Source organism: Tachypleus tridentatus, chromosome 11, assembly GCF_004210375.1.
Source record: "Tachypleus tridentatus isolate NWPU-2018 chromosome 11, ASM421037v1, whole genome shotgun sequence".
Taxonomy (NCBI): Eukaryota; Metazoa; Arthropoda; class Merostomata; order Xiphosura; family Limulidae; genus Tachypleus; species Tachypleus tridentatus.
In genome coordinates this window covers 4,879,488-5,023,666 of record NC_134835.1, presented here as the reverse complement: position 1 = coordinate 5,023,666, position 144,179 = coordinate 4,879,488, and the positions used below count along the sequence as shown (strand labels likewise).

The following is a 144,179-nucleotide window of genomic DNA, read 5'->3' as shown; positions in this document are numbered from 1 at the left end:
GGTTTATTTTTGGTCTGAGTTGTTTTATAAGTAAGGCTTATTTAATTTTGCGCATGTTTATGTTTGTTTCATTATTTAATATATATATATATAGTAGCTTTGCATGTGACGTCATTGATCACGTGATTTCAATACTTACGCCATATTGGTAGGCAACATCACCAGGCAGCACAGTCGACCGTATGTATGGATGTACACATTGTGAACTGTGACCGCGTGGTGTAAATGTTGTCATTAGTCATATCAGATCGATCTTCAATATGAATGGACCTATATGTTTATCTGATTATGCAAAAGGCTTGAGTCATAATCATCGGGATCATTATATTTATAAAATCAGTGCCATCAAAGTCGACCGATATCTGATATTGCCTGAAAATTTCATTAGTTTCATTGATAGCTATCCAAAACCTGACATTCAGTACAATGACATTTATTATTACCTCATTAACACTACATCATCATACACTGGAGAGAGACTGAAGTCCCACAATAGCCTGGAAGCCTACTGAAATAAAATGAAAACTACTTGTGATTGATTTATATGTATTCATGTTTATAAAATGATTATCATAAACCTAAATATAAAGTTACAAAGGACATACTTATATGAAAAAATACTCAAAAATCAAACACATCATATGTTACTGAAATAAATATTTTTTTATGGTTTTAACAAAAGTTTAACAATTAAAAACCCACCACATCTTCTTCGCTTTTTGGAGGCTGATCTTCTGTTGAATATTTCCAGAGCGACTTTTGACTTTTTCTTCTGTGGAGAAAACACACATTGGAACTGTGAAGGAACGTAGTCTAGGGAAAGGGGTCATCACTCTTACCTGTAATACAAAAATAAACGTATCACATAATTTTGTGACAATTAGCTGTTTTCCTATAAGTTTACAAATACACAAGTACCAGTATATACCGTGTTTCTCCGATAATAAGACCTACCCATAAAATAAGACCTAGTGTGATTTTTGGGGATAGTTTTAATATAAGCCCTAGTTAAGAGTGGCAGGAAGAAGAAATAAATAAAGAAAATATTAATTAGTTTAATAGTTACTTAATTAGTTTGTTTAAGTATTAATCAGTTAGTTTAATAGTTTAATAATAGTTTATTTTAAATGGTTAGCTTAATAGTTTTACTTTGTAGCTTCATTTTTTTAATATATCAAAATAAGACATCCCCCGAAAATAAGCCCTAGTGTCATATTTTGGAGTGAAAATTAATATAAGCCCTGTCTTATTTTCGGAGAAACACGGTACTAATATATGTAAATAACTTGCAGCCTGAATTATTTTTTTATTCAAATAGAAGTGAAGCATTAACTGTTATTGATTAAACAATAAGACTGTGATCCAAGAAGCAAGAGTAACCGAGTTGTTTATGTATCGTTCTTTTAAATGAAAAGTAAATTTTATACAATTCACAGTCGTGATGGATGTTAAGCTACAAAATAATACAGGAAGAGAATTTTATAATCGTTTCTTTGTGATCTGTCATGAACTATTTTGTTTATGACTGGTTATGCAGTTCCCCTTTCCCCTATATAAAAGTAAAAGAATATAATATTATATTTGTACAGCCTCAACACAACAATAGAACGATTGTATTTCGTTTCTGGTTTCAGAGCCCTCCTATATTTGTAATCTAAACTATACATAGTTTAGTGGTTACAGAAATAGTGGTTACTCAGAATGAAATGGTCGCTGCAGAAACGACTCGCGTTGGTGGACTGCCAACCTTCTCGCATTACTGCAGCGATCCATCAAGATCGACGCTCAGGAACCGTCGGAAAACGGTGAAAGCTCTTTCCTGGATCTCGGTCTTGTCTGTTCTGATAACCAGCAGCTACACATGTTGTCACCATGGTCAAAATAATTCAGAACTGTTATGAGAAACGAACTGCTGACCAGCTAACTGAGGCCACTCATGCGGAGTCTAGCCTACCATCATGGCGGCATAAGTTTATATCGCATGATTGCATGACGTAACTGCAACTCGTCTATACATATATAATCATATATTCAAACATCTAAGCACGTCTTCTACATTACTACACTCAGTTACACAACCCCCTTCAAACTTGTGGTCAGCTATCGGTCAGTTACCTCTTTCTTTCTTTGTGAACCTGACGATGACCAAAGAAGGTCGAAACGTTGTTCGCTCCTCTACATAAAAACATTTCTCAACCCAAACGAGCCGTTTTCACATATATATTTTTTTCTACAAGTGGGTTTTCTCGTGAGCACTGTACTTTTGTTTTTACATAAATGTATGATATTTGTTGTTTGTTTTCGAGCCATGTTCTGGATCGTGTTCACTCTTATTTGCGAGAAAATTACTTATAAATCTGTAGTTTTCGTATACGTGTATTACCGACGAGTTGCTCTTGGTAACAACACACGATAAGCCGAAAAGTACTGCTACCGCCACTCATTGGGTCGGTGATAAACTTACGGACTTCCAGCCCTAAAATTTGTTTTAGATTCCCCACGGTAAACAGAGTTCGGATAGTTTGTTATGCAACTTTGCAACAAGAATATAATAATAACACCTAAAAAGATTTCAAGACAACAAGCACTATTATCAGAAATTTGAAATTGTTTCTCCTTTTTTCTTTGCCCCCTAGTGGCACAGAAGTATGTATGCCGACTCGCACCGCTAAAAACCGGGTTTCGAATCATGTGGTGGGCAAAGTATAGATAGCCCATTGTATAGCTTTGTGCTTAATTCTAAACAAACCAAACCAAAATATTTTGCCTTTAATAAACAGTAACATATTACCTGTTTTGTTTTGTGTTTAAACAGGAATACATGACTTGCTTCGTTTTTCAACAAAAATGCATAACTGTTGTTTTCTCTTTCTAACAAGAATACATGACTTGTTTGGCAAGAAAAAAAAACGTTTTATCCATAATTTACAACTACTGACTAGGACGTAATAAAATCAAACACTACAACATATCCTGAAAGATTAATTCTTGGTATACAGGGGCGTAATTTTTTTACACCCGATGGGGGGAATGATTATTGCAACCACTTATGTGGACTATTCAATTTGCAAATTGGCAATCTCTGATTACGTGAACCTGAAGGCTGTAAACATGCAGTCACAAAGTAATCTTGTTGCCACGATACTTGCATGTATACTTAGGCCTACTGACTGATACTTACGAACTATCGCTTAGATCAAAAAGCTTAGAAGCACGCCTATATTAAAGACGTACATTTCGGCTACTGAAAAAGCCTACATCTAGGCCTAATTATGTAATTCGATTGGTAAGAACACGAGAATCACAAGAACAAACACACAATTTGTAGGCCTGTGATGTAATAAAACAATTCAACAGACCAAACTGTGGGGGATGGATGAACATACCCCGGCCCGGCATGGCCTAGCGCGTAGTATGCAACATACCCCCACCTAAAATGAAGGGGGATGTATACCTCATCCCCCCAGGATCTACGCCCCCTGTTAGTATAACTCTCATATAGCTGGAGAATAATCATGTCACCATTAGGGTCACGATCTCATCAAACCATAAAATTAGAAGCAAGTCTAAAAAAAACAATTGAAGCTGAATGTATGGTACTTCCACATAAAGAAACGTAAGAAGTAGTCGTCTGTGAGGAAAATGCAGGAAGTTTTATGGCAAATCCTCACCTAATTACACTTTATCATTTCGTATATCAATCCAGGTACTCTGACTGTAATCATGATATAGTTTCTAAACATAGATACAGTCTTTGTTCTTCCTCTGTGTAAAATATTTTCTCAACCCAAATGAGCCATTTTTACATATATATTTCTCTACAAGTGGGTTTTTTCGACATCACTGATTAGTCTTTGTTCTTGCCATCATAAAGTTAAACACACATCTACATACCCTAAACACAAAAAAGCTAACAAGAGGATGAAGTTGAAAGACTTCATAAAAAAAAACCCTAAGGGATAAGATTTGTCACTTGGATAGGTTTATTATACTTTTGTAGAATACAATGATGCATATTTAGAAATACTAGGTTATTCTTTTTTTGTCCAAACTCACCATTATAATTACCTAGATTATAAAGGTCGTGTTTTTATGTCAGTTTCATAGAATGTTTTCACTGTACGAACATTTAATCTTGAATCCCACCAATGTTTAGATGTATTTTCATAGATGTAAAATAACTTTAGTAACTAATATATTCTTCAAAGAGTATACGGTTAATTTTATTGCGATTATAGTTCTTTAAAAATCCATTTTTCAAAAAGTCTGCTGATATTTGAATCTATAACCAGTGTCTGTGCAAGTTTTCTTTAATTTTTTTATTATAAGTCCTGTTATATTTAAAATAATTAATTAGTGTTAATCCTTTGTCAATGGTTGCTTTAAATACATGCAGATTTTTTTGTGAGCCCTACACCATATACAACAAACTTTCATTCAACTGCCAGAGACGAACCATACAAGAGCAAATTATCTGTTAGTAGGTTAAAACAGTCAATCATTTTTTTGTATTTTATCTTATACTTGAACACTTAAATTAATCATTACTCGGGCATGCTATCAAATTATACACAATCTATCTTAATCCATCCTCTCATCAAATTATAAATAATACTGCCTTAATACGGACTGTACTCAAATTATACATAATCTTGCCTTAATCCAGTCTCTTATTAAGTTATACAAATCCTACCATAATCCAACCTTTTATCAAATTATATATAATCATACTCTAGCCCAGCCTTTTATCAAATTATATATAAACCTGTCTTAATCCAGTCTGTCATCAAATTGTACCCAATCCTCCATTAACTCAGCCTGTCATCAAATTGTACATAATCCTACTTTAACTCAGCCTGTCATCAAATTGTACATAATCCTGTCGTAATCTAGCTTGTCATCAAATCACACATAATCCTGCCTGTCATCAAATCATCATGATTATGTTTTACTCCAAGCCGCTATCAAATTATAAATACTCCTGTCTTTATCCAGCCTGTTATTAAGTTGTACAAATCCTGACTTAATTCAGTCTCTTACCTGGTTATACATTTTTTATGAAATCCATATTTTTATCAAATTATTCTACAACCCTTCTTAATCCAGTCACTTATATAGCTTGATTACAATATTCCTTTAATCATTTTATACAGCAATTTTCTCTTAACAAGTCCTTTTCTTCAGGTCTGTTCACTTGTATGAAGTTGAGGATGTGAACAAGAACAAGCAGAAATTCATCAGAGATAAGTGTTCATCCTTAACGATATGCATGTAGTAAGGATAATGGGACATAACAGACAGTTAAAGATGTATTTAATTGTATAAGTCTATTGCTTTATTATCCTCTGGTTAAAAAACAAATTTAATTTCTTTTGCAACATTTTCAACAAACCTATTCATAATACAAGTCTATTTTGTACTCATGATACGAATCTTGTGTTCTACTTTACTACGTAATAATCTCAAAATATCCAATTTCATATTTTTATTCAATGACCAAAGTGTTATTTATGTCACCATTTCTTGCTTCATTTGTATGCATTAAAAATTCAAACACTGTTTTATTTAGAGATATTTAAGTTTACTTAACTTGTGCAGAAAATCGTACTCAGTGGCCAAGAACGTTTATAATTACACTATGGCTGTTAGATAATTCAAAGGAAAAGATTATAGTGAAAAGTTATAAATATTTGTTATATAAGGTGTGTTTATTTTCAGGTCTCTGAAATTTGCAATAAAAATAATAGCAGCATTACTTACAAGTCCAAGAAGTCCTTTCCGCTTTGTTGGATCAATATTACCATCTTTGAAACTCCAAGTGAGATGATATGAATATATTTTTATTTCAGGTTATTTCTGAGATTTATCTTGATTTAGAGCAAACTGCTCTAACGGCCAGTTGAAAACTCCCTCTTTGTTCACCTGAGAAGGTCGAAACGTTGTTTTCTGCTTTATTATTAAAAGTATTAGTTCCCATACCCCCCCCCCCCGCTAGTACAGGGGATTTACAACGCTAAAATCAGAGGACTGATTCCCCTCGGTGGGCTCAGCAGATAGCCCGATGTGGCTTTGCAATTAGAAAACACACACCCATACCAGCTGTCCTGATACATTTTTACTTCAAGTGGGTTTCTCGTCATCACGAAACAGATATTAAAATAATTACATAACAGAATTAGCGTTAGACAATTTTTAATTATGATATTATATATATATATGTATTATAACCATAGTTTTTGAAGCCGTAAACAAAATACGCTGCATATTTCTAAAAGGATAAAAAGTATTTAGAACAAGACATGTGAGACATCTTTTGCTATTACACTTTATTACATTTACAGCAATATTATTACTATAATCAGCTTGCTAAGCTAAATTATAGTTTCAATTTTATACGTTACTAGTTAAGGCTATTATACCTAACTTCATAAAGCTTCAACAATGCAGTGGAAGGTGCGACACAGTCAGCGACCATTCACATACACTGAATACACTTTAGTGAAATTAAATAATTACATCCAAATGAAGCCAAATATGTAAACAAAATCATGAGGAAGGCTTAAAAATTTATGCTTATAATATAATTAATCATAGGTTGAGATTTGCTGGTTTTAACGCAGTCCTTTTTCATTATTTAGTCATGATTTATATACACACATACACATAAACACTGCGAACAATACATTAAATATAATACTTTGTCAAATAACTATACAACTTCGCTAATCGCGCAAGTATACAGCACAATCAATACAAATTACTGTATAACCATAAAATTTAATAGCACGTGAAAATGCTTAAATACAAATGTTATCTTTGTGGCTTAACAGAATCAGTAATCACACGACTAAGGAGTTTTTCTAAAGCTGGGATAGGTTTTAAACGGGGAAATGAGAATTTCTGGGTAAATTTTCTGACAAATTGACATTTATGACAACTTATCCAAAACTAAGAACCCGATTGCCTAATTTTTGGCCAACAGAAATGTCTTACAATTTTGTCATACGTCTTGTTGACACCTATGTGACCCTCTATATGAAGTTCATGGGCATCTATAAATATTTTAGGATGATATAATTTTGGAACAACGATCTGTGATGACGATAAAACCCACTTGTAGAGAAAAATATATATAAAACACGGCTGGTATGGGTTGAGAAAATTTTTATGTAGAGGAGCAAACAAACGTTTTCTTCAGTCATCGTCAGGTTCACCTTAGTTGTTCCTTTCTACATTGTTGAATGAAATAGATGTCATTTCTTCTATTGATAATTCTTTGGTTTAAGGTTCTTAGTTTCTTTACGATGGTATAAGCGTGTACTGTGAGTAGTGGTGTAAGGAACCTGACGATGACCGAAGAAGGTCGAAACATTGTTCGCTCCTCTACATAAAATTTTTCTCAACTCATACCAGCCGTTTTTACATATATATCTTGGAACAACGATTTAATAAACTACAGCCCAGTCTTCTGAAGCTGGCACATTTGGTTGTCTGCATTTTCTCATTACACCATTTTCGCAAAAACAACCATTTGGAACTTTCTCCAGTTCATTCAGATTTAGTGAATGGGCTTCACAGGGTATATATATGGCAAACTTATTTTCTTCTAAAATTTTTTGCTGCATCCCCTTATAACGCCCAGACATGTTAGCAGCATTGTCGTTAGATTGACCCTACATTTTGAAAAATTAATTTTGCAAACTTCACGTAAGTACCGCAATACCTGGTTTGCCATATCCTCACCGGCATGGCTTTTCAGTCCCAGAAAGGTTAAAAAGCGTTCTGTAGGCTGCCCATCTCTTAAGTATCGACATACAACATTCAACTGATACACATGTGACAGAACTGGCGTCAAATGACAAGCGAAAATAATCAGTATAATTTACTTCATCAATAATAAACGTATGTACCTATTGAGCCATTGGTTCAATGAGTTCTTCACAGGTGGTTTTGGACAAGTAAGAAGGATTTCCTTTTCCACAATTTCCCCATTTCGAAATGTGCTCTACGAAAAATGAATGAAACTTGACTTGTGAGCTCAAGCAGCTCATAAAATTCCCATTCTGCAGTGAACCAAGTTTTTATCTGTTCCTCGAGAAGCCAGGCCACGTTCAGCTAACGTACGAATAGCAGCTATTATACGCTCCAAGACATGTTTCCAGTAATTGCACTCTTCTTTAATTTGGTTTTCCAACTCTTGTCGCAAGCCGAAACCTTGTCTGGGAGTTAACTATGTTAGCATAGTCTCCATGAGTAGTGCTACTTTCATGATGATTAATTACAATTGAATTTCGCCAGTCACTCAACCCGAGTAGTGCTACTTTCATGATGATTAATTACAATTGTATTTTGACAGTCACTCAACCCTTCTCTTTCAACAAAACACGAAGGAAATTCAGTGGCAAATAGTTTACAAAGAAAGCAGTAAACTAACCCTGTTGATGGTAAATACAATAACTACTCTTGTATTGCTCACCATTGGCTTTTACCCAAAAGAAAAGTTTTTGTGAACAGTATCTCATTGGTTTGCTACTGTTGAAAGTCTGGCAAGATTTGCCAAATGGCCCGTTGTGATGTTGACAGTCAGTGGGTCTACCAGCAATCTAATAAGCCACATCATCAGCAGAGAAATCGAGCCACAACTCTGGATCTTTTGCGTAAGTTTCAGCTTTTGTAGACTGAATCATTTTACCATAGTCCAGCAGATTTTCATTTTCAGCAATTATTTCAACTCCAGATCGTCTTGTAGAGCAACGTGCATCAACATTAACACTATAAACATCAGGATAATATACAGGCAAATTGAAATCAGTTGCGAGACTTGTGCCACTTGAGCTAGCCTGTGACACCTCAACGTCATCATGGTGTTCTGACTCTGAAGTGGTACTTGTAGGTGTGGAGCTTGGTTCAACTTCAATCTTGTCAGAGTCAGATACAGTACAAGTGACTTCTGATGGCAGAGATGAAATTTGATTTGGAAGGTCATATTGTGTAAGTTGAGTGAAAAAAATTAGTCAGCTTTCCAGTCTTGGCCACTAAATCTATAGCCTTTTGTTGGTTCTCTTTTGTACACCACTTATCTGAACACGTTTCATCTTGCAGTCTGAAAAATACAGAAACAAAAATAAAAAATACAAAGGAATATGGATCATATATAGTTATAATGATTAGAAAAACACGGAAATTCATAGAGAAAAACATTGGTAAAACAGTCAAATATATTAAACTCTAGGTTAACATTTAGACAAAGATTGTTAGAAAGTTATCCTAGGACCCAGGCCCATCAGCACATAAAGATAAATTCATAAATACCTTTATTGATTTGCTGCATTCTTATTGGTTAAAAATATTTCGAGACCAGTCTCGAATCGATTCGAGGCTGGCTTCAATCCATTTTAGGAGAATTAGTTTTCAGTCATTGCATAAGTTTCATAAAGGTTGTTACTAGGGTAGCTGCATGCAAGAAGCAATGTGAGTGGTAATATGCACATCCGTTGTGAGCCTAAAAGTATTCCAAAACAATTTGTGATCAACACATTCTGTAGTAACCTATATACACAGTGATCATTCTGTACTGGTACACATACATAACATACAATCAATTGTAAACTGTACTATACATTGAACTACGAAATAATGGGTTAGGCCTAGGCAAGAGTGCCTTAATCCTAATCAAATATCTGAAGAATGAGTTGTAATCTCAACTTTGAATTCAGTTTTGACCTGGGGACTTTAGATGAGCCAACAAACCATACGTCAACAAGATAGGCATATGTATGAAACTTTATCTCCACGCCTGGATGCAAATGCAAATTCAAAACGATAGCCTTAAATTGCGAATGGTCCACTTCATTATTCCAGGTTACAGTAGTGTTTCCAGTGTCTGTATATTAAACTAGTCACAGTATTTAAGCCTAACGTTATTGTCGCTCAGTTCTTAGATAACACTTACGTTAGGCCTAATGTTAACATTGCAACTGAGGCCACTAACTTTAAGCTTAGTACTCAGTACTAACCTTGTTCAGATGAACTTGTTCAATTCATGCACTTTTTCAGACAATCCCAAATTGATTTTGTTGATTTGTTTGTTCTTTACAGTATCTTTGTATGAGCACTACTAGTAGTATAGTGTATACATAACATCGTTGAGAATCATGTTCTCGCACGTGTCGAAGTCATACGCAATTTGACCTAAAAGGTCGAATTACTGCCTTTAGACTGCTCCGATCAGTCAATTATTTAGCCAGCTTTTCAGAAATATAATAGAACACGCAGTGATCTGAATTTATAATAGCAAAATAGTTGAATTACACCTAAAAGTTTGTCATCGTTGTTTCTGCGTTCCTGTCTCGGATTGTTCGTTCGTCTCAGAATAATATCACCAGATGGCCGGGCTGGCTCAGGGCACTATGGCATCAGGATAGGATCAAGGAAGAAGTAAAGAGAGTATAATTGTGATCTCCATTTTTTTTGGTCTAAAAGGGCATATTTGATAAAATTTTATTGCATATTTATGAATGGGAATAAAAACAAGGGTGCCCAGTAGGGTGCGTCAAAAAACAAAAAGTTATGACACTCAGTCGCTCGCTTATAATTTGATTCCATTCAATGAAAAAAATATGCTAGCGTAAAAATCAATCCAATACATTAATATTTAGGGGTTGCGCAATGCGCACAAAATAACAACGTGCTTCCGGAACCAAATGAAAAGTTGGCATTAGTGAAAGGCTAGCTTCGGCTTTAGACAGAACCTAGATCAGTGACCGAAAAGCCGCACAAATTTTGCTTCCTTTTGCAGCTCATATTGGACATAATATCGAGGATCTTGCCATTAGCCCAAGTTCCATAAGGAGGAAACGAATTACTAATCGTACTCTTCTAGCAGCTGAATTGAAGGAATGTTTTTCTCCAAACGTTCCTTTGACATTACATTGGGATGGTAAGCTGATGCCTGACTTGGTTGGCAGAGAGAAGATCGAACGTTTGGCAATTTTAGTTTCAGGTGAAGGTGTAGAGAAGATTCTTTCAGTGCCCAAGATTGATAGTGGGGATGCAAATTCAGTAGCTTCTGAGATCGGATCAGTTTTAGTAGAATGGAATGTAATAGACAGAATTAAATCGCTTTGCATTGACACCACGGCGACCAATACAGGATCCAAATCTGGTGTCTGTCTGAGGATTGAAATGTTACTTGAACGTGAGCTCTTGCACCTTGCCTGTAGACATCACATTTTGGAGATTCTTCTGAGCGCTGTATTCTCTACTGTCGTGATAGAGACATCAAAAAGTCCAGATATTACTTTGTTTTTAAACTTTAGAGATTGTTGGCCTAAAATTAATAAAACTAAGTACATAACAGCAGTAGAAACAATGCCACTCCGAATACAGTCTTGGAAAGATGATATTATTCAATTTTGTCAGAATCTTTTTCAATCTCATCAACCACGGGACGATTATAAAGAGCTCTTGGAATTAGCTGTCATTTTTCTTGGATCTCTTCCACACGGATGTTCTTCGGTTTCTTTCCGTACTTCTGGTGCTGTACATCGTGCACGATGGATGGCTCGAGCAATATATTTTCTAAAAATTTGGATGTTCCAAGAGGAGTTTGGTAGACTGCAACCACGGCCTGCTTCATCTCGTGTTTCATTTGACGCACATTACTGCAGCAAACTTGGCGATTTGTGTGTCTTTATAACTAAACATTACTTGCTCTCATGGTTTACAGCAAAGGATGCTTCCGTGGCAGCTCGAAGGGACCTTACACAACTCAAGGAATTTGCATTGCATGAAAATCATATGATTAAGGAAGTTGGTACAAAGGCAATGGATCGGCATTTATGGTATTTATCTGAGGTTGCAGTTGGGCTTGCGCTCTTTGATGACGGTGTAACGAATAGCGACAAACTCAAGATGGTCTCAAATATGAATACCGTGAAAGGATCTCCTAGGCCAACTCCACGTTTAACAGTTGATGCTGCAAGCAATGCTGTTTCCAGAAAACTTCCAGATTTGTTTACCTCGGCAACGAAGAAAATTTTCTACCATCTGGATATTAGTAGCGCATTTTTATCATTACCACCGAAAGAGTGGAGCGCCTCCGAAGAGTACAAACAAGGAAAGGACAGAATAAAGAAACTTTTTGTGACAAATGACGCAGCTGAAAGAGGAGTAGCTTTAATTCAACAGTTTACGGCAAAGGGCTGCACCAAGAACGAAGATCAATTTCAGTATATGATTCAGGTGGCAGAAGAACATCGGCGAACATAATGCGAAGGGGGCAGAGAAGGGGGAAGGCAAGGTAACACTTCAATGAAATAAATTTTTCTTTTAAGTTTTTATGTTTTTGCTAATTGTATAATCAATAAATATTAAATAATTTCTTTAAATAATTTAATTACCATTAACAATGTAATGTAGGGTAAATTTAAGGAAAATAGTGAACTTTGCGAGGGATGAGCGATCCCTAAATACTTCGCGATTGAAATGAAACTTTGTCTATGTTTTTTTCTCATGCAGTGGCACAACTGAGCAACTGAGCAAAAAAATTGGGACATTTTAATTTTTATCCTTTATCCGCTGACGCACCCTAGTGCCCAGTCTTAAATCACATTTAAGACCGGACATACTTGTATTTATTCCCTAAGTAAATTTCAGCTTCAGAACTGTTTATATTATTACATAATCACAAAGGAATACAAACATGTCCAAATACTCTTATGGGTTACATATAATCTATGAACGGTGGCATTGCTATAGTGGTATTCCTTTCTAACTTTTTTCATGGTATGATAAATTTCAAAACAAAGGAGGTTTTTTACAGCAAGTTGTTTAAAGCCAAAAACATTACGGCTCAGAGAAGCTTCAGTGAGAAACATTTATAAAAATATGACAAAACACACATGAATAATGCAATACTAACGCAAATAAAACTAAAACAAACGAGACAATAACCCACATACATAACGTACGAAAACAGAAGACGAAAAAACATAAATCCAGCCACGTCTCTGTACACATCTGTCATCATTTCGTTTGACTTGAGTTTCTGTGGTATTATACTCTTATTTTTTCGTAGAGGTGACTGAATAAAACAGTAAAAGTAAAACAAAACAGTTCCACTGCCTGTAATTTCTTATAAATATCCACAATAGAAGGAATGATTGAGAAAAATATTTAATCTTTAAGATCAAACATCATAACACACGATTATCGTTTACCTGAAGTTTTATCTACATTTTGTATTGATCTTTAAGGTAATCTTTCGCAAATCAATGACTTCTAACTTTATCTACATAGTTTAGTAGTTTCTCGAAACTTTGGTTACTCACCAAGGGAAGGAGTGCACCACAGTTTTTTTCCTCGCTATCTTATCCTTCACCTTTTCACTGCCACATTCAACTTTAGTCGATTTTTTGTAACTGTCCTTGTCTGCCGTGTTCGACTTTACTTTTCATTGTTAAAAAAACAACAATATTTTCTTTGGCTACTACACAATATTATATTAAGGCTTGTTTGACCAACCGTGGATTAAATATTAAGTAAGCTTTTATAATGTAGTCTTTATTGCTGAGTCACAGAAACTGGGTCCGGCATGGCCAAGCGTGTTAAGGCGTGCGTCTCGTAATCCGAGGGTCGCGGGTTCGCATCCCAGTGGCGCCAAACATGCTCGCCCTTTCAGCCGTGGGGGCGTTATAAGTTACGGTCAATCCCACTATTCGTTGGTAAAAGAGTAGCCCAAGAGTTGGCGGTGGGTGGTGATGACTAGCTGCCTTCCCTCTAGTCTTACACTGCTAAATTAGGGACGGCTACCACAGATAGTCCTCGAGTAGCTTTGTGCGAAATTCCAAACAACAAACAAACACAGAAACTGAAATAAGTTTTATGATAAGCCAATGTAACAATCCTGATAATTTATTTTAGTTAATTATACTTGCAGGGATTCAACTAATTTAAACTTCGAAAGTAAGATAATACAAAAAGTTGTTTACTTAACAATGCAATAACTTTTTATTAAACAAATTATTGAGTCACATACAACCATAGCTGATATAAAATAGTATAATACTAACCTATACAAAGTACAACTATCTTTGTTTTGTTCTAGAGGACCAGTATTTTGTATAATATAATCACATTTCAGTTGTAATACATTACACGTATATATATATAAGTATTTACAAATAAATATTTAAATTTCAGTTATTTGCCTTAAAACACTGAACAGTAAATAATGTAATGTAGAAAACTGATTTTTCTACTTTCCACAATCTGGTAAGTCTTGTTAAATTTTACAAATGGAATATGTAAAGCAGAATATTTTTTTATGTTTTATCTATGCATTTTGATGTAAAGAAAATCATAAATTACTATACTAAAACCTCAGAATTCCACTGTCATTAATCAGTCTTACTAATGAATCTGTGTTTGGGTCTATAAAATATTTTTCAAAAATACCATATCATCTTACGTTTCTCTGTGAGTCTGCAACAAAAAAGGTAGGTTTACTCATGAAGATCTGTACCACCAGAAATGGACTTTTTTCTCAACTTCTAAATCAAAACCAATAAGACCGTTATTTTGTGAAAATATTTAGTATCAATCCGAAACTTTCAGTAAACGTGCAACAGTTACATTCACATCAAAATATTTAACTCAATTACATGTGTGGCCCCCACATGCTGCAATAATGTCTGCTAGGCGGCGTGGCATACTCTCAACTAACGTTACTAGTCTTTGATTTGGAATTATGTTCCATTCTTCAGTCAGGGCTTGGCGTAACTGCTGTAGGGTTGTAGGGGGGCCGCTCATATTCCTGATGCACGACCAAGTTCATCTCAGAGATGGTCTATCGCGTTGGTATCTGGGCTTACAGGTGATTGCTCAAGGATCAACACAGCATTATGAGCCGGTGAATTGTCCTGGAAAATACCCTGGGCAAATGGCAGTAAGTGGCGATCCAGGATATCCTGATACACAACACCAGTAACGCTTTGATCCACTATTACCAAATAACTGGTTGACAACTACAGAACAGAATGGACCCCAGACGCGCACTGAACCTCTGCCTCCTGCGACATTGGGTTGAACATTTTCATCATTTAGCTGTTCTCCAGGAAGCCAGCGCACTCGTATCCGTCCGTCAGTAGAGTAGAGCAGAAATCTGGACTCGTCAGCAAAAACTACATGATTCTAGTGTGCGATCGTCAGATTACGGTATCGCTGAGCCCACTGTTGCGATGTCTAGCTGTCAGTTTAGGTTTCTTGACCATCTATCTCGTTCTGCGTCAAGCTTGCACCAATCGTCGATGTGAAATCCGGATCAGTTGTTGCGCACGTAACTCAAACGCAATCGACCTGAAGGACATCATACGGTTTCGACGAGCAATGATCAGGCGATCATCGCGTGCTGTAGTGGCACGTGGACGGCCCGTATGTCTGCTGGAACTCACACTTCCGGTTGCAGCTCTTCTACTGAGAACTCTATTGACTGTCTGCTTGGTTATACCAAGTTGTCTTGCAATATCGCCTTCTTTCAACCCTGCGATGCCATAGGCAACCATTTGATTTCTCAAACCTACGTTAGTGGGACCTGGCATAATGTCTAAAATATTTACAGAGTTGAAAACGCGTCGCCAACAGGTAGGGTTCAAAAGTAACATCAAAATCCCTGGCTTTTATGCCTCACCCCAGACACTGCGTTTGGGACAAGTCTCAGAACACTCCCATGTTTAAGGGATTACACCAACTCAAAATGAACTCGGTAATGCAGAAAAGTAGAGAAATAAAACTTAAAAGTTTCAGGACACTACACAAAGTGAATTATATTTTAAAATGATATAAATGACCAAAAATCACATTTTTCGAACACGTAATAACCTTTTTGACCAAGAGTGTACATGGATTTGACCTACAATCTGTAGTTATATATTTATACTATAGAAATCTGAGAATATTACATGTGTGAATAGATACTTTTATCTACGGTCGTTTAGAAATAGATAAATATAAATGTGCAACATTACTAGCTCAGCGATAATACTAAGGGGTAATAACGCTATAAATCGAGTTTCGATGCTTGCGGTGAGAAGGGTAGAGATATCTGTTTGTGTAGTTTTCTGCTTAACAACAACACAACACTTTAATACATTACAGTTAGCGATGCATTTGCAGAGTTTGGACATTTTTCAGGAAGACATAAATAACACGCTACCTACACTGTGGAATTATACGCCCCCTATCAACATCATCCACGAACTGTGAGCGAAAAGTGTTGTTTGGATCTTTGAAAAGCTTGTCGCTAATATGTCTCCCATAAATACGCTCCTACTAATACAGCCTTCTGGTATCAGTTTATGAAACCATGACTCAGGTAACCTCCTTGACCCCTCCCCTTGATGTCAAAGACCACATGACTACATTAACTGGTTTGTGACCAGTTTCGACAGAGACAAAAGTACCTTATAAGCGCAAAACACCACAAAACAAAAGTTCATATCTCTCTATGTTTATATCATGATACATACATAAATTTGAACATTACATAAAGTTAGACACAGGAGGTTTATATATCTATTTCTTAATTTTGAAAATCTAACCTAACAATTATCAATCAGAATTGTCATAAATATAATTATACTTCATATACATATACTTTGAAATTGAAACAATTGATACTGCATCTAATTACATCACAATGTTTCAAATTGGAACACGTTTCAGCTATGACTTCATATTTCATTTTTTTTTTTCATTTCATTCAAGATTTAGCAACTAATACAGATCTGGCTTTTAAAAGACAGTTGGCATCACTACCCACGGTTGACCGATGTTTCATACGAAAATTACCAGGCTATCTTGAATCTCCAATGACGTATGCGATCTTGAGATGGTGCCATATCTACTAGCAACCAGTGGTGTCACTATCGCAGTTAATTGAGATTGTATTAACACTTTCACCGCGAGAACTTCCCTTAAGCTAAATAAAATCGTTTGGCGTTAAGCAGAATAAAATATTAAAGGCCCCAATGCGCGATAAACGTGTTATATTAAAGAAAGAGTTTACTTTTTGTACAGTGTAATCTGATTCAATTTTAAAGCTTTAGGAAAAAATATTAACATTCTAAAATTACCTCGTGGAGCATGGTTTGAAAAAAACCATGAGTCTAGCGTATCACACAATTTTACAATTGTTTTTATCACTGTTGGTAAACTGCGTATCCGTATCAACTTTAAATGTTTGTTTCTTAGTAGCATCCATTTGTGTACTTTAATCATAAAACATTTGTGGTTCTCTCTATTTTATTTTTCATATAACATATACATATAGTATATATAAAAATATATATAAAAGGTTAAAGTCGTATGTACAGAATAAATCTACAGACGACAAATAAACCTTGTCACATCTAAAACATGTTGCTCTGAGATCAACACCTACGAATATAGTCATACTAGTGATCGCGAGAAACAACCATTTATTTATATTCTACATACAATTTGTTAACTAGATTTAAGGTATAAGTTTTCGTTTTCTTAACTCATCTTTAAATATCTTCTGACTTTTCCCACTGTCATCCCTCACTTATTAGTTTTATTTTTCTGTCATTTTTCTTCTCTTTTGTTTACGTCATTTAATTACAACTATTGATTCAAGAGTAGTTTTACACTTCCAACCAATGCCAGAGAGAATGTAGACAAAGACCAGGACTTCTGGAATAATGTTCTTTGGACAGATGAGTCAAAAATTGAATTATTTGGACACCAGAACAGAGGACATGTTTGACGTAAACCAAATACAGCATTCCAGGAAAAGAGCCTCATACCAACTGTGAAGCATGGAGGTGGAAGTATCATGGTTTGGGGCTGCTTTGCTGCAGTAGGACCTGGACAGCTCACAATCATAGAATCCACCATGAATTCTATTGTGTATCAGAGGGTGCTTGAGGATCATGCGAGACCATCTGTACGAAAATTAAAGCTGAAGCGAAACTGGACCCTGCAACACGACAATAACCCAAAACATACCAGTAAATTCACCAAGGACTGACTGAAAACTAAGAAATGGAGAGTCCTGGAATGGCCGAGTCAAAGCCCAGATCTTAATTCCATTGAGATGCTATGGGGTGACTTGAAACGGGCTGTACATGCAAGAAACTCCTAAAACATCTCACAGCTAAAAGAATTCTGCATTGAGGAGTGGGGCAAATTTTCTTCAGACCGATGTCAGAGACTGGTAGATGGCTACAAGAAGCGTCTCACTGCAGTTATTTCAGCCAAAGAAGGTAGCACTAACTATTAGGGGTTACGGTGTTCTAACTTTTTCCTCAGTTAGAATATGCGTTTTTGTAACATTACATTTACAGAAGTTTTTGAAAAGTCTTTTCTTCAGTTTTAATTGTTTAGTTATATTCCTATAATCTCTCAGTATTGTTAAAATTGAAATCAAATATCTATATATCCAAAAATGTTACACAAATACACAGGCTTTCATAGGGTGTCCTAACGTTTTCATATGACTGTATACTAGCCAACTACGCGTTGCGCCTGTGCATTGATCCGCATGTGACGTATTCATATCCTCATAACTGCACCCTGAGAAAGGAGAAAAATAAAGTTCTTTGTGACGAGAAATGAAGATGAAACAGAAATATCGCGTATTTAAAAAGTTATTCCAGTATCATTGATATAAGCAAGAGTTCCGTTATAATATAACGTAAGACGTATTCATGACGTTATTTTTGCACCCTGAAAATGAAGAAAAGTAAAGTTTTCCGTGACGAAAAATGGAAGTGAAATTCTACATGCACACAGGATAAACATTTCGCGAAGTTGGGGATGCACATTACGTAATAAAAACGTTTTTCTAGTGTCATATAAGCAAGAGTTCCAATATAGTATAATTAAAAGTTACTTATTTGTATACATAAGTACAGTTGAGTTGTTTAGTTATTTGAATAGATGTTTGTAACACAATTAGTAGATAGAAGTTTTGCGAATTTTATAATTATTTATTTATCCACATATAAATACACTTTTTTATACATAAACAACTCAAATCATTGAATGTTTCAACCTGTGGCCAGCAGTTCTAGGGTAACATACACACACACACACACTTAGAGACCTGTTTAATATCAATTGTTTTAGAGTGAAAGAGATAACTAAAATGTACAATATGATGCATAGCCAGTATCACTACAGTATTAAAATACAGCTGAGTAATACAAAGAATCAACAAATTCAGCTGTCATCGAGATAGCTAAGGACGTTAGACTTTCATAAACAGGTCCTTAGACGTATGTCCTGCTGTAAAGCCCCCACCCTGTTGTGCTAGCAAACTTAATATCGTTAGATTGTTAGAAAGATGGTTTTGATATCCAAGGTGGGTTGGGTAAAAATAGCTGTTTATATAACTTTGTGTTTAATAACAAACAATCTTCCGTGAAAGTCAAAATTACTATAGTTTAGAAAAATGTTTCAAATAGTCTCTCGAAATTTCGATCTTGTACACTTAAAGGATCGCAATTCGTGTCGTGAATCTTTTGTCAGTTATTCTTCTTGCTTGTTTAAAACATTACAATGAAGAATTAAAAAAATCAATGCTGTCAGAGTATTGTATAATCATTAAACAAACAATAAAACGTAACACAGCAAGGGTAATGGAAATTTTGTTAATATATATATATATATAATTCCAACTCTTTAAATTATAGAAACAACTAATTAAATTATAAAAGACAAAACAAAAAGACAATATGCATTATATTTAGGATTTATTTCATAGAAGTTTCCAAGTGCACTCTACCTAACAAAGTAGACCAGTTGTTTGAGAACGTCTGTACCGAGTTGACTTAACTGTGGAATAAAAAAAGGAAAAGAATGATAATTATTAAAAGTATGTCAAGTTTCCTCTACTTTGTTCTTTAACGAAATGTTACGTGTTATAATCTATCTCGGTTGAGCTTCCAGTTAATTAGATTATATATTACAATTTCTAATAGACTAAACTGAGATAAATTTTAATTTAGAAGTTAATTAGATGTCGAGATGTATCACATTTATGTTATTTGCCAACAAGATAGATGAACACAGATTTTTTTCTTAAAACAAATATATTTAATATGAAAACAAGAATACAATTTATAATAACAGCTTTACAAATAATGATTTACATACAGACGTTTTACAAGCTTATAAACAATATTGAGTCTTCTATCTCATCCGTAACTTCCTTGATATTTTATCGAAGGTTCACGATGAGCGAATTCATTTCGAGTGGATGCAGATACAATCACTTATCCGGAAGCTAGCTAGCTCTTAGCTGATCACACGTGATATTTTATAGCTGATGTTGTATAATGTCTTCGTAAAATAAAAACGTCTGATGTTAATCCGCTGAAGTTAAATGGTTTGTAATGTCTGAAATCTATAAACTTTCCTGGTCAAACATGTGAAGTTCTCAATCAATAAGCATTAATCACGATTATAATTTCCGAAGTTTATGGGATATCATCTACAGCAAATCAATAATATATTCAACACAGGATAAGAGCAAAACAAAGATATGACATTTTGAAAAAAACAGATTGAACTTTTGATTTTTCTTTGATATGTTTGATAATAAAAATAGTACAGTGATGTCAGCAAAGTTTTTATAAAATTCTTGTAATAACCAGCAATTCCCAAAAATCTCATCAGACTTTTCTTGTTGGTAGAGCTTGGATAATTCATAATATAATCAATTTTAGCTTGCATGTCAAAATTAGTCAGTTTAATGTTGCATCCATCTCTGATATTTAGAAACTTCTGGGTGTCTGAGACAAAGGAACTGTTATCAGTATACGAAGAACACATAATGCATAAGATACATCTCAAAGGTGATAGGGCTTCAACACATTAATATCACACAGCTGGGTCGCCTTTCGACAGTCGGGTGATTTTACAGCATAGTTAGTATCATTATCTTTCCAAACAATTTCATTGGGACTATGATACCTAGCTTTGAGTGGAAGTCTCATAGTGGGTAACAATGCTAAGACCATGTCACTGGGATGAATCTTATACTTTTCAGACTTGTGCTCATAAAGGTTTTTATTTTATTCTCGGGTAATTGCAAATTTTTTCGAGCAAATTTACAAGGACGTAAAAGTCTGTAGAAGTGTAGTCCAATCAGTGTATTTTTTATCATATTCTAATCATTGTTTCTTTAGCAACTTGAAATATTCATGTATTGAAAGGCCAAATACTGGCTCGAATAGGGTAAATTCTAACAAGTCCTGAACCGATTCACAAACAGCAAATAATAATAAATTAACTCCTTTATTCAAATCCTTCTCGTTATCAAGACGGTAATTCTACATAATATTTTTCAAGGTGAAATGAAATCTTTCAAGAGCACCTTGTGAGTCCAGATGGCACACACTAGATTGGTTCTGTTTAGCACCGAGCTGACAAACAGCTTGTTGAAACAACAAAGACATGATATTTGATCCCTGTTCAGATTGAATTTCTTTAGGTAAGCCAATAAAAGTAAAGGAATTAATTAAAGTTTCAGAAATATTTTGCGATGAAATGTTTCTTAAAGGGATAGCTTTAGAGAATCAAGTGAATGCACTATGATAGTCAGTCAAAAATTCTGGGCCAATAATCGACTTTTTGATCAGGGCTTAACACAGTCTAGATTCACACTACTGAATGATTTTTCAAAACTTGGATAGGTTTCAAAGGAAAAACAAAAATGTTCTGGTTAGGTTTTTCAACCAATTGACAGGTGTGACTAGATTTGCAAAACTGAGAAACATCTTCCCTAATCTTTGGCCAACAGAAATGTCTCATAATTTTGTCATATGTCTTATTAATACCTAAATGACCTCCCATGGTGAGTTCATGGATAATTTTCAATATTTAAGAACGATATACTTTTGGAACAGGACCGGCATGGCCTGTTAAAGCGTTCGACTTGTAATCTGAGGATAGCGAGTCCGAATCCCCGTCGCATCAAACATGCTCGCCCTTTCAGCCGTGGGGTGTTATAATGATACGGTAAATCCCACTATTTGTTGGTAAAAGAGTAGCCCAATTAGGGACGGCTAGCGCAAATAGCCCTCGAAATTCAAAACAGTAACTTTCGGAACAATGATTTGATAAACTAGTCTTCTGAAACTCGTACATCTGGTGGTCTGAATTTCCTCATGAGCACACCATTTTTGAAAAATAATAACCATTTGGAACGCTTTCCAGTTCATCTTTTGGGAATATAAATTTTATTAATGGAGAGATCTTCAGTTCCTTTTCAGCGATCAGTTTAATTTTAACAAAAAGAACGTTACCAGCTGAATCAGTCCCTTTCGTCCATCATTGCCACTCTCTGGGGAATGGTCAGTAGAACCATAGAAATACACAAGAATCCCGTTGAATCGAAAAATTGTCTGAGCCCAATTTTTTATCATCCTCTGAAAATATGTTTATCATTTTTTTCGGCTTGATTTCTTCGCCTGAGCTCGAATCATAGCACACGAGGATAACACATTGGGATTCTCCTCAATGACAATATCATTCTTAGATGAAATATTGTTTAGGTCGCTAACCATTTAAAGTTTGGGAACAACGACAATTTTTCCCCAAACCATTTCCCCAAAATTATGATACACTCTTAATTGTTGGAGTAGATCTTATTCTACCCGCAAGTGATCCAAAAACTAAATTTAATTCTAAATAAATGTTATGAAGAGCAACAATAACAGTGACACCCTCAATACCCTGAGAAATAACAAACTGACTAGTATCATAACTTAAATCCAAAGGCAATATACTTTCTGACAACAATGATTGTATTGCCTCAGTATCACATAGAATAAGTATGGGTATGAAATTAGCATTTCCATTTGCAAACAACACAGAACCAATGTACCCAAAAAATCTAAATTCCTTCCTGACTATACCAGTGTTAAAAAAAAAAGTAATCTGGTGAAACTATTTATATATGTGAGCACGAACACATCAGGTGTCGCCTCATTTTCTTTTCTTCTTTTTCAAACACCAACAATTGAACGTAACATGATCTTATTACGAAAATGGCAGAAATGTCATGATGGTTTTGATGAAGTATTATCTTGACTATCAGAAGATTTTGAACTAGAGGAGTTGGATTTTTAGAAAAATCTTCAACTTTAGTAGATTAAACAGACATAAGTTTTTGCTGAGATAGTAGAACTTTATTTTTATGAAAAGTTATTTTATGTGTTAAAATCTAATCACTAAAAAGAGTAGCTGCTTCCTGTAGTGTTTCAACTTTATTTTTATTCAAGCAAGTTTTGAGGTCGTCACTTATACAGCGTTTAAATTCCCCAATTAGACATAATTGTTTAGTATTGTCAAAACTGTTGCCAATATGCGTAGAATTAGACCATTTGAATAAAACTTTTTTTTTTTCCATACGAGTTTGATTATATTGCTTGTGATAGATTCGAATATTTGGCGATAAGCCACTGGTGCTGACTCCTATGCTTTGAGAATAGCTAAGTTAACTTTAGCATAATTTGTACAATCTTATAGATATAGAGCAGCATAATATTCTCGTGCTTTACCAGTTAATTCAATTTGTGATAATAATGACCATTTTTCGGTAGGCCATTCATGGTATGGACGATTTTCTCAAATTGTTGAAAGTATTTATCAACTTCATTTTCATTAAATGGTGGCACTTTAATATATCATTTATGTTCAAAGTTGTCATTTTTGCCTTGGTTGAGTGGAGTTGAAGCACAAGATATAAGCTTTAATGTAAAACATCAATCTATTCTTTACAGATAAACTAAACTTCTCTGCAGATAAAAAGTTTCACTAATAAATAATGTTACAACCTAGACCTGAGCTTTGGCGGCCAACATTGTTTAACAGCAACTAAGCAGAACTTAAATGAAGCGTAAATCTAGAGCGGGTGTGGATAATTTCTAACCAAGTACATCATTCCTCTTAGAATTGACTGTTTAATGTTGGACGGGTGTTGGAAGTGCTCTTCAATTAACTAGTACTATTATACTTGACCTTATATATAACAAGAGTTTGGATTACTTTTTGTTGTAATCCTTCAGTTTTGTGATTAAGATAAAAGAAGGAAAAAAAGAAGTTCTTTTGGAAATTTGAAAATATACTTTGTCTTTAGCAAAATTTATTTTGAAAGTTTTTGGTAAGCCTAACAATTACAGTTGGAAAATACGACAAGCAACACTTTAAAAATCCGAAAACATCTAAAAATAAACATAAATGTAAAGCATGGTAATAATGATGGTGAGGAAAATCAGGAAGTTGATGATACAAAGTCAGAAGTGGAATCAAATTATGATACAGGAAATGAAACCAAGAAAGTTTTTAAAAAGCGGTCAAAATTGCAAAGCCCGCCTAATACAAGCCCAAAATAAGTTGAGAATAACGGAAAGAAGATGGGACAGAAAGGAAAAAAATGAATATACGTATTTTAAGATGGCTTCAATAATAGATAATTTATAAAGGCTTATAATGGAATGGATAATTTATGGACACCCTGTACAGTAATTGTGGAAAATGTACAGCGTTAATATAATTACATAAACATAAGCAAAGGAAGCGTGAAAATTGTTTTCTGAAACTGAAATTAGTATGGTGAGAACCGAAAATGTATTTATTAAGCCCGTAGATTGTTTTATTTTGTTGTTGTTTTTTAATTACGCGCAAAGCCTACACGAGGGCTATCTGCGCTAAGCCCGAAGATGTGTTAATATATTAAAAATTGTTGGAAACGTGGCTTATAGAAATTCTTAAAAGTGCCAATCAGCATAAGATTACCATACAAAATATAAGGTTAAAAAAATATAGTTATTAAGGGAGTTAATCATGCAGTTAAGATTGAAGATAACCAAGAGTTAAAAATCAACGCTTGGATAGCACTAGTACTAAAGTTGAAATAATAATCGGCAGGAAGACTCCATGAAGAAAAAACTATAAAAATGCTTTTAGTGACTGAAGATAATGCTTCTAGTTTGATTGAAAATGATTTAAAAATATAATATTGACATTTTAAAGTTGAGGAGTGTAAACATTTATTGCAGTTACACATCCTAAATGTCAGTAATTTGAACATGTGTCGGACACTTTTATAAATATTATAACATTAAAAATACGTGAGATGAGTCGATGGTAATCCTGAAGTTAAAATTTGTCCAGTATCAATAGATCAGACAGTTTGTGTGAACTGCGATAGAAATCATCATATATAAGTTCTAAATTTTACAGTTATTATAAATAAGAAGAAAGTAAATATAGAAGCATATCAAAAACCGGTGGAAGGAAAACATGTGCTGGAGTACTTAGAGAACCTCCTTATTGTACATCTAAATGAGTGTTGGAACAAGTTTGAATTATTTAGAATGTGAAATATTGCAGAGCTGGAATCTTAATTAAGATCAAAGACACCAAAAGAAGTGACATGGTAATGTAGGTATGTGATACTTTAATAAATCGGGTAGATCTCTAGTTGGATCCTATAATGCTATATTAGAAAGTCACTACTTTACTTATGAAATCCAATCAACAATTAACACCTGGAATAAGTTAAATCTCTATAGAATAGTTAATTTAGGAACCATATACATTAATATTCGTGGTAGTATCTAATATAATAATCTATAAGAAGTTGGATGAGTTACAGTATTGTACAAAATTTAATAGAATTAAAATAATACGTATATCATAAATTATGTTAACTAACTGTAAAATTGTTAAAAGTTGTTTAAAGGTCTAACGTTAGGTTGTAGAGTAACTTTATATGTTTATTACTTGATAATATTAAGCACGCTAAAACTTTAACAATAACTAAAACTACAACGGATACAAGTTAATCTGTAACTTACAGTTGTAATTTACCTTTTTTTTAAAATCGAATATAGGCAGTGGCGTATTTAGGGGCCCATTGATAGTTTTATTCTGTATAACATTAATGGAATTCAAGGCCCACAAAAATTATTAGCCCTAGACTCACGAAACATTAGATCCGCCATTAAATATAGGCTGTATTTAATAAAGGCTTGTTGATGTTAGGTCTATGACGTCTAGACTTGCAGATTGTGGTGTCTATTAAAATTATTTTCCGTTGTTATTGAAATTTTGTATTTGAAGAAATATTTTTGCAATAAAAATACTAATCTGGCCGTAAATATTTTGAGTTTGTTCACCATATCTTTTACTTTGCACAATTATTATACATCTATTGTAATAAAATTGAGTCATCCTTAAAATTGTTTTAATTTTTAAATTTGTTACATAATCATAAGTATGTGAACATATCATCTTCGGGAAAACTAAACTAAACTAACGTGGCAGGGGTTCAGTTTAGAGAGAGAGAAATCATAAGAGTTCTCTCCCCAACCGGGGTGTTCAGGAACGTTGTGGTTCCTCTTCGTCCCCTTTCGTGAGTTGTTATTAAGATTAAGTGGTAGTTTTTTTTTGTTTTTTTTTTAATTTAATAAATTAATTATTGTTAGTATTCTTGACTTTTTGGGTGGAGGATGTCTTTTTAAATGTTGTCTTGGGTGGAGGCAAAGGATCATCTTCGGTAAAAGAGAACTAAACTTTTAAAGTGTGGAGGCGCCGGGTATCGATCCCGGTACCTCTCGCATGCTAAGCGAGCGCTCTACCATCTGAGCTACGCCCCCTGACGTTTATATTCTTTTAGTAAGCTGTTTCATCAATACACAACTACTATTTGTGTATATAGACAATATATATGATCAATGTTTCCAACCAAGAGAATGTTTGAATAATAAATAGTATTGAATAATAATCGGTCTTCGACATTTCCGTTCTTTCGCTGTATGCTATATATGCATTCGCTTTAATTTCGACAGAATTGATAATTGTAAGTATGAGCATTTTATTCATTTATTATTTGAATACACTAGCTTTCGAAATATACCAGAAAATAACTGATGATGTAAAAAAAACACGTTAAGATTACCTTATACTGTAGGAGATGTTTCAGGTTTTATTTATGTGTGATATTCTGTCGCGTGCGGAGGGGGAAAAGAAAAAGGGCTGGTTACACTTCCCAGTGAATCACATCGTGTATAGATCTGACGCAGTAATTTCTCCTGAGTAAACGTATGCTTCCGCTCTGATAAACTATTTTTTTACATATTTTTTACACTTCCCAGGGAATCACATCGTGTATAGATCTGATGCAGTAACTTCTACTGAGTAAACGTATGCTTCCGCTTTGATAAACTATTTTTTACATTGTTTGCACTCACCCAAACTTGTCCGTGTCATTCTGAAAAAAAAAAGAAAAATTAATTGTAAATTAACCATAGAGTTGGATAACGCATAATTAATGTACCATTATGTATTAAGGTAATAAATACAAATGAACTACTTCATGATTAATCCATGGTGACATTTATACCTCAGTATCTGTAATTTAATTACAATAGGGTCAACACACTCAGTACCTTTATGTTTGTGAACCAATGGTTATAAAGGAATAAAATGTAATTTGAATATTTTATTTGTTTGTTTGTTTTTGAATTTCGCACAAAGCTACTCGAGGGCTATCTGTGCTAGCCGTCCCTAATTTAGCAGTGTAAGACTAGAGGGAAGGCAGCTAGTCATCACCACCCACCGCCAACTCTTGGGCTACTCTTTTACCAACGAATAGTGAGATTGACCGTAACATTATAACGCCCCCACGGCTGAAAGGGCGAGCATGTTTAGCGCGACGGGGATATGAACCCGCGACCCTCAGATTACGAGTCGCACGCCTTAACACGCTTGGCCATGCCGAGCCACCTTTAGTTACAGACACACACATAAAAGTGATTGATGTCTGCTAGTTTAGTTGGCCAAAGAATAACGAAGGTAATGGATGAATCCCTTCTTGGACGAGAAAAACGTAAATTAGGCCTTTCAGATCAGTTAATTAACCAACAGGCAATAAAAATAATAGACGGGTCCACCCCATCCACTGGTTTATTCATCAGTAATAATTAATCAACTTGAATGCTAATTAAAAAAGCACATTATTAGTATTATTCTCATGAGTCAGAAACTTCTTCGTTTGTTGTTTTTTTTTGTTATTAGGTACAAAGCCACACAAAAGGTTTCCCGTACTCTGCTCACCATGGGTATCGAAATCGGGTTTCTAGCAGTGCAAGTCCCCAGACAGACGTCTGTGCCCCTGGGTGGGGAAGTCAGAAAAGTAGACAACTACCAGTTCTTGAAAAGAAAGAAAGCTAGAAAGCTGCTTGAGCAATGTTATGTTCCAATTTCGGAAAACACAGAGAAGCATAAAAGATATAGTGATTTTAATTTTAAATTGAAATTAGTGGTAAATATGTAGTACAGTTTGATACTATATTTGTGTAATAGTTAATTGTTTACTGGGTAACTATTTATCTTTTAATTATGTTTTTATTACGTCAGATCAAAAATGCTTAAAATATTCTGTAAAGTCTGGGAAAGAATAAACGATGATAAAACCTTTTAATTTGAGAGTAATATATTAAGTAAATCTACTTTGAAAACAAAATTCCAAAAAGTAGTTTTAGTTTAACCCAGACAAGGAGATGGAAACTTAAAATATTCTGCTCTCTTGGCTTCAATTGGCTAAAGTTAACTTGATTAACTATATGAATATTTAAACAAATATCAGTTGAAAAGTCCTGGTCATTTTCATGTATTAGAAAACTGTTCTTTAAACTTCTGTAGAGTTGGTTTAAAGTTTGATTTCGAAGAAACTCAGCTGCTTTTAACAAAATCTAAATTAAAATTTTAATTTGTTTGTTTTAAGCAGAGAGTTAAACAAACGATGGGCTATTTCAGTTTCGCCCACTTCAAGTGTGAAAACCAATTTTGGGAGGTTTATAATCCCTAAGTTTACAATTAGTCACTGCAGAAAGGTGACAAATAACCTAAAATATTATTGTACATTAACATTATTAACGGAAGCCAGTGAAATATATTCACTATTTTAAATTTAAACATTTTTATTCCAAAATTCTATTACATTAAACATTAAACTTCCGGAACTTAAATGTTCATTTTGGAATTTCATTTTTCTTTCTCCACCTTATTCTGTTTTTATTTCTTTATTTCAACTGAAGTGAATAGTCAAACCTTTCTTCATTGTAAACCTCATGACAAGATAAGTAAAAGATAATAATCTGACAGCTTCGTGTACCATATTATCATCCTTAATCATCCTATCTTAAATTTTGTGAACTCTGTTTACTTCAACATTTTTTTTCAAATTTTTAGTCATCATATCTTACAAATTTACTATCATTATTACTTTGTAGTTTACCCCCAGTGACACAGCAGTTATATCAGCGGACTCACAGTGCAAGAAACTGGGTTTTGATGTCCGTGGTGGGCAAAGCACAGATAGCCCATTGTGTAGCTTTGTTCTTATTTCCAATTAATCAATTAAATTTTTGTAGTTTTGTAAACTATAGTTTGGGCCAAAATGTTCGCTTAATTTGTAACAAATAAAATCATTATTATTAAGATGAAATACAATTATACTTATAGTTGCCAGAGTGAGAAATACACATTATATAAAATATTTACATACGTAATTTGTATAATGAGACAGGTTCTATAGACATCATGAGTGATCTGTTAGGATAGCAAACAACTTTATCAGACACTTGCAGTCCAGTATTTCACCTATCACAACAACACCTTACCAAAACTCAAATAATGATAAAATATAACATCAAATTACACTAAAAAGCGTCTTTAACTTTATATTAATTCATATTGGTTCTCTTCATACTTTAATAACCTAAGCATGCTGTCGATGAGGTTACTGATGTAATCCTCCTTAGTTTTATTCACATTTGTCACTAGACAGCGTTCTATTTCAGTTACGGTAGCTGGTTTAGGGTCTTGATTTTTTTTATGTTCACTTTTGTAATCTTATCCTTATTTCATCAATATTTCATTTTATATTTATTTTACTTTTCCTGGTTGTTAGATTACAACATTTTAAACAGCTCTGGATTTTTTTTCTTTCTTTCTGAGTACAAACTTTTAGCTCATAGCCCCGTCATCTGTTGATCGATTTGAGATCTAATTGCAGTTTTGGACACAGGAAGTCAGACCTTTCGATTGATACATCTAACAACGCCCAAGGCTTAATGGGTTAATTTACTCTAATTCTGCCTGAAAGAATTTCAATTTGATGATAGGCTGGTAGAGATCCTGATAATTAACAAAACGGAATCAAGTAAACACATACTCATCGCTTGATATTGCTGGCTGACAATATAAATAACAAAAAGATGAAAAGGTCTCATGGATTAATTTATTCTAATCTATAGTTTATAGAAAGGTGAAAAGGTCTCACAGATTAATTTATTCTAATCTATAGTTTATAGAAAGGTGAAAAGGTCTCATAGATTAATTTATTCTAATCTATAGTTTATAGAAAGGTGAAAAGGTCTCATAGATTAATTTATTCTAATCTTGCCTAAAAGAATTTCGAATGTCGGTATTGATAATCCCATCGTACTTTAATTTTGCTAGTAATGTTCAATTTAAACTTTCAAGATGGATACCCCTTGTGAAATGGGAAATGTGAAGAGACCGACAACTGTCACAGGAAATATTATTTGAACCTAAATATATTTTGTTGAATTTATAAAGCATAATGATGGTAATACAAAAACGATTTGTTGACATTAGTAAAGTCATTATTCAATACTTTAGTAACAGCAGGTTTAAAATAGTCAGATTTCATACATGCCTGTCAGCTATTTGGTTTTGGTTTTGGTATTTGCACAAATCTGCTGTATTTCAAGTGATGGGTTAGAATGAAAGAAGCTGGTCAAAGAAGTAAAAACTAGTTGTAAGCATCTGTTTTTGAGAGCAGTCGGATTAAAAAATGTTCATAAAGAAGCAGTTTGCTTTGTTTATCAACTGGGGCATTAGGATTGAACTCCTAATAATTATGGCTTGTAATAATTACTTGGACAACAATTAGGGTAATTAGATACTTTGAATTCTGAGTTATCGAGTGGTTATTTGCAATAAGATGTGTGTAAAGCATGAAGGAAATACCATTTTCTGTTTTAAGAGCTACTGAATGGTGGTTCGCTGTAACATGTTTATAGGACATTTGGTGAAAAACAATTATTTTATTTCACAGCTAAGGCAATCGACTGGTTGAAAGATGACTGTATTGATGGATGTTACGACCCATACTTCTTCCAGTGATCACTTGATCTGCGTAGGTAGGTTTTACAGGTGAAACAGATCAGCTAGGATTGACGAAGTTGTTTGATGAAATCCAAGAAAAATGTACAGTTGGTTTTCACTGTTTAAAATATCTGGGAGCTCAGACAAACTAGTATGGTGAAAGACCTTTGAATCTTTCCTTACAAAGCATCAAAACTATTTTTTGTAGTGAATGATGGCCGTTAAAAGCCACCCAAGAGAGCGTAGAACTTTGCATGTAAGTTAATTTAACTTTTATTGTATCGTTTGGTAAGACTGTGCCTGATAATCTGTATAAATTGTATTAAGGGCATTGTATTGTAGAAAGAAAAAGTATCGTAAAGCGAAATGTATACCATTTTACCAGATGTTTGTTTCAATTATTTTTAGTATATATCTGATTTGATGTAATAGCTCTTCTTCACGAACTCTAGATGGCAGCACACACGAGAAACGCAATGTTTGTCATACAAAACGAGTGATGAGTGAATATGGCAGGAAGGTTTGCTTTGCTCTTTTTTATTTATTTCCCTTTACGGTTAATTTTATTTTTACGAAACAATGAAATTGATTAGCCAATGAATAAAAAGATAATATATTGCGGATTTGCGTTGGTAATATGTCATATTGATATACAGATATAATTATATATGTCTATGTTAGTACATACACAATAATGACGCTGTACTCTAATGTAGCACGAGGATTTGACAGACAATGCACAAATAATCTATATGTTTGTGGTTAAATATGGACTAGTGTACGTATAATTAATTACGTACATTAAAGTAATACACACACGAACACAATTTTTGATGCAAATAAAACTTGACTGTGAATATTGAAACATGACTTGTTTAGAAGAGAACGAGGTGTTTACCTGGTACTGCACTGATAGGAAAACATGTCATGTTCTGTGTTTTATTAAAACTTGGGAAATATATTTTGATTTAGTGTTAAACTGGAATATTAATCCGTGATTACGAGGAAACCCACTTGTAGAGAAAAATATATATATTAAAGCATTCTAGTGAGAAAACTATACATATAGCTTTCTCTACCCATACCAGCCGTTTTTACATATATATAAACTGGAATATTAGTAAGCTTGCTTTAGGATCTACACAACACCAAGTGAGAAGCATGGTGGATTCAGTGTTTTCAATTATGTTGGTGAAAGAATATCTTATCTTACAGTTGAAGCTGCTGGGATATTTACAGGCTATGTGAATTATTTTTTAATGATGAAATCATGATTAATAGTTCATTAAAAATGAAAGAAAACATAGTGAGTCTACCAAATTCAAATTTGTAACTCACTTTTTCGAAATGCCTAATGACGACAACAGCTTTCCAAAACTTTGTACACTTGTAATAATGTTTGTTTCACCATTCAAGGCTTTTCAAACATTTTAGTGTGATCATAATTTTCAAACACTTCTGATTTTTAAACACACTTTACTTCTATGATTAGACTGTATGCAGACTTTGTGGATTTTAGTGAATGTTTTATCTCGATATACGCGATAATATTGTTAGCTAAATTATCAATATTAGTGTTTGTTGTGACGTAATACAATAAAACCTGTCTAAGGCGGAATCGCACGGGACCGAGTAACATTTTCGGCTTGGCAAGTTTTCTGGCTTAGGTAGTGAACGTGCATTTCCTTAATTATATATATATACTTTTGAGCGGAACGTTATACTTGCTTGACTCAAGAGAAGTAAGACTTTTGTGAACAAAGTTATTACACTGTTTATGCTATATTCATTAGAATAAGAACAAAAATAGAAATTCAAAATATACATAAGTACACAAGTTTGTATTCAAATTTATTTGAAGAAAGTGTTCAGTTTCAGCTCTTTTGTTTATTTGATGGACTTTCTCATGTGGTTAAAAGAGAATGTCAGTTTTCATAAAGCTCATTTTACACCTTCATTTTTCCATACAAGTTATAACTTAACACTTGCGATGAAGTAGGAATTTCTACTTCTTCACTATCTTTTCCATTTTGTTCATCTTCTGAATCTCTCACACTGTTACCATCTTAAGATTCTATCATAGATTTTAAATCAATTTCATCAGTTTCTGTTAAAACATTCTTGTCAACGTTCACAAAACTTTCCACGTTCACAGAATCATCTGCATCAATCTTCTCAATCAGAGTTTGGATTTCACTAGAATCATCATAACAAACAACTTCTCCACAATCTCCACCATTATCAAGAATAAATCCACAGTTTCGAAAGCACTTTAGTATGCATTCATCTTTTATGCATGTGACTGAATGACTTAAAAATGTAATTGCATCTAACACGTCAATTTTCATGGTGTATTCAGATGCTCTCTTACAGTCGTCCGTGTTTGTAATAATATGCTGAAGCATCAGTTTTCTGTATTTCAATTTTATACACTGTATAATTTCATTAGCTAGTAGCTGTAGAACTGATGTTGTACATGGAGGTAGAAAGACTAAACGAACATTTGAAAGCTGAACTTTTGGGTGACAAGTTGCATTATATGAGAAAAGTAGAATATTCCGATTTTCTTCTTCCATTCTTTTCTTTAATTTCTTCAAAAATTCCTCGAATACAACACTTATCCACACTTTATTGTTTGCTTTCCATTCTACAGGAAGTTGATTCTTCCTTAATTTTTTGAAACAGCGCGGATTTTCACTTTCACCTATTACCCATAGTTTCTCTAGTTTTACATCAGTAAATGCACTAAAAGTACAGTTAATCATTCTTTCAAATAGCGACCTCCGAAATAACGACAGCAGAAAAAAAGAACAGAATATATTTAACCAATACTTACTGTAACAAAATGTCCAAAAATTTATTAATATTTAAACAGGTTATTAATTAAATAATAATTTATTAATATTTAAATAAATTATTAATTAAATAAGAAATTAATATTTAATCAAATACATTCTTCCCCATCTTACTCGGGTTCTAATCCTTCTTGTTGATAGATGAGGTAGGTTAAGCATATCCACTTGCTTATACGCCTTATCCAGTGTATAAGACTGTTTATTTGTTTTGAATTTTGTGCAAAGCTACATGAGGGCTATCTGCGCTAGCCGTCCCTAATTTAGCAGTGTAAAACTAGAGGGAAGGCAGCTAGTCATCACCACCCACCGCCGCCAATTCTTGGGATACTCTTTTCCAACGAATAGTGAGATTGATTGTCACATTATCACGCTCCCACGGCTGAAAGGGCGAGCATGTTTGGTGCAACGGGGATTCGATCACGCTATCCTCAGATTACTAGTCGAGTACCTTAACCACTTGACTATGCCGGGCCCCTTTTATAAGAGAAATCTTAAGATAATGCTGCATATTTTGATGTTTCTGGCTTGTACAGGTTTCCGCCCTATGCAGTTTCTGGCTTAGTCAGGTTTTACTGTATTATGTTGGGTACATTAATATAAATAACTCTGGAGTTATTTGGGAAAAAAGGTATACCTTTACCTATTTATTCTGACTGTATTCAGTTTGTTTCAGAAATAAAGACCGAGCTGTGAGTAGACACGTTACAAAACCCATTAAGGATAGAAACTTTTTTGTAACTGCATGTGAGGTGCTTGGTTTAATTTTAGTTACAAATGTGAGATGTGTATTTGCAGTTACGTTTTTTTTTTCTTGTAGCGACAGAAGGACTTTCGGGAAGAGAGTTTATGCATAGAACTTGCCAGTGACCGAAGTTTCATTTATAAGATGAACGCTATGAAAGATGATTAGCTGTTGACAGAGATGTAAACTTACCAGAATATAATTTGAACCTGCATTCCAACAAAGAAACTTAATCTATACAATAAAATGTGTCAATCACATCAATGTTGGTGATAAATTATGATTTTTCCAGTAATCTCGTATATAAAGTTTAATACTATAAATGTATTTTGCACAGAAATGCAAATTTATTCACCAAAAAAATGTTTATGTTTGTTTTTAAGCACAAAGTCACTCCTTGGGCTATCTTAGCTGTGCTAACTGGGGTATCGAAATCCTAATTTTAGTAATACAAGCAGTTACGTATTCAAAGTTTTTCTTGGGAGATAAAACAAAAGGGCCCATCAAGGCCAGGTGGTTAAGGCACTCGACCCGTAATCTGAGGTTCATGGGATCAGAAAGGTTTGCCAGGCTGTTTTATCACGTGTCACCGATATCACTAGAACTTTCTGTAGAACCGTTAGGGAATTTTATATAAAAATATAATAAAACATCAGTTGTTTAATGTTTGAGAACTCCATGTTCTCTTCAAATCAGAAATACAAGTATCTGGACATGATAGATTGCCCTGCACTTTGCTAATATTATTAGCACATATGTACTATGGAAGAAAGAGGGTGATTCTTTGACTGGTTTGTGTTTTCTTATAGTGAAGCCACATTGGGCTATCTTGTAAATCGAACTCCTGATTTTAACGTTGTAAATCCATAGACTTACCGCCGTACAAGCGGGTATATGTCTGTACGTTTGTGTTTTATTTATAGCAAAGCCACATTGAGCTATCTGCTGAGTCCACCGGGGGAATCGAACTCCTGATTTAACGTTGTAACTCCGTATACTTACTAATGTACCAGCGGGGGACGCTCTAACTACTGCCGAAGGTCTTTCTGTGCTTTGATGTGTAATCATTAGTTTTTGTTTTTGTAATAAGTCACTAAAACAGCTACCGTTGTTTCTAATATAAGCGAATATATTTTACAATAATTACCAAGTTGTGGTTACCTCACATTCATTTTGGTAATTTAAGTGTTTTATACCTTTTAATTGATCTATCTTTCAGCTCTTTAATCGATTTATTATAATTATTTGAAGCACTTAGAATTACAAAAACAATTACACTAGCCAAGTACAACAATTACTTTTGAATTTTTCATCTCCTCAGTGAAATACGTAAGTTCAGTGAAGAAAAGATAGAATCCATGAATGACCATGAAACAAATTGCCATCTCTTGGAGAAAATTTGGCTTTGAACGTATATTTTTCTTCTGACGTAAAATGAGCACATTCCGACCTGACGCTTTGGCAACCAATAAGTGACGAGAGTATGTTAATAAAATCAATGTCTTAAAAGAAGGCAATATCCCGATAGTGATGAGGGTAGGTGGTGTGTTTGGAATTTTATGGTGTAAAGCTAATTGCTTTAATGAGGTTAGGGGGGCGAGGTCAAGATTAATAAGGAAAGCACTATTATTAAATTGAACTTTGGTCCAAAGAATAAGTTAAAAGAAAGTTTAGACAAGTGAGTGGAAAGAGAAGAAAATATAACTTATAAAACAAAGGAGTAACGTAAAGTTCTAATTTGTATAAAGGTGAAATGCAAACAGTTAGGGATAGCTGTGTTTGTAAGATGGCGTTTATATTGGTGCTGTTTCTGAGCCCTGGGCTTGGTTTATGTTTGGACTAGGGAGGGTTGGTTCAGTGTAGATCTGTCCCTTCCTCGTATATCTTGTTATACTGAACTGATTTCTGCGTGTTATTTCTGTTACCATGTTGTTTAAACGTTAATATACTCTTCTTATGCTACGTCTAAGTCTGATTGCACTCTCAGTTCTGAATTTACAAACGAATTCCACTTTGCACTCGTATACACGCGCGCAATCCTGATATTACACATTAGAGAACCCCTTCTAACAGTAGTTATAAATTTGTGTCTGGGAATCGGTTAACCTTGAACTGTTGGTCTGTTCATTATGTTATGCATGATACGTGGTATTAGTTGTAATAATCAGTATTATTATGTTAGCATCATTATAGGGTTTGTTAAATTCTTAAGTGGTCGGTTATGTGTGTAATTGCTGTAGGTATTTGTATGCTACGTTCATTGCTGGTGTTTGTACTTTTGTTTTCTCGGTTTGTTTGTTGGTTTCGGAAGACCTTTGGTTTCAAGTTATGGTTGTGTTTGTATAAATGCCAACCATTACGATTTGAGCGTAATCATTACAATTTTGGTGTATACATTACGACTATACGCTCGTACAGACAAACATTACGACTTGTTGCAACTCCCAAATTATTATATATTAAAAAAACAATACAAAAATAAAAAAATACCAAAGAACACCATAAAACAACAAACAACACATGGAAACCCACTACAGAAATAATCAATCTAATCAAAAAACGAAGACAATTAAGAAGACAGTACATGATAACAAGACACAGAGAAACAAAAATGCAAATAAACAATATAAGAAATCACATCAGAGCACAAATAAAATAACAAAAACAAGATAAATGGGACAACTACTGCTCAAAACTAAATGATAAAACTGACCCGAAAAAATTCTGGACACACCTTAAAAGACTCACAAATGAAAATACAGACACAAAGAAATATCCTGCACTCGAACATAATAATACAATAACACACACAAATAAAGAAATAGCCGAAGCTTTCAAAGATCAACTTCAAAATACATTTCAAACTCACTCTGATCCAGATATGAATACATATTTCTACAATAGTCACCAACCATATACTAAACAATAAAAACAATTTGAACCAATTTTTCCAATAAATATAACTGAAACAAACACAAAATCTATCACAGATGATGAAAACACGTTACTAAGAAATGAAATATCCCTACAAGAACTACTTGAAGCAATAAAAAACACAAAAACCAAATCTCCAGGTGAAGATAAAATTCAAGCTATCCTTCTAAAAAAGGGCACTCCGAAATTGTTTGACCACCTAAAAACACTTTTTAATCTATCCTCAGGATGCATCCCAGTTTCTTGGAAGCTTGCTAATATATTAATGTTCCATAAGGAAGGAAAGCTAGCAAGAACACCTAATAGCTACCGACCAATCAGTCTGACCAGCTGTGTAGGCAAAATTCTTGAAAGAATAATCAGTAATAGACTCTCCACATTCTTGGAGATATCATCAAAATTACCAAAAGAACAAAATGGATTCAGGAAATTTAGACAAACAACAGATCATTTAATCAGATTAACTGAAACTATAATAAATAGTTTCAATACAAATGAATGTACTGTCGCTTGCTTCCTTGATATCGAGAAAGCATTCGACACTGTATGGCACGATGGTCTAAGGTTCCGAATGAATGAAATGGAACTACCGCGAGGAATTATTCGCTGGTTATCTAACTTTTTGGAAAACAGAAAATGTAGTGTAAATGTTGAAGGAACATTTTCTGAATACTTTACTCCACAAGCTGGTGCCCCTCAGGGAGGGGTGGTTAGCCCTATACTATTCATCATGTATGTAAACAATATGCCACTGAGGGATCCGAATCATGGATTCTCTTCACAGTTCGCAGATGATGTGGCAGTCTGGAAAAGTGCCGCAACACCCACGACAACAGCCACTAACATACAACAACATAACAACAACTAAATAGAATAAGTAAATACTGTCAAAAATATAGAATAAAAATAAACACAGCAAAAACACAACTTGTAGTCTTTACGAAATTGACAAAACACATAAAACAACAGCCAAAATGTTTAGGTCTGATCTATGATTCAAAACTAACATGGATCAATCATGTTAACGAAATTAAAAATAAAGTCTGGCAAAGAACTAATTATGCTAGGAGTCTAACTGGTAAAAACAGTGGAGCATTTACAGATAACATACTAAAAATCTATAAAACATATTAGACCAGTAATAGACTATGCAGCTCCAGCATGGATAACTGTGAACGACAAAATAATTAAGACCAAACTACAATCCAAAACACACTCCTCACAACTGCATACAGAGTTCCAAGAACTGCATCATCTCAATTCATACACAAATATTCGAACATACCAACCACACCAGATAGACTTCTACATAGTACAATAACGTACTTCGATAAAAATTGGATGAAAAATTAATTACTGTGCGAACTAGATTGGTACTTCATACATGATGAAATTGGTTCTAAATATCTCTCCCCAGTCAATTTATATTTTAAACATAAAAATAAATAAATAAAAATAATAAATATTAATTAACTAAAAAAAAGTGCCACCAACAAACTTGACATTCTGCTGATAGAGCAAACTAAAAACTATATATGTACCACAATACATGGGCATTGCCCTGAAAAGGATCAGAATAATATTCAGTTCAATAATTACAAATTCCAATACGGCAAAACCATGAGTAGGGGGGAGGAGGAAGAGGTCACAGAGAACCTAACCCTCCAGGGTATGAACATTTATTACCCAAACACCGAGAGAGAGAGAGCTATCGTTCACCAGATTGTCTTGTTTCTGGCAAATCTAAAAGGACTAAAACTGTGAAAGGGTTCTGTCTACAATCATTATGCTCAGTCATTTGAAATAGTTGACTGACATCTTTGTGTTTATTCATTTCGGTTTTCTCGTCATGTAGATTCTGAGTATGTTATTTGTATTAGATTTAGTTTATTTTGCATTGGTGGTATTGGAAATAATGGATTCTTGTGTTGTTGTGCAATTTGTTTTTACATTTGTATTATCATTATATAAGCCTGTGGTGTTTAATTGTTCGTACATTATAAATTATTATTATTTTAAATATATGTAGTTTCTATTCTGTTTTATAGTCGCAGAATTTGGGTTTTGTGTGAGTAGGGGAGAACTGTGATAATCTCATGGTTTCCGCTCCATCCCACACGTGGATTTACAGCCATCAGTCACGACAACTGTAAATAGTTTTTGCCTATAGCGACGATTGGTGTGTACTTCATAATTAATCCGCTTTGTATGTGTTTTTAGTATGTTTTTCGTGTCTTCTTTAATATTTGGATATGAATGTATTGGTTTTTGCTGACGTTATTCTTTGTTTTTATGATTTTAATTTGTACGTCGGTTGTTTCCTTTCATTCGTTCCAGATCTATCGTTGGGAAAAGTTCCTCGGATAAAGACTCTTGTGTAGGGGGCCACTTTTTTTGATATCTGTGAATGTCATCCCGGATTTAAAGTGTCTTACAACCATTACCTTCTCTAACCCTTTTAAGTTCAATATCTCTAAATTTAGTCGGAAATTTATAGACTTTAAGTGTAGCGTATAGAAAAGATAAATCTGCAGAAGAATTTTGTTTACGATAAAGCTTTTTTGTTTAATAAGCTTTAATAAAAATGTTATCTTTTGATTCACATCAGAAGTAACATTGAAAATCTAGAAACGGTTGGGCCTGGCATGGCCAAGCGCGTAAGGCGTGCGACTCGTAATCCGAGGGTCGCGGGTTCGCTGCCCGAGTCGCGCTAAACATGCTCGCCCTTCCAGCCGTAGGGGCGTATAATGTGACAGTCAATCCCACTATTCGTTGGTAAAAGAGTAGCCAAAAGTTGGTGGTGGGTGGTGATAACTAGCTGCCTTCCCTCTAGTCTTACACTGCTAAATTAGGGACGGCTAGCACAGATAGTTCTCGAGTAGCTTTGTGCGAAATTCCAAAACAAACAAACTAAAAACGGTCGACGTCAAAAATCAACCATGACGTAAAGGTCCAACTTCAAGTGGCTGACGTCAAGTTTTAACTTGATCCTTGAGTCATCCTGGCGGGTTTTAATATTGTGTTACAGAGAATATCTTCTTAAACTTTGCTTTGCTTTGATTTCCACTAATTTGCAAACGGAATCTAATATCTGGATTAATGAAAGACACAAGAACGAAGAATATTGTATGAATGAATGCTTTTGGTCGAATTTTAAATGATGAAAAATACAAGAAAGCTGTCCATTATATTTAGCAGTTTGAAAATAGTAAACCAACGATACAAACTCATTCTGTTTAATAATTAAGAACAAATGATAAATTTTGTTTAATAATATAGGAGAAATGGCCCGTCTTAATGACTGTTCATAAACAAGTATATCGTGTGGTCAATAATACTGCATGACACCACGTTCAGGCAAGTATACTGTTTATTTTATTTTTCACTTAAAGCCTTACTGGCAACCATGTTTTCGTAAAGGTGCGAAATCAAAAAGCTTGCAGTACTATTGACTTTATACACTACCTGTTGTAAAATCGTCGTTAATAGCAAAGTGTAAGATGTAAGGGAAACATAGACTTTTCCATTCGAGGAAATTAGTGTTTACTAAAACATCAGTATCGTTGTTAGTAACGTAAGCAACAAAGTTGTTACTAATATCCCACGATGTCGTACCTACGTATCGGAAATATTAGTATATAATATAAAAGTATAATGGTATGTGATATACGTTGGACTGATTATTTAATCTGTAAACTGGTTAACTGTACTTTTACAATTTAATTTTCATGAACAACATTGAAAAAACTTTTCAATTCTGTCAATTAGTTGGCACAACCTTTTATAGTTCAATAAATTCCATTAACTTCAAAATCCACATTTTACTTTTTGCCGTCGTTACGATTCTCGACGACGGCACCATTTTAAACATGTTCTGTCCCAAGGTTTGTCCACAACGGTAGTGTTTTTGGTGAAGGTGACACTCCACTTTGGTAATGTTTCAAGTTTTTTAACGACCATTAGTCTTCTTAATGCCATTTAAGTTTTTAAACTTGTACATTAGACCTGTTTTAACATGATTCCCTTTTAAGAATGAAAGTCCATCCAGTTCGATTTGAAATTAGAAAATGGCCGTAACGTTAACTAACTCGAAACCAGGACTGGAAAGACCAACTTCAGGTGACTAACGCTGCTGTTTGAACTATCCATTTGAACTACCTGTTAGTCATCCAGGCGAGTTATTAAAATTTTGCTGCAAGTCTTAAAAGTTTTATTATTTTACTTTTTGAAAATGGCCATAACGTCAAATCACTCGCAACCAGGACTGGAAAGGCAAACTTCAGGTGTTTGGTGGTAGTTTTTGTGCTTACCTGTTGGTCTTTCCGGCGAGTTAAGATAATTACAATTATGCTACAGAAAGTCCTTTACAACTTGACTTACTGTAATTTTTCTTTAACGTTGTAGACTAGATGTAAACATTGGTTTTTTCAACTATGTTTTTGAACTTTGTTTTATTTTACCTTAATTTCTTTTTGTGAATTTTACTAAATGTACTTTTAACTTTTTACCGGATGTTTGGCGCAGATAGCCTAGCTACTTTGTGCCATAAAACACCAAATCAATCAACCAACTTCAAAAATACCTAACACTCTACAAAATATTTTGAAAGCATGTGCTTCGCCGCAGTTTATCTTATTACAACGTGTTCTCTGAAAGAAATTAATCATAATGGTGTCGGCTTTACGCAACAATAGCCCTTTTTATCATCCAGTCTTTTCTGTAACCGGTTTCGCTTCAGATTTCAACAGGGGCCACTAGTTAAGATATTTTGTTTAGAAGGTTATAAACTCATTTCAACTTCATAACTTTTATTACTTGTCTCTCTGTTTTTAACCTGTTCTCCTAATTCCTTAGTACATGCACTTAAATAAATATTAAGGGAAAACTGCGTCCTGAAGACTAATGCATATCGATGTCACATTTTAATCATCCATTTCTCTCATTTTCTGTAAATAATGTTTTCTTCATGTTATAGGCCTATGTTTTCCTGTCACAGACACTGGGTACTGCATTGAGATTCTTACACTAGCTGATACAAGCGGTAGAACTTCTTGACAATTTAATTTCACATGAATTAATGTCTTTCATTGTACTCTCGGGCCACATGCACTCACTACTCTTGTTTAATGTTACACGTTTGTTACTCTTCCTGTAAACATCCAAGAAATTATCTTTTAGAATTTCTACATAACAAATATATGGACATTTAACAACTTATTTTAACACTGGGTGGAGCACTATTCTACTGGTTACAGAAATAGTGTATGTGGGAGGTATTGAAACAGCTCATTGTTATAGTACTTGTCACGCTGAGCTCCTGCCTTTGCCAGCTGAACCAGGTTACCAGTGATGTTCAAGTTTTGCTCTTACTGTTTTGAAACTTATTTACTTACCTGTTCTTCATATCCCAATTAACCATGTATGGATGACACTGAATATTTTATTCCCTCTAGTAGATATGTTTGTGTTTTATACTTTAGCATAGAACTCCTTAGTGGCCTATCTGCTTTAATCCATGAACGAGTATAAAAGTACTGCTTCCAGCATAGTGAGTCTGTTAACCGTAAACCTAAACCAATCATCATTGGGGATTTTAATTCTCCACACACAGAACTAAGGGGAAATAGAAACACACGCAGAGGGTTGTGTATAAAACATTTCTCTCTAGTAACAAAATGCACCCAATTAACGACCATACACCTACATACTTTTCAGCCGCCAACGGCTCATATGACGTACTTGATTTCATCATAGCACCCAAGGACACAGTAAACAAAATCTCTAACTTTAGAGTGCATGACGATATCACGAGTGACCACTTCCCCATTTCCTGTATGATTCACCCGCGCTACCCTGCCGTGACTACCTCAGCATACACTAACACCAAAACAGATTGGCTCACTTTCAACGCTTCACTAGGTTCATATCTACCCCACCCAATTGAACATACTAACAACAAAACAGAACTAGACAACTATGTAAATCAAGTTACAGAAGCCACACATAAAGCCATAAAAAACACAATCCCTAAAACAAGGAGAAAGCACTCACATAATCAATGGACTTTAACACCGGAAATTCACGCACTTATAATCAAAAGCAGGCAATTAAGACGAACACACTTTATGACACGTGATCCATCTATCAAAACACAGATTAACAGAACAAATGCAAAAATTAAACAAGAAATTAAAATAGCAAAAGAAACTAATTGGCAAAACTTTTGTAAAAACTTGAAAAAGTCAAAAACAATCTAAAAGAATTTTGGAAAAAAATTCAAGAGTATTTCTTCAGAAAAAACTCAAATCACTTGCTACAACATATCACACACAACAATATAATCGAAGGACGGACGTAGAGAAAGCTGACTTATTAGCTGACTACTACAAATCCTCTTTTAGCGATTTAAACTCAGTAGACTTTGACACACAACACCAACACCATGTCAACAACTACATAAATACATTCCAAGCCGCATTCTCACCACGATTCCCTGGCGAAACACTAGAAGCATACTCAAATTCAATCAATAGAAAAATAACCATAACCGAACTAAAAATTAATATTAAAAACTTGAAGAACACTTCCCCCGGACATGACCAAATACCAAACATTATTCTGAAAAAAAGCTCTACTCTCCTATTACAACACCTCACAAACATCATGAACATTTCACTAACAATAGGATATTACCCCGACACTTGGAAAAAAGCCATCATAACCACGATTTCAAAGAAACAAACCAACAGGACCGATCCAGATAATTTCACTCCCATCAGTCTGTTAAGTTGCCTTGGCAAACTGATGGAGAGGGTTATCTCCAACCGTCTTCTTCACTTTTGTGAAATAAATAATATCCTCCCAGAATCCCAAAATGCCTAAAAAAAACACAACAAAACAACAACAGGCAAACAACAGATCACCTCACACGACTCACCGAATCAGTCTACAAAGCTTTTAACAACAAACAAGTAACCATTGGTGTATTCCTAGACGTTAAAAAAGCATTTGACAGCGTATGGCACAATGTCATCAAATACAAACTAACTCATCTAAAAATAAACCCTACTATAGTTAAATGGATATCAAACTTCCTGACAGATGGAACAGCACAAGTAAAAGTTAATAAAACTATATCTGAATCATTCAATATAACTGTAGGAGTGTCCCAAGGATCAGTCCTTTCTCCACTACTATATATTATTTTCGTCAGCGACATACCTTTCCCCAGTTTAACATACACGCATAATTCACAATATGCAGACGACATCGCTTTCTGGAGCACCTCCAGAAACCCAGTAATGGCCGTGTCTCGCGTGCAAGAATCACTGAACAACGTCTCGACCTGGAGTAACAAGTGGAGAGCAGCTTTAAATCCAATCAAAACACAAGCAATCACCTTCTACAGGAAACTAAAAAAACAAAGAAAAAATCTAGAAAAAGTAAAATTATTACTCGGAAACACGCCCATTAACAGGAACAAACATATCACATTCCTTGGTGTCACTTTTGACACAAAACTAACATGGAAGAAACATGTTAACAACATACACTCATCAATTAGAAAACGGATTTCACGCTTAATGACACTAACCAGTAGACAATCGAAATGCTCACCAAACACCATTATCCAATTATACAAGGCTTACATCCGTCCACTAATAGAGTATGGATGTCAAGTAACATACAATATATCAAACAACACACTCCAGAAAATCCAAGTTCAACAAAACAGAATATTAAAATCTACATTCAGTCTACCGTCATTCACACTAGTAAATTGTATTCATCAAATCAGTAACTTACCAACACTAAGAAATAGACTAACAGAAATATCACACAAATACTATTTAAAAGCAGAACACAGAAACAAACTAACGGCAACACTTTAAACTAACTAGTGCACCAATAAAATTTATCTCACCATACAACATATTTCAGGAATCACAAATCACACAACAAAGCACTTAAAGGACAAAACTCACGAAAATATTGCGTATTTTCTTTTTCAGGTCTCGGGCACAGGACTGGTACAACTTTCGGCGCCTGTCCTGTGAAAGTGGGTTTTTCTCGGGGCACTCCCGTTTCTCCCCACAGCAAAAATTCAGGCATTGGATCGTTAGATCCCAGCCAAGGCAACTTTATTGCCAGGCCCTGAATCGGGTCGTTTGTGTTCACATTTACTATTACAGCTGCCTTTCGGGACGGGATCTGGCTGTTTTCTCCGGTGCTACCTTTGCCTCGTTCATGAATAATATTAATTACGACTAACTTCACTCCTTCACCCAAAAAAAGAGTTAAAAAAACAACAGCTAAATTCAATAACCTTCCACGAAAGGGGACGAAAAGGAACCACAACGTTCCTGAACACCCCAGTTGGAGAGAGAATTCTTCTGATTTCTCTCTCTCTAAACTAAACCCCTGCCACGTTAGTTTACGTTTGCGTTAGTGAGTCTACATGTGCTCGCACACACCATTGTGTGTGTAACTGTTTTTGAGAGTATTTTTCTTTCGGTCAGATATCAAAAAGTAATAAAGACTAAATCCTCGCAACAGAAACTGACAAATTTGTCTAAGGTAACTCGGACGTTTCGGCGTGTCGCCTTGTCTCAGTACTAGACCCTAGACAGGTTCTTGTACGTTGATTTTCTTATACAAATTATGAAGGAGTAACAAATTATAAATATTGTCGGTTTGGACTGCTTGTTTATGATGTGAAGGATGAATGCAGTTGGTTAGGAAGTTTTGCAGGTCTTGCATTATGTTGATCACAGAAGGACCCGTGAAAATATTTTTCTTTGAAATAAATGTTGACCACAAGTGTTTAAGAGTGAAAGGGGACACGGCCTGCTGAGAGAGCCACTACTTCACTTCTCTTGTCGATCGAAGGGAGCAGTTGTTTGGCCGCTCTTTGGAAGTAATAATTTGTATTCCATTTTCTTCTGGTCGAGAATACGTTTTGGAAGCGTGTTTAATAAACTGACTTGTTGATTTTCGTTTGTTACTTGCACGGATTTTGCCTCTACAGCTGATGGGAAAATTAGATTAGTTCCCATAACAAAAATGTCTTCCCAAAGGTTTACCATTATGGACACATACAGTTAATGCACTTCACTTTATCCCACCACTTTCTTTGTATCTCTTCTATCAGAACTTGTGAGAGGTATCGATCAGCTCTTTGCAAGACCTACCACTTGCAAGTTGAAAAAGAAAGAAAACAAAAATGTCCTCATCACCCGGTTTTCCCAGGTGGTCAACCTCCCAAGTACCAACCGGACCCGACATTGGGTTTTAATTACAAATAAATCAACAAACTATATACACTATAGAAGATAACAAAATTACAATCACATAATCTAGTTAACTAATTATACATGGAAACAAAAATAAGTTTACTTCATTAAACTTATAAAGAAGCTGACAATACACTTAAAAAGAAACGGTTCTCCACAGTGGTTCATATTTTAAGGAACCTTAAAATATCTGCATGATTTATCATACGTACTCGTTAATAAGCATCATGTTAAAAAGACGATCATCATGACATACACAGTATTTGATTTCCAATATTACAGTATTAGACATAACAAACTGTAAGTTTCTTTCCAAGGAGCAGCATATCAAGATCAATAACTAAATGATCAGAACAACAACTGAGGAAAGTAACACATCTTTTTCACACACGATGGATTATAACTGAGGAAAGTAATGCATTTTTTTCACACACAACGAATTATAACTGAGGAAAGTAGCACATCTTTTTCACACACGACGGATTATAACTGAGGAAAGTAACACGTCTTTTTCACACACGACGGATTATAACTAAGGAAAGTAACACGTCTTTTTCACACACGACGGATTATAACTGAGGAAAGTAACACATCTTTTTCACACACGACGAATTATAACTGAGGAAAGTAACGCATTTTTTTCACACACGACGAATTATAACTGAGGAAAGTAACGCATTTTTTTCACACACAACGAATTATAACTGAGGAAAGTAACACATCTTTTTCACACACGACGAATTACAGGACACGAATAAAACAAATGTTCAACATCTTCAGGTGAGAAACAGGAAGGACACGACGGAGATTCAATAATATGACGCCAGAACAAAAACGACTGAGTGGGCAGGATTTGGTGTAATACTTTCCAATGAAGATCAAAAACTCGAGGATGATACGTAATATGTTGCACATACTTCCATTGCCAAGTTAACCTCAAACTTGAATACAACATGGAGATTGTAGGTGTTTCAGACACTGTTAAAAGTTTGCAATAAATGACCTTAACTGTTGCTTTCGACCAGTCAAAATCACGAAACTGAGAACAGCATTCCCTGTAAAGCCTCAACAGTGAACTGTAAAAAATGTGGTAAATGAAAAGGTGAACGTGGTAAAGCATTAGAGAAATTCAGATCGTAAATGAAAATCAAACCAAAATTTCGCAAAATATTTCTATTGAGCATGCCTGGGACTAAAGATCCACTACATGAAATAAAATCAAAGCCTGTGATTTCAGTTTTCTATTACACACACTCAATCCACCATTAGTGACAGCTAAGCATTACAGACAAATGTGATTAGTGATGTCGAGAAAACCCACTTGTAGAGAAAAATATTTACGTAAAAACGGCTCGTTTGGGTTAACCTGACGATGACCGTAGGTCGAAACGTTGTTCGCTCCTCTACGTAAAACCTTTTCTCAACCCAAACGAGCCGTTTTTACATAAATAGCCAAATGTGATTGTTCAAGTGGAAATATACCCCCTATATACCACATTTTGGAACAAGAACACATTAAAATATAACGCTCTCTCTCGCAACGAAAAGTGACAATAAAATGAATCCTTTAGATTTGTGTGAAAAGAAGAAAGACGCACCCAGTTAGCACGACCAGAGTTTCCACTAAAAGAAACTCAAAATCTGGATATTACCTTGAAACCACTGAATAGGATACAAGTCAACGATGCTCAACACCCACGGCTCCAACAACAAACCGTTTTTCACGGTTAACTTTTGCCCCTGACAAAGAACAAATTAAATCAGGTAAGGAAAACACACGATGTACATTGTCTCGAGATCGACAAATAAACGATACATCATCAGCAAATGCAACATATTTAACGAACTCAGCAGTACCAGGAGTAGGAAGACCACAACAGCCAAACTCAAGTGTTACCTTACTCAAAAGTGGATCCAAACACGAAACATACAAGACCGTGGATAGACTACAGCCTTGACGGACAGATCAATGAATAGGAAATAAATCTGTGAAAAAAACCATTAACCAACACACAGCTTTCAGCAGATAGATATAATCTACGAATCCAATCAACAAACACAGGGGAGAACCGAAAATCCGACAGAACACGGAACAGATAACCATGTGACATGCAGTGAAATGTATGATCCTGATAAAAAAAACAAAAAATAGCACAATTAACTTTGCGTTCTCGAATACAATAACCTCATGAATGAGATGTAGTAGATCACTAATACGACGACTGGAAACGACACAAGCTTGATGAAGACCAATGATGAAAAACAAGAGGGATTGCAGACAGTGTTAAAACTTGTTAAAATGTTATAGTCAACATTCAAAAGAGTAATATGCTGCCAATTTTGAATTAAAGTACAATCACAATTTGTTTTGAGAATAAGCGTAATAACACCCCTGGCAAAATCATTACGAATAACATACCTGGAATACTCAAAACCTTTCTTTCTTAACTGAGCTTTATAAAATGACAACAGATTTAAGTGGATATTTTTGACTAAACAAATTTTCCTAACAGTCATAATACAATATTTAACTGATGTAATCAGAAACATACATTGTAGGCTGTCGTCTTTTCTTAATCCTTCTGGAAAGCCCTGTACAAGATTTCGTCGTTTCTGATTCGTTGGTACTGAATTTTGAATTATAAAGGATAATAAAGTTTGTCCAAAACTAATGTCCATAAGGGTTGAACCATTGGACACAGGCAATATAAATGTTTCACTTTCTTTACCACAAAGTGTACATAAACCAGTATCATGTTTTTGCATGTGAACAAGTTTATTGTTCGTCATTAAAGCATTGTGATAAAATAAATAATCCACATCAGCAAAGATAAAACCTCGAAATGGGTGATGGCCTAGCGCGTTAAGGCGTGCGCTTCCTAATCTGAGGGTCGCGGGTTCGCGCCCGAGTCGCGCCAAACATGCTTGCCCTCCCAGCCATGGTAGCGTCATAATGTGACGGTCAATCCCACTATTCGTTGGTAAAAAGAGTAGCCCAAGAGTTGGCGGTGGGTGGTGATGACTAGCTGCCTTCCCTCTAGTCTTACACTGCTAAATTAGGGACGGCTAGCACAGATAGCCCTCAAGTAGCTTTGTGCGAAATTCCAAAAACAAACAAACAAATCTAAATGGGTGATAAGTATATTTATGTATTTTTTTCCAGTTAGTATCTATTAAAATATCTTTTCATGCAGTCATTTCTTCAGTAGCTGGGATGGAGTTCTGGTATATTAACTTAATCAGTTTTTTAACAGGAAAATCATTTAAGTGGATAACATTTTCACCATCTGAATCACACATCTCAAAAATAAATTTTGTCGTACCTGTAATGGTGTGAATCTCTCTTTCAACCAAGTCTTTCCATTCTTCTGGAATAGCATCATATAACTTTTGTAATACTGTCTGACTTGAACATGTATCACACTTTCAGATACATCCTGACATAACTCGATAATAGTTTTTAAGGGAAGCCAACGAGGGACAAATTCGTAAGTGAAGTCCCTTAAGCGAATTAGTCCCGCACTAATAAAATTTTTATTACAGAATGTGCTTAATCCCATAGTGGAAACAAAAACATTGAGAAACAGTGGTTGCCCGAAAACAATTTCTGTGTTATTTGGGAAGATTCGACGACATCTGACGAGCGTTTTACATGACTCTAATACTTCACAATACAATGTAGGAACATTCATCTTGTGTCGTGGGAGAATGGCACAATACCACACATCGTGCCCAAGATTTAAAACACCATATTTGCCTAAAAGATGGGCAAAGAGGATAAACAGAGATGGAAATGTGTTATAATCTGAAGAACCATTTTAACCTAAACGCCGCCTTTTTCGTCTTTACGTCTGTTAAATTGAGACCACCTTTGTCTTTCGAAGATACCAAAATTTCATAACGCACTTTATGTACTCAACCATCCCATATAAACCGTAAAATATCGTGTTTAATTGTCAGATAAATCCTACTTTCCATCGGCAAGACCATCAGATAATACACAAATAGTACTGAAAGCAAACGATTTCATAACTATAACTTTTCCTTCAATGACAGACTCCGATATCTCCAAGCAACCAATATGCGTGTTATTCTCTGACACAATACTTCCCTGTTCAGATCATGCATTTCTGCCGCATTTGTATGGAACTGAATACCCAAAACTTTTAAAGGGTCATTTCCAATAGTCAATTTACTTATTTTTACTTCCTGGTTATCAGCTAATGAGCCCAACTACATACCTTTACTTTTTCCCAGTTTACTTGACTACCAGGTGCCCGTTCATAATCGTTACACGTTTCTTGTATGGCAATAAGAGAGTCAGCGTCAGACACTGTTATCTAAGTATCGTCAGCATGCATGTATACCAGTGAAGTAGAACATATATTATCGTATTTGAGAGAAATACCTCGAATTTATGGGTTATGTACCAAGGTTTCTCTAAAAGGTTCCACAGAGAGAACATACAGTAATGCAGATAAAGGGTATCCCTGTCTTATCCCTCTAGAAATACTAAAGTCCTTTGTCAGATATCCATTACATTTAACGAGACCAGTGATGTTGGTATAACATAATCTTATCCAATTGCAATAGTTGGGACCGAAGCCCATTCGAGAAAGAACTGCAAACATGTATGAATGATAAACTCTATCAAATGCTTGCATTTAATCAACAGAGACTAGAATCCCACCCTCGCCCTCTGAATCCAAATATTCCATTAAAGGACGTAATATCAGTTGAGTGGTAATGATACACCTACCAGGAACACAGCATGTTTGATCTATAGAAACAACATTAGCAATAACACGTGACAAACGCAAGGCCAGAACACAGAACAGAATTTTGTACGACAGAGATAGCAAAGTTATGGGTCTCCAGTTTTGTAATATAGTATTGTCGCCTCCCTTAGGGAGCAAAACTATTAACCCTTTTCTTATAACTGGTAGTAGCTGGTTTTGCGAGTACATCTGATTTAACAACCTAACATAATTGTCGACAATAAGAGGCATAAAAATCTAGAAAAATTCTGTGGTGAAGCCATCGAGACCGGGAAATTTACCATTCTTCATCCTTTTCAATGTATTTTATACTTCCTCCGATGAAATGGGAGCTTCGCAAAGTTCTCGGTCGACGGAAGACAACTTTTTACTTAATTTAGATACGAATGTAAACATAAAGTCTCTGTCAATATCGCTGCATTCATACAAGTTCCTGTAATAAGAATATACACAGTTTAAAATACCTGTTACAGCTGTACACGGCACATTATGTTCATCATACAATTTTCCAAATGTATTTTTTACTTTGTCTATTATTTTCTATACGAAGAAAGTACCGTGTGCTCCTTTCTCCCTCTTCAAACCATTTAACACGTGCCCGAACTAGGGCTCCTTCTATAGCTGTAGATCGTTTATTTGTTCTTCCAAGTAGTAGGCGTACCTAGGATCACGCTGAACGTTTTTCGACAAGTAATTGTTCTCCCTACGTAATTTCGAGTTTAGTCATTCAAGCTTATACTTACGGTTTTGAGCTTCTTGTTTTGCATATTTACGGGTAACAAGATAAATATCACTAAATAACTGATCGTACCAAGCAGTTAAGTCATTTTATACGTTTTTCTGTGCTTACTTCTTTCAATCAGTAATTCAATATTTCTGGTATAGTTCAAATTCTCTAGTAATTTATTATTAAACGACCACACACCAGGCCCTCGCGGAGCACGAGAAAAACTGACTGTATATTCAACTATATTATGATCACTGTAAGGAAATGGAACATGGCCAATTTTCGTAAAACGGGATAGACTTTGTTGAGACACCAGTATTTTATCATGGACTGATACAAGTTACCACAGATTATTCTACACCAAGTGAATTCGCGGTTAGTTGGAAAACTATAACGGTAAAGATCAACTATATCAAATAAATTTAAAACTTCATGTAAAACTGTTCGGGATCTGTCATTAATGTGATGAAATGGGTTTTTATCTCACCTTTCATTTAAAACACAATTGTAATCACCCATTATAATAAAAAAATCAGAAGGTATATAAAATTTTAAGTTATGAAAAATGAACAGCTTTCTGCAGAAGAATTTGGTGCGTAAGTATTAACAATTGTAAAATGTTTAGCACTATAAGTAAATGATAAAACTATCTTACGACCTACTCCACTAATATGATAATTGATATAACTAATATCTAAACCTCTGCGAATAAAAATCACAACATCTTTTCTATGTAATTCAGTATGGTCAGATATAACATCCCCTACCCACTGTAACTCAACTTGATCAACAAAACCAGAATGTTTCCTTAAAAAGAGAAAATACGATATTATTTGGAAAGTTAAAACTTTTTCTACCTTGAACACATCAGATAATCCGTTGACATTAACACTGCATAATTTTAACTGGAAAACTGGAATGTAGAGTAAGAAAATAGGGTACAACAGGTGTTGAGGATTGCTCCTCAGAATCTTCAAGATGTGGTCGTTTGCCCATGGACTGTTTTTTTTTTCACTATTTTATTTAAGTTTTTATTTGGAGGATCCATAGTAAAACGGAATATTTCAGTGCCCACCATGGAGCCATATGAGGGGACACACTACAATGCCAAACAAGGACACTGCAGCAATACTAGGGTTTTGCGAGCACTATACCCAAACACCAGAATCAGATACAATGTTCACAACACCTGTTGATAACATCCAACGCTGATGCTTGGTTGTCCCTAGCCCAAATGGACCAGCTGAATGATTCTAGGGGTGCTACCCCAAGGACACCCATCTACAGCAATTCAAGGCCAGTGGTGTGTTATGATTGGACCCCTCAACCACCAGGATTCTCTCCTGCCCTTCACGTATCGCTACGCACGACAAACACGTAAGTGGATGTTTAGATCCGAAAGGAAGTAAACTGAAAGTACAGAACCTTCTTTGGGAGGTCCCGTCACCACATACAGGAATCTGCACCAAAGGGAATTTGGATGGATAGTTGGGAGTTTTAAATTTGCTAGTGATTTAAGGATGCTATATTTTTCCAAATATTTATTTTAATTACGAAAATTTTGACATTCTTACTATCTGGGCGTAAATGTGCAAAAGAGAATGATTAAACAGCAAACTAGTACATATAAAAAAATTGTAAAAGACTCACTTGTATGAAAGTAGCCTTAAATAAAAACAATAAATGTTCAGTTTTTAACCTTTTGATGAATGATTAGCAATGGTGAAAACGAACTAATCATATTTTAAGATATGTTTAAAGGAAAGTTACATTAATCAGGAAAGGTATATTATGGATTACACTTGTAGCTTTAGAGAGATAAATAACTAATATACAATCTGTTCTACTTCGTAAATGTGAGCTACAAAGACAATTATAGAAACCCACTGTTGTTTTCCAAGTGACGCAGAAGAACTGAAGATTACTTAATTCAGTTTTTCAAGATTGTAAGGAGTTTTGAAATTCTACCTAGAGGTGGTTTATTTGAGTGATAAAATAATAGTTATACTTCAAATATACAAACAGACAGAATACAAGGTTTTGTGCAGGTCTTTTCATGGTATAGTTAAATTTAATTTTTGAAATCCAAAGAACTTTAATAATGATATAATTAAAAAGAGTTATGTGCATGTAGTAACTACGAAAAAACGAAACTAAGAGTAAAGCTATTAGTATGGACAATATCACCGTACGTGCTTTGAAAGTTTTAAACTAAGGGAAAATGGTATCAGGATGAGGAAAATATTAGCAACATCACCATATGCATTAGTAGATCGTATTATGCACTTTGGGTGGGAAAGGTATTTGGAGAATGGATCTGTAATCCCTTGAAACACCATCTCAGGTAACAGTATGCATTCAGGTTTTGTGTGTGAATTTCTTTTTGTTTCTAAATATTAGTAATGATACCATCACCTGTTGAGTTTTAATACTTGTAATAATACACTCTGATTAGGTAAGTCAGTCAAAATACCCCCCAACATAATTCAAAGGTATGATAAAAGAAACTTCAAAGAATATTAAGCATTTATAATCTGACTTATTTATTGTACAAATTAGAAGATCAATGCTGACATAAATAAAATTCCTCAAAAATACACAAGTTTTGGACACACACATGCAAACACACAAAAACGTACAGCATAAGAAAGTAACAGTGTTTAGTTTTTCATAATACCTTCTGTTAGTAAATACAAAATCAAAGTTTTCTTATTACATTGACACCTCCCAGTACCTTGAATGATTCTTAATCTCAGTAAAGAATGTTTGAAAACCTAGTTTTACACATATCTATGCTCCAGCTAGCATGATTTAGTTGGTATATACACAAATGTACATTATTTATATGTTTGGAAAACACTAAATCAAAAACCATGGCACTTGAAGCAAAATATTTTAATGTAAATGTAAAATTAATGTTAAGAATACCGATTCCTACATTTATATCTTCCACGTTATATTCACAATAGTTACAATTCTAGTTTCAAATGCTACATTTTTACAACCAAAATGCATGAACAGAATGCAGAAACACTACTTTTCATACGAGATTCATTTTTCATGGCTATATTTTTACTTGCATACTGTAAAAATCTGTTGAACAATGAATTATTTTTGTAATTAGAAATCTTGTAACATAATACATACAGATATAAAGAGCACACAGAACATCATTCACAAAATCCTTTCTTCACCAACTAGCAAATCCTATATACAATTCTTACTTTAGTTATAATAATACTCAAAGGGTATTTAGTCACAGTCAGTATTAGTCCAAAATAAAACTGGTGAGGTGCTCAAAGCTAATAAACATCTTTAGAAAATTCTATGCTTTCAGCCAACTTTAGACCTCAGTGTCTCTAACAATCAACCTATACACACTAGTACTATTTTAAACATTCATTTAAGGTAAACATCAGTATTTTTGTCAATTTATGCGACTTTCTGTAGAAAGAAGGAAATAAATATACAACATTTTAATTTTTCCAAAGGAAAAATAAACAAAGCTTTAAATTTAAAAAATACAGAATGTAAATTCACATATCAGTCAATATTTTTTCACTTGTATATATATATATTAGTCAGTTTTATTACATTTTTGGTAACTAAGCTACTCACAAAACACCAAACCTCTTACCATTACTATACATTATACTATAAAAAGCAGAACCTAGTGCCTAGTCTTGAATTATCAACAAAATAACAGCTTGTCATGAGCAAGAAATGGGAATCACATTTGTTCTATGCATGTTTCACTCATATTCTATATGACAAATACAATTTTATTTTTTACTCCAAAATAGTTGTAAATAGTGCAATACTTTTGTTACTGTTGTATAAAGAGTTATCTGGCCAACTAAAGTTTTTTTACCTTCACAATATAAACCACTTAAACATGTCCAATCTACAGTTCATCTCATGCTCTTGGAAGGCTTCAGAAAAAAGAATAAATAAAACTATTTATTCTCTTAAAAAGTTCTGTTTAAAAAATATTTAAAAATTTGATAACATTTTTACCATTAGTATTTTATTCCATATTCATTCTCTGTTTTTAGCAATTTTTACTAAAACAAAGAAACTGTTTTATTGTAACATTTGATGAGTGATCCGAGTGCTGACACATTCAGTGAAATTCTTAGTAATTTATCAAATTTGTACTATGCATTTGGGATTACTGCTTACAAAAGTCAAAGATATACAAGAAAAGCCACTGATACACAACACACGTTCATACAGATGTTTTACGTGTGTACATAAACCAAGTTCAGATTTGATGCTCCACCTAATTGCAATATTTTACATCTGTATTAGTCACTTCCAACAAAAAATGTCAGTAACTGTAAATTCTTTAGATTTTAACCTATTTTAACCTCTTTTGCTTCATAATATTACTTTATAATTTCTTTCAATTAAGCTAAATTACAGTAAAAATTCTGTAGTTCATTTTAAAATTTTTCTCAAGCAGGCCAAGCTACATAATTCATTAACAGTCTGAAGTAGTCTTAAAAATCAAAATTGCACTTTCTTGACAGAGTTTCTTGCAGTTTATTTAACACAAAAGAATGTTTGAATCATAAGCACTACTATGCTGTTCTCGTTCTTTAGATCTTCCCCGACGAAAGATATTCCAAGTGAGTCTCTTGTGGTTGTCTTTGCCCTTCCCATTAAACTCACTCCCTAGAGAGCTCTGATACTGACTGGAAGCAGAGCTAACCCCAGAACTGCTAGATGTTGTTGATGTTGGGCTCACCGATGGACTATTCTTCGGATGCAGGTAGTTGTGATCCATAGGGGTGACAACCTTCAATACTAGATTATTTCCTGCAGCTTGAATCAGTGAAACTACTTCATCATGGCTACTCCATTTAGTGTCTGTTTCACCAATAGCAACTAAAAAATCTCCTTCTTTCAGGCCTGCCATCTGAAATGTTTAGGGGGGAAAAAAATATAAAAAAATTCTAAACATTCTATATGGAAGGATGTACAACTAACAAAAATTCATCTACACATGCACTGATTAACTTAAGGTAACCAAAATAATTAACTGAATTTATGTTCTTTGTTGTTTCCAACACCACTGAACAGGAATTACTTGAAGTCATATAACTACTACATCAATGGTTTTAAATATAAACCTAACTACTTGTTAAAAATAAGATTCCTCTTTGATGCAACCAACTTTCACAAGTTCCCTTTATGCAAAGCAGAAAGATGTACAAAAAACAACAGACATCAGTCAAACTTTGAGTTTTGTAAGTATGGACTCTAAGAGCTCATGGATTTTAAAATTTCCTAGATTAACAGTGCTAGATTAATTTTGATCTGTTTTTTTTATCAAGTCAAAAAATTAAATTTAAATAACTGAAAGAAATTTAATTTATCAACAGGAATTCAAAATTCTGTATCATGGTTCTGATCTATATTGAAATTATTTCTAATTTCTATTAAAACCACATAACCTTGTGTTATCATCATCATCATAATGTGTGTAATTTTCATAAATACCAGAAAGAATGAATAATCAGTATATGTACTGGGTCATGTTACTTAATTTTCAGATTAGTCTTAATTATCAAAAGAAAATAATTTTACCCAAACTTCACCTTCTAGTTTTTAACAAATTTCTCAACAGGGATATCCATATTATGCTAATTCCTGTTTCAGTCTTAGTTATTCAAAGATACCAACTTGATCACTTCAAATGATATGGCAGCACTCAGTGATATATGGAGACGTGATTTCCTAAATTCAATTACAGTTAAGAAATTTTCTGTTCTACCTTAGATAGACTTCCAGGTTCTGTTCCAGCAACGATGACTGGACAATCCCCCCTGACACTGAATCCAAAACTTTCCTCATTTTCTCGTTCAAGATGAATAGTTCGAGGAGCTGTCCAATGATGACGTGCAGAGAAAATTCCAATTGGTCCCTTAGAAAGGAATATTTTAGAAACATTACCTTTCTATCAAACTATCAATTTTTTTTGAAGATGAAAAACTGTAGTTTGGATAGAATCTGAAACATGATCTCTGTTAACTAGGCCTATGCCAATTGAGCTATCACACAGTTTCAACTTTATCTTGTTTAGGTATAACCTAATTTTGCCCTTAAAATTTTATATATTCCAAACAAACTATACGTTAATTATTAACTATTAATATGGTTTCTGGAATACAACGTGCACAACGTAAATTGTTTACAATATTATATGCCTTACTAACAAAATCATAAGCAGACACTTCAGAGGCACAAAACCAAAATCATTGTGATGGAAATAACTAAACAACTGAATAAAAGAAACTTACCAAATCATGAAACAAATCCTGAACTTTAAACTGGGAGAAATCTGGAGGAGTCAATGTTAACTGGTACTTTGTAGATGCTAAAATAAAAATTTACCTTGAAAATTCCTAAAATGTTTATTAAGTACACATAATCAAATACTTTATGATTTTATATAAAGTTGCTTAAGTATAAATACTGGAGTAGTGTTAAAGTTTGTAAGAAGTTGAATAAGTAGACAATGTAATATTCTTCAACTAATCATTTAATTCATAACTGGTTCATTTATAATCAACTAGAAAAGAAAATATTAAATATTTCAATAAAAATCTAGAAATTTAAATGCAATATATCTGCTGTGCCCACCAAAGAGAAATTGAACACCTGATTTGAAGCTCTAGATGCAACTATGATAATCAGTAGTGTAACAAATTTTGTACATACGTTTGACTTTTAGACATTACCTATTTATTGTCAAAACGTCACAGACACCTACTGTAAAGAATAACAGTTTTATAAAATCTGACAGAACTGTTTCTACTTACGATGAACTTTAGGAGGATCCAAAACTTCTTGAAAATCATCTTCTTCTTCAATGTCTGCATATCTATTAAGAGAAGTGTCATGGTCAATTCTTAAACGAATCTTAAGGTTGTCAACCTGCCTCAACTGCCGACACATTCGATGTAATCGAAGTGCTTCTTCATGAAGAAGGAGAGCTTCTCTTAAATGGGCTTTACCTAAAAGTTACAAAAGATATTTTATTTAATAAGCCTGAAATACAAATGATTTGAGAAACATTTCAACAGCTGACTTTTTTTTGTCTATTTCTTCTAAAGTACGAGTACCTAAACTTCAGATAAACCTGCTTAGTCATTAACACAAAGAATTGTGACTGTTGAAAGTAAATCAGACTTAGTCATTAACACAAAGAATTGTGACTGTTGAAAGTAAATCAGACTTAGTCATTAACACCAAGAATTGTGACTGTTGAAAGTAAATCAGACATGTCCTCAAAGTAGATACTATTTTATTCATACAGGCTCACAAATTAGCCGAGTTCGTGACTCCACGTTAACCTTTAGAATGTCCATACTATAACTTCTTACATGTTTTGTGTGCTTGTACAATATTTTGCAAGTGTTCAGTAAACATTGTGTCTTTTGCAGACAAACACAATTCGACTTTTTAGTACAATACTTTGACCGACCGTGTGTGAGTGAGAGAGAGACAGTTTTCTTATCTGAAGGTCACACTGGGCTATCTGCTACATCCTCCAAGGGGAAACTGAACACCAGATATGAATATTGTAAATCTAAAGACTTGCCCCTAGTCCCACCAGAGGACATAAATACATAGAATCAAAGACATTGACTGCCCTGAGTTGTTAAAAAAAATTACCTCACTGATGTGTTTTCCATGAGAATAAAGTTTGAACTAAAATACAATTCTCTATAGAAAAAACAATGTAATACAATATGTCATTTTAAAGATTAAAATTTTCCCTTTAAATCGGTGACTTGTGAATTTGTGAAATAGAAGAGTGACACATTGATATGACAAGCGAGTTTGATTTTCTAGTTTGTGTTTCCATAAACACAAGATTGAAGGCCATAAAAATTATGCTTTACACGAGTTGTGAGTATACCATAATGAGTAACTTGAATTAAATTCCATACTTTTCAGATAGGCAGTAAATAAATTCGAGAATATCTGGAGTGTTTATATCACAATTCTCACCTTAGAGAAAACTGAGGATTTTTTCAAATACTTTCTTATAAAATTAAAAACTTAAAATTCATATGATATTAAAATTTGATTATTAACTACATTTTGATGCTAAGTTTATTCATATACCATGATGATAAAAGTAGTTTTATTAGACTTTAAATGTAAATCTCTAAAAAGTTCTTGCATATGCATTTTGACCTGCCTGTGATTTTAGGGTTAAATGAAGCCATAGTAACTTTAAATACATCTGTGGTTAATGTACTAACCACATGTATAGTAAATCTACTGTTTCTAGTTGCTGTCATGTTTGGCAATAAGCCAATAACTATGACAAGGTTCAAAATGATACAAACTATCAATATTCATGGTAACAAGAAGCCTACTTGAAGTAAAAATCTGTTCTCAAGATGGCTGGTATGGGAATTAGCACTTCAACCGAAATAAATTACTGAACATTCTGATTTTCTTAGGCTCATCTTCTTGTTAAGCTGAAGATGACCTAAGAAGGTTGAAATATTGTTCTATATTTTAATCAAAGTGCTAATACCCATACCAGCCATTTTGAGAATGCAGACTATTAATATATCAAGAGCTTGACCACAAGAAAAATTATTCTCATGAAATCTCGAAACTTTTTATTTTAATTAAAAAAAACAAATAAATGAATAAGTAGTAAGAATGGCCCAAACACCAAATGCAATAAAACTATGATAGTATTTCTTGTGCCAGCACTTCATTTATACAGAATAGATATGTGATTGATAAACTTGTTGGAAGACAGGAGACAAAAGTGATACACAAGATAAGAAAGCTGTTTTAGTATTTGTTTGTTTTTTTATGAGTATCAGATAGGACTGATACTTGTCTTGTGTAACAATTTATTTAAACTAAAAACTTACCCAACTGCTGTCTCTCAACTGTATTTTGAGGAATGCTTATTCCAATACATGTTTTGTTTTTGTCTTCTAGATGTATCATTTCCAACATCTGTTTCACAGAATCACTTAGTTCTCCTAGATAGGTCACATATTTGTATTCAATATTATTGTGTACATACACAGTACTTTCAAATAATACAGAAATTAAAGACAATAATTCATTTTATTGATTTGTTCATTTTTTAAAAATGTTAGCAAAATTGTATTACTAATAGTAATAACAGTTACATCAAATATGACACGCTAATTCCATGTCATTATTAATTGTACTTAATACTTCCTATGAAAAGTGAGGCCTAATAGGCCCCAGAGCAACTTGAAAGGTTATTAATATTAGGCTAATAAATTTGTATTTAAATGAAATTGTCATTTCATTTGATGAAATCAAATGCTCTTGGGCCTATTAGGCCCCACTTTTCATAGGAGTGTTAAGACTTTCAGTTGATACAATACTACAAAACCATTAATTTTACATCTTATCAAATAGTAATATTAGCTTCTGTGTATTGAAAAAGGTTAATATACAGTATTATAACTTTAAAACTTTTTCTTAAACAATTAATTATATTTAGTAAATTTCAATACATTACTTAACAGATGGAAGTATTATAAGTTATTACCATTTGCAATGGTTTTCACTGTAAGAATTTTAATACTTCCAAACACATTAAACCAAGTGACTGAATTTGGCAGGTTTGATATGTTGAAACCATTTAAACAAACAAATAAATAAATGTGTGTGTGTATAATATTTGATCACCATTAATCAGGTAATCAAGTTATTTATTTATTAATTCAAGTGAAAAAAAGCTACAAAATGGGTGACACACTATGTTCATCACATGGGAATGAGCTCTGGACTCTTGTATGGAACTTGTATGTAATGGTTAATCCAGAAACAAGTACTGTGTTTTTTTTAACAAACTTGTGATCATCAATGGGGCCAGCTAAAATTTATCAGTTATTACCAGAGAACTGTATCTACATCCTACTTAATTATACACATGAAGCAACTTATTTTACTATAGAAATTTTTTTTCTGTTTCATCAAAAGTCTCTGCCTTCAAGCACCTAATTGCAGACTATGAATGGTAATACACATGTGGAACATTGTGAGCTTGATATCAGCATTAACTTCTAATTAGGATCTACACATATAATATAATTCAACATGTGATTCTAGATCAAATCTGACAGTAGTAGTTTCAGTACATTAATGGAAACATGAGATTGGTTGGTTGGTTTGGCATTTTATGGTGCAAAGCAACTAGACTATCTGCACCAAAGATCCAGTAAAAAGTTAAAATTAAAAGCAAAACTATTAACATTTTTATAAAAAGAAATCAAGGTAAAACAAAAAGTTTAATTGTTGAATTAAAACAAAGTGTTAAATCCAATATCTAGTTTACAGCAGTAAGAGACAAACTACAGTAATACAAGTTGTAAAGGACATTCTGTTACATAATTTTAATTATTATAACTCGCCAGGATGACTAATGGGTAAGTACAAACATTAGCGTCAAACACCTCAAGTTGGCCTTTCTCGTTCTGGTTTTGAACTATTTGATGTTACGGCCGTTTTCTAATTTCAAATCGAACTAATTGTACTTTAATTCTTAAAAATGAATTATGTTAAAAGGTATAATTAATAAATTAAAAGTTAAATAGCGTTAAAAAGGTTAATAGTCTTTAAAAGCTAAAAACATTTGCAAGTTGGATAGTGTCACCATCATCAATAACATTGTCTTATGTTATAGATAAACCTTGGGACAAAATACATTTAAAATGGTGCCGTCATTGAGAGTCGCAAGGATGGCAATATAGTAAAATGTGGCTTATTAGGACTCGAGTGTCACACAGACAACACATTGCTGCATCAGTCCCAGATAAAAGAAAATGATAAGTTAAAAAACTATGACCAATGTGTAGTCTAATTAAGACAACCTCCTCTTTCCAATACTTATGGAAGCAAGATGGCCAAAGTCCAATATAGGGTTTTATTTGGAAAAGCTTGTCTTCACGTTACTCACTCCAAGACGAGTTGAGCCTTGAATATAGGACCGTAGTCCATGTATGGAAGAGGCACAGCAGTGATAGTGCCAGTGCAAACAGATTTAGCTGCAGTGTTGGCAAAATCATTTCCGTGAATATCAACAGGGCCTTGTATCTAAAAAAACTGGACAGACACAGATGTTAAAGAGAAATGAGCCAGTCTGTTTTGAATATCAGTGAGAACAGGGCCAGTAGAGAACTAAGCAAGTCAATACAAATAGTGCAATTTGAGTACTGCTAGGCTTCTATGTGATTGACGGCAAGAGAAATGACATACAGTTCAGCAGTGAACAAAGAAACTGTAGAAGGGATTTTATACACAACCACAGACAGCAAGAATCATGGCAGAGCCCACAGAGTTACCAGATTTCCAACCATCAATATAAATTGGAATGGAAGGATGATTCAAAAAATGTTCAGCAAATAACACAGTACTTCCAATCGGGAGTGTTTGTTTTTCTCAGATGACTTAAAGGTCACATTTGGGGTTTGTAATAAACCATGGTGGGATGGGCTGATCAGTGGATACAGCAATGTTATCCAAGGACAGACCCAATTCATCCAACTGTGCCTGGATACCAAAGGCCAAAAGGAAAAATGGCAGATCATCTGTTCTGAAAAAGCATACTCCACTGAGGAAGGAAAACACAAACCCACGTGGGATGTTGTGGTAAAAATCGAAGTTTTGAAGCATACAGTGGAGCCACAGAGGAGGTTCGCCAGACCCTGTGTACAAGCTCTGGACTAGGGAAGTGTGGAAAGCCCTGGTGCAGAGCCAAAGTCTCTGATGATGAATGGGATCCAGAATCTTCAGGGCTGAGGTCCTGGCAGAGCCTTAGACCAGTAAACCATAGTCTAGTTTTGATTCAATAAGAGCATGATATATTTTTAGCAGAGAACATCAATTCACTCCCCAATTGGTGGAAGAGAGGACCATGGAGAATGTTCAGTGCTTTTATACATTTGACTTGTAGCAGCTTGATGTGTGGTATAAAGGTAAGCTTATGGTCAGAGATAAGCTCCAAGAACTTCACAACTTCACTTTTAGAGAGAGAGAGAGAGAGAGAGAGAGAGATTAAAGCCGTTTGCTGTGGTCTACTTCAGTAAATGATTGGGGCAGTCTCAACATACGGCATGTTTGACGACTGACATGAGATGTGAAAATCATCAACATAGAGTCCATTTGCAATAGCGAGAGGGAGTTGTTCAGTGATGGCACTGAAAGTGTGACATTCACAACACAGCCCTGTGGGACTACAAGTTACTGTAGGAAAGACCGTGAAAGTGTTGAATCAATACAAACTTGGAATTGCCTGTTAATAAAAACATGTTTAAGAAAAATGATAAGTGTATCATTACAGTATCAGCTACTTCCTGGCCATGAGAGAGCAAGATCAAGAGGAGAACAGAATTATATCGCCAAATGACATTTCGAATCTTGTCCCATATGACTTTGGAACTGGTGGTAGAAGAGATCCTGGCTGTGAACTTAATCCAAGATTCCTTCTGGCTTTGATGTCTTATCTACTGAGCATGTGCATGGGCCTGCTGGAAGGTAATGCAGTTTGAGAATGTGTGACAAAAATACCATGAAAAATGTGTTGAGGTTTTAGAAATACATTGAGCAGCTGCCTGTACAATGTAGTCAGTTACTGCTGTCATGCAGTCATCTATTGATGGTTTACAGATAATGACAGAATCAAGTTCTGCAAGAGCAAAAAAGAGGGCTAGTTGGCTTGATCCAGCTTCCACTGGGGCACACAGGTTGGGTGACATCACCCATGCCCAGTCTCTGTCAAAAGTATATGAAAATGATTACTGCCTCGTGGGTTAAGGTCAACACTCCATCACAAGTGGGAGAAAAATGTAGGGTAGCAAACTGAAACCAACAGCAGTAAAGGAACTGATTAGGCATATGAAAATAACAATAACAACCAGTATTGAAAAGACAAAGGTTGTGATCTGAGAGCATACACTGTAGGAAGTGGCCCCTCCCATCAATATCAGTACCTCCCCCAGAGAGGACTATGTCCATTAAAGTCCCCAGGATTAAAAAGAGAGATGACAACTGTTCAACAAGAGCATCAAGGTCTGATTGATCATAAGTCTCTTCAGAAGAGAGGTAGAGAGAAGAAACAGTGATGGTATGACCTAAGGAAACAAGGATGGCTACAGCCTCCAAAGGTGTGTAGAGTGGCAAAGAAAGGGTGGGCACATGACAATCAACCACAAGTGCTACTCCTCCATGCACTCCTTTATTATACAACCTATCATTTTTGTACAAAAAAAAAAAACTGCTTAAAGTTGGCTATATTAACATGTTTTAGAAATGTTTCCTGTAAGGAAAGACAAACAGGATGGTAGGAAGCAATCAGAGCTTTGATGTCATTCAAATTGGAACATAAACTTCAACAGTTTTATTGTATAAAAGTGGTCATTTTTATTTATGTGTAGGCAAAGTGGGTGTATAGCCTTTCTGTTTTCTACCACATCTTTTTTCTTTATTCGAGAGAGGTCTGTCAACCTCCATGGATCCTGCCCTGGGTTAATTGGGCAGGTCTCTTTCATTGGAAGAGGATTCCAGTAACTGACAATATGAACGAATGATTATTTTGCATTTTGGGATGAGAGAAGATGTACCTGAAGAAATACCCCTGTCCAAAACCAAAGGAAGTGGATCTTTGGATTTGCTGAAATGAATGTTAGAGACAGAGATGGTTGTTAATGTTGATTCATCAACCTTTTTAACCATGGAGGTCAAAAGACTTTTCATATGGTTTGAGAATAATTCTTTTGGAAGGACAGATTTGTCTGCACTCACACTGTAGTTGTGGAATGAAGTGCAGCAGCATACATCCGAGATGAAGTGACAGGTAGTAACTTTCAAGCCTCAGGGTAAGTAATGTTTTGAATTGTCTTCAAATGCTGCACCTCTTTCTTCCAACCACTTAGGGCAAGAACAAAAGTAGGATGGGTGAAAGCCATTGCAATTAGTGCAATGAGGGTCTGTTTTATACTCACAAGCATTGTGGTCCTTGCCACCACAACAAGCACACATCAAAGAACCATGTCATGATGTCTTCGAGTGACTGAACCACTGACACTAGAAACATCCAAGAGGGTTTGGAATGTATGGCCATACCTTGCAATTAAAGTAACCTGCTTGATGGTGGCAGATGGACATGGTGATTTAAATGTTAAATGAGGACACTGGTCAGCACCATAATTCTATCTTTGCAAGTGGAGATATGCCTCACTGCAGAAACTCCTTGGGTGGAGAAACCAGTGAGAATCTCCGACTCGAGGATGTTCTACAAATTCCTTTCAACAAGGGTATATCCTCAATCACCTTTGAATGTAAGAGGAGTTCACTGTGTTTAGTTGTGGATGTTTCCACCCATATGTCACCAGAGCAAAGCTTTTTGACTGACTTTGAGAATCAGCAAGTTTCTCTAGTCCCTTCTGAATGAAAAAGGGAGACATTTGCACAAAAGGTTTGTCTGAAAGAGAATGTAGTGTAAGAAAATGAGGTACAACAGGTGTTGAAGATTGCTGCTCAGAATCTTCAAGATGTGGTCATTTACCTATGGACTGTTTTTTCACTATTTTATTTAAGTTTATATTTGGAGGATCCATAATAAAAAAGGAATATTTCAGTGCCCACCATGGAGCCATATGTGGGGACACACTACAATGCCAAACAAGAACACTGCAGCAATAGTAGGGTTTTGTGAGCACTATACCCAAACACCAGCATCAGATACAATGTCCACAACACCTGTTGATAACATCCAACACTGATGCTTGGTTGTCCCTAGCCCAAATGGACCAGCTGAATGATTCTAGGGAGGCTACCCCAAACCACCCATCTACAGCAATTCAAGGCCAAAGTGGTGTGTTAGGGTTGGACCCCTCAACAACCATTATCCTCTCCTCCCCTTCATGAGTCACCACGCACAGCAAACATGCGGGTGGATGTTTAGATCCCAGAGGAGGTAAACCGAAAGAACAGAACCTTCCCTGGGAGGTCCCCCTCACCATGTACAGGAATCTACACTGAGGGGAAAACATGCTGAATGATATAAACTGTAAATTGTTATAAATTTTAGGCAGAGATATCTGTATATACTTCAAACAAACATATAATGTAGCATCCAACTCTAAATCAGACATGCATAAAACACTGATAAAAAAAAAATATCTCTAGTCTAAACATATAAAAAATTTTGAAGCATTTTATGGTGGGCTTAAGAGATTATTTATTCAAGAAACTAAAAAGACTAAATAAAATATATTAAATGTCAATTTAGTAACACATCAAATTAATATGTAGCAGAGCATACCATTATGATCAAGCAATCCCACTGCAACAAAATGATGAGCTAATGCTCTGTAATGTTCTGATTTTACCAGAATTAAGCTAATCCAACTGTAGGGAACATAATCCTTCACTTCTGGAGCAGAGATCAGTTTATGTACCTGACTGTATACCACTGCTACCTGATGAGAGACAGTAATATCAACAATATGCAGTTCAGGAATAAAATCAAGTTAGATTACAGTGTTCTAGACAAAAACACCCAACTCTAAAGCATTAAAATAATTATTTAATTGACAATTTAGAACACAATACAGCTTAGAATGTATACATTTGTTTATATAACTTAGATTTCTGAAAGAAAGAACCATGCACAAACCATAGCAAAACCTTTTAGTCCATCATTCTCAAATATCTCTGTAAACTGGTCCCTACAGTATGCAAAAGAAGCACTGTCACACCTAAATATGTAATTTACAGAAATTCTTGAATAAAAAATTATTTTTATATCAGTGAACATGCTATGTAATTATCTTTAAACTATAACATGGAAACTTTACTATTGCTCAAGGATCAGAGGTTGAGAACCATAGCACAACAGAATAACAACACAGATCAACAATTACTGTGGTTTTTACAGTTAAGATGAAATTAAATAATTTAATACAACCACATGTGCAATTGTAGTAACTTCTTTGAAATTATTCTTTAGTATGTTTCATTGTACTTTAAAAACTCTATTATTAATCATTATTCTTAACATTCTTACTATAAATTAATATGACGGCAATACAGCATTTGCTTATGAGATGCCAAAATTAATGTCCATTACACTCAAAACAGTGAAATGAATGTTACATTTACAGCCAACCATGAATAAACTCAACCACAATTCACAATAAAATAACAAAAAAGACATAACAACAGGTAAAACATAGAATTTAAAATTGCGAATATGACTAAAAATAGATAAGAGAAAGAAAATTTGGTCAGCATTTTTGTTAAAGGCTATTTCATTGAGTAATACAAAAACCATAAACTGATGATTTTAAAATTATCATAACTTCTAATCTAAGTGTAGCTATACAATTACTTTAGTTTATTTACTAAAAAAGATATATATACATAGTTACAAAACTGCAAGACTCACCTCTGCAGCTTCTTGTGCTATATCCAAACAGCCTTCAATACCTTGTTTATCAATGTTGCTCAAAATCAGTTTCTCAAACAAACATTCTCTTGTCTGTGCCTGTTTTATTTATTTTAAATATTGACATTAGTGCTAATTTAATTTCAGAAATATTCTAAAGCGTGAAACTGTTTGTTCTAAATGTCTTTAAAAATAGTAAACAGAAATATTTGCACTGAAAACATCAATAAAGGTGAAGAAACAAAATCTATTACTCCATATAAAAAACGTATGGATTGGAACAAAAAATGCTTTAGGAAAGAACAAAATATAGTTGACTTAAAAACATATAGATACATTTAAATACATGCACATTACTTTATACACTTTGAACTGTAGAAAGAGGGCATTTAAAGGTGCAACTAGTTCTTAAAAAATTGCTATATTATAAACTTCTGTTTTATGTGAACAAAGCAATTTAATAAACGTCATTATTAAAATCAAAGGGAATGGATTACAAAGGTAAGTTCAAAATCAAGAGTAGATTGTTTATTTCATTTAAATCAAACTATTGTTAAGAACTACAGTCTACATGAGAACAAAAATCAATTCTAATAAAACATGCCAGCATAAGATGTGTAAGTGTTTGTAAGGTATCTGGAGCAAGGTCCATGCTTGGAGCATTACTAAAATTTTCCTTAATGTAGTGAAACATTCCTGCTGCTCTCAAAAAATTATCTACTGCATCATCAGCAGCTGAACTCTTTGTCCGATCCTAGAAAAAAAGAGAAGCATGACTTAAATATTAATGTTCACAAAACTGGTTTAAGTCATAGATTTTCAAACCTGGTTTATCTATATTATTTAACAAACACAATAATACTTACAATATTCAGCTAGCTAATTCTGACAAATAATAAATACAACTGTCAGGAGAGATAAAAAATGGTTTCAACAAATCAAATTTTGAACAATTTATAAACTGAGGGGCATGTATTTCATGTACAGAAGATAGTTTGTTTTCAATGTACTTTTACTTAGATAGTTTAAAACATTTGAATCAACAAACACAAAAATGAACTTCAATAAAATCAAAGAGTAGATGGAAAACATCAAAAAGAGCACACTATTAAAACATCATTGTTACTTGTGACACTACCCTATGGTATAACATCAATAGGCCATGGTAATGTACTATCAACTTCCAAAAAAAACTGTGCCTGTTCTCAGAACTTAAGTGAAGTACAGCTTGGTATTAGGAAAGGTAGAGGTTGCATCAATGTAATATTTTCAATTAAGACAACTTAGCGAGAAGGCCAGTGAACATGAAAAAAAACTGAATATTGTCTTTATAGAGCATTCATTAATATTAATAGAAATACATTATGGAACATATTTGAAGACTGAGATGCCAGGTCAGCTCTAAGACAACATAAGGGCAATATATGCAGACAGTAAAGGTGCTATGAGAACTGTAAATGGTTTAACTAACTGGTTCTAAGTATCATCTGGAATGAGACAAGGCTGTGTCTTATCCTCTCTTTTATTAACCGTTTCTATGGATCAGAATATCAAACAAGCACATCTAACTCCAAAAACCTTAAAGAAACGTCTTCTTGCTGGTGATCAAAGTTTGATACACCTGACTGAGGAAGACCATGTAAGTAACTTCAACAACAATTGCTAAAGGTGTGATATGAAAATCAGAACAGGAAAAACAGAAGCAATGTTAGTAAGTAATACACCACACCAGTTAAATGTCAATATTAATAATGCCAGGTTACAGCAGGACAATTATTTTAAATAGATAGCAAGTATTTTCACAGAAGGCTGAAAAATACATAGAAACATCAAAATAAGAATGAAAATTGAGTTATGTAAACTACCAGTTAAAACCTCTCCTCAAACATCCAAATGTTCTGAGGGAAATAAAGTGGAAGTTAAAAAAACATCTTTTGTACCAACCTCATATTATCAATGTATATCTGGACTCTTCATAAAAATTAAGAAAGGAAAATCATCACTTGTGAGATGAGATGCTTATGGAAATATACTGACATGACCATAAGAGACAAATGTAAAGGTCAGAGAAATAGTTAGACTAACCCTAATTAGTAAATACATTGAGAATCAAAGAATTAAGTAGCATAGTAAAATGGTGAGAATGAATGTAGCCCAAACAACCAATAATTCAAACATATAATAACAAAATAGGGACTGAGACTGAATAAACAATAAACACAGCCTTACACTGGCCCAGGCATCTCAACTTGCTTTGGAATGACAACTGTATCTCCTACATCTCTTAATGGCATATGTGGAAAGAGAAAATGAAGTAAGCAAGTTTAAATATTATTCCATTGATTGAGGCAGCGGTAGCCTATTTCCACTTCTCTAGTGCAACTAGTTGCAACTACGAAAGTTGTTTTATTACTAACGGTCATGCATGTATTTTATCAAATTTTCATTGGCAAATGTAGTAGTCAATCTAATCTAAAATTTTGAGAAATTAAAGTTTCTTAACACTCCTGAATACTGACTAAGTGGCTGGTACAATTTAGTTTTTATAATTAATTTGTTAAAAGTGAAGTTCTATCATATACCACCTTCTAAAATTACAATCATAATAATACATTTCAAATTTTTGACATTAGCAATTTGTTTTTACTGGTATCATAAGTAATTTACAAAGTGTAGAACTGAAATTAGTGTAAATTCTTTTTTTATTGTTTTTCAAAGAGTAAAAATAGTCTTTTTCTTAAGATTTAAAACATGTTTGCTCTTTTTCTAATAAAAGGTTTAATTTCTCTTTCTGTTTTACCTTTAGTATTTTTTTGGACAGTTGATGAAGAAAATGTTACTTTCATAATAAGTAGAGCCTCAGATTTCATTTTAAAATTACTTAAAACCCTTTTTCTATTATGCTTGCAGTTACATTTCTTTTGCATTACCTATTCATGAAGTCACATTATGCCTTTGATGTAAATTAGGGTTTAACCTATTATATGTTTAAGCTTATTAAGTTGAGTAATACCAGAGAAGAGTACATCTGTACAGAGTTATTAAGCCCTCAAAACATTGTCTTTCTTAAACATTTTGAGTTCGTGATGTGTTTTAATTGTTTTCTAAATTATTTGAAAATTTTTTAGTTGTCTCTTTATCCTACCTGTTTAGCTCCTATTTGAGTGTACACAGCTGCAATGTTAAAAAGAATGCTAGCTTTTTCAAAAGCCACAGTTTTCTGGATGCTTGGAACACCTGTTAAAGAATCAAACCTGAAAGACAGGATCTTTTTTATTATTATATTCATTTAGTGATGTGATTTAGTATACCAAAAATTAAGATCTCATTTATTTTTATTTTATATCTCTAGAAAAGTTAACATTTACAAATAATACTACATTAAAAACGTGTTTTTATAAACTAGTACTCACATTTTGCAAGTTATAACTTCTTTTCTGAAAAAGTTATAAATTTTAAACCACTATTTGTTTGCCTCAATTGTAACAAATGATAAAACTATAAAATTAAGTACATAATACTAGAAAACAATTCTTAAAATATTTTCAATTTTAGGACTATTAAACTGAATTAAAAAAGTTACCCACATCCCACATTATGTACAACAGACCACTTTGAACATCACTTTTAAGATAAACTTTGTACATAATATTTTACAATGAAAAGTTAACTTCTAAAAGAAAGCAATATTACTATAAATATCATGTGGAAAAAAATATACTTGAATAAATGAATGTATTATGTTAAAAAATAATTCAATGTTCAATAATTTAAGTGATTGCTTCATATTATGTAGCCATAATTTTAAGATACTCGAAAAAGTAAGGACAAAAAAAACAACAACATAGGTATGATAATGAAAACCATAAGAAGGTTATTGTTATAGAAAATTATTTAGCAAAGCATGTGAACAGAATAGTCTGTGGGTTAAATAGGTAAAAAAGAATTAGATTATGTTATCCATTAGCAAGGATGAAGGATGTAAACAACAGTGTAAGTGATGTAGTAAAGGTAAGGTATTCATGAAAAACATGACTTGTCTGTTAGTCTTTACTTCTCAAAATTAATGAATATCATTAATTATATTAAAGATAAAATTGAATTAAAGGATAAATAATGAGCATATAAAATCACTTGTTAATTAAATTATTTTAGACAAATAGAAATATGAAGTTTCAATTTAATGAACACAAAATTGCAAGTGAGGAAACTGAAAACTAGCGATTCAGTCAATAACCAAATATGTGGAACTTTTCAACATTGAATGGAACGAGATTCAAACATGTAAAGAAACTAAAATAAAAAATGAACTAAACATAACAGAATCTGTAGAAATTGTTAAACAAAAAATGGCTTTGAAATGAGAACTAGGCACAAGTGCCACATAAATGTATTTTTGGTGATCTATTCTTTAGAGGGCATTATATAAGTGTAAAGTACACACATACAATTGCTTGTATGAAAATGAAATTTCCTTCATTTATCAGTGAAACAAGTAGAGTTTCAGTTAAATATTTTGCTTTTAACTTTATAGAATAAATTATTATACAATTTAAAACATTGAAGTTCTTACACAATTAATGATACAAGATGGTATCTGTCCACTGTTCAAAGACTTAGAAAATAAAGTCTTTGAACAGTGGACAGGTGCCAAAAGATTGGAAGTTGGTTAATATTAATCATCTTTTCTGAGGAAGCAATAGAAATTGTCCCAGTAATTATAGGCCTATTAATTTTACTTGGCAAAATCATTACACAATGTTTAAGTTTTGTGGAATTATCAGCATACTTCACAAGGTTAAATCTTGCCTTACCACTCTTTTAACATTCTTTTAAAGATTGTCGTTAATATAAATGAAGGTACAAATGTAAATTTAACTTTTCTACATTTTCAGAAAACAGTTTACAGGTGACACATAAAAGGCTTTTTTTTAAATGTTCTTTACAGATATGGAAGATAATTTGGCACTTTTGATGGAAAACTGGCTAGATGCAAGAAAATAGAGAATGTTATAATGGGAATTCAGTCAGTTTGCATGGATTAATATCATAAGTGGACTTCAGTGCTTAGTGTTAGAAGATTCACTCTTTTTAATCTATCTATATCAATAACACAGATGAAGGAACAGTTAATAGATTACATACAATTACTGATAATGTTACCTTTTCAGTATTGTTGGCTGTGAAAAGGATAATGTTACTTTACAAAAGGATCTGTATTATTTGTTTTGTTGGGCTAATAGATGATAGGTGGCTTAAATTATAATAAATGTAAGGGAATGCAAGTTGGACATCACAATTTTAATTATGAGTATAATACTGAAGGGAGTAACCTTAACAGTGTAATGGAAGAACAAGACCTTGGTTTTCTGGTTGATTAGTCTCTTAAGCCCTTCACACAATGTGCTGTTGGTAGTGGCTGGGCAAACAAGATTTTAGACTATATCTATAGAAATATTGAAGACAACCCTGATGATATCATAGTGTCATTGTACAGGTCCCTGGCTTGCCCACATTTTTGAATACTGCATTTGGTCTTAACTTCTTATCTTAGAAAAGAGATTTAATTGTTGCAATGGTTCAAAGGAGAGTTACTAAATTATACCTAGGATGGAAAGACACCAATATAAGAAACATTTAAAATCTGTGAATTTGTTTTCTTTTGAAAAAAAGAAGACTTAAAGGGGTTCTGATCGAGTAGAACCAAGTGCCAAACCATCATCTTTTCTTATGCTTATTGGTAAGAACAGTAGAACTAAGGAACATAAATATAAATTTTGGAAGACTAGGAGTCATCTTCTACTAAGACAGCTTTATATTTCTAACAGGGAGGGTGGCTTTCGAATGTGGTAAATGTAGTTAATTTAAGGGAAAGCTTGATAAATTAAATATTTAAATAACAGGTTGAGTTTTTTCATATTTAATTTAATGGATAGGACTGTCTACATAGACAAAAATGTTTCTTGTTCTCCTTTAATGCTATATTAATTAACTTGCTCATTCACCAAGGTTCTTCAAGAAATATTGTTCTCAGAAACAATGGTGTTTCTTTATACTTAGTTTCATTAATCATAGTTAATTAGTGTTTGGAATAATTCACATTTATAATTATTTTACACTGTTTGCTAATTTTGGACTAAATTAAATCTTAAGATGGCCAAACTTCACAAGATATGAATAAGGCTATATTTGAAAGTTCCATTAACAACAAGAAAATAGTAAATTCGATGCATTTCATTCATTACAGGTTTTTTGTACTGATTCATAATATTAAATGCTTCCAGTCAATTTTTCTTAGTACAAGTGGTTAAATCTACTTGAATTAACAAAATATCAAATTATCACAATATACAAATAGAAAAAGAACAATGGATATTATCATTGCAGTAAATACAAATTACAACTAATTTTGCCCACTTACCATTCAAAGTAAATACCCATACTTCGATGCGAGGGAAAAAATCTCCTTTCCACATAATACAAAAGATTATAATATTGAAAGAGCAATAAAACTCCACTTGGATCTCTTGCAGGAGTTTTGCAAGCCTTAAAGAAAATATCACCATTTTGTAAACATATTTTCCTTAAATATTCAGTTTTATAAAATTTATAATATTGATATAGTTTTGTATGTAATTTTTTCTTTTAGTTAATTCATCATCATATTTAATGTTAATAATAAATTACAGAAAATATAAATTAAAATGAATAAATAGATAAACATTTTGAATTTTATCTAAATTATTTTAAGGTGTATCTTGTGATAAATCAATCTCAATTAATACACAAGTTATCAATAAAGGAGACAGGTACACAAAGTTTTTGAAGTGTCTTTTGCAATGGTATCTCTTGCAATGGTAATTTTTTTCATAGAATATTTACAGTTAGTCTAGTGCTTTCACTATACCTATACACCAAATTCATCTTCAATAAGTATGGATACTGCTGCTGTTTTTCTGATGTCTTGACAAACAGTCAGGATATCATCATCACATTAACAGAAACTAAAATTTAAAAAAAAAACAAACTTTAATCTAGTCCCTTAGACTAAGAAAGAAAAACGGAAACTTGCAAGGTTTTGTTTCTTGTTAAAAGGAGCTCACAGAGCTAAAAAAAAAAAACATGAAACTTGGTTTCCTACAATAGTGCCTTACAAGTCTGAACTCATGATTCTTATGCGAAATAAATGATAAAAATTTAAATATAGGCAAACTACATTTTGAAATGTCTCCAAATTATCCAAAAATGGAGCTTGTGATACAATTCAAAATGATTATTACTAACTTTGTTTTCTAACAGTTTTTCAAGGGGCATAGCAAACCCAAACTTATCTCTGTATACTTGTATGCAAAGATACTCCTTTCTTATTTTCACAACTATGTTGCTCAAAGTCTAAACTGTTTCCACCTTACAATGCATCTACATAATCCACTATCTGAAGTAGTTATGCATGTTGCCTCTGTGGCTGAGTACTGTATCACAATTACTGTATCACAAGTGGAAAGCCATTGTGCTATACAGACTTAACTAACTTGTAAATGATTAATGTGCAACTCAATCTCTCAACTGAAAGTCAACCAATTATTGTAAGCTCACAGTTTGAAACAAACTGAAAAAGCTAAATTTTGTTGATTGAATGTTAGCTTCAGATTTGCAATTGCAGAATACATGTGTTTGATACATTCTTCTTGATAATAATAAAGTTAATTCTTCTTTCCCTCATAGAATATTGCTCTGTGTATTTTAAAATTTACACTATTAACTTCTGAAAAGGGTTAATTTTGTTCAAATATTCACAGACTATGTTAACTACCAAACCATTATATTCACTTAAATTTAAAACAGTTTTAGTTTTACTTTTATCTTTATGTATGTGAAAAATATCAAATTTGTCACAAGTTATGTCTTCAATTAAAACATTTAAATGGACTGTTTATCACTCAATGTTTTTTAGAGCACTAGATATACATTAGCTTTAGTAAATAAAAGTTTATATCCCATACTACCATACAAGTACATTTAGTAAATTAAATGCATACAAATCATACACAAACACGTACTTACGCCCTACATTTTTATAGCTTCAAATGTAAAGTACTTGCAGAACTAAGAGCATTAATTTAGGGGCCTCAACTTTTAAATTAACAAACTCTCTTTTATTTAGAAACTGTTCTTCACTGGCCCTGGCCAAGATCTTAAACAAGGATCAATGGATGGGAAAATGTACAATATATTTAACAGGTAATCTTAGGTTAGAATGTTCATTCATGTGTTAATAGTTTTTGTTTAGTAAAATTAATGTAGCTCTGCTTATAGGAGAGGTAAGTAAATCTGTAAACCTCATAAAATGATTGTAAAATTGAAATTTGGTCTTTAAATCTAAAGAAAAAGCTAAGGCAGCAATTGGGCTTAAAAACAAAGCTCACTTGTATCTGTGGGCATACCCTATGAATGTTAATTTTCATCTGATTCTTGATAATATAAGAATATTTACACATATAGGCAAGTTTGATAAGTGACTACCAAATTTGTAAAATTATAATCTTACTGTCCAAAAAGTGGCTAAATTACAACATTATTTATTTCTATTAAAAAAAGAATACAATATTTTTAATGAAATATCAAACCATCAGGAAGTCACCAATCAGGATGCTCCTCACAGTTATAGTACTGAACATTGGAACTCACAACAACGATCTGGCAGGTTTGTAGCTTTTTCAAGAGGTTCACAACAAGTGGACACATCCTGAGAGCATGTTTTGAATTTTATCATGTAAAAAACAACTGAAACTTGATAGTATTGTTCACAGCATCAAATTTAATACATATTACTAGAAGAGACTATACAGCCAAATTCTAATTTGATTAACAATGACTATTCTAATACAATTAACATCTCAAAATCAGTTCTTTGAAGTTAATTAATTTAAGACACAAAACTAAACTGTTTCATTTTCTTTTGAATAGAAAGTTATATGATGAGGTCAGTGGTGTTATCATAGATTCAAGATTCGTGCTACCTTCAGCTACTTTGTTTTCATTTACAACACTGCGTGCAAGTGCTTAAAATCAATACATTATTTCACGTAGGTGGACAACACTTTCATAGTCTTTTGAAATTCTGATCAAACTTCCTGCGCAATGAAGTTTATTGCAGAAAAACAGAAGAATCATAAATTACATCTGGAAACTTTAATCGGTGATAACAATGTAAATGTGAAGTGCATCACAAACTGAAAACTATCATAGATTTCTATTTTAACTTCGCAACTTTTATTCCTAGTATTATTACACAACACAAAATATCTAGCACACATGACGATTTGCATAAAAAATTATGATATAAAAGAAACAGTGTAAAAATGATTTTCCAGATTATGTTATTGATAAAACACTTCACTGTTGTGTAAATGAATAAAATATTTACTTTGTATTATAGATATGCCTAAGTATCTTTTGGTTATTAGTCTTCCCTATTTGAGTAAATGTACTTTGATTAACAAAAATCAGCTGAAAAATATTATTCATAGGGTACATCTTCTGATACACCTGTGGTAAGAAAATATTTGTCACATTTTCCTTATATTTAAAGACCAAATTTTGATTTTACAATTGTATTTTGTTACTTACAAATTTACTTATCCCTGCTGTCAGCAAGGCTATGTTGATTCTACTATGAACAAAATTATAAATATATGTAAAAGAAGATTTGTTTACCAGTGCATGTCAGGCAAATACTTAAAGTTCTCATCCATTAAAATTTATTTATGATTTTTGGCAAGAACCAATGATGAACAAAGACTGAATAAAACTAGTTGGCCATTCATACCCTGAGGCACAAAATTAATGTTCTTTGTGTTGGAAATACACCATACACGTATATAATTGTATGCAATAGAATTTTACTCTGAAATAATTACAAGCATGAGTTCTTTGAAACTGAATGAATTTATAATGTATTTTTTGACACAATTCATCACAATACTTAAGTAAAATTGTTATCCTACAGGGTATATTCTTCCAATAATACAATGTTATGTACTTTGAGTAAAATATTTTTACAAATTCAAGTCAGATTTTTAACCCTAATTAAAGGAAAGTATATATTTGTTCTTTTCAGATTTAGTTATCTGTGGTGAACAAAGGAGTAAGAGGGGCCAACCATAGCAACACAATCACATAAAATAACACAAACCCATCGAACTGGGAAATATGTCATATACAGTTCACTTCATATTTTCAGAAATTAAAGTTAAAACTTAAAACAATTGTACTATGAAAATAATTAAAGCCAATATGCAATTAAATACCTGAAAGGGTTTCATTATTTAAAATCTGAAGCTAGTCTCAAACTGAAAGATTTTATATAAGTGATACTTGAAACTGTCAGTGTTTGATGAAACTTCACTATTACACAATTCGAAAAAAAACCAAAGATAATTGTGTATTTCACAGAAACTTCATTTATTAGTAACTATGGTTTTACCAGTAAAGACATCACCAGATCATTATAAAAAAAAAAATTAATGTGAAGCATAAAACTATGTCTTTCCTCAATTTGAAAGATCTTAATTTACCTTTTTCTCAAAATGAGTTTAATTGAAACAGTTAATATTTCTGTATCATCTACATTAATTATACCTCATGGTACCTTACATTTTTTATTCCTAATAGAGATAGATATACTATAACTTGCTTTATTCTTCTTCAATGACATCAGATCATTTTGTACACTCATGTACTATATTAAAAATTTTATAATAAATGAATATATTTGGTAACAAATTAGTTACTATATTTATAACAATTCAAATAACAAATATACTAATATTATTATAATGTAATTACCAAATGTTAGAAAGAAATGTTGTCTCTTTTAAAAGTTCATTAATATCAAAATACCCATGGAGAATTAAACCTTAAAATATATAAAATTACCTGTCGAATGTCAGCTAGTTCTTGTAAAGAACTTTCAAACTTATTGCCATCTTCACTATAGTGCTCTAAAATAAAATCCTGCAGATACAATAACACTCAAAGAATTAGAATTTTCTTACATTTGGATTCATATGATAAAAAACATTCATCAACTATTATTTTCACATTTTAAGAAAATAGAATATAAATTTTTAAGGAACTCGTAAAATAATTACTTATTCACTCCAAATCATCTATTACATAAAATTGTATATTATTTACATATTACTTGCAAATGTTACAGAAATATCTATTTATCCACAATCAAATGTGAAATATTTATATTTTCTGACACTTCATAATACATTAGAATCAAAAAATCCTATACAAAAATATTTATCATCAAGAATCCAATACTAATCAATTATAAAAAAATTGATATACTCCAGAGTTAAGTGCATGGATAAAACATGTTTCAGAGATACATTCATGGAGGAAACATGTATAAGACTAATGTGTATGAAACAAAAGTAAGATATTCAGATCAAGCATGTTTCAAAGAGGAGTAAAATCTATGAATAAAGTATATTTCAAAGTAATGTATCTGAAGAAGACTATTTTCATAGTCTTCATGATCATTACACAGCAACTTTATGTCTTTTTTGAAATCAAAGTTTCATTTGTTCTGGAATTTGCTATGGGGACAGCTGGAGTTTTTTAATTTAGTTTTAAACACCCTCTTTAATTAATGTTTTTGAACCTCTTATTTTTACAATAATAATATATCAAACTTTTAAATAATTTAACTCTATATTTTGTTACTATTGCCTAATTCTTTTATTTAAGGCTGCATCTTGCCTATACTACTTAAAATATTCTACATTAAACTATATAAACTGTTCATATTCTAAATATGAGACTACATTTGTAGTTTCTGTTAACATAACCCAGAAACAACTTTTAATTAAATGATTTATTCAAAAGTTTGATGCACACATCAAAACAATGTCACATTTTAATGTCATTATCTTCAAATAGTTTTGACAAAAATAGTGCCATGCACAACTCAACAAGTCTTTGAAACTACTTTTATAATTCAATTTCATAATGGTTGATTTTTGTTAATTTTCAATTTGCAATCAGAAACAACTGTGAATGTGCATCTCACCTTCTTGACTATAACTCTGAATGACCACTTCTATTATCAACTAACAATAGTTTTTGAATAAACTTTACCTTAAACACTTCTTGAAAGTCAATATCTTTTGTTTCTTTTAATCCTAATGGTATCATTGGAACCAACTGGCTAGCACTGAAATAATTATGCAAACAACTTAGAACAACTTCTACAGCACACACAAGAGTTTGGAGCAAAACTTTACAAACAAAGATAATTTTCTCAATATTAACACCTGCCACACAATCCAGCCTGGCATCTTGATGTGGATCCAAAAAAAAGTCATTACAAAAAAATATTCAAGTTGTTTAGACAAAAAGATGTGTGGTTCTATTTCTGAGATCTAGGTTGCTGGATCAGACCTTTGATCTGACCCAAGACCATAAAAGGCAATGTGGAGAAGTTTACTTGTAAACATAAAATAAAATGATGTAGCAATAAAAAGTGCTTCACCTGTTCTAGATACGGTTGTGAATACTACGATTTAAGTATAGCAATTAAGAAAAATCATGGGCCCAGATCAAATAAGGGAAGAACTTATTTGAAGATAACCCAACTGATCTGACACCAGCTGAATCAGACATTCATAAATTAATTACTGCGATGACAGTGAAACAAATAATGGGCACAACAGTATTGTTATCTTCAAATAGATGAACTGGAATCATATTTAAGAAATCATTTGTTTTAATATTTTATGGAACTAACAGTACAGTGAAGCCCAAAGATACATTGTTCAAGTTTAAGCAGATGCCTGATGCATTAGAAGGTAATTTCCCAAGCAATCCTCATTTTCAAAACAACATTTCTGCAACGAAGCATAAATACAAAAAGGACAGAATGGTATCATTGTAGTATAATTCATATAGATTTCATTATATTTTCAATATTTAATTTTACATTTCAGATCTTGTGTCAAGCTTCATTAAAAGAGATCTACTGATATACCCCCAAAGTCATTGGTTTATCAAATGACCATCCTAAGTTCTATACTAAAAGATGCTGGGCTAGCTCATGTGGCATACATTAAAAACCTAATGACAGAACAAAACCCAGTCAGTAGTTAAGCACACTGATTACATTTATTTAACTATATAAAAAAACCCAAGAATGTTAAATTTTGACAGACTGAAAGTAATTCAAGAAATCTAACTATAACCTAAATTAAAACAAAAGAAAGATTTTATTAGTTAACATCTTCCTCTCATATCACAAGAAAAAATATTTAATGACATAAAATGTAAGTATTATAGCACGAAACAAAGCTTCAAAAGTTTTTAAACCAAAAAAAAAACAAAAGAATTGCGTGGCTCAAAACAAATATCTTATGTCTTTTAATGCTCATCAAAAGTAACTACATCATGGTAATTACAAAAACAACCTTTACTTAAAATAGTATTACACTAATTTTTAAAACTGGTCATAAACATTGCACCATACTATTATCTTTAACACAGTTTATGTACCAGCTTATTCCTTAACAAACAAATCACTGCAACAAATCAATACAGTATAAATGTGCCAGCTTAGTCCTTAATGATAAACATTATATGAAACTCATCACTAGTTAAAAAGTTATGAAATTGTATTACTTATTAAGACACTGTATCAAATTCTATTCCCTAACAAAATTATTATGATTTGACTGTAATTTAATTTATATACTTGTATTATTGCCACATGATGTACATAATTGCTATATAAAACAATATAGTAATCCTTAAAAATAGCCAAGATATGTTAAGAAAAGCCAAATGCATATTTAGAAATAGTAAACACTACAAAAAAAAATCAAACAACTTGGATAAATATTTACAGCAGAGAAAATAAACATGTTTATAATCAATGAACCTTTATTTAAAAAAAACAAACAGACTATGTATTATTCAATTAGCTTCAAAAATAATAAATGATAAATCAGAAAAAGTACCTTTCATTCTGATAAATCTGTACTGAACTGTTCATTTCTGCAAGTTGTTCTTTGAGTAACTGCAAATTGGAATTAACAAAACTCAGCTCAAGAGCAACTGTTTCCCGCATTTTCTTGTTGGAAGTTGCTCTGAAATGTAGATCCAACAGATCTGAGCAAAACTTTAAGTGAAGTTCGATAATTATTATTACATAGATATGACTAAAATATCTTAGTCATTTCTCTAATACAAGTTAATTTGTAAAGTACATTTAAAAAATATAGCATAACAATACATACTTATTTTTCAAATTAATTAATCAAATCACACTGGAAAAGAAAGATCATGAAACTGAAAGAGTTCATGCACATTTGTACAATGTGAAAAATAACACTACATCCAGGTCTCACAGAAGTACAAGACTGGGACATTCTTATCAATATGCTTGAATACCATGACAGGAAAATTATCATCACTTATGTACAAATTTCTTTACATTTTAAATACCCTTTTGTATTACCAGCAAATACTGTAATAATAAGGATTCGACATGACTAAATAACGACAGGATTTTGAAGGTATATTTAACACCTTAATGCCATTATAACACTACCTAAACATTGACATATCCCTATGTCCACATGCACTTAAAAACACAAACACATTTTTCTCATTCAAAAATTTCTTGCAGAGAACAAAAAAAACAAACTGAAAATATCAAATGCTCTTGTAACCATTCTTCTGATACATACCAAATGTGATAATTAACTACAAAATTTATATTCTAAATGGATTCAAGTAAAACTTGTTTTATGAATTAAAATGTCCTTTACAGATTACAGTAAATGAAATTAATGTGTCTTATATGTCACTTCACTGACTTTAATATAAGTAGCTTGTAGATACACCTGCCAACTAAAAATAATACATTCTGTGTTCAGAACATGTAGCAGCAAACATATTGATGGATAACTCCTCTACATGGATGTCCTAGATCTGAACGTATTTTCAACAGCTTGTGTTTACTGAGGCAAGTTTCATGTGAGACAGAACTGGTAGATATATTACTCTACACATTGGTTTGATTGAGCTGGTTTTGTTTCTCAAACTATTTCAAAACTAGGTCAAATACTAGCATCTACAAAAAATATAGTTTATGTATTAGCTTATCCCTTAATAACAAACTTTCACCTTTAATTAATAGTTTATGTACCAGCTTAGTCCTTAATAACAAATATTTTATGAAACTGTCATTACTAGTAAAAAGTTATCATACTAACAATATTTGATCCTACATCAATACTGGAGAAATAATTAATGCCTTTCACTGCCATGTTTATTAATAAGTACTTCATCTGGTCAGGGTTTTTTGCTTTTTACATCTATCTGAGCTACAGTTATCCCTCTTGGATAATGCTCACTGTCAGTTCATTCAAGTATTTCCTATTCTTTGTATACCATGTATATCAATTCCTGTTTCCACCATTATATTGTCCCTCCATCTTCCCTTTATACCCCCTTATAGGTTGCCATTTCATAGTTCTTAATGTCTACCTATTATTTAAATACCTAGCTACATGCCCATCCAATTCAGTTCTTAGAATGAACCTTACTGCACCTATTATACGTGTTTTTCTTACATGAGAAGGGAGACAAGCAAGATACAAAAAAATTTGTTATATACACGATAAAACAAATAACAAGATGCACAACAGAAGCGTTTCAAATACAATTGGCAGCATTGTAGTACTGACAGCAAACTCAAAACTGAAAAACCATTAAATTATTATTAACATTAATATCAAATAACCGTAGAAAAATGATGGACTTCACAAGTGACATTATTTCAGGGCGAAAAATATCTTTTTAATTATCACTCTTTGATTTCCTATATTAACCTTATGTAATTTGTTGGAATCAAAGCATGCCATTCACAACAGCATTTAATGTTAGTTATCAAAGTTTATTTAGATTTCCAATTTTACAACACTTCACATTAAAGTAGAGAAAATACCAGATATGACATATAGAGATAGATTTTGAAAAAAAAAAAAAAGAACTTTAGATGTACAGGGTGGCCCGTAAGTCCCTACCCATCCATATATCTTATGTATCCAGTGCATCTATGTGCTATCCCTCATTCTCGCTGCATAATATTATGTCACAATACGCTCTTCAAGTGTAAATGGACTTACATCGGCCATGTTTCTTTGAAAAAATAGAAACAAATTTATAATACATGCGTAACTGAATAGAACATAACAACATATGGATGGTAGGGACTTACGGGCCATCCTGTACATTTGGCAACTTGTAGAAGTTAGGCATGTGTAATATGCAAATCGTATGATAGAAAAAAAATTAATTTTTCAGATGCACATCATCTTGAACTTGTCAGAGTTCTGTGTTGGACTGATTTTATCAGTTCACAAACATATCTTTAGCACAAATACTTTATTAATACATCTAAGATTTTGTGTACAATAGACTTAAATTTTTTTACCAACAGCTTGCCACATGGTAAATTTGGAGTTATACTGAACATTAACTCTCCAGAATGGAGCTGATCCTGTGCACATTCAGTTCAGCAAATAAAAGATATAAAAGATCACTCGAGCTGAACTGAGATGCTCATTAGGTATATGGTCATATGGACTTCAGTTTCTTTGACTATCTTTTTGATGAAAATAGACAATGAGTTTACAAAATGTCTGGAAAAAGATGAATATTCTTTCATAACAAAAGTCTTCATTTTACATATGGAAATGCTCATCCAGATGTGTTTGGATGTAGATTTAATGTTCCTTGCTATATTTCAATGCTTTATAAACTATAAGCATATCATCTGTGGTGCCCCAACACATACCTGTTGCGACATTCTATTGTAAAGTGAAGTTGGTCTAACACATACCTGTTGTGACATTCTATTGTAAAGTGAAGTTGGTCCAACACATACCTGTTGTGACATTCTATTGTAAAGTGAAGTTGGTCCAACACATACCTGTTGTGACATTCTATTGTAAAGTGAAGTTGATCCAACACATACCTGTTGTGACATTCTATTGTAAAGTGAAGTTGGTCCAACAAATACCTGTTGTGACATTCTATTGGAAAGTGAAAATTTGCAATTTTCTTAACATTGAAGAACCACCCTGAACATGTCATAAATATCACACAGTACACTGACTACAATTTTAAAAAAATGTTAACAGTGTATAAAATAATGTTGAAATTTATAGACTGTAAAAATGTTACAAGAACTGTTGAAAAATCTAAGCACTGCCCTGTTTACAGTACTGTGTGTGTCATTATGATCTAATTTATTACAAGAAGGATACAGCCATGTTGGAAAGCTTGCAGTGATGAGTATGTTTTGCCTTTTTATTTTTTTTAGTAAAGTCACTTTGAGCTATCAGCTGTGTACAACAAGGGAAATTGAAATTTTAGCACTCTAAATCCATAAATTTATTGCTGTCCCACTAGGGGATTGCAGTAATGGAATACTATAATTATATCCAACTTATGAAGTTTGATCTTTAATGAAAATTTCAAACATTAGGACTTTGTTTTTTTCTAAAGTGCAGGAGAATATGACACTACATGGTTTGGTGTTCAATCTTCTTGTCAAAAGTCAGAGTATGAAAATTAATATATGAATAAAAACTTCAAAATCAAGGCAACAAATTTAATGTTTGAAGTAAATATTTTAGCTGAATTATATACCACCTTACAGAATGGTTTATCTTATGATGAGGTAAACATTGTTAACATAAATGAATTTATCTTTGGTACATAGCAAAGCTCTGCTCTCATCAACTAGTTGTTCTTTTGTATTGTTTATTTAAATCTGTTAAGTAGAAAAGTGACCTTGCAAGGTGAAGCAATGAATATCTGTTACCTTGCTCACTGTATCTTAAGTTATTGTTTGTACAAATAATTATAAGTGCCAGTGACCAAAAATAAAGTATTTTCAAGTCTGTGTTGAGTGTAACTTAATGATGACTTGAATTATGAATTCAGCACAGCATGTTATATTCCATTAATATCATTCATGGCAGTAATTTAAATTCATAATTGCAGCATATTTAATAAAACTGTAATGTTTTACTGCCTAATTAAGTACTAATTTACGTCAAAACTAACATATGGTCATATCTCAGGTCATTTGCAATTTTATCAATTAACAATCAAGGAAGCCTAGACAGGTTGGACAGGTTTTATCTATACTATTAATCTTTCAGTCATCAAAAGTTGTATAATTATTATTTATAACTTCTTTGCATCTAGACTTAAACAAAACAAACTGGTTTTGTCAGTTCATGTTACTACCACAGTTGAACCTCACTAAAAACCTTGACCAGTATTTTTTGGTTCACCAGCCATATTTATATTCAATAATTTAGGCAAAAATATATTTCTTTCTCATCAACTGAACTTGTTTAATTTGATTAAACAGCACTATAGAGATAACATTATGAAATTTAAAAGCTTGTACAGTCAATAAGAAAATATGCAAGTCAGAAATTTAGATAAGAATATTAATAACCAATAATTGTGTTATTTTTCATTTATAAATAAAGAGTATATTCTGAAAAGTAAAGGAATAAATAGTGACATCCAAACAATTAAATTATGCTTAAAATAAGATGAAGCTATCTATAATACTTGTACTTTCAAGTTAGAAAAACATCTACAGTCGTTTTTCATTGGTTGGATAACTTGTTACTTTTATTTATTATTATTATTATTATTATCATTTCAGAGGTACAATCAAATCCTGTATCATGTAACACTATACTAGTAATATAATGTATTAACTTCAACATAAATTATATATTAACTCCTCAATAGATATAGATTTCAGCTCAATATATTAACTGTATAACAGACCAAATTATAATTAATCACAAATGTGCAATTTTCTGAGCTCTTCTCAAAATATAACATTTCAATAACATTTAAACATGTTTCAGTGACACAGTTAAGATTATAAATAAGAATGAACTACTGAAAAGATTTATAACATTTAGTTGAACTCCTCATTACAATATTTCATGAGTGTTGCCATTATTGAGTAAACTGATACAGCTCAATCATCTACATTCTTGTTGAATGCCTTTTCTAATCAAGCTAACAAAAGGTTTTCAAATCCTGCATAAACATATTAGTTTCATGATTGTATAAATTAACATTTTCCCAAATAATGCTCTTTATCAAAGTGTTAAAAACAAGTATTAGAAACTTTAGCTACATAACCACAGAATCTTTAGTTTTCCAATTTACCAAGATGAGAATCTACATGTAACCTTTATACAGTATGGAGGAGCATTAAAGATAAACAGACTTTTGTGGATTTGAAGTGAATCAATTCTAAAGTTTGATTTTAAAACTACAGAATTTTACTTGTAAGATTAATCTTTTAAAAGCATTTCTCAAGGGTAAATTTATTATTACTTAACTTTAATTTAAAAAAAGGAAGTGTTAATATTTAATACAATGCAGAGTTTAAAAGTTGTTTAAACATTTTAAATGAAGATACAAGTTTGTTAAAATCTGAACTTCATTGTGATATTCATCTTTTGACTTTCACAAAAGTTTTAGTAAGAGAAGACATAATATATTTGGCATTTAGGTTCTATTTAATATGCAAAGAATTGTTACACTTGACATTATCTTCTGTAAAACAATAAACCTTTTGTACTTGTATCAAGGATCAGTACACACGGTGACAGTGTTCCTGTCTGTAATGACAAATCAAAGTACCAATTAAAACATATCAAACTACTACAAAACAACCTTGTAAATATAATACTAGTATTATTAATAGATACCACCACCACAAGAAAACCTCAGTTTCAAAATGAAACATAAAGAGTGATAAAATTCACACTTAATACTAATTATCTAATCTCTGACTAACAGGTTTCTTTTCAAAGCAGTCTGCATACAGTTTCCGTTTACTTTAATTTCCTAGAGCTAAGTGACAGATTTAAGTTACTTGAAAAGTTTTTCTGCCCCGTTCCTCATCATCATCTGCTTGTTGATTTCTTGATTCAGTTTGGCTCTGCGGTGTTGGAGCTTGCCCCGACACGTGGCTGCTCGAGGATCTGAGCCCTATCAAAATACATGATAAGCAAAAGTTCAAATCACGTGAAATACAAACACAAGGAAAGACTGAAATATCATGCAAGTATCAATTTCACAAAAATGTGTGTAAATAAAGGCTCAAGTGAAAAGTACTACAAATTAATACAGAGAATAGAGAAGCACCTAGAAACTATGGATTTTGAAAAAAGGCATAAATTTGCTGAAACACAAATTGCCAACAAAACATTGAAAACATGATAGCCAATTCAATCTTCTATAAAATAAATCTACAAGAAAAAACAAACATTTTTATTCCAATTAATATTTAATAATATATTCAACAAGTTACATACTTAAGTATTTAAACCCACTTATGTACAAGTTGCATGAATTATAAAAATTCTTTACATACGGTCTTTATTATTTACAATATCACTTATGAAAGTCAATATTTATTTCATATTTTGTAACTGCTAAAGATTAGTGACAAGCTTTTCTTGTACCTTAAGTAATGTACAAAAGTTACAAATATGTTATCCACTTATCACATTGAAATGCATCATACAACTTAACACTACTATCTAACATTTTACTTTTACAATTGTTCTTAAAGACTAGCCCCACTCCACACGAATCAAATGTGCTGCTGTTTGTTAAAGGCATCAGATTATTTATTGAATCTTTCCTGATTAATGCTTCTTTTCAATAAAATTTCAACAACAAAAAAACATTTCCATTGAGAATTAACTACACTTTATAAAAATAACAAGTACTTATCCTCAGTGATAGGTAAGGTTATTCTACCATTTTAAATCTTTTTAATGGACTTTAAAAAGAAAGTCAACTGTACTGTATTTTTGCCAAAGCTCTACGTTACTCATACCTTGCACCTTAAAAAGTAATTCTTGAACATTTCAGTCATGCTGAACAATTTAGTATAAAATATCTGCCTGCTAAATAAAATATGGCATCAACATTATTCATAACTGTTCTCCTGTGATTTCAAAAGTGAATATTGAACTTTGCCTGTGTGGACAGCTTTACATACTGGACACAAATAAATGCTGAGGTAGACACTGCATTTCACTATAACAATATTTCAGGTTTTTGTTTTGCACTTTTAATTTCCAGTTCCATTAACCTCAATTTTGTGGCCATAATCATGCGCTATTAGCCAGCATAACAATTTTCATTATGACACCTCTTCATTACAAATCTTATGGACTTTTCAAAGATTTACACTTATAACCGGCAGTGGTTCCCATCAGAGCTGTTCCTAAGGGTCTTTTTTAAAGCTGCATAATTATATTTTAACTTTATCATTTTTACTACACAATGCTTTATTGCACCTTTTATTTATTTATACACACACCAAACACAGGCCTAGTAACAATTGGTTCAAATTAATTTATCAACTCTCAAGTGCAATTTCATAATCTTAAATATATATTTATCATCAACTTCAACTTACTATACAGGTAAACTTTCAACTGCACTTTTTTTTTTTTTTTTTTTACAGGTGCACAATTTGTAATCAACTACACACTAGGAAAAAACCTTGTTTCCATGGTCATGTTTAAGCTTACTGTTAGAAATACACGATTTTTCCATTTGAAGATTAATACCAGAATATTATTCATCTTATATTATCCAAATGTTAATGTAAGTTATTTTTAAGAACTGACAGGTATGGTAAATTTGCTTATGTAACTATTTACAAATTAATTACTGCATAGTTCCATTACTGCAAATTGATGTCATGTTACTCAAACTTCTTGAAATTTTGTTATAGCTTTAAGTAAGTTTTACAACATAATGTTTTGTTGTGCAATATATATGTATGTATGTCAGTAAAATTGTAAATGAAGTTAAAATGCATGATTGAGAGTTTAGCTAAAACCATCATACAGTGGTGATTTCTAAAGTGACTTTCACAGATTATATTGTATTAACAGAGTGAGGAAAATAATGTCTTGTCAAAGGGTGTTCTAAAGCTATTGAATACGTATAGGTAGATGGACAAAAATGAGAATTATTTAATGCTTTTGATACAACTGTGACACCAAGTAGTGTAACAAAGCCTTGTACATACATTTGACTTGTTTTGAGTATACCATTTTAAAATAAAATAAATTGATTGTGTGCTGTCCATTCATTGTTGAAATTTATCATCAACAAGAATGTGATCAAATAGAAGCCTGATACTGGTCAAATAGCATTACTGCAAGGGTATAAAATTGCTGTGATTCTGGTTCCTTTGGAGATCTTTCTCACAAAACAATTTTGAGACATGAATAGAAGCTTCCAATCTTTCAACACCTTGCTTATCATTTTGTTAATGACACCAAATGATAAGCACAATTTCATCGTAATGGTAGTTTTCATAAGATTTATTTTTCATAATGACAGCCTTCACTTTGCAGATGAGTACATTGCCATAGGGCCCAGCATGGCCAGGTGGGTTAAGACATTCAACTCATAATCTGGGGGTTGCAGGTTTGAATCCCCATCACCTGCTTGTCCTTTCAGCTGTGGGGAATTTGTAATTTGGGGGTAAATCCCACTATTCATTGGTAAAAGAGTTGCCCAAGAGTTGGCGATGGGACGTGATGACTAGCTGCCTTCATTCTAGTCTTACACTGATAAATTATGGATTAGCACAGATAGCCCTCGTGTAACTTTGTGTGAAATTCAAAAACAAACAAACAAAGCATTGCCCTAGATTAGATTAACTAGTGTGCCTTTCTAGTCCATTGCTCTCCTTACATGTTAAATGCTGGGCTGTTCAAGTTTTTCTACTTTTATCAAGATAACTGGAGGCAATTTCTTATATTATTATGTGACAGTTTGTCATTTAATTTTACATTATTTAACAAAATATTTTATAAGATAATTCTTCCTCGGAAGGGGTGTAACACATTACAAGCCAAAGTCTGTTTGTGTCTATATTGTATTTGCTATCTAATCTTCGGAAATGCCCAAAATCCAAGTATACGGGCAAATTTATCTCTCAGTTATAACTTACTAATTATTCCTCGTATTTCCAAAAATTGTATGAAACACAGTTCCACCTATACGTTTCTTAGTAATGTTACATCCACAGATGTTAATTAAAAGAATTAAAAATAACAAGTTAACACAATCGTTAACTTGAATTAACTAAATCACATTGTTGATGTTAGATTGGTCATTTATTTGCTCTGTTGCTTAAGTGTATGTGTGTGTGTTTTTATAGCAATGTCACATCGAACTATTTGCTGAGCCCACCGAGTGGAATCGAACCCCTTGACTTTAGCGTTGTAAATCCGTAGCATTATCTATGTACCAGAGAGAACTGCTAAAATGTCGAGGAAAGATAAAAAGCATTGACCTGCGTTCCTTAATATTATAAGCGCACTAATCTTGTAATTAAAGTGAGAACTTGGTTTGCATTACATTACAACTGAAACTAAGTGTGAGTCATGATGACTAGCAGTGTGTGTGTAAAACACAACAATAATCTGATTCACTGCTGAATCTATTTGTAAAGTTGCGTAGTTGATTACAAAGTATTTCATTACTTTGAAAAATTAGCTTGAGTATTTACTTAAAATTAAATGCGTAGAATTTTAATTTGTTGGCCATAAATAAATTTAGTAAAAACTAAAACATTTAAGTAATATTAATTATACTATGGATGATGCTTCTTAGCACACGAAGTAGTCCGAGTGCCATGTCTTGAGCCTAACATTTACTAAAAAACGAAACAAATTTTCGGTGGTCAGTCACTACAATCAAGATGTAAATTACGTTCACCTAGATACAGTACAAATAAATGTTAATAAAATAATATATACGCGTTAGTTGTCAAAAATTAGAAAGTTTATTTAAATCATTTTAATTAAAGATAAATATTTTCGGAGTACAAGTCCTCATTCTCATTAGCAAGCACATGTTAGTTATCTATGTGATCTCATCATTCTGTTGTGTGAACCCTACACTTATTAAATACCAATACTGCAAATAGGATATTTTAAATAATCAAAAAATATACTTTTTAAATGTAAGCAAATGAATTAAAATGGTGTTTGTGCAAATAGTATATATGTTTACTCGGTTATTAATATTTTTGATACTTGTAGTACAATAGCACACATCCTCTGTCAATTGTTTTTGCATACGCGAAGATGGCTTTCACGTTGAGTATATAATATTCATTAGTAGAGATTTTAGAAATTGCGTTATGACTAACAAAATCCTTTCAGCAGGTCCGGTTCATAAATTTTTTATAGTTTTACGAAACAGGTTATTCAACAGTTTGTCAAAAATTATGAAACTAATACCCATGTTCACTAATACGCCAACATTTCACTTTGCAAAAATTGATTTAAATTATGGCAAAATTGAAACATTGTTTATTAGTATTTTCACTCAATCAAATTCGTGCTGCAGTAAACATTTTACTTACTTGCGGATACTTGTTGCGTTTCCCACATTATTAAACTGTTTCAACTAAAATTAATTTCATAAATACGTAAATAAACAACACTTCTACAACAGAAGTTTTTTTATAATATATCTATCTTAAAAAAGTATTCATTTTGTATGAATAATCACAAAAACAACTAATTTCTTCAAACACGAAATATATATACATAGGCACGTGTTAAAAAGAGGCCAATCTTCTAATAAATACAGAATAAGTAAGCCTTATAAATTTACATTGATGCAACCACTAAACCAAAACTTATTCTTACCAGTTAAGAACAATAGTTTTACTAAAACATATTTCTAAACTTTGATATACAATTTATCAAACACTTGATAAATGGCAATTCTTGAAAAATAAATACTCCACACTGCATGTTTACATACTGAAATACAAACCTACTGTAACTAATTAATATTATTACACACTGAAGTCTCAGAAATAATGTTTTATTTATTATCCCAACTGCATGAAGGGGTGCTCTATAAAGACATGGAAGCTGAGGAGTGAAAAGTCAAATTTAATTCGTTCTTAAGCATCCACCTTTTTAATAACTCGGAGTAATATTTAATATTAATGTACAAATTAAGATGAGTAAATTACGCTATTTTCATTCGAATGTTCTGTTAGAAAAGGCAGAAACAAGTACAAGGGTGTGACTAAAATTGACACTTGACACAAAGCATGCACTTTTTTCTTATCACCCCTGGTACTTATGTTAAAAGAAAATTGAAGATATATATATATATACGAGATATTACCTTTCTACAGATAAAAATAATGCAATCCGACATTCTAATATCGTGACGAACAGTTACGCTGTATTCCTTGAAATCAGTTGTTTTCAAATCCACCTTAACGAATCGTTCACGTTTCAGGAACCATACAACTTCAAGTTTCGCCACAACACTAAAGGTTTATCAAGTTTCAGTAACGTAACAGGCCACAAAATATGGTAAAACCAGTGTAAATGAACCACAAGGAAATCGCGCTCAGTACTAGCTGCGATGGTATTATTCTTCAGTATTTCTTTTTGGAACTCGTAGTTTTCGCCAGTATTCTCTGCTGCAGGTGTTACGCTGAGCCTATACCATGTCCTGATTAAATCGCACAAACACGCAAAATTTTACTTCCAGATAGCAAGTTAAACTTTAAAACGAAAAGGAAAAAGAGAGGCAAAAACACTGCAATATGCATTAAATGAATTTTGTTCAGATTCTAGACGTATATAAAAATCTAACAATTATTAATAATGTTCACCTGCTAATATAGTCTGAAACCACACAATCTAACTAAAAACCTGTGCCCGTTGTGCCCAATGAACATTTTGTTATACTAACCTAATCCGCTGTTCCTAATCCAAAATGTATAAGCCTGTGTGTAGTAACATAAAACTGTTCAATAAAGCCGTTAAAAAAAAAAAAAAAAAACTCAGACAAGCACATGCAAGGAGTAGGGGATCGTCCTGGCACCTTAGCCTACTTCTAGTGGAACTACAAACCGGTTCCACTAACACGATATTTGTAAGTTCAAAGTCAAGAGTTCAACGCACAGCGTTCATTTTAGAAAAAGGATAAGAACTTTGCGCCTATCTTAATATTTTTCATAATTGTCCATCAAAAATGAAGTGTTTATGACAAAATTAACCATACGATAAATCCATGACTGTCTCACGATACACACACACACACACATATATATATATATATATACCACCACAACAAATCGATACAAACATTAAAATTTCATAATAATTAGTAAATAATAAACTTAGTCCTCAATATTTTCATAAATTTTCCATCAAAAATTACTTGCTTATGACAACATCAACCATACTATAAATCTGTAAATCAACGGCTGTCTGATGGCACACAGAGTTATATAACCGTAACATCAGTTTACACCTGTCTAAACAAATATTAAAATATCGTAATAATTGAATACTCCTATTTTCATCTTTATTATTTCCAGATTTCTTATGAATGGGTTGCCGTCAGATTGGTGGATACATAAACATGATAGATATTTAAGGACTTTGTTCAAGTTTTGATTTAGTGAATGGGACGGCTTTTACGAACCAAATGGTCTCTAGATGCCTTTGTAAAATTTTTGTTACACTTGTTGTTGTTGTTTTGGAATTTCGCACAAAGCTACTCGAGGGCTATCTGTGCTAGCCGTCCCTAATTTAGCAGTGTAAGACTAGAGGGAAGGCAGCTAGTCATCACCACCCACCGCCAACTCTTGGGCTACTCTTTTACCAACGAATAGTGGGATTGACCGTCACATTATACACCCCCACGGCTGGGAGGGCGAGCATGTTTAGCACGACGCGGGCGCGAACCCGCGACCCTCGGATTACGAGTCGCACGCCTTACGCGCTAGGCCATGCCGGGCCTTTTTTGTTACACTGCGGTGGATTCGATGTTGATGAAAGAGGTAATTTGAGATTAAGGATGAATTTACATAAATTTTATGTTAAATTTCTTGAAACTGACCATTATATGTCTGCAAACATTTTAATAAATGCATTATAACAGTATATTTAAAATTCGTAAAGAACCGTATTTTCGTTATTCCCATTTTGGCCATGAGAAATAAAAAAAGAATAATTTTCCATAAATTTTCTTGGCGTATGGATAGAGGTAAGAAGGCGAAAGTGACGTATGATTTCTTAGGCATGTTTAACTGTCACAAATATTACTATGAATCACATAAAAGAGGTAAGATAATTTTATTCAGTTGCTAAAAACCACAGAGAAGCTTTTTCCGTAACAAAAAGAATATCTGAAATTCTAATAAAAACGAAATGATAAAGGAATAGAAAATATGCGAAAGTATATTTTACAAGCTTAAACTAGTTTATTTTTGAATTATTTAAATATATTTAATTAGAAATTTAGTTTTTATGTATGCATTTTTGAGAAATGCATATTTCATTCTGGTTATTTGTTGATCAAAAACTATCTGAAACTTTTTTGTAGATTACACTGTACAACAAAGCTTTTGCTTCTTGAACACTGTGGGGTGTTCCTTATAGATTTTTGGCTGCTGATCACGAAAATCACATCTAAATTTGCCCATCACATATAGTTTCATCGAAATCTTCAGTTTTGTCATGTTTTTTCTTATATTTGTGTCAAAAATTTTTTGTTTCTGCAAGAGACCTCTGAACAATGTTTTGTGCAGTCTGGGCATGTCCAGGCATGAAATCAGGCCAGGTTGGAAGCTGTTCGGTGGACGTATGCAGCCCGGGCATGCCGGATCCAGCTTGACACTGTCTCAGCAGGCTATAAAAGTGGCTTGCATACACAGATGCTGCTCATTGGATTAACATAGACCTGATAGTGTGAACGTATTGTTTCAGAATATAGCATTGCTTCAGTAGCACTGTAACAACTAACAAGTTAGATGTTATAGACGTTTTACAGGACGATTGGTGTCGGTCAGTATGTCTCGACAATGTCGTAACAGCCGCGATACATTCTGCTATATTTGTGGCGAGTATACGCTTGTTCATCAGAGACGCTTAATGGATGCTCTTGTGAAGAAAACATATCATCTGTACTTCAGCTGTAAAATTGGTGATCAAGACCAGGAATGGGCGCCTCACATTTGTTGTGCGACATGTGCTGTCTGTCTGAGAGCTTGGCTCAGAGGCACTCGAAAGACAATGCCGTTTACTGTCCCCATAATATGGTGAGAACAGAAAGACCATGTGATGGACTGTTACTTCTGTTTGACTAATGTGTCTGGTTTCTCTGCCAAAAACAAGAAGCCAATTGAATACCGTAATCTTCCTTCAGCAATGAGACCTGTGCCACATGACGACAGCCTTCCAATTCCGAAACCACCAGAGGAATAGACCTTAGACGAACCAGATGAAGAAACTGCAATGTAGGGAACTGGCAGTGACATTGATCCAGATTTTGAACTGTGCTCCTCAGGCGATTCACATCTCATAACAGTCAGAATTAAACGATCTGGTCAGAGATTTGGGTCTGTCAAAAGCAAAAGCCAAATTGCTTGGTTCGAGACTGCAGGAATGGTGTTTGCTGTCACCAGCTACGAAAATTTGTTTTTCGAAGCCGCCAAGATGATATAACCAAGTTCTTTGCACAAGTTGACAGTCTGTTTTTTTTTGTGTTGACATCGAAGGATTGTTCTCTGCTTTGGGTTGTGACCATGACCCGCAAGAGTTACAGTTCTTTATTCCTTCATCAATGTTAAGCCTCAAAGCTGTTCTGTTACACAATGACAACATTCACCCTTAAATACTTGTTGGATATGCACCACACACCCAAAAGACCTAAGAGAACATGAAAATCCAGTACAGCAAGTACAACTGGAAAATCTGTGGAGATCTGAAAGTCGTTGCTTTGTTACTGGGACTGCAGCTCGGCTATACAAAGTACTGTTGTTTCATCTGTGAATGGGACAGCCGTGCCAAAGAGTCACATTATTCTAGACAGAGCTGGCCACTCCGTAAAAAGTTAGTTCCAGGACAGAAAAAATGTGGCGAATGAACCGCTTGTCGACCCGCTTGGGACATATGAAGAATTTCGTGAAAGCAATGAACAAAGAAGGCGAAGGTTTTCGTTATTTAAGACAGATGTTCCCAAGAATAACTGAGGCCAAGTTCAAAGAGTGCATTTTTTTTTGGCCCTCAGATCAGACATGTTATGAGTGACAAGCGGTTCGAAGAACTGTTAGTTGGGCCGGAAAAGATTGCCTGGAAAGCTTTCAAAAGACGTTGTTGACAATTTTCTTGGCAATTACAAAGCTCCACATTACATTCAGCTGGTAGACAAACTTCTCAAAGCATACAAAACAATGAAGTGCAACATGTCACTCAAGATTCATTTCCTCCACTCACACTTGGACTTCTTCCCCGCAAATCTCGGTACTGTCAGTGACGAACACGGTGAAAGATTTCACCAGGACATTGCTACAATGGAAAATGATATCAGGGCAACTGTAATCGGTCAATGCTTGCTGACTACTGTTGTACACTGCAACGTGATGCACCGGACATTGAGTACAAACGAAAATCAGGAACAAAACACTTAATTATGTTGAACTTAATAGCGTATTAGAAATAAATACAATTTAATACGCTATTGCCGGTAAACAGTTAACTGTCTATTTCTCAAAGTTCCTATGTGATGAAGCAAAACCAAAACTACGTATATTTGTACATACCCACCAGGTACTTGTCACAATCAGCAAAAACTTTTCAGAAAGCAAAACTTTTCAAAAAAAAATTGTTGTGCAGTGTTATTTCTAAAATTACATAATAAGAAGTCACCTTCAAAGTCAAGAACATTACACCAGGCCATACACCTATGTAAGTACCGCTAGTTCGAAATATTTTTAAAATTTTATTTCTGTAGGTGTGTAGCACTTCCTTTCATTAATCATGAATTTTACATAACTTCCGTTCACGTGACAAGTAATCCAGCTGGTAACAAATATTTAGAAACATTAATAAACCTGTACAATATTATATATTTTAATATCTATAATCGTAAGATGAGTCAATATAAATTTCCATGTATTAATAAATAATTAAAAAGAAATAGTACATAAAGAAAACCGATTCTTCAAATATAATAATTTTATTTTATGATCTGAGAATCTAAAGCCTTATATTGATTATTTAAAGTTTAAAGACGTATTTTTCCGAGGAATGTAGCAAAGAAAGAATTAGATTAAAAAACAAACAACAAAAATATTTCATTAATAATTTCTTCAATTGCAATTTTAAAATGTAATTATCTTTTATTACGTGTAAACTGTAATGTTTTGTACGTTGGTCAAAAGAAATAATTTTATATTAAAGATGAATTAAGGTAAATTTCATATTAGATTGCCCGAGAAAGGTCCTCTACAGGCCAGTAAATATGTTAATATTTATATTTTTGGGTATTCCCTTTTTGATCATATACTATAAGCTTGTGTTTTCTTATAGCAAAACCACATTGGGCTATCTGCTTAGCCCACCGAGGGGAATCGAACCCTTGATTTTAGCATTGTAAATCCGCAGACTTACCGCTGTACTAGCGGGGGGGGGGGCGTCATATACTATAAAACAAACTATAAATTTTGTTAAACGAGATAGATACAAGAGGGCAGAATTACGAATAACAGCCAAGAGTTGTTTTTTTTCTGAATTTCGCACAAAGCTACACGAGGGTTATCCGCGCTAATGCCTAATTTAGCAGTGTAAGACTAGAGTGAAGGCAACTAGTCATCACCACCCATCGCCATCTCTTGGGTAACTCTTACCAACGAATAGTGGGATTAACAGTAATATAATAACGCCTCCACGGCTGAAAGGGCGAACATGTTTGGTGTGACAAGGATTCGAACCCGCAACCCTCGGATTACGAGTCGAGTGCCTTAACCACCTGGCCATGCCGGGCCAAGTCGAATGAGACCAGTTGGGATTGTATAATGGTTTAAAGAATTACTAGGAATCACAGAAAATAGAATAAAGTAAATAACAGTTTTTGTTGTTTTTTAATATAAATTAGGTACTATGAAAATAAACTGTTTTATATATTAACAGCAAAAGTATGGAGGTAAAGCTTTAACCTAAAATATAAGAAAAAGGAATAATGTACATAAGATTAAAATGGTCAATATTCGTGGGCCAATGCAACATGGCCAATTTTGACACCAGAAAAAATTGTCAAAAACAAAAATTAAAAACTGTTTATATCTCTGTGTAAGATCTGTAAATGGCCCGGCATGGCCAAGCGCGTAAGGTGTGCGACTCGTAATTCGAGGGTCGCGGGTTCGCGCCCGCGTCGCGCTAAACATGCTCGCCCTCCCAACCGTGGGGGCGTATAATGTGACGGTCAATCCCACTATTCGTTGGTAAAAGAGTAGCCCAAGAGTTGGCGGTGAGTGGTGATGACTAGCTGCCTTCCCTCTTGTCTTACACTGCAAAATTAGGGACGGCTAGCACAGATAGCCCTCGAGTAGCTTTTTTTCCAAAACAAAAAACAAACAAAAGATCTGTAAAACGGCATTTAGTCAAAAACACCTTAGTTGTTAAAAAAGCTGCTGTCAGAAAAAAAGGCTGCGAGCAAAATTGGAGGCCAAACTGGTAGCTACACCTACAGCACTGATAAGAATTTTACAGTAAACATTTGTTCATTAGTTAGCTAGACTGAGTTTTCGTTCAACTTGGAGCATAATGTTTGGTAAAACAAAATATGCTGCTTAACTTAAATTTATTGTAAAATTCTTACCAATGCTATAAGTGTAGCTATCATTTCGGCCGCCAATTGTGATTTAATTTCTTTAAGCTGCACGCTTAATTCTTTTTTGGCCATACCCGTTTTCCACACCTCAAGTGTTGTTTTATCTCATATCGTGAATTTTGTCAATACACACCAACAAACTACAGGAAGTAAAGAAAGCGACAGTCGATAGTAACCGCTTTAGCTTTAGGATCGCAACCCTAATATTCAGAACAGACCTATACTTCAAAGAACAAACCAGATTTAAAAAAAAATATACGGTATCATTTTATCCTCTAGAAGAGTGTTAATATCTTCCTTTATAGTAACGCCATGGAAACTAGATTAACAGTTTCTTGTCATCAACTCTTACCTTATCTCCCACCATTATGCGCTCGGTACAACCGTATCAAGTATAATTTTCTACGCTAAATGCTTAAACTAAAATCATGTGACGCTAAAGCTCTTTAATTCGGAGAATTTCATAAGATTCATCAAATTTGTCTTTAAAATTTGGCAGTGAATAATAACCCCCCCACTCATATGATTTTATGAAAACTTGAGCTAGAAACTGTTTATCCAGCTTGCTTAGCTAAACTAATACTTACGCGTTTGCACGTGCTTTCACCCTGTAGTTTTGCTTCGCTAAATTTGCCGTCTTTGATACGGATGACTAAAACCGAAAATGGCTCAGCTTCACTCTTTGGTGCGGTTCCCGTAAAAGTTTCAGACTGTTAGCTCACGCGACTTTACGTAGATGTGCGAAGGAAAAAGGTAAAAACTTTACAGTTTTTGTTGAATAACTTTGTGGCTTAAATGTAGACCAAGTTTGACAACTAATTGTAGGTTTTAAAGATCTATCAGTGTACCAAATTTGAACAAAAAATTCCATGAAAAGTAAGTAGGTTTTCCCATCAAATAAATTCTCTCTCCTTTCAGGTGCCAAAAAAAAGAAAAAAAAAGAGTAAGAAATTCAATCAAAATCAGGGATTTTCTATCTTATGTATTCTCCATGGATTGCCTTGAAATTTAGTACATGAAGTAAGAGGTCAATGGAACGTATTCGCTGAAAATATTCAATAGTACTACCACACATTGTTTTGGTGCCTGTACAAAATTCTATGCAAGGTAATTGACAAATGCATCAATAATTCACGCAGACCTCAAGTTTGTTCTGCTTTCCTCATTGAAATATTGAGCAAAATATAATAATTTCAGGATTGTTAGCACCTCTGTTTGGGGCCTGTGAATTTTTTTTTATTTTTTTTAAAATCAAATCCCGTGCAAATTGGTCGAAATACAGCAGAAAAGTTGTCAAAAGATCTTAAAATGATTCTTTTGGCATTCTCCCCCCCCCTATAATTACTAAAAATGAACGAGTCCAACATTTGTTTGTTTATCAAAATATGTTGCTTATGGAAAAGTATATTTGTATCAAGTTCTATATAGTTCGTCGAATTTTGTTTGTTTTGGAATTTCGCACAAAGCTACTCGAGGGCTATCTGTGCTAGCCGTCCCTAATTTAGCAGTGTAAGACTAGAGGGAAGGCAGCTAGTCATCACCACCCACCGCCAACTCTTGGGCTACTCTTTTACCAACGAAAAGTGGGATTGACCGATACATTATAACGCCCCCACGGCTGGGAGGGCGAGCATGTTTGGCGCAATTCGGGCGCGAACCCGTGACCCTCAGATTACGAAGCGCACGCCTTAACGCGCTAGACCATGCCAGGCCTAGTTCGTGTGTGTGTGTGTGTGTGTGTGTGTGTGTGTGTGTGTGTGTGTGTGTGTGAACTTTTTAAAATATATTTATACCAAGTTCCATACAAATTGGTCAAAATACGACCGAGTAACTGACCAAATTATGCTTTTTGATAGGTAATTCAACGTCCGGAATAAAGTTGTTGTGTGCTACAACACAATCTATAATAAAGTTGTTGTGTGCTACAACACAATCTATAATAAAGTTGTTGTGTGCTACAACACAATCTATATTAAAGTTGTTGTGTGCTACAACACAATCTATATCTATATGGCTAAACTCTTATTAAAGTGCAGTGTCTATATCAAAATGTGACGTAAAACTGAAGTAGCACATTCGCAGCTATGTTATCTGAAATGGTTATCAAACTTTTAAACGCGATATTTAACGTGCCGACACGTTATAAATATTAATAAAGAATTTATTGTCTGAAGCTAAAAAAAAAAAATTGTCTTATATTACTTTGCGTCACATGATCGAATGGCTTCCTTTTAAATATTACAAATTTTAAAATTCTCCTAGTGAAATTGTGTTGTTTATATTAACAAAAATCTGTTTAATTAGCATTGTTTAAAATAATTTAAGTTGTGACGTTATAAGAAGGATCTTTGAAGATTGAACCGACTTACCTACATATAATAGTAGCACACGATGCGTATATTTCTGCTGACCTATTCATTACTCACCCAATGAGAAGTAAGAGAGAAATAAACGGATAAAAAATTAATGAATGTGGAATATGTCAGTGCATCTGTAAACATCAAAACACTCAAATTATACAACCAGAGAACAGGTAAGTAAAATTAGGAATATGTGTTACTGAACTTAACAAGACTAGTGAGGGGAGTGTTACCCTCGTTTTACATGTATGACCTACTTTTGTGTGGTAAAACGTCAAAAGCCAATTGCAATCTGTCCAACCTGGTTAAGTCAAATGGCAATGTTATATTAAACTTCTGTTACAGTGTCTAATAGTAAAAATTAAAATTATCATCAGCTCAAAAATAACAGATACACGACAATAAGTTTAAAATCCATAATTTATTTGACCAAAGAATAAGTACGTTAAAACAAAAAGGGAGGCAATGCGATCAAATTCGCATACAAGGTGGAGACAAATATTTCGGGCTATTTGTTCAAAATTATGGACGGCTATATGTGAATGGCACTGTATAGCTTTGCTTGAAATTAATAAAAAAAATATTACGAGAACCGGTATGCATAAGTGTTTAGAATTTGTTTACTATGGTGACTTCCGTCATCAGCGCCTATGGATTTCCACTTGATTTTGTTAAGACGAACAAGTTTGTTTGTTTTTGGAATTTCGCACAAAGCTACTCGAGGGCTATCTGTGCTAGCCCACCGCCGAACATGTTTGGCGTGACTAGGATTCAAACCCGCGACTCTCATATTACAAGTCGAGCTCCGTAACCACCTGGCCATGCCGGGCCCAAGTCAAACGTATGTATAAAAATTCTTTACACAATAGAAAATCAGTTTTGCCTAAAACTTTTTTTAATTCACTTAGGTTCATTTAATTGCTTTAGAACCCAATTAACAAGATAGACTTTTTTAAAAAACTCTTATCACAATAATATCACTGAGTAATTCACTTAGGTTATCCTGTGGGTTACCATATTGTATCAAGTAATTGTCTCTTTTTCGTCAAAGTCCACACAGACGGGTTCGATCACTTTAGGACACCCTTTATCAAGACAAATTATTCTCCTTGTCTTTATTAAACTATGAAACTTATACTAAACTATATTGTCTATTATGAATAATCACTCACAAACCGACTAATTTCACGCTAACTAATTTTCTTTACTTTCTTTATTTCGCCTATATTTATATACTGCAGAACTGAGGCCTCGAATGTTCTCTAAATTATTCGAGCTTCGTGCAAGGTAATAAATACTCAATTAAGTTAACAAGAAATATATCGAAGACTCAAGTAATGTGACGTGAACAGTATCAATAAGGCCTATACAAAATTAATTTCAACACAACGTGCGACTCGTACAGTCACGTAACGAAAGTTGTCAAAAGTAACACTTAAAACAATCCATTTTCAACACTCCCATCTTAAAAACTAAACAGTTATTAAATAGTAAATCACCAAATAAACTTGATAATAACACAGTAAACAGTCTTGTATATCCAATAGTTATCCAAGTGTTTACGAGTTAATATAAGATAGAGCGTTTCCCAAATGTAAGGCAATACGCGTGTACGTGATGAGCTTATGAATGGGCTATGATATAAGCTATTACTTCACGAAGTATTGTGTGTCAACTAATAACAGGCGCTGGACCGATTGTCAGAAACCTAGTGCACACCCTTAGGGCCACCCGGAAAGTTACATAGTGTTGGTGTTTGAATCTCGTTTCTTGTGATTCCCTGTGTGTTGAATGCGTACGTTAGCTAGTATTATTATCAAGCACAATTTCGGTCGTTTCGGGCAAAAATCAACTTTCAAAAGTTGCTTTTTAACTATAGAAATTCAAATTTATTTTTTGTAAACTTCGGTACGATGCCAACTTCATGAAAAGCTAATTTTCTCCGTAATTTATTATTGTACATACTATAACTACGTATATCAGTTGTGAAACCATACGTTGTCGAAATTGTTTATAAAAAGCAAACCTACGACGGTAAATCAAAATGGATTATGAATGACCGATATGTAAACATTTAAAAATCTCCAACTTTTGGTTACTGTATGCCTGCAAGTTTATTACAGGTTATGTATTCTTTAAACAAACTATTTAACTATAAACTGAATTATGCATTATGTTTTAAGCCGCAATACAGTTAGTTAACTACACAGTTAGTGTTGTCTAAGTGAGTTACTAAACTAAGTTAATAATAATACCGTTAAGAACCTACATGCAGGTATTAGGCCTAGATTCAATTGAAACGGGATCATTTCATGCTCATGACAAACTGCTCGAAGCTACCAAGATTGTTATCTGCTGGCAACGTGATGACGGCTCATATTAATACAAATTTCGAATCCCAAAGAGCCACTCAAAGATAAATATCTTTAAAACAAATTATCTAAATTTAAGTATTTGGAAATTATCTAAAATATTTTTTCTGCGCTTGGTAAGAAGTTCTATTTTCTCCCACATAGTCTGAAAATGCATCTCAGAGTGCCTATCATATGTTTGAAATTTTAGGAGAGTCTCGAAACCCTTTCCTGAGGTGTTTAGGTTTACCAACTGCTTAACTGGGATAATCGCTTGTCCTTATGAAATTAAACATCTAGGGGAAAGTTTCTAGCTACATCCTTTTGTGTGTGTGTGTGTGTGTGTGTGAAATTTTCGTTTTAATTATCTAATCAACGTTTCGTTTTAAACCTTCTTGAGGAGTGTTCCACTAAAACTTTGAGAGTACAAAGCTTCAAATAATTTAAATAATAAATGCTAAACTAATCTACTAAGTGCATTTCTGCAGTGTGTGTTTGAAGTATTAAGTAGTAAAACTTATTGTTGTAAAAACTAATGTTGAAATAATTAACTGCTACCAGTAGTAAACAAAAGTTCTATCCAAGTTACAAATTGCGCGAAATTCAAAACAAATCTCAAATTAATTGTTTTTTTTCTGTTTTCCATATTTTGTCGTAAAGCTACAGGAGGGATATCTGCGTTAGCTGTCCCTAATTTAGCAGTGTAAGACTAGAGGGAAGGTAGCTAGTGATCACTACGCATCGCCAACTCTTGAGCTACTCTTACCAACGAATAGAATTGAGCGTCACTTATAAAGCCCTCATGGCTGAGAGGGCGAGCATGTTTGACGAAACGAAGAGTTTCTTATAATTTTCTGCCAGTGTACTTGGTAGCTCTTGAGAAATTGTACTCAGAAGGGTGGTTTCATGTCATGGGTGATTAGTTTACAAATGATCTTCAGCTGTGCTACTTTCATCTTGTTGTTCATAATGAGAATCAGTACATGCTCCTATCTTTGTAAGTAGGGTCCTTTCCATTTCCCTAACATGCACGTAATGTCAGCCATTACACGCAAATTGGAAGACAACAATGGTGTCAAGGCATTCTTTTAGATTGCAAGAAACGTTTTTGTAATAGTTGGCTTTATTATTTTGTAGGGTAGTGTATTGATATTTTAAAGGTTAGGTCTGGCCGTTCTATAACTTCAAACGGCAGATTATATTTACCAATTAGTTTTTTAATTTCTCAGTTTCGTCAGTTACAAGCACCCTAAAAGGAAGATTTTGTGTTATACTTGAAAAAAAAATCCTTATTGATTTATTTTGTTGTTGTTTTTCTAATCGGAATGTCAAATTCATCAGAACTATATTTTGTACTATTATATTGAATTTCTGAATTATTGACGAAAGTGTTTGCATGAAAATAAGGTGTTAATATAAATCATCACTATTAACGAAAAGTGAAATGAAAATTTTCAGGATTAGTGTGGTGATTAACAAATCCAAAAATAACGTAATGAATATATTCAAATATTGGTGGAATAACTAATATATCTATAATTCTAAATTTAGAATGATTTAGTAAAATTTTAAAAGCTTCTTTCCACAACTTCATTATTTCTAGTTAGTGTATGCTTAAGAAAGGATCAGAAATCAATATCTTCAGTGCAAAATGACGAAACTATCAAGTGCACCTATTTATATATTATATACATATACACAACAATATATTAAACTCATTATTATTCATTGGTGTGTGTTACTGAAAATTTCTCCTATTTTGTTGCTATTTTTGTAACTATGTGTACATGTTAATTCTACAAAGTGAATTTCAACTGAAAACAAAGAGCTACAGCTGACGATATTTTCATCATTGCTCTTTTATCGTAATTGCTATACTGCATTCACTCTAGGAAAAGAAACGAAACAGGATGCTATACAGGTGTAAAATGCTTACAATAATGTTGTCAAACTGTATTTGAAAATCAACAACGTGTCTTAAGTCCTAGCTGAAATCTTAATTCTGTTTGAGGTATCAGCATAGTATTAAAGTAACAGTGTAGAAGATGAAACATAATTTTGTGTAACAAAACCAACAAGGGTTAACGGAGAATCACCAGGTGATCTATAAGATAATGGAAACAGCAGGAAATCATATCATAGGACAGAAACAAGATACAAGGATATGGAGAATGACTGCTGTGACGTGTATAAGAGGTTTAATTAATTATAATTCAATGAGGCTTAACCCATGTAAATGATACTGTACTGTAAGTTAGTAACCTTATCTATTAAAGGTATCAGTGTACACAAAATGGCGAGAACATTTAATGGGGGAGAGGAGATGATAAAAACTCTCTCATACACCCACCTCACCCCAAAAACATTTCAGATTTTGTCACGAAAAAAAGTTACTATTTATAATTTATAGTACTTTTTTCAACGTCTGCAAATACGCATTTCTCACACAGATATGAACCTTAATCGTTATAAAAAATCAGTTCTTTGAATATACAGAGTTTAACTTCTATAAGAAATTTACTGATAAACGATAAAAAGATTTGCCATAAAAATATTTAAAATCGGGGTTTATATTTCACCAACCGGTAAAAAGGTAAAAAAACTTTCGATTTAAGCATAACAAACGAAAAGAAAGATAACTTGCGCACGATAATTCTTGTTGACACTTCAAATCAATATACGATTATTAATTACAATAGATTACCACCTTTTTGTGCACATGAACACTTTTTATACTTTCACTTATTAGATAAACTAGATGGATTTGACCTCCAATTTAGTGGCGATAAATTTGTGAATAAAACTTAATTTACATTTCTTTAGTTTTAAGCAACATTCACGAGGTACGAAGTTCGTCAATTGTACTCTTACGTGTGGTCAATTATACATAATTGCATCTGACGTTAGAAGTTATGTCCTGTAGTAATATCCAATTATAGTTAAAAGAAGTTGAACTTGACATTTATCATCACTTATGCAAGTTCAACAGACAACATAATAAACCATAACATGCATGCACAACAAATTAATATATTAAGCACCTTAAACACATAAAACTAATGTCGAGTTATCTGTTGGATAGTCCAAACATTACAAATACGATTGTCTGCCAGTAGAAATACTAACATGTACTCAGGTTAAAGTATTTATTTTTATTTTATCCTTCTTGGATAAAGAAAAAGTTTCGACATAACTTGTAGATTTTATAAATATCTGTAACATACCTTTCTCACATGCCCATGTAGAAACATCTCTTATGGAACTTGTATTGCATTTAAAAGTACTGCTTTATATACATTTTTTCTCCTACACAGCAGGACTTCCGAGATTTCCAAATGACGAAATTTGTACAGTAAGTTATCAACTTAGACACGTGTTATTCAAATCATTTTACCACACTGCAATTTTCACACGTTCATAAGTTATATACACATATACGCAAACTCTAAACATTTTTGTAAAGAAGAATGTGGTATTTATTATAGATCTGTGCTTTGAAATAATTAGTTATTATAAACATATGATAATTTGAGCTGAAAATTCCTTACACAGGTGCAAGTAACATTTGATAGTCACATTTCTGAATCAGGAAATTCTCGAAATTCAGAAGCTAAGCGTGCCAACGCGTTACTTATGATTGAAATGAAGTGTATTCTGCAAACAACAACTGGTACAGAATTTTGTTTTTAAATTAACATTTTACTTCATGACAATCTAGGCAATTTTGTACTCGACGTGAAAACATTCAATGTTATATACGCGCGCGCGCGCGCGTAAATCGGAGTTATAATAATACCAGGTTCGGGACTGAAAAAAAACAAACTCTCGGATATTTATATTTACGCCATATTCGCAACGTAATTTGTAAATAATAGAGGTCGAAAGTAGTAGTAAATCTGGAATTGGGTATCTGTTGTGAAAATTATATGTGAATTCGAATTGATCATAAATATCCGTGTTTTAAAAGTATGATACATATTTGAATGTCACATATAGTATATATAAACTAAGCAAGTTTCCCTTCACATTTGTACCGTAACGAAAACCATATCAGGTTGAAATGTTATTAACGATACGTGTACTCTTGCTTTAGGATTTTGTGCGCCATCTTCTGGTCATATTCCGCTGCTGTTTTTTGTTTTTTAGTTAGTAATTAATAACAGGAGTTATTTGTTTTTATATCCGTTCACTCCTCTAGTAAATAAATAATAAATTGTGGACGAAGAACTTCCAATGTTTAATAAAATATTTACATCAAATAAAAGAACAGTATAATATTTGTCGCAACAACCCAAATATAAAGTGCCCTAAAAAGTGTTCCACTGGAGAATTTGGTGCTTAAAAGGCTGACAAACACGTATAACATATTTCAATCATTATATTGCAACATATTTTATGTTTGATTATTTCCTCATCTAAATGATCCCTGTTTTATATTTGTATTTATTTATAACTATGTTAAATCCACATTTTAGTTTACAAATATTTTTCATTAAGTGTAAAAAGGCTATTTATATTTCTTGGGTTTGTGGAAACAAACTGTTACAAAAATGTATTCTAGATTTTAACATCAAATCTTCATATTATAAATCACTGCACAAATAAAAAGTATACTCTTCAAAAAAAGAAACGCAAAAGGCAAAATTTGAGACAAATTGTTAACAAGTTTATTCCGGGTAGTTCTGTATGACACGTATGAAACTTTGCACATTCACTGCTGAACATCCAAAGTCTGCAAAGGCGAAGTCCACGCTTTCTAGGTGAAGTTTAACGTCACTCAACGTCAATAACGAGTATGCCCCCATGAGCATCAATAACTGCTTGGTATCTCCTGCTCATGGAAGCGATGACATGACAAATCACATCCTGTGGAATGGCTGTCCACTCAGCCTGCAAAGCTGCTGCAAGCTGAGGTAGAGTCTGCGGTTGAGGTTGTCGCCGTCGCAGACGTCGGTCCAACTCGTCCCAAAGATGTTCGATGGGGTTTAAATCTGGTAATCTGGAGGGCCAGGGAAGAACGTTGATGTTGTGGTGTCTCAAGAAGACAGTGGTGAGTCGGGCTGTGCGAGGACGGGCGTTGTCATGTTGAAAAACGTCGTTGACGTTCACCATGATGGGTTGCACATGGGGCCTAAGAATCTCGTCGACGTATCGTTGAACCGTAAGATTCCCTCGAATGTGCAAAAGGTCTGTTCTGGCATTGTAGGCGATGGCAGCCCACATCATGACGCTGCCACCACCAAATTTGTCAACATCCTGCACACAGTTTGCTACAAAACGTTCACCTCGGCGACGGTAAACACGGGTCCTTCCATCCTGCCTACGAAACATAAAACGTGATTCATCGCTGAACCAAACATGCCTCCATCGTCGATGAGGCCATACCCGATGTGCCCGAGTCCACTGCAGCCGTGTTTGACGATGTACTGGTCGAGGTCGGATTCCTGCATCTCGTAGACGGTTGCGTACGGTCTGATCGGAAATCCTACGCAGCCCTGGTATGGTTGAGGCAGTAGACGTCGCAGTGGTGGTCCTATCCCAAAGGTGACGCAACCGGATGTAGCGATCTTGTGCGGGAGTAGTCACACGAGGTCTGCCAGATCGTAGACGGTCACGAGTTGATCCATTTGTTGGTGACGATTCTATAGCTTTATGATAGTGCTTGGGTGGACATTCACAGCTCTGGCAACATCTGATCGAGATTTGCCTGCTTCTAAGCGACCAATGGCGTTGTTGCGTGTCGGTGGCTTAACACTGAGCTATAGAAACCGAGAACCCGCCACTTTTATAGGGATTTTGCACATGTTGCACTTGCAGAACATGCAGATCTTTCAAACAAATTTATTGGACACGCATGCGTTTTGGCGAAAAATCCGATGTTTTCCTCCGTTTTCAAAGAGCACAACTTTTGTCAGTTTGTTCTGACAATCAGTGCCTTAACACGTGTAACATCACATACTCTGAGCTTGTAACGTTATTACATATTTTTCTCTTTAAAATACAAAAATATCCCTTTTGCATTTCTTGTTTTGAAGAGTATATTTAAAAAGGAAATAAAAGTCATGTAATCTTTTATACATAATAAGCAATCTATGCAAACAGAAAATATTCACGTTTATTAAGTTTCTTCAGAATTAAGAAAGGCAGATGTTTTCTCCATCCTGAAAATATAACATGCCTTTAAAACAGGTTTGCAAAATTTCATTTACTTGCTTTACCTTCTTCTATTATTAGAACTATGCGACGTTTCCAGAAATTTTTAAAACTGTCAGTACCCCAGTATATGTCTAGCAATTAATCTATTGCATATATTTTCTTAAATTGTGTTAATGCAGAAATTTCTTCTGTAAAGTTTGTTTCCCAAAAATCTATAATCTGCTCGAAATGACTGAGAGTCGTCTCTTTTTCACTCTTATTCACCACAAAGAAAAGCAATTCAAACGCTAAGTCCACCAAGAGCAGTAAATAGCGGTCCTTCTCATTTTGAGAATTCAAGAGTAAGATATGGTTGATTCTCATTTAGGGTCAACGTTGACTCTCTCTTTCTTACATGTTATCATCCTTAAATTATAACATTTTTCAATCCTATCAATCTACATGACAACTATATTACGTTTTGCTTCTTAGTTGGTTGGTTGGTTTAGTGTTTTATGGCGCAAAGCAGCTATGCTATCTGCGCCATACATCAAGTGAAAAGTTAAAATTAAAGTAAAATTATTAAAATTCGTAAAAAAGAAATCAAGGTAAAATAAAACAAAGTTAAATCTTTTAATTAAAATATAAATAGCATTAAATCAAAATTGTACATCTACTTTACAGCATTAAGAGAGAAACTACAGTAATAAAAGTTGTAAAGGACATTCTGTAGCATAATTTAATTATTATAATTCGCCAGGATGACTAACGCGTAAGTTCAAACATCAGTGTTAGTCACTGAAGTTGGCTTTTCAAGCCCACGTTTCGAGTTATTTGACGTTACGGCCATTTTCTAATTTCAAATCGAACTAATTGTACTTTAATTCTTAAAAATAAATTACATTAACAAAGATCTACTTTATAAATTAAAAATTTAAATAGCATTAAAAAGCTTCATGGCTTTTAAAAAGATAAAAATATTTGTAAGGTGGACAGTGTCACCATCGCCAATGGCACTATCTGACGTTATGAATAAACCTTGGGAAGAATATGTTTAAAATGGTGCCGTCAGTGAGAGTCGTAAGGACGGCAATACAGTAAAATATGGCTTATTGTGACCCAAGTGTCACACAGACAACAGATTGGCGCATCAGTCCGAAATAAAAGAAAATGATGAATTAAAAAACTGTAATCAAATCGTAGTTTAGTTAGAACAGCTTCCTCATTTTAATCCTTACGGAAGCAAGATGGCCAAAATCCAACTGAGGGTTTTATTTCGAATAGCATGTTTTCACGTTGCTCAATTCAAATCGACTGCTATCTGGCGCGGAGCCGAGCCTTGAATACAGGACCAAAATCCATGTATGTAACAGGTACAGCAGTGAGAGTGCCAGAACAGACAGATTTAGCTGCGGCGCTGGCGAGCTCGTTCCTGTGAATACCAACAGGGACTGGTATCCAGAAAACCGGATAGGAGTACATGTTAGAGAAATGGGCCAGTCGGTTTCGAATATCGGAGAAAACAGGGTGAGAATGAACGCGAAGCGATTCCAGGGCCAGTAGAGAACTGAGCGAGTCAGTATAAATAGTCCAATTTGAGTACTGCTTAGCTTCTTCGTGATCCAGGCCAAGAGAAATGGCATACAATTCAGTATTGAACACAGAAACTGTAGAGGGGATTCTCTGTGCAACCACCGAACCAAAACAAACCATGGCAGAGCCATCAGAGTCAAATGATTTCGAACCATTCGTATAAATAGGAATGGAAGGATGGTTCAATAGCGGTTCAGCAAATAAAAGACTGTACTTCCTATCAGAAGTATCTAATTTTCTCAAATTAATTAAAGAAAGGTTACATTTGGGGATATTAATAATCCATGGTGGGGTGAGTTGACCAGTGAGTACAGCAGTGTTATCCAAGGACAGACCAAATTCATCCAACTATGCCTGGATATGAAGGCCAAACGGAACAATGGTAGATCGTCTGTTATGAAAAAGCATGGCCCATCCAGGAAGAAAAACACAACCCTAGGTGGGATGTTGTGGTAAGCATCAAAGTTCCGAAGTATACAGTAAAGACGGATGCAAACGATGGAGGTGCATAGAAGGTTCATGAGACTCTGTGTACAAGCTGGAGAAGTACAAGAAGCCCTAGTTCAGAGCTAAACTCCCTGATGATGAATGGCGTCCAGCATCTTCAAGGTTGAGGTCTTGGCAAAGCCATAGATAAGTGACCAATATAGTCTAGCTTGATCGAATAAGAGCACGATATGTCTTCAGCATAGAACACTGAACTGCTCCCCGAGTGGTGGAAGAGAGGACACGGAGGAAATTCAGTGCTCATGTGCATTTGACTCGTAGCTACTTGGCGTGTGGTATAAAGGTAAGCTTATGGTCAAAGATAAGCTTCAAGAACTTTGTCTCAGGGACCACAGGTAGCACAACTTCACTGATACGGAGTTCAGGATCAGGCTGAATACCCCGTTGGTGGCAAAAGTGCATGCAAACGGTTTTAGAGAGAGATAAGTTAAAACCGTTTGCTGTGGTCTACACTGAGGGCAGTGTATAGCTGTCGCTCATTATACTTTATGATCTACGACTGACATGAGATGTGAAAGTCGTCGACACAGAGCCTGTTTGCAACAGTAATAGGAGTTCAGTTATGCCATTTATCTTTATACTGAAAAATGTGACACTCAAATCACAGACCTGAGATTTTTAAATTTCTGTAGAAAAGATTGGGAAAGTATTGAACCCACACAAACTTGGAATCGCCTGTTAATAAAAAAATGTTTAATAAAAATGGGCAAATGACCATATAACCTATACAAGTGGAGGTCTTGCAAAATGCCATACCTCCATGTAGTACCATAAGCCTTTTCAAGGTCAAAGAATATTGATACAAGATGTCGTTTGAGAAAGGCTTCTCTGATTGACGTTTCAAGTCGAATCAGGTGGTCCATGGTACAGTGCTGTTGTCGGAACCCACACTGGGTGGGTGAGAGCAGGTTGTTTGACTCGAGGAACCAAACAAGACAAGTATTAATTATCCTCTCTAAGCTCTTGCAGAGACAGCTCGTCAACGCAACTGGGCAGTAGTTCGCAGGAATCTTGGGATCCTTCCCAGGCTTAGAGAAAGGTAGGACAATAGCCTGGCACCAGACATCAAGAAAACATTCTACTGCAAGAGCTGGTTAAAAACAATCAGAAGAATAGCAAGAGAAGCAGGAGATAGATAGTGTAGCATCTCAAAGTGTACATCATCAGGTCCGATCAGTGTATTGCCAGACCTATGGAGCGCTAGTTTGAGTTCCACCATTGTAAAGGGGCGATTATAGTCACAGAAACAATCAGCTCGAAAAGAAAGAAGTGACCGCTCTACCCAAATCTTCTTGGTTAAGAAGGTGGAGAAGGAAGCAGAAGTTCTAGATTCTCAACAAAAGCCTTCACCTAGAGTATCGGAGATGCTCCGGGTATCAGCTACTTCCTGTCCCATTCAGAGAGCAAAATCGAGAGAGACAGAATTATATTGCCCGCTGACCTTTCGAATCTTGTCCCATAAGACTTTGAAATTGGTGGTAGAAGATATGCCAGTTATGAACTTAATCCAAGATTCCTTCTGGCTTTCACGTTGTACCTACCAAGCATGTGCATGAGCCTGCTGGAAAATGATTTGGTTGGAGAGTGTGGAATACCAACGAAAAGTATTTCAGGCCCATTATTGAGCCTTCCATGCCATCTGGCAGGCAGGATTTCATCAGAGACGAGGATATCGTGGAAACATGTGGAGATTTTAGAAATACATTGAGCAGCTGCCTGTATAATAATCAGTTACTGCTGTCACACAGTCATCTATTGATGGCTTACAGAAGATGGCAGGATCGAGTTCTGCGAAAGTAGTGAAAGAGGGCCAGTTAGCTTGATCCAGCTTATACCGTAGAACGCGGGTCAGATGGCATCAACCACAACCAGTCTCTCTCATAGTTACAGGAAAATGATCACTGCCTCGTGAGCTATTGTCAAACCTGTATCAAAAGTGAGAAAATAGTGAAGGGGAGCAAACTTAGAGATCAACAGCAGTAAATTACTGACTTGGTGCGTAAAAATAAGTATAAGAACTAGTATTCAAAAGAGAAAGGTTGTGAACTTAGAGCATACGCTCTATGGAGTGATCCCTCCCATCAATATCAGTACCTCCCCCGGAGGGGATTATGTCCATTAAAGTCCCCCAGGATTAAAAAGAGATTACAACTGTTCAACAAGAGCCTCAAGGTCTGATTGATCATAGATCTCTTCAGGAGATAGACAGAGAGAACAAACACTGATGACTATAGCTTCCAAGGGTGTGACGAGTGGCAAAGACAGGGTGGGTACATGATGATCAACCAACAGTGCCACCTCTTCATGCACTCTTCTATCACACAGCCTATCATTTCTGTATAAAGAAAACCGCCGAAAGATGGCTGTATCTGTAGGTTTCAGAAATGTCTTCTGTAAGAAAAGACAAACAGGATGGTTCGAAGCAATCAGTGCTTTGATGTCAGCCAAATTAGAACGTAAGCTTTGACAGTTCCATTGTATCAATGTGGCCATTTTTTATGTGCAGGCGAAGTGGGTGGAGAGCCATTCTGTTTATGATCACGTCTTTTTTCTTTATTATCTTTATTCGAGGGAGATCTGTCGACATCAATGAATCCTGCCCTAGGTCAATTGGGCAGGTCTTTACTGTTGGAAGAGGATTCCAGGGACTGAGGACGGAAACGAATGATCATTTTGCATCTTGGGGTGGGAAAAAAAGATATACACGAAGAAATGCCCGTACCCGGAATCAAAGGAAGTGGATCTTGGGATTTGCTAGGATATATGTCAGGGACAGATATGGGTGTTGAAGTTGATTCATCAACCTTTTTAACCATGGAGGTTGAAAGACTTTTCATATGGTTTGAGAATAATTCTTTTGGAAGGACAAAGAGATCCATCTGCACTCCCACTGTAGCAGTGGAACGAAGTGCAGCAGCATACGTCTGAGATGAAAAAGGCAAAAAGAAAAGTAGGATGGGTGAAAGCCATTGCAATTAACGCAATGAGGATCTGTTTCACATGCATTGGCATCGTGGTTCTTACCATCACAACGAGCACACGTCAAGGAACCACGACATAATGACTTCGAGTGACCAAACCTCTGACACTGGAAACACCCGAGAGAGTTTGGAATGTATGGCCACATCTTGCAATTAAGATAACTTTCCTTGATGGTGGCAGATGGACGTGGTGATGTGTATGTTAAAATGAAGCATTGGTCAGCATCACAATTCCATCTTTGCAAGTGGAGATATGCTTCACTGCAGAAACTTCTTGGGTGGAGACACCAACGAGAATCTCCGACTCGGGAATGTTCTTCAAATTCCTCTCAACAATAACCCATCATGACGAACTTAAAGTATATCCCCAATCACCTTTGAATGTAAGAGACGTTCACTGTGTTGAGATGTGGCTGTTTCCATCAATGTCACCAGAGCAAAGCTTTCTGACTGACTTTGAAAAGCTAGCAAGTCCCTCTAGTCCATTCTGAATAAAAAAGGGAGATATCTGACCTAAAGGTTTGTCTGAAAGAGAATGTGATGTAAGAAAATTAGGTATAGGTGTTACAGATGTTGAATATTGCTGCCAAGAATCTTCAAGACGTGGTCGTTTTCCTATGAATTGTTTTTCACTACTTGAAGTTTTTATTTCGGATATCCATAATAAAAAAAATGTTTTGGCGCCCACTGACCTCACTCACCATGGGGCCCCTATGAGGGAACACACTACAATGCCAAACAAGGACACTGCAGTAACGCCAGGGTTTCGTGAGCACTATACCGAAACACCAGCACCAGATAAAATGTCAAGGCCACCCGTCTACAGGTATTCAAATCCAGAGTGGTGTGTTAGGGTTGAATCCCTCTACCACCAGGAGACACCACGCACCGCAAACACGTGGGGGATGTTTAGATACCAGAGCAGGTAAAATTGAAAGAAAAAACCTTCCCTGGGAGGTTCCTTCACCACGTATAAGAATCCACACCAAGGGGTTTCGCTTCTAAATCACTTGAATTAAAATAAATTTACACTGAACAAAATATGATGCTAAGCAATTCAAAATAATCCGACTGCAAGTTCAAATTTAAAGAACATGAAAAAAACGATACAAAGTGAGTAACGATAAGTTTTTCCTTTTATTATGTTTTTGAGATATTGCCTACCATTTGAGCAAAAACAGCATGTTGATGCTGTGACTACAAGAGTTTGTTGTGGATTTTTGGTGTTTTTTGTCATTGACATATCCCTCTTATTCTAAATGTTTAGTTAATTTTTTTTTTAAATCCTTACCATGTAAAGATTGTAATTTTTGACAACTGGGAGTACTACAACTAAGATTGTGTTTACTGCTGAAAATAAATTATTGTACAAAAGATATTTCATGTCTATGAAACGTTTTCTTTTGTATGCGAAACTTTGTGATGTTGCAAAAGTTCTTCATACTGATATCTGTAAATGGAGACACAGTAAGATCAAACAACATCTGAAATACCCTTAATATCATACTGGTCATTGCTTCTGAGGATTAATCTTAGTGCAAAGGAAGCATTGATGAATAATGGTCACTGAAATGAAACAGTACCTGGCGAGTATAAAACCACACGGAGTAGTCTACACAGGACTCCCAGGTGATTAAAGAAACATAGGCACAACTCTGGTGAAGACTACCTGATGTCATCTCAAGAAGATCTAGATGTGCCACTGCCAGTAAAATATTCCATTGGCAGATAAGACAAAGGGTGTTAAAAAAAACAACATGGACCATGGGACACTTGTAAAAATCTCTACGCTGAGAAATATACGGACAGGATAACCATAATCATAATACAACCTGCGCTCAATATAGAACTTCTGGATAAGCCACAGAAAACAACTAATCATTCTACAACTATGGGCCAAGGATAAACTACTCGTCTGAGTGTCAGATTCACTGAGTATGTCTACATTCCCAAAAATATAGCATGGGCAGGATATCAGCCAAACATTGGCTTAGATCCTGCAAGAGAAAAGCTAGCATCAGAGATATTTCTGAGTGAAGTCACAGATTTCACTCTATGTTCAAAGATGTGACAAAGGATGATTACACAGCATAGACACTTCAATGCCTGATGTCAGGCTTATGTGGTTCAACCCTGGGTTCCATTGAGTATTTGACCAAGGAGCAATAAGAATACTGGAAAATAATTATGGCCAATTTAGATTCTTACTCAACCTAGTGTGGAATGAAATAATTGGTCAGGTAAAATTCAATGTTAAAAGAGGTGTACCACTGAGTGTCTTACGACTCCAATTATGCTATTATTTTATTATCCATATTATTCTGAATTATCTTATTCTGTGTTCTCAGGTGCATTATTTAAATGAGACCGGCATGACCAGGTGGTTACAACGATCGACTCGTAATCCGAGGGCCGTAGGTTCAAAACCCTGTCACACCAAACATGCTCGTCCTTTCAGCTATGGGGGCGTTATCATGTTACGATTAATTCAAATATTCATTGGTAAGACAGTAGCCAAAACACCAGTGGTAAATGGTGATGACTAGCTGCCTTCCCTCTTTTCTTACACTGCTGAATTAGGGACAGCTAGCGCAGATAGCCTTCATGTAGCTTTGCACGAAATTCAAAATACAAAAACATTATTTAAATAAATTAATTTAGTGTAACAGAATTATCATTATAAAAAGTAAGCTTAATTTATTCGGCAGCAAACAGCATAAAAATAAGAAGTCGATGACAAGTACTGTATTTATAGTTTTTAATGTATATTTTTATTTAGACTTATAAAAGTAATTTAAATATAAACATTAGAAACGTATTACGTTATATTAGGCAAGGTAACTAAAAACTGATAAATATCTATTAACTATGATTACGAAAAACTCGTGTATTATGTCATTCAGCAGTAAGGTGAGCTAATTGCTGGCAAAGTAATTTAAAGGTTATGTGGCGGTATTATTAGACAGTTCAAACGACAATAAAATTAACTACAGGGTGGCCCGTAAGTCCCTACCCATCCACATTGTTTCTACACAACGTTGTAATACTAATGAGTTGAAGACAGCTGTTACAGCGGCATTTGGAACAATAACCCCTGTTAAGGAAAATGTCTCACAGAACATGGTGTTAATTAACACTTAATTAACTTCTAAATAAAAATTCAAATTTCGATTATTTTAAATCGTGAAACGTAATGTATGTAACATAAATGGGACACCCGTCCGAAATAAATTATAATACGTAAAATATAAAGTGGGTGTATATTTCTTGAATAAATCCGTTTATCCTCATAATGCCACACCATTTAAAACTCCTTAATATTCATCAAGGAGCTTTATATGCTCTTTGCAAGCATTTAAAGCTTCTCAAAAGTTCAGAGTCACAAAATTCGTGTCTTTTGAAAACCTTTATACGAAACCTATTGTGAATCAAAAGAGTTAAGGACCTCATAATAATAAGTTAATCGACGAGTGAACAAGCTTGAGAAAACGTATACATAAAAAGTAATTACGCCAAGCTTTATTTGGCCCTAACCGTTTTCAAGGCTACCTGTGCTAGCTCTTCCTAATTTTGAAGAGGGAAGCATCTTGTCTTCTAATAGAATGTTGGGTTGACCACAACATTATAATGTCCCATGGTTGAAAGGGCAAAAATATTTATTTATATGAATCAAATCCGCAACCAGCAGATTGCCTAGAGAATTCCCAAACCATGCGAGTTCAATGCATCTACATTAAATTACATAAAAACACTGGACGCATCACAAAGACATCATTTTCAAGCATAAAAAGTAGTTTAAGTTTTGTTGTTTCGTATATTACAGAGAAACTTCCAGTGACAGTAAAACTTATAACTTTCAGAATTACTAACGAAAGGCATACTAATATACATAAACTACATCAGAGCAAAATCGAAATTAGGAAAATTGACGCATGAAAAAATATTGGCCTACGAAGTTCCTTTTTTCCTTTATTTGGCACAGTGTTGAGTTATCATGGCTTCTCTATACTGTCTAAACTCCTATACAAGGCATGGCCAAGGCTATACAAGGCTAGGCTTGAGAGCTCGGCTGATGCTTGCGCAAGCGATGATAAATTCTCTGCCTGTAAAGTAACTGAAGTGTGAGAACAATAAGTTTGTTGCACCAGGTGAAATGAACAACAACAAACAATCAACTAATTGCTGGAATCATGGGTTATTACTTACGTAACCTTTCATCTGAAGTTGACATCATGTGATGCAAACGTTTTGTGCGCGACATTTTGAATGGCTCGCTGCAAGAATTCGCGTAGTTTTCTTTTTTTTTAATTTCGCACAAAGCTACTCGAGGGCTATCTGTGCTAGCCGTCCCTAATTTAGCAGTGAAAGACTAGAGGAAAGGCAGCTAGTCATCACCACCCACCGCCAACTCTTGGGCTACTCTTTTACCAACGAATAGTGGGATTGACCGTAACATTATAACGCCCCCACGGATGAAAGGGCGAACATGTTTGGCGCGAAGGGAATGCGAACCCGCGACCCTCAGATTACGAGTCGCACGCCTTAACACGCTTGGCCATGCCGGGCCTCGCGAAGATTAGAACGTAAGGTGATTGGCAGATTTACACAAATCGAAAACGAAGAGTTTTGTATATTATCTAGTTGATAAAAGTAAATGCTCCCCGTACGTATCCCGGGTAATCTGGCTAGTTAATTATAAAATGCTATGTATTGGTATAATTGCGCACAATACAATACCAGGAAATTACACATTTATTTTGCCTCACATTCAGGTAAGTTCTATATACATAGATACAAGAACAAAGTGCTGTCTGTAACGGGAACATATCGTGAGGTGTGTCTGAGCATTTTTAACGGCATGCCTGCGTCAGTGCTTACTGATATAATTACTATTTTATACAACAAAACTATTCTGAAGAATTTTTCACGTGAAGTTGAAATTCAAACTAGTTATTTCAACACTTTCCATTATTGTTAGTCAAGCATTCACTATACGTAGGTTAAACTAATTAAATATTTTTATCCACACTAGTCTTCGACGTACCAAGCGTCTAGCTGCATACAAATAGCAACAGAATACACATATCACACATTACAGTAAAGAGAAAAACTAGAACGTGTGTAGGATTAAAACTCGAAGTTCATCTACAGAGTATCTCTCGTACACAATGTGTTTATGTGTGTGTGAGTAACTCGAATACAAGTGCCACCTTCATGTTACAACATTATTCTGAAGTTTATGGTTTCGTATTTTTATAATAAAGTATACAAGTTGTTAATAAATAACTTCAGGAACTATTTCTTGAATATTTTGTTTAAGTATTAGCTAGATTATTTGTTTTGAATTTCGCGCAAAGTTACACGAGGACTATCTGCGCTAGCCGTCCCTAATTTAGCAGTTTAAGACTAGAGAATTGACAGCTAATCATCACCGCCAATTCTTGAGCAATATATATTTTTTATCAAGAATAATGGGATCGACCGTCACTTTATAACGCTTCCACGGCTGAAAGAGCAAGCATGTCTGGTGTGACGGGGATTGGAACCCGTGATCCTCAGATTGCGAGTCGAGCACCCTAACCACCTGACTATGTCGGACCCCACATCAGCTGCAAGTGGTTTGTTTGTTTTGAATTTCGCACAAAGCTTCTCGAGGGCTATATGTGCTAGCCGTCACTAATGTAGCAGTGGAAGACTAGAGGGACAGCAGCTAGTCATCACCACTCACCGTCAACTCTTGGGCTACTCTTACCAACGAATAGTGGGATTGACCATAACATTATAACGCCCCCACGGCTAAAAGGGCGAGCATGTTTGGCGCGACGAGGATGCGAACCCGCTAACTTGACATTTATTCAAGATTTTTGGAACGAAAGGAAATGATCCTAAATACAGTGCATCGTTAATAACTGGCCTCCTCATAAGTTTGAAAACAAACTTGTTTTAAAAGGAACATTAAAAGATGTTCTCTTGTTCTTTAATTTGACGTTAGATAGCGGTTAAGATGCTTATCTACTCAAATTCTAAATATTTTAAAGCATTACAAAAAGTTACACCTATAATGTTAAAGAGGCCATTTTACGAAAAAAAAATAGTACATTGTCCTTTTCTTGTACCCAAACGCAGGAAGTAAAACGTGTGTAAAAGAACAGTTTCACAGGTATTCCGCTTGGTTTATCTTTTAACAAATACAAGCTTTCAGGACCTCGACAACGAAAATTTGTTCTGTAACAGTGGATATTACAATAGAACACACAGGTGTCTGTTTTTAAAACTAGTTTTCACAGAATCGAAGCACTTTATGTCACATGGAAGATGGTTCTTAATTACAGAAGCAACTCTATACAGACAAAATGTGACAACGCCTTCTTTACACTAAACAGAAAACCTTAAATTTACACACGAAAACATCAATATATGTATACAAGTAAACCTTTTGTTCTCTCGAAAGAAAAGTCCAATTATCTTTATAAAAACATCTTAAAAGATCTAAGACATTCTACTTTATTTCAAGCACCTTTTTAATTCCTAATGCCAGGACTTAATTCTCCCCCCCCAACATATATATATATAGGTTATCCAGAAATAAATGTCGGAATTCTCACGATGACATCTAGAAGATGAATATTGAGTAGCTTATCGTTGGTTGGTTTAATCCAACGCTTGTTCCTTAAAACGTGTCTTAACTGTTTACTGTTTCAACTCTACTCAGAGTAACTTTCGCAACCTCCAAGGCAGCAAGGACGAGAAGGGTTTTCGTCTGATTTTTCTCTACGACTTCAAATTTGGACGAAAAGCTACCAAAACCAAATGGAACACAAACCCGGCGTTCGGCCACGGATCTGTTACTGAACGTACAGGTTTCAACAAAGGTCGTGGAAGGAAGCCATCCTTAGGTGAAAACACATTAAGGGAAGCAGTTGAGACAGACCCTCGCAACAGTACGTGAGCTTGCAGAAAAGCAAATCAAGCATTGCCAATCACCTGAGTGCGATTGAAAAGACGAAAATGTTGGATAAGTGGGTTATGCACGAGCTGACTGAAAATTAATAAAATCGGCGTTATGAGACCTGTCACGGATGATGCTCCAAAAATTGAACGAATTTGGAATCGCGGTTCTGCCTTATCTACATTATTCCCAAGACCTCTCTCCTACACATTTTCATTTTCTCAAACACTTTTGACAACTTCTTGAATAATAAACGCTTTCAAAACCAAACAGCTACAGAAGAAGCTTCCATGAAGTTCACTGACCATAGAAACTTTGATTTCTGCAGCATGGGAACAAACAGCATCGTTACAGCTATGTTGAAGCAAATAGCGCTTACTTTGATTAAAGCATGTTTTACAACACCAGCCTATACTTTTATAAACTTCGTAATTTAAAAACATTTATTTCTGGGCAACCTCGTATAATATGCAGTTTAATCACAACGTAATACAAATTATAAATATCAAAACAATGCCTTCTACAGGAACTAACAATAATACCAACTAGATGTTTTGCAATTTAAACTTTAATATCTTTATTACAATAACTGTTCACAATATTTGGAGTTAAAAAGTTAATACAACAAAAGGCTCATGTCAAACCATTTGTACAAGGTTTCTCAAAAGGAGTCTACTTGCAATATACACTTACTATTAACAAAAAACATGAGAATATCGATATTAACGCTACTCCAAGTCTACAGTCTAAAACAACTTGTTTATGTCCTCATAGAACTAAACAGTAAGTTAAAAATAACATTTCGACAAAGAATTGTTTGTTTTGTTCAGTTTCTCAAAGCTTTTCGATGGTTGCTATAACAACTATTCTTAATCTTGAAGTGATATACTGGAGGAAATACAACTAGCCCTTTTGCACGGAGCTCGGTATAATATACACATTACAAACGTTAAGTATTTACTCTAACTTTTGATAGTGTCTGTATACCTTCACAAAATTTGGCAAAGATTACAAGTTTTTTGTACACAAAAAATCAGATTTTAAGTAAATATTTTTTTTACTAAAGATTTGTCTATGAAAATATCAAGTCTGTTTGCTATGAGTGCGAAGCGATCTATATTATGATTAAAACTATTATGCGTCCCTGAATTCTCTGCATTTGTGTAATCTCTAAAACCTTCTAAATACATTTGAAACGTTTGTTTTCAGTAATACTTTACATTTTACACTATTTTCTATACCCTACGTAGGGTCTGTCAACTGACCAACTTCGTAACCATCATAAAAAATTAAGAAATTTTTTCGTGCTAGAATGCTTACATATTATTTCACGAAAATTAAAATGTTCAGTCTAACTCGCTTAAGTCTCATAACGTTATACATTTATTATTTGATATTAGAGTTATTTAATAACATAGACAAAAGCAATTGTTCTATTTGTCAGGCTTGCGAATATATTGCGAATAAGGAAAAAAACAGGAGTGCCTATGAACGGTACGTTTTCCTGAGTCACTGGAATATACAACCTGCTCGTATCACACTTCAATATGTTTATTCAGAACACATAGCACTTATTCAAAATGTCTGGTTTAAAAATATGGAAAATGTTAAAACTTAAATCAAACAGCAAAGTTTTTTAAATATTTCTCATTGGCGTAAATAAAAGTAGGTGTTTTACCCACAACATGCGGAAACAAACATGATTAAATATCAAATTTATGCTAAGATGTCTCGTCAAAAGGTTTTATGGATAACTTTAAATAAAAGGGTTAAAGTATTGTACTACATCTGACAGCTGCATCACTATCCAAATCACTTCAAACAACAATAAAAAACCTTAAAACGATTGAGAAAGAAAAAAACGGTCACCACTATTTAAAGAACTGCCTGTCATTCCTACAGAAAAATCACCTGGTGGGTTGTTTACAATTTATTCAGCAAGAGAATGATTAAAGTTGCTATTACCACACGATCGGACAAAATTTTGATTATGTATAAAATCTCAAATATTTTCTAAAATACAAATTCAAATGATTACATCGTGCAAAATAAACTGGCATAATATTTCCATACTTACTAATTCATCACACTCGCTAATTGGGTCAGAGCTCTTCATTGCAGAAACTTTCTTATTGCTTCATTATACAACGTAGTATCTACAAACACTTGTGCACCTTGACGATACACTTGACACCACAACTTTCTACCTATTCAATATCTTTAAATGCATTCGTCAAGTCGTGTTATTCGTATTCCAATAAATAGTCGTTAATACTCAACCGTAAGAAAACTTTTGGAACTTTCAGTTAACAATAATTTTGTGTGAAAAACTGACTGAGGAAACCAACTTTCCTTGCAAGCAGGCAGTATGTTGTGTCAAAACATTCTGCAGTAAATTGGAACAGTGCAATACAAATCCAAAACCTTGTTAGCCCTGGCAAGCTGAGGTGATCGAACCGGTTAGAAAACCGCTACGTCATCAAGTTGAAATGTTCTTAGACTTTTTGTTTTCTTCATTAACAGGAAAGCTTATGCTCAGAAATGTGTTTAAAAATCCCAAAAATATTAATATTCAAATAAATTTGCTTTTCACTTTAAAAAGATGCTAAACAACATTAGAAGACAAGAAATTTGCCTCTGAGATCAAGATTACAGAAGCGTAAAGGAAGCATTAACTTTATACTTCAGGAACTCCGGTTTGAACACATAGTTGGAGTTACGGATGACAGAAATCAGTACAACGGAAAAAACAGCTCATAAACTTTCCGACCTCAATATATGGCTAAACCACGCCAACCTCGAGACTCTATGGATGCTCTGTTTATTGAAAGAAAGAGGCGGGGACAATTAAACAATACAGGTTTGTTATGACTGAAGATTATTCATGATTGAACGACTTGACCAGTAATTATTGTTTAAAGTTTTAGCCTGTACGATAACAAAATCACAATAGTGACTTATGAGTATGAAGAAACGAGTAGATATCGTATAGATATATTTTTCTAAAATCTTTAAAAGGTTAGTTGGTTTTGCTAATTTTTTCCTGTGATTAAGCGTATACCATTATATAGAGACGTTCCTTTCAGCTTGAATAATCACGCCTATTAAGGAATCGCGCATAAACCTCTCAATATAGTAACAACTGAATGTTGCCACAAATAATTCTGGGTACAACTACACAAATAATTATTAGTTTCAAAAACTAAGATAATGAATCATTATCAATTCACAATTTGTTATATGCACTGAGGAAAACAACTTTTGTATATTCTTATACAGTTCATTTAACAGTTTAACTTCTTTACATTCGTTCTGTAATGTTCAACAGTTTGTTTTACATGAACAAATACTACGTACACTAAACATATTCTTTATATATATTGTTTCATTCAAAAACAAACCTTCAGCACAAAATATATACAGACCTACGTGCGTGCGTGTGTGTGTATATACATACAGACCTACACAAACATGTTTTGTAGAATTATATAAATTTTTTGTAATTATTTCTGTAAAATTTAATTTTCAAAATATTTTCTTCCAAAGCAAATTAACATCAAAACTGCAACGTTACTAATGACAAAAACAGCATTATTATTAACTAAATCGTAAAATGACAAGCAATCTCTACGTAACATAATTAAAACGTTCGCAAGTGCTTTGTTAAGACTGGAACAAGTAGCAACCTGTTATGTCAAGAACTGGGATAAACAAGGAGATTTAAATTTACTCGTTACGCCCAACAAAAAAAAACTAATAAGATAATAAATTATATTTTAAGACAATCAGTACCACTGTTAAAATAATAAATTATGAATCACGCTCCACAGCAAACGCATAGTTCCAACGAAAATAATGAGATATACATTAAAACCAATAGCAGCTGGTCGTCGTGATGGACCTCTTGAGAATGTCCATTTTCCTTCTCTCCCCGACGTATTTTCCTTGAACTTAGCATCCACTCCTATAATAAACACAGATGACCGGATGAGATCTTCTCTTGGCGTTATATCTTGTATAACTACTTCAAATTTATCTCATTGTTCTTTCTTTTAATGCAAGGTGTGACCAGCATCGCACATAATACAGTTCTCATATCTATAACTTTTCTGTTTAATCTCATTGTCTTACACTCGCTTACAGTTCCTTTCAACTTTTACTATTTTTGTCTCTAAAGTCTCGTTCATTATTCATATTAATAATGGGAACGCCATACTTTTATAATTCTTACCTATATTTTCCAAGTGTGTGAGCTACTCTTAAATAAATACTGTGAATTGCATAATAATTGCTTGCAATATTCCAGTTTCCACTCCCCTCAACTTCGTTTCTTGCTATAATTAGTAATTCCAAATACACACAACAATGCACTGTTTCTATCTCACACTTACCTCTCGCTGCAATTTTAAGTTGAAAAGCAACTTCTTGTCTACTAGTATGCATATTCCATTCCTTTCAAGTTTTCAGACAAGAAATCGACATAACCTAAAAGTCAGCGTTTACACTATCTGTCTTCCCATTGCGGTTCACTCTTTGTATGTAGTTTCTACCAATTACACTAAAATAAAATGGAAATACATATGTAAAAAAAAAAAAATATATATATATATCAAGGAGACTAAGTAACTTTATCTCATTTCTGTACCAACATGAAACTATCTTCCTGCAAGTTCATCAATTTTTGTACTGAAATTACTGTCTTCGAGTGAACGCTTAATTACATTAATTAGTTTTACATGAAATCAAAACTCTTGGAAATATCCCACAGCTCATTTCTATATAAACTGTCGTATTTCAATTATCAGTCGACAAATGGTGGCTTTCCTAGTCATGTTCGAAGAATTCTTCACACAACTGATACAGAGTAAAAAAAAATATTCACAATTGTTTTTCTTGCTCCACAACTATTTTGCTTGAAAAATGGCATTTATCTTAGCATACTCATTTTGATGACCTCCAGTGGAACAGCGGTATGTCTCCGGACTCGCACAGCTAACAACTGGATTTCGATACCCGTGGTGAGCAGAGCACAGATAGCACGTTGTGTAGCTTTCTGCTTAATCAAAACAAACAAAAACTTATTCTGATAAATATTCAGCAAATGCATAGTAAGAGCGAGATAACATGATTATTCTTAACCTCTTCCTGTTTTTCCTTAAAAAGTTGATAATTTGTTCATCTGAGTCCATAATTTATCTTTGTTTCCTGTGTATGTTTCAACATATCTCCTGCTGTGCACAACTTCTCAGTTCATTTACACTTCTCCACCATCTGTTCTTGTTGAGAGTTAGACCTGGATTCCGACATTGTTGTTGTCTTCCGCTTTATCTCCTCCTTCTGTTGTACCGGAGGTTCTGGTCTATGGAGTAGCCTTTGCTTTTATCAGTTCTCCGTTGCATCTTGGATATTCACCAACGTGATTCTGTTACCACCCATAACGTCTGTTGTTCGAGATTGGAGTCTAGTCTTTTCTAACTTCCAGAAATTATGTATACTTTTAACCTGTCTATAATACATTCGTGTCTTCTCGTTACGTTTTTTCAAATACTATTTTCCTCTCTCGTAATGACATTTTTGTTAGTCTCTGCGTAATTCGAAATGTTTTTCATAAGACTTCTGCTCTGGTTATTTAAATATTTCACTTTTTCATCTATGTTGTTGTAGATTAATATCATCTTCATGTCTTTCATTAAACTTTTTCTTAGTTTTTGCCTTTTATATCCGCAGCTTTTATCGCGACTTCTCCAATCATTTTCCACTTCTCTTGTTAGCTCCGATCTGTTTCTTCCTTAAATTTCACTATATCTGGTCCATTGTCAGTTGAATTTAAGTTAACAAAGCAAGGCAAAAGATGCTGTCTCAGAATCAAGAGCACATAGAAACAAAACTAAAATATAGAGGGCTATATCAGGATACAGAGTGCATAGAATAAAAGTTATGGGAACCACTTTAAGATCCAGAACAACCAACACAATAAAATAAGTAATGTTATGATAGAATATAAAGCACAGAACAACCAACACAACAAAATAAGTAATGTTATGATAGAATATAAAGCACAGAACAACCAACACAATAAAATAAGTAATGTTATGATAGAATATAAAGCACAGAACAACCAACACAATAAAATAAGTAATGTTATGATAGAATATAAAGCACAGAACAACCAGTAAAATAAAATAATGGGCGCAATGTTAAAAACCAAAGTACGTAACCGCCAGTGGAGTAAAAGAATGGGTGCCTCGGTAGTAACCGGAGTGCTAAGTAACTAATACGTATGGATCTAGAATACACAGATCTATTACAGTAAAATAATGGGTGCTGCGCTAGAAGTGTGTTAAGCACAGAGCTACATAATAAGCTACCTGTGTCATGCCCACCAAAAATATCGAAACCAGGTTTTTAGCGTTATAAACCCATTGATTTACCGCTGTCCCATTGGGAGGCACTCTACGTTAAGATCAAGAACACATATTAACCTGTACAGTAGAATAAATAATATGTTAGAATTCAGAGCGCATAACATGCAGTAGAATGAAAGAATGAACCAGGCACTATCAGCTAAGTGAAATAACGTGCGTCATGTCAGGTCTAGTGTGCATATGAGAACTAATAACTAGCGATAATTTATGTCTGAGAACAAGATGCAATCAGAAAAATGACAAATTCTGTGCTAGGATGAAAGTAACGTAACCAGTAGAGTAAAATGTGAGAAGTGCAAGGACCCGAGATACAGACAATTAACAGAGTGGAATAAACTAGTCTTTGTTAAGACAAACGGCATAAAACAATCAAACTAGTAACAAAAAATGTACTAAGTAAAGGCGTGTGGCACAGTTCAAACCGCATCTAGAGTAATATCCAGTGTTACCTGGAGATTTGAAAGAAATAAGAACCTGCATGCCTGCTACTTTCAAAATCTAGAGCAACTGGAAATTACGCAGGATGAAAAGATACAGCGCATGATATTAACTGCAAGAGGGTACACAGATAAAGTTGTCTGTCTTAATACACAGATAAAGTTGTCTGTCTTAACATGTTTTTACCAGAAATGAAGTTCAGATACGCACGAATATGATGTGACAAGTTCGATAACAAATCAAGCTGAAAGTCGGTGTATAATACAAGACAGAAACGAGGAAAAATGATGCTTTTCCCTGAAGTTCTTCTATTGCATCAGTTATGATCAAAGATTTTTAAAAAAATTAGGCATACATGAGACAATGTTTATAGTCCCGCAGTAGCCCAAAGAAAAGGTTTTTTTCTTTTTCCTATAAAACACTAAGCTGTGGTTTAAAAACCATTCGTCATCATAGCTAATGACTGGCATGTCCTACTTGTTAAAAATTTATTAGAATTTAGCGATTTGCTAAACGAAGACTTCGCTTGTTATAAGTCGGTACACGCCATCTGCACCCCAGTCGTGACACCTGGTTGTACATGTCACTCCTTGGCCAGGTGGTCAACATGATAATCACACAAACGTCTAAGTTAAGAACGGAGTACACTCAGGCTTTAAGTCAGCCCAACAGACGGCAAACAAACCGTTGCAGCGTAAAATCAGAAAACCTATTGTTCAAAACTTCCGGCAAAGCGCAGCTGTAATAGCCCCAAGAAAATGTAGATTTTCTATAGTATAAACAGTCTAAGTGAGCTAGGTGGGTCAACAATACTCTCTCGCTAAAACCAAGTAATATTTAAACGTTCTCTCTCTCTCTCTCTCTCTCTCACTAAAAGACAAAGAAAGTGCCAGTACAAGAAAAATAAAAATAACTAAAACACACACAATAAGCATGGTTAGAAAAAAAAAAACAATATAAAGAAAGCAACTTAAATTTGAGAAATCGAATATAGATAAATACAAATTCATATTACTTATGGAACGCAATATATGTTAGTGTTTTTAAACTGATCAACAGTCCTTCGGTTACATAAATCAATTCTGATTAAGAAACTATTTAAAATTATAAAAGTCTTTTCAATTTTAAATACCACTCACGCTAGTATACAATGTAGTTTGTTGTTGTTAGCGCAAAGTTTCACAACGGACTATTTTTCCACCGCGGAACATCAATTCCCGGATTTTAACTATTCAAGTCCACGAACTGACGGCTCGGTCACTGAAGAGCATATGCACGTTCTAAAGATGGGTCTTTTTTTTTTTTTTATTAACGTTAGAGTGGTTTCGGTCTATGTTATTTCTGAAGGTACTAACATAAAACAAAAATATTCGTATCTCTTGTAAACTCAAAGTAAAATTATCATCAAATCGAAAACCTGTTAGATGCACTGATATCTTCCTAGAATTTGAAAATAATCATTAAAAATATAATAAGTGTTCAAAATAAATACATTCACCACATAAGGGTTATCGTTTGTTTATCACAGGGTTTATTATTAAATATCTCGTACAAAACACTTATTTTATAAGCCGCAATATTTGTATAACACAACCAGATTGTAGGTGGTACGCTCACAAAAACGGAAAATCAAATTAGAGCACAGTGACCTCTACTGGTATCTTATTGTCTCTGAATCGAGGCGTCATGCCTACCTGTCTGCGACACTGCCTTGTAAAGCAGCAACAAGTCCACCTGTAGCCAAATGTTTAAAGAGTTTTAAACTGTCATCTCACATCAACTTTATGAAGCATACATACAGAATCTGAAAATATGAACTTTTCATGTATATGAAACCGAAAGTTGATTGAAGTTAGTTTCTCAGTTTCCTATAAAATAATGGGCGATTTCGAAAGTTATTTAAGAATAAAAAGTTACATAATCTTTACAATAAAACTGAAAAATTAAAAGCCTATTTTTATTTATTACTCTTCTTACATCCAGATTATCTTTGTTAAAGTGCACACTACGAAACTCTCAAGTAAGCATTATCTTGGTTCTCAACTCTTTTACACAAACTTACGACCATACTTTTTGATATTTATATCGATTCCACTTCAGAGATTGATACATAAATAATAATATTAACTTAGATATACATTGCTCAATAATACAAGTAAGAGTTGAGTGTTAAATCTGCCTTTCATAAACGAGAGTCAAGCTCATGATTGGGAGTTTATTTCATGCTGTCATGAAACTGACACCTGTAACCTATTTTTACCGTCCGCTCGTACATACAAGTAAATAAGGGGAAAAAAAAAGCACAAACAAGAAGAAGTTGAAAGTTACTGTTTAAACTGAAGGCTAACGAAGTAATGTAAACCAGCAGGCTAATACTCTAGAGAAAAATACGTACAATATAAAATGTTCACATTCCTTTTAGTTTGTCCATCTCAAATTTTCGAGAACTTATCAGTCGAACTGGTTTGAACTATACAGTTCTGGGGAAATATAAATTGTATTTTAAAAACACCCCGGGGAATTTACGATAATGAAAGAAACCTGAGAATCTGTAGAGCGAATTGTAAACCCGATTCCTCGAATGTGTCATATGTGATAAGTTAGTAAAATTACGAGGAGTTTGATAAACTGTTGAGACCAATAATAGGAACAATGCTGACAGTTAAAACAGGGTCAAACCTTCACAATTGAAATCTTTATTTGTATGTTAGTAAAACCAAGAAGCGTCTAGTGTTACGACCGAAGAATAAATATGATTAAGAATTACCCCATGGGGAGAGTTAGTATTGTAAATGTTTGCATCCCCCTAAGACATCAGTTCCAATCTGATCTGCAAGTTTCCTTCAGTTGGTACGTAGTTTCATTATCACGGAAAGGAAGCAGCTTACTGGATAGATCCCACTGTGGCACGCATACAAAAGAATAACATATTAAAGTAGTAAACAAAACACAAAAAAAAGATTGATAACTATTGCCCAAAGAATTAAAATTGTAGTCAAGGATTATGGTGATTCGCTTGTAGATCAGATATTGCATATGTCCTAAAACAGTAATTGTCTTGCTCAAAGGGGATCGAAAGCCTTCTGGAGTGGTCACCAGCTTTAATCACTCACACGTACATACAATGGGGTGTTGTCTGTCAGTCAATCAATCAGTTGACATTAAAATGACGTCAGTTGTAATTTGTACTGTAGTACCATCAGTAAAATGTGCGCATATCATGCATCGAAAAGAATTATGAACTTTGTAGGCTACGAAACAGTATGAAATAGGAGTTCTAAAGCAAGAATTGAGGTATTTGTTCCTATTGATTTTAGTTTTATTTGGTCTTGAAACAGAACACCATCGAGGGCTCTACAGAAGCACATCTAATTTTAGCTCTTTATGTTTAATATCAAATTCTCGCAGCTTATAATGTTCCACCTCACTAACAAAGGCTCAATTTTATTGAAAGGAGAATACGGTTTGCTAGAAAAGCAAATTAATCACAAAAAACTTTTGACAAAACATTCGAATAAATTGTGCAATAAAGTATTACATTTTGCACCGCTTGACATACCAGGACTAGGCCTAGGTCGAAGGTGGTTAAACTTTATAGAGTGTCAACGATAAACTTGCCACGATTATCACATTCTTGCTTAAAGACGAACTCGTATGGACACTACATCAAGTTCAGTATGGCATGTGGTCAGAATACAAGGTTCATTTTAAAGATGAAATAAATGCGCATCATGTTTGAATTGTCTTCACCATCTTAAATGATTTATTTGGGTGAACTTTTATTTGATTATTATTCGTTCAACATTTACACTTTCTTTATAAGACAATAAAAACTCAAACTTTAGAAAATTTCCAGTTAAGATTTCTCAAAAATACAATGGAAAAGTTTTAACTATTTGGCTTAAAAGTTCATGTAATCAACAGGATAACAATCATTCAGCAACCGTTCCGGTAATCTTTCACATTGTCAAAGAAGAATTTGCTTTACAATAGATATACTACTGTTCAACTGGTTCGTCTTTCGAACTGGGTGGAAGATCCCATGGCTCGTGCCTCGTTATCGACAAAAGAACAGGAAAATCATGCTCTTACTTTGTGGCCGTAGATGCGTTATAAGAGTTAATATCAAATCTCACTATTCTATCAGCGTAACCCATAAGCTGTCATACCTCTAGAACCATATTTAACGGTTAAGGTAAAAGAAATACAGTTTGAAAATTAACCTGGTTTCAATGTTTTCAATGCATTTATTTTAATGACGCAAACAAGTATGTATAGATTTATTCTTTTATTTCAAGACCTTACCCTTCGTTTGTTTGTTTGTTTTGAATTTCACGCAAAGCTACTCGAGGGCTATCTGCACTAGCCGTTCATAATTTAGCAGTGTAAGACTAGAGGGAAGGCAGCTAGTCATCACCACCCACCGCCAACTCTTGGGCTACTCTTTTACCAACGAATAGTAGGATTGAAAGTCACATTATAACGCCCCCACGGTTAAAAGGGGCGAGCATGTTTGGCGCGACGGGGATGCGAACCCGCGACCCTCGGATTAAGAGTCGCACGCCTTAACTCACCTGGCCATGCCGGGCCCTACCCTTTGTTGAATATGCTATTCGTTAGTTTTAAAATAATTTCTTATCTGTTATAAAAGTTAACGATCAAATATTCGTATCTAATTATTTAATACATTTACGTCTTTTATTTTAATTAATCCAGCGTTAATTCAAAAGGTGTAATAGTAAAAATCCATTGAAATATGATTATGCAAGTTTGACAAAGCCAAACAGCAAGCTAATTTACTTAATATTTAAGTGACGTATTTACCAGCAGATGGCGGCCCACATACCTGTCAATTAATGCATATTTACCTTGAACACTGCTCCTTCACCTTCAACTATGCAGATAGAGTAATTATCCTTGTAGAATTAGATTAAGCAAAAATAAAGTATTTCCTTTTCATGGTCTGCGAAACCAACATTGTGTTTTCCAGACTTGCGTGGTTGATTTATCATTGACCTTTAGCATTTCGTGTAGACTTAATCGGCTCTAAAGTCACGAAACCTAATAAGTGCACCTCACGACAGTGATGTCATTACGCGTTACGTCAATGAGAATAGTTTTAATTCTACAAGACAAACATTTACAGAAAGAAAGTATATGTAAAACGAGCGAGTCTTACACAGATAATTGCTATAAAGCATCAAGGCTCATACATTTAGATTGCTATAAACAAAAGAAAATACCAGATGAACACACCTAAGCGGGTATTTATAGCAGTATTACTCTCAAATGCATCTCAGGACGGCTGGTATGGGTATTAACACTTTTATTTTATTAACTTTAGTAGTAAAAGTGCTAAAACTCATGACTAGCCGTTCTGAGACACATTTTTTCTTCAAGTGGGTTTCTCGTCATCACGAGTATTACTCTCAGATTGTTACGAAGTATTTTTTGATTTATTAAAGATCAGCATTTAGAAAATAGAGATCACTATACATCTAAATATACACTGCTGGCCAAAATCTTAAGGCCAATGAATATAAAAGAAAAAAAAATATGCATTTTGCGTTGTTAAACTCAACCACTTATTTGAGTAGAGCTTCTAAAGATGAAAATAAAAAAAGGAAAATAAAAACAAAAACCTTTTTAGCATTTAGTAGGGAAAATGTGAACACATTTAAGACCTTTTTTAAGACTTTTATGGTCAAAAGTTTAAGACCATACCAAACAGAAGTCCGAAACAGGGTAGGAAATGCCCAACAAGAGGTCTCAGTAGTGAGTTGCACGGCCGTCATTGCGAATAACTGCAAACATTCGCTTTGGCATGGTCGATATAAGCGTTTGCATAAGACTGGCTGGAATGTTATTCCAAGAGGTGAAGATGGCTTCACGAAAATCATGCACTGTCTGGAATTGACGTCCATTTCCATAGACTTCCCTTGCCATCCTACCCCAAACATTTTTAATGGAGGTTCAGTTCGGGCAAACACGTTGAATGGTCCAAAAGAATCACGTTATTTGTAATGAAAAAGTCCTTTGTCCTGCGGGCATTGTGAATTGCAGCGTTGTCCTACTGAAAGATCCAGTCATTTCCACACAAGCGAGGGCCTTCAGTCAATAAGGATGCATCCTTCAACATGCCAATGTAGCCAGCTGCTGTTTGATGCCACTGTATAACCTGAAGCTCCATTGTTCCATGAAAAGAGAAAGCACCCCAGATCATGATGTCGTGTAGAAAATGTCTCCGGTGTGATATCCTTATCGTGCCAGTAACGTTGTAAGCCATCTGGACCAACCAGGTTAAATGTTTTGTCATCAGAGAACAAAACTTTCGTCCACTTTTCTACGTTTCATATTTGGTGCTTCTCAGCAAAGTTCAACTGAGCTGTTTCGTGGTGTGGAAAGAAGCGTGGCCTTTGAAGACGTTTACGGTTTTTAAAACCTCTCTCTCTCTCGTAGATGCCGTCTTATTGTTTTTGAGATGCATTTTACGTCCGTAAGGGCCTTAATATGGTTCGACGATCGGCTGGTGTCTTGCCAGACAACCCATCGAATCCTCCTGCTCAACGCTGGCGAAATTTTTTTGGCCGACCATTTTAACTTCTCGTTCCGTATCCCTCAGGGTCTTTTTAAGAAATTTGCAATAGCAATTTCACTAAGCCCAATCTCACCAGCGATGGCACGTTGACAGAAACCTTGCTTTTGCAGCTCGACAATTCTACAACGTTCAAACTCTACCAACATTTTAGCTTTTGCCATGTTTTTATCCAATGTAACACTGGGGATGACAACGCTAATGCTTGAACACAAATGACTAAATTTTCTTACGTGTTTACCGATTAACACTTCGTTTCAGTATGGCCTTAAACTTTTGACCAGCTAGTATTTAGGTTAATTTCATAGTGTTCACCTTTTCCCTTCTAAATGCTAAAAGTTTTGATTTTTATTTTCCCTTTCCTTATTTTCATCTTTCGAAGTTCTACTCAAGTAGTTGAGTCTAACAATGCAAAATGCATATTTTTACTTTATGTTTATTGGCCTTAAGATTTTGGCCAGCAGTGTATATATGGAGACCACATACTTCAGTCTTATCAATGGTGAACATATAGGGACTATAAAACAAATTTCTAAAAGTTGTTACTAAATTATAGAGGCAATTTTACTACAGATAATAATCACTTTAAGGAAAGTGAGCAACTTCTTCAAACAACTATCAAAATATCTTAGATGCGCAAATATTACGGAAATACAAGAATTTTAAAAAAGTATTTTTTATATTTTTATATACCGTTTTCTGAATTATATTCAATAAATAACAACAGATGGCACTACTAAAATTTAGACTTATCAGTGGATTTTATTTTTATGCGCGTGAAACATATTTAAACAGAAAATTTTCCCTATTGAATATATTTTACCCCATATAAATCTGGTAGTTTTTACTTTTACAAATGTATTAGTATAATATTTAAAACTCTTTTTAATAATGATGTTTTTGCCTTCTAGCAACATATATTTTAAACTTTATGTATTACCGCGGTCTTTCATTTCAAAATTTTAAACGCTTCAAATTTGTTTCAACTTAGATTTTTTTATCTTACCCCTCAAAATTTTGTTGTTTAAAATAAAATTTTATAACAAACTGGTTTTTTCTAGCACACAAGTCATAGACGTCGCTACTGAAAAACAAAATCAGTTAATCTAATTTTGAATCAAATTAAAAAAACAACAACAATAAATTAAAGACTAACGTTCGCAGACGAATGCAACGTATCTCCGTCACGTACTGCCGACATGGTCAATTTTAACACCAGCAAAATCGTGAAAAACTAAAACATCTAAAACTGGCTACGTCAGTGTTTGGTATCTGCGAAAAACAACAACAAACGTATTTTTGTCCTCTATATTACAGAAACTGTTCACAGTAAGGTCAGGAAATAGACCGAAACCCCTAAAATTATGCTTTTTTTACATTTCTTACTCCTCTAAAGTGACCAAAAATGGACATTTCTACATTTCTGTAAGTGTATGTACGAGACATGTAGAAGAATACCTTCGAAACAACTTCCGTATAAAATGTTCAAAATATTGTAGAGTAACTGAACAAAACCAAAAACATTACACTTGTTATGAGCTCTGACCACCCTAAAAAACTAAAAATGGGGAAATCCAACCTTTTGTTTTGCATGTCAATATATTAGGTGCATGAAATTTCTACGTTTGTGCCTAGTTTGTTGTAAATATCATCGTACAGATTCCTAAAATATATATCCGAGTTGTTTGACCTGCCAATCCTACAAACGTTTAAAAAAAAAAAGACCTATATCGATAAAAATAAAAAAGGTAACTGGGCGTATTGGATCACGGTAATGTATCTCAGTACGGTTAGTATGGGTATTAACACTATCTCAGTACAGCTGATATGAGTATTAACACTTTTAACAAATAAATTTATTTATAAATGTTCAGGTTAATCAGCGGTTCTGAAGTAAATTTTTATTTCAAGGAGGTTTCTTGTCATCAAGAATCAACAAGTAATGAAGAGTTGGCGATTAACTGAAAAAAATATTTAGAAGAAAACAAAATAAAACAGTACGTCTCTACTAAAACGCAAGCAAAATGACTGGATAATTTCTATGGCTGATTTACCCCAGTTAACTTACCTGATAACTGATGTTACTGAGCAAAAAACAATGTTAATATTGGATATGGCAAATGTAATGTGGTTGATATAACATTCTTCTTCAAATATGTTAGATTAATTCTCTTAATACAACTAAGATAACGGTAATCAAGCCTAAATAATCTAGCAGACAAGTAAAATTAAAAGTCACTTTATCAGCGAAATAGTACAATTAATCGTGGTCAGCTTCTTTGGTCATACTTCATGCACCATAGATACCAGCTTTAATTTTTTCCTTCATATAAGTAGAGCAAAAATGAAAGCCACCAAACAAAAGAGATGTCAAGTAATGTCATTTTGGGCAACTTTGTTACGTTTGTTATCCCCAAAATGAACGTTAAACGTAGAGGCAAATCTTGTATCTAAACGTAATTTCAATACTCAACTTTTTGGTTGGACATATGAACAGTATCTTTCACAATGTCTTTCATTAGCAATGAATGTGCAAAAAGCATAGAACTTCATTAAAGTTGAGTTTCAATTTCCGTTACTTAGCTTGTAGTAAGACCGTTCTGAATATGAAGTCACTCACCTGAACGATATTAATTTTCTTGTATGAAATACGATCTTACTGTTCATTTTAAAAAAAACAAACAACTTTGATGTATAGTGCTTTCAGTGATTTCACTGTTATAACAACACATACGAAATAAACTTGTTACATTTATTAGCATTAAAATATAAAATTCACTTCCTCAAAGTACGTATTAGTCATTACACAATAAATTAAAGTGTAAGTAAATATATACGTTCAATGGCATTGATTATTTTGATGCTGATAAATGCGTATAAAAGTTAAAATCATATTCTACTAGCAAAAGATGTGTAATTAAATAATAATAAAACAAATAAGTTTTATATTTATTGAACTCTCAAATATGATTTTAACTGTTCGAAAGAAAATTTACCCAATTTTCACAACTAAAAGAATAAGCGCACACGGTAAAAATAAACAAACCACAAATATGGAAAACAATGTTTTGAATAACTGCTTACAGTTACCTGATCTAGTCGATGTTAAAATAAACAACCAAAGCCAACATTCGATCCTTTCTATGTTTTTGTCACCGATCTCATTATAAAACGTTTTAACATCAAAACGAAGATAAATAATTTGAGAGATTCCTTATATATTCGTATCAAGTTTTATGTATATTCGTGAATTTTGTCCTGACAACACCAGAAGTATACAACTTTTAAAATGCCAAAAATATTAATCTGATTCATTATTTTGAACAACTCTACTTTAAATACAAATTTTCAAGTATGAGGGTTGAGATACCCTAGAAACCCCTAAAACTTTTGCTCCATTTTTTTAGATACCCGTCACAACTCTTTCGAAGACTTTTTCCCTTACTTTACATGAGAATCGTGAGCCTACATGCAAAGCTACAAAACCTTCTATCAAATAAAATGGAACATGAAAATTAAGTAGTCATACATAATTATCTACAACTGAGAATCACTGGATAACTGTTATTTCAATAAAACTTGGAGAAGGAAAAAAGTCCCTTATTTTATTAATTTCTTTTTTCAAAAGTCACTGGTATTGAAACGTACGCATACACATCTATCGAGATTCTTTTATTTACTTTCATAATCACTCATAAAGCTACATAATTTGCATTTAAGCAAAAAAAAACAAAACAACCTTTTGATTATATGCTGCAGCGGTAACTGGCAAAAACAGGCATCTTTAGAAATGGTGGTTTTTATAGTATATAATCCGGAACTGGAAATATTACTGTTTACTTATCTTATGTCTATGAAAAGCTAATGTTATCTTCGCTCAAAAGATGTAGAGAAATCAAATTAATAAGTTAAACAACGAGTTTAAATGAAAACTATTTTGGGGGAGATTTCGTGAAAAACCCCTTCATCAAGCAGTATATAGGTGCTTGTCATTAATAGTATTCTACTGCATGACATACGACATCCCCTCAAAACCTTGTAAAAAGAAAGTTTTCCTTCAGACATAGATGCCAACCTACTTATTTAATTATCCATACATTTAAACTGCATCGATTTCTAACGTCATGTGATACGGTGTTGTCCTCACACTTCAGTTTATGATCAGCAAGTAAAGGGATTTATATTACTATGTTCATGGCTTACATATTCAACTCTTTACATAAAATGCTATATTGTTTATTTTTGTTTGTAAATACGTAAAAAGTAAGCGTTAACAACACTTAGTTTTATTCGCATATTAAGAGTCTCTTGTAATCACATCTTGAAATGTGATTTGGTATGTTGCCAAAATGATTAGTGGTTGAAGCAGGTAAAATTATTTATAGATATGAAACCTGGTTGAATCTTTTATATTTCTTACACTACTTGTACAAGTGATTAAAAATTTGACATGAAACTGTTGTTTACTAACCGTTAAATATAAAATAATACCAATGATTGCTAACTTGCAGAATTTCACAAACTATGCCATGTTTTATTTAAATTTGACATTAATTCTTCACCACGTGTATAGATCCTGAAAAAAGGAAGACATCCGGCATACTTATTAAACTAATATAAAAACAACATAACCAAGCAGATGATAAAATATGTTGTGCTGCAAGCAGAAAATATATTCTGACTTACCAGCGACATTCATGCGTCATGCACGGTGCACTTACCTCATCTACCTGTACGTCTACACCGAAACGGTTTTCGTGATACTTTTCATAATGCACACACTCTTCAAGAAAATAAACGAAACGTTTTGAAAACGCAAAATGTTATCAATACTTCCAGAAATTCATGTAGTAATATAATTGTATTCCAAACACTGTACCTTTGATATACTAATATAAATATATTATAGAAGTTATCATTTAACTACTCATAAATGGTTTATGTCCGAAAGTTTAATTAGTTTCTGAGACAAATATGCAGATAATCAATTATTCAGTGCTTTTTAGTTCTCACTTTATGTTTCATTGAATGAGAGTTTAATTATTTTACATCAAAAATTATCTTTGTCATACAATCCTAAAGTCCTAATCTAATACCAGTCAATGGTATACATATTAATAAAATATATTTTACGTTATATCTTGTGAATATTCAATATAAAAGTCCGTATATAACACGGATTTAATCAAAAATTATGTAACTGTGTAATTTTCTTTATCTTTGGATGCAGGTAAGTGAATTGTTTCGAAATAAAAAAATAAGGGTGAATCGCTGTGAAACGCTTCCGATTGAGATACTTTAAATGGACTACCTCTCAAACAATAGTGATTTACTAAAAGTACAGTCCACTCTTAATGGGTAAAGAGGGTGCTCGTTTCATATGTACCCTGTGGAAACATGTACCATACAGCAATGTTTTAAAACAATATCGGTACTCTAATAAGGAATTATAGTGTCTTTGTTGCTTACGTTTATGGTGTCGCTATCATCTACATTACATGCGACAAAGGCGTCCACTTCATTGATACAGGTTTGGCATGTTTGTCAAACTACATTACAATCTGTTAATCAAACTTTCAAAATACGCCGTTTTTTAAATGAAACTGATTCCATCCATTTATAGAGCAGTACAAGTCGAAGCTGTTCATGCTGCAATTGGTTTTCCTTTCTTTGTCCACACGTGTATAGTAACCAATGTTTTCTCGAATACTGCTAACTTCGACGTTGCTTTTCAACATTATCAAGTTTTAAAATTTCAGTCTTTTGAAAATTAATAAATCCTTCACGATAGTTTTAAATAATTCATATTTATTCTGAGAATATATTTTAACAATTCTTCTATGGAGGAAAGAATTATAAATACCATCCTCCTATCTCACATTCTTTACAAGGTTAGGTTTCTCATTCACGAACAATTAATTAACTAGACACATTTATCCACTAATGGGGTTAGTGTAACTCGGGTACATTAATTAATACAAACAAAATATCTCGCGTACGTCATTTGTACAAAATCCTTTGTTTATTCCATACAAATAATCTTTCTTAAAAGTCGTTTTTTTTTCTTCTAATTATTGTCAAAATGGATGCAACGTACATGGGAATCAAGGACATGAAAAAAGTGGTAAAACCTGTTTTTAGAGCTTCCTCTCCCAGTAACATCAAATAACTACGGAAATGCTAACCTAACGCACATCAGACTTTACTAATATACCTGTACTACTGTACCTGTGACTGTGCGACACGCGTGAATTAAAATAAAATATACAACTAAAATAGAACAAACACACTGACTTACCCTAATATTTCGGTGGTTTTGGTTCTGTTCATCTGGAGAGATATATCCATCGTCACCAAGGTGCAATTTTCCAACTTTACTTTTATCTGACATGGTGCATGCATATCGTTAAAACTATAATGGCTTTACTGCCTTTCCTAACACGTGCCAAATACCCTCCACAGCGTCACTCAACGCTTTCTCTCCCTTTTCTCAAACCTCTGGCCTTGTTTACACAGCTGTGTCTCGTGGTGCGCCCTCGTGTGGCCATACTATTTGAACAAAAACGCAAGAGGCACTTGTCACACACGTGCCTATTAGCGATTTCTTATACACATACTGATATTAAAACTGTTAATAAGATCAGACACACCCAAAGTAATATATGATTTTTGATTTTGTTTGTTTCGAGTAAAGCCGCATCGAACCACAGATTTTAGAGTTGCAAGTGTGTAGACTTACCGGAGGACAATAATGATATACGAGGTAACTTAAGGTAATATTTAATGAATGAAATAACGCAGACAGTGTATACTTAACAAAATATATTTAAATGTGAGAAAGTACAGTTATTTAAAACTGTCTGATATCAAATAATGTCCAAGTGTAGTTTGGATACGTTTCTCTGTGACGTCGTAACATTTGTGGTTTGCCACATGCCAAGCTGATTTGCGTATTCAAAACCGTTTCAGAATATGTACACAATAATAT

At 33.9% G+C, this 144,179-nt stretch overlaps 2 protein-coding genes and 1 non-coding gene across 3 annotated transcripts in view; all 3 read right to left on the bottom strand.

The window, feature by feature from the left end:
* Nucleotides 1–144, bottom strand: part of LOC143231286 (anoctamin-4-like) — an 11,311-nt gene extending 11,167 nt beyond the window's left edge. The window contains exon 1 of the mRNA XM_076465838.1: nucleotides 140–144. Within this exon, the coding sequence (XP_076321953.1) occupies nucleotides 140–144 (5 nt within the window). The remainder of the gene's footprint in view (nucleotides 1–139) is intronic.
* A 26,473-nt stretch (nucleotides 145–26,617) lies between these two features.
* TRNAA-AGC (transfer RNA alanine (anticodon AGC)) lies at nucleotides 26,618–26,690 on the bottom strand. Its single transcript has one exon. It is a non-coding gene; the product is annotated as a tRNA-Ala (tRNA).
* Nucleotides 26,691–55,078: 28,388 nt separating this feature from the next.
* On the bottom strand, nucleotides 55,079–143,711 carry LOC143231628 (rhophilin-2-B-like). Its single transcript, XM_076466166.1, has 15 exons — nucleotides 143,490–143,711; nucleotides 89,033–89,148; nucleotides 83,055–83,183; nucleotides 81,184–81,259; nucleotides 79,969–80,046; nucleotides 75,452–75,576; nucleotides 72,176–72,284; nucleotides 69,635–69,784; nucleotides 69,031–69,129; nucleotides 67,906–68,062; nucleotides 61,472–61,585; nucleotides 59,387–59,581; nucleotides 58,865–58,941; nucleotides 58,339–58,488; nucleotides 55,079–57,480 (listed from the first exon to the last, which is right to left on the bottom strand). The coding sequence occupies exons 1-15, from the start codon at nucleotides 143,580–143,582 to the stop codon at nucleotides 57,109–57,111; spliced, it is 2,040 nt and encodes a 679-aa protein (XP_076322281.1). The 5' UTR covers nucleotides 143,583–143,711; the 3' UTR covers nucleotides 55,079–57,108.
* Nucleotides 143,712–144,179: the final 468 nt, after the last annotated feature.

Excerpts from the sequence above, each read along its gene's own strand:
- LOC143231628 (XM_076466166.1), bottom strand. The coding sequence starts at position 143,582 with ATGTCAGATAAAAGTAAAGTTGGAAAATTGCACCTTGGTGACGATGGA. Across the intron at positions 89,149-143,489 it reads AAAACCACCGAAATATTAGG|GGCTCAGATCCTCGAGCAGC; the intron begins GTAAGTCAGTGT and ends GTATTTTGATAG. Across the intron at positions 72,285-75,451 it reads ATGGGTATTTACTTTGAATG|GTTTGATTCTTTAACAGGTG; the intron begins GTAAGTGGGCAA and ends CCTGTCTTTCAG.